We start from the raw sequence: 144,179 nt of genomic DNA, 5'->3' as shown, positions 1-144,179 counted from the left end.
AGATTTAAGATCATCCAGGGAGAAAACAGGAGGCGAGAACAAGGCAACGTTTAACTTCAGGGCAATGTTTTTGACCACAACCCACAGAAAAAATTAATTTTTTATCATGACCACACATGCCCGCGCAAATCCATGTACATGTAACTGAAACAAACATTCCATGAAACAATATGTGGTCCTATTAGACGGTGATGCCTTCTGCTGTTTTCTTTTTTATTTTGTCCTATCCTGTCCCATCATTTCTTTTCTCTTCTATTTAATAATATAAAAACGCTGCTGACATTCTGATTGGCCGTCTGATAAACGCTGGTCTTTGAGATGCTGCTGTTTAAGAGGGAAGAGGAGGAGCTGGTGAAGGAGACGGAAATGGAGGGACCAAGAAGTAGGAGGCATATTAGAGGAGAGTAGTGTGTGTCACGGAAACCGGAGGAGTGAACGGTTTTGAGAACAGAGGTGTGGTCACTAGTGTGAAATGCTGCTGAAAGGTGAAGTGAAGCTATTGCCTTTGGCAGTAGGGACGTCATTAGTGACTGTCGCGTTATCCAGGTGGAAGGCAGTCGAGGAAGAGCAGGGGGCAGGGGAAAAAAGCCGGGGCTTAAACTACCACTTCCCCATGAAAATGCAGACTGCCTGGAACTAGTCTATGAGGGATTTTCTCATCCTTTGTCTCTGTATTCCTTCTAATGATCTTACAAACTAGGCATTATTACTTGTGTGAATTTTAAAAATCAAATGAGTACTTGGAATTTCAGAGAGGTTCATTGAGGTGCCCTCCAGTGCCCAGCATGACATCATAAGTTGCAGAGCTGGGATTCAAACCTTGGTCAGTCCTGATGTTAAAGTCTGCAGTTTTCCAATCGGACCATAACGGTTAGTCTATTTTTGTAATTTTGGATAAGTAATTTAATTTCTCTGGTCATGAGTTTACTAGTCTATGTAATTACAGATGGAGAGGGTTGACAAAAATTATACACTGTAGAAGTAGAGAAAATAAAAAGCAGGCACACACCCACTTAGCATTGTCAAGTTCATCTTCAAACTAGTTTTTTTAAAAATTTATTAATGTCATAAGAGCATGTGGTAAAAATCCAACTGATGCATAAGTTTAAAAATGAGATTTAATTATTTTAGACTTCCCATTTTGAGCCTTTTGTGATTCTGGGAAGAGTTTATTCAATCCTTTTGATTTTCAAATTTTTCAGTTAAGAGTGAATACAAAGCACTTTGGTTCCCCCCCTCCCCTGCCCCCTTCCCCACACTCATTGCGCAGAGACTGTATGGAAGATTCAAGAGAGATTTGGTGACACTCTAGTGGAATAAAAGGGGCACTGACATTTAACAGGGCTGCATGTTATATATGAAAGTCATTGAGAAGGTAAATCCTAAGAGTTCTCATTACAGGGAAATTTTTTTCCGTTTTAAAAATTTTGTGTCTGTGTGAGATGAATGAGTGCTGTATTTGATCAAAGGATTGAATCTGTTAAAATGATCTTTTTATCTACCTGTTATTCAATGTATTTCATTAAAAGATGTTTTGACGTTGATTTAAAAAAAAAAAAAAAGGCATTGAAGTAGGAGTCAGAAAACCTGGAATTGAGTGCCAGCTTGGTGAATGATGAGCTGACTAATCTTGAGCAAGTCTGGACATCAGACAAAAGTTTCCTGGTTTTGACTTAAGGGAACTGAAAGAGGAATGAACCACTAATATGAAGCCCAGAGAGAGTTGCTTTTCTGTCTTGTAAACACCTGTTACCTCTTACTGCACCCTGTGATGTTCCCCAGATGTGCCTGGCCCTCCTGTCCTTCCCTGGGGCACCACCCTATGTCTGCCAAGGTGGGGAAAGTTCTCAGAATCTCACTTACTGGGGCAGATCCCAGTGGGACAATCTGTGCCTCTCAGCGGATGCCTTCTGGGGGCAGCTGCCCAGGGTGGTGACAGAGGTCAGAACATGGCATCGTTGGCTCTTTTCAGCCCCACCAACTCTGAGCCGAGTGACTCTGGGCAAGCCACTCCACGTCTTTGGTCAAAGTTTTTCTTTTGTAAAAGGAAGATAATGATAATCACGTTTTCCACAATCCAGGGTAGTTCCGATGAGAAAATGAGATAAAGAATTCGAAATACTTTTATCATCACTATGACTACTGTTCATACTGTTTCCTTGAATTGTAGACAGGGAGCCTGAGGAAGGACCTTGGAAATTCAGCTACACCTTTAAAAGGACGAGAGTCCGAGGCTGAAGGAGATTAACTGGCTTGCTCCTGTTTGCATGTGGGCACTGAATACTTTTTAGGGCAGACTTGAGAAGGGCCAGTCCTCTGTAGGCAAGGGCCCACTGCTGTGTAAGGATAAACTGCATGTGGTCCTTGCTATGTCTTGTCAGATGGAAGGCCCTTACGTAAGGGCAAGTTTAGTTCCTGGGATTGAAGCTTTCAAGGTCATACTTTTTTGTTTCATTAAACCGATACGTTGTAATAGATGAACACCTTTCTTCCCCGGCCATGTGAAGTCAGCCTTGCTACCTCAAGGTCTCTTCAGGGTTGAATGGGACATGGAGCTGAGGTAGACACAAGAGAAAGAAAGCCCCGTTTACTCCTGATAGTTGTCAAAACCAACGTTCTTGACTCCCTTGGCCAGTGAACACAGAACAACTGACCTTTTAAGGACCCATCTTCTAATTCTTTGGCCTCTGGGCTAAAGGGTCTGCCCCTTTAAGAACCGAAGACCCCATGGTCACTGTGAAGACTAAGGAGCCTGGCTGCCAGCCCATCCCCATGGTAACTCGATGCCGTGGGGATTAGCAGGGCCCCATTCGGGGCCTCCCAGGTTTAGAGCCACTGGTGCCTAGAGTCCCAGACAAAGAAGTAAAAGAGACACAGGTGTGTCATAGACACAGAAAGACCCCAGGATGTCTGGAGGTGAACATGGAGAGGAAGGGAAGGACCATCAAGTCATTTTGGACAACCCTCAGGAATCTGGCGCCTTGTGGACTGCGTAGGAGGAGATTCAGAACAGATACTGTAGACTGAAGAGTTAAGGAGGAGGAGAGATCCAGACTAGAAGGATGGGGGGAAAATAAAGAGATCTAGGGAATGGAATATGGAGGAAGGAAGAAAAGGGCCTGAGGATGAAGGAAAGACAATACCAAGAACTTGGAGCCAAGTGACAGAATATTGAGTATTGAGTATGACTGAGGGTGAGGGAGGGCAGTGTAGGGGCCTGGGATCCTCAGAAAGCCTTCAGGATGATGGCTAAGGCGGGCAGAGGCAGAGAACAGTAGGCTGAATCTGGGAGACGCCAGGAACAGTGAGTTTGGGCAGAGCAGATGGATCCCAGGGCAGATGAGAACAGACAGGGGTATTGCCAAGAAATGGAGCCTTACAGGGGAGAGAGCCTGGATGGGACAGGATTAGGGAAAGAAGTAAAATAAGCATGAATGAGGGAGCCGTGCAGACAGAGCGGGAAGGGGCATTTTAAATCAGGAAATGACTAAGGTTGATGTGCCCTGAGGAAGAAGGAGAAATTGATGGAGGTGGCAAGAAGAAACAGTAAGAAGACAGGCTGGGGAGTTAGTACTGAACACAGAAGAAAGTGATGGCTTAGGGTTAGCAATCGAGGCATAGAGAGCCTAGATTTTCAAGAGAAGGAAGGACATTGAACTAGAGAGGAAACGCCAGACATTAATTCATTTTGAGGGGAACCGGGTGAAGCAAAGAGAACGTTTCCCAGCAAATTTCCGGAAAGATCTGGTGGGACGTGATGGCCCACGTCCTCCTCTTTCATTGGACACTGCTAGCTTCCTCATCCTTTTTGACCAAACAGAGGATTCATATTCTTGGAGACATACTCTCTAGAACGTCCTAGACAGTTTCCTAGAGAAACCTGAGAGAGATGGGGAGAGAGGCACCTAGGAAAGGAAGAGTCCGTCTCCATATTCTTCCGCATTCCTCAGACTCCTTCAGGAGGTGACCTCTGGACTCCCCCTGTGACCTTGACTAAGTCCCTGGAGGTCCAGCCCATTGTTGAGGTAGATTGGTTTTGGTTCTAGGTTCTACTTTGGGGGAGACTTGAGAGGTTTGGGTAACCCAGTCAGACTGGGCTAGAGCTGGAACGGTTTCTGAAAATTGGATGCAATGATCAAAGCAAAATGTGCTCTGAATTTGCCCTCCTTTGGCTTGATCCCAGGCTCAGCTATTATCTCGATGATCTCACTTCTTTCTGCTTAGAGGAAAAAATGAGGTGGGAACAAACAATCTTTGGTCAAGCTCATGGGCTGAAGAAGGAGGAAGACAGAAGTCTTAAAAAACATAAATACTCTACTATGATGGGTTAGAAAATTACATGAGAGGAACAGACACAGGGGCACAGGGCAAGACCCAGCGAGGCTGAGACGTCTAGAAAAGAGCTCAAGGCCCTTTGCTTTCTAGGTGTGTCCCTGTTGCCCGTCCTTAAGGGGCAGGGACCTCAGAGCTGAACGCCTGTTACTTCTGCAAAGTGGGCCTAGCCCCACAGGCCTGACCTTGCAAAACACCTCTGTCATCCTCTCCAGGTGGTGCTGATGGGAGGAACAAGGTGGGCTGACTCATAGCAGGGGAACAGGAAGAGGTGGCTGATCCAAGGTAGGGACACTAGAAAATGGTGTATGGAAAGCCCTTCTAGAGGAGATGCCCATTGTGGGGACTGGAAGATGGAAGTATAGTGTGTAAGGCTGTGCTGTCCAAGTGGCCGTTGCCCTGTCTTACTCCGTCTAATTTCCCTCAGCGTTTACAGCGTGGACCAGGGACGCGTGGTTAGGGAAGCTGTCAGCAGGACCGCAGTAGGATGTGGGGTTTAACTGTATTTGTTTCTGGGCCAACGGGAGAATTTTTTTTTTTTTTTTAGCATTTATTACATGTATCCCAGCAACACTTTTTGAATGAAACAATGTATGAACATCACCAATTTGTCTGTGGGGTCAAAGAGTGGTATTCAATTAGAGGCGTGAGTAATGCTTGAGTCACAGATATGTGGAGAATTAAATCAATACAGAAATTATCTTGGAAGGAGGATGTTCTCATCTTCTTAAGGGTTTACGTAAGCACAAATGACGTACCTAGTTTAAAAGAAGGAAAAGATGTATTGTCTTTAATGACTCTGAGTGGCTTAACCTTATCTTTCCTGCCCCTTTAAGATGATCACTTTCTTCGATTGTTTCCCTCCTTAATTTTAAATTAAAAACCTGGTTGAGAGACATTATTCACACTTACCAAGAAGCTTGATCTGATTTATGGATGTAAAAGGAAGTAAGAGATGTAAGAGAGACAGCTCTTATTTGAAAAAACAAACAAACAAACAAACAACCCTTGGACAAAGTCCAGAGTATTTTTGTTGGTGCAGATTATAACTATAAGGGGTCCTGGAAAGACTCTTGTGGAGGAGGGGTGTTTTTTGCCAGAGTGGAGAGATTGCTGGGGGTGAAGGAAAGATAAAGGAAGGGTATTCAAGAGGAAGGAGGCAATGCAGGCAAGACAGCCAAGAATTACAACTCGCAGGACAGAGGAAGGAAGGGGGCAACGCCTTGTACCATGAAGTCTCAGCTTATCTTTCTCAATAGCATTTATTATTGCCCCCAGTTGGTAATGAGGAACTGGAGGGTTGAGAAGTTAAGTCATTTTTTCAGGGTTTTGAAGCAAGTAAGCTGCACAGCCAGCTGTCGAAGCTGGATCTTTCTGTTACCAGAGTTACGGTCTTGGCGTGAACTTGGAAAATCTACACCTTGTTTGGTGGGCAGTAAAGACTGATTCCTGCTTTTCCTGGATGTGTTTTGGAGTAAGTAGTTCCCTGGGTTAGAACTTGCCTACAGGATCCCCGAGGGACATGATTATCTCTCATCACTCTATCCCCAGCCCCAAGTGAGAAGAGAAGGAACAATGAACGAAGCTCCTGGAGGGATTGGAGAGCTGCAGGTTGTGGAGAAACACAATCTCTTAACAGGCAGCGAAGGTCTGGACAAAACTCAGGGCTGATGGGTTTCTTGGCTGTTGGACAGCAGTGTTATGAAGAGCTGAGGGTGTGTGTCTGGGTCTGAGAGGACGCTGACCCGGCCGGCGGGAGCCGCCCTGAGAACCTAGGCTTCCCTTTCCCCTGTGCCTCGGGGTTGGCCTGTGGGGCTGAGCTCCCCTTTACAGGCACACAGACCTCCTGACTGATTCCTAGACTAGCCCCTTGTCCCTAGCCGCCCGCAGTGACACAGTCTGTGGCCAGCGCTGAGTTCTATGTGTCAGGTTCTTGGCATCGTCTAGGGTGAATGTGTTAATGTCACCGAGCAGGACCCTGCGGGGCCTTCCAGCTCAGACCCCTCCCCGTTTCCTCTGCTGCAGCTCCTCCCTGAAGCACCCAGTTAATAGAATCTCATGTATATTTCCTGAGTTTCTCAGATGCTTAAAATCACCACCAAAGGGGAGAAATGAACTGCTTGATAATTGAGAGCACATGGTCCCCAGACCTTCTGGCGCCTAGGGGTTGACAGTGTTGACCGCCCTGCTGCCTCAGCATCAACTAATCAGAGGATTGTGCACGAGCTGGTCACACACCCTGCGACCCCCCTCCCTTACCTGGCCTTTCAATATGCTTTGCTGAAGCCCTTTGGAGAGCTTGGGGTTTCCTTGGGCATGAGCCACCCTGTCCTCCTTGCTCAGCCCCGCAGTAAACCTTTCTCTGCTCCAAAGTCTGATGTTTCAGTTTGTTTGGCCTCAGGGTACAGCGGGCACACGAACTTGCCTTCGGTAACATTAAGGCAAGCCTATTCTATGTTTCCTGGCGTTAGGGTTATAATATACGTGATCTGTTCCATTTTTCTGAGCTCCTGTCTCTAGATCTCAGATGGAAAGCAGCTTGGCTGGAGTGGCTGCTCTTCCCCAGCTGTTAGCGTCTCCCTTGCACCCACCCTGACTGCATCACCCGGTCCGGTTCTGTCCCACATCCCGTTCTGGGGGATGTCGGCATGGGTAGGGAAGTATGAGATACCGCACTAGGACACGGTCTTGGAAGGGCCCATAAACATCTTCTCACTGAAGCCCCTTATATTGTCACCTTGTTCTTCCCTTGGCCGTCACCTGGCTCTTGAGTTACAACCAGTGTCCGTTGGCAGCGGCCAGCGCTGTGGGCCCTGGAAGCGCGCGCTCTGAGGGAGGAGGAGCGGCGGCCGTCTGAGCCGGTGGCGCTCTGCTCTTACTGTAACCTTCTGAGTAGGAGTGGGGTCGTGAACACTGAATCAAAGTCTTTAAATCAGTGCACTGTCATTGGAAGCGTAGAGGCCAAGTGTCCCCTGATGTGTCTGGGAATCAAAAGAATAAAGTGAGCTGAAGGTGAGGTTAAGAAGGACTTGGATTAGACTCTCAGAAGAACTGGCATAGTGGGAAGAGTGCTTACGGCATTGTCTTCTCCAGGAGGCTTTTACAAAATAGGACCTGGGCTGGGTATGGAGGCCTTTATACATGGTTATGGAGGGGTGGTCAGTTTGATTGTCCTGGGACACCTCTAGCCCAGACAGCTGAGAAATCCTCGCTCTTTAAGTGAGGCAGCCCAGGGAGGACAGAGAGGCAGACCTGGAGCCGGGGAAGGTGGGGGAAGGGAAGCAGGTACCGTGGAGGGCTGCACGGAGACCATCTGTATCTCATTACGGAGCTGCTGCTGCTCTCCTCTCCCTGTGTGCACGCGCGCTCTCTCTGACACGCACACACACACACATACACGCACACTCACACGCACACTCACCACTGTTCCGTCTCCACTCCCATTTTTAACTCTACTGAAGATGCTGAAGGAACATCCCAGCAGACCCCCGTGACCTCCCCCCCAGGCTTGACAGCCACAGCTCTCAGTGCTGGGACCTGGACCATCCCCTGCAGCCCAGCTTCCCTGCCGGTCTCTGCTGCCGTTCACACTGTTTCCTTAAGGAAGCAGCTCCTTTGTCTCGGGGATCGAGGGTTTTCCTGATTCTGCCAGCTTTGCCCAGCCCCTGTCTGAGAATAGCTGGACTGGGATGAAACCACAGTGAGGGAGACGGGGTGGAGGTAGCGATGGCTTCAGTTTTCTCGGCTGGGCTGGGTGTGCTCTGCTTAATTAGCATGAGAATAGAAAGACATTCTCCGTATCCTCCCTTAGGGATGGAGAGGACAGGAGAGCAAAGCCTGTGTATAGCTCTGTCCTGCTCCATCAGAGATTCTGGGACTGGGAAAATGACCACCTTCACATTCCCCCAATCCTCTGAGGACCCCAGGACCCATGGTGTTGAGAAAAGCTTTGATGGAGCCGGCTCATGGATCTCCACTCCAGATTTTCCAGCTGTCCCTGTCCCCCCACCGCTCAGAGAGCAGGATGCTGAGATGGCTCGGTGATGCAGAAGGTATGTGCTTTTTCAGTTCTGGTGCTGATGCTGTGTGTGTGGTGAGGTCTCTGTGGCGCAATGGACGAGCGCGCTGGACTTCTAATCCAGAGGTTCCGGGTTCGAGTCCCGGCAGAGATGGTCACCTGGCAGGTACCTCTTTTATTTTGTATGCTGTCATGCTAGGTTGATAATTATATTTATTCCTCTCTGGAGGCTTGGGGGAGGAGAAAGGAAAGCCCTTTCTTGGGAATCCTGGACCTCCCCTCTTTTTCCATCTCCTCCCTCTTCATTCTTTCTCTGTTCCTCCCTTACTATTTTTCATTGTCTAGTGAAGGCTCAGATGTCTGCTGCATCTCTCTGCTCAGCCTAACTGAAACAGCCTTTGAATCCTTTGCTTCATAGAAAAATCATTGGCACTTAATCACCGAGGTGCCTGGCCATAGGTTTCGGAGTGACTCTGGTGCCATCCTTTTACCTCCGAGAACACAAAAAGGCAGACTGTCCCATCTGCTGATGAGGAAAGGTCCAGTTGTCCTCTAAGGTGACAGCCACCTTGACAGGGTGGGTCAGGAGATGGGTGGGGTCACGCAGAGGATAATTTCTTGTGCTGTCTTTGTCAGCTGTAGTTTTGCATTCCAAAGGGTGGGCTTTTTGTGCTGAGTCTCATCACTCACTTCCTCATCTCCAAGGTGAGATGTAATCACTGCTCTTTGTCTCAGTGGAATAAACTACAGAGCAGCCCGCTCATTATCAGCAGCTGACGAGCTTGTCCCCAGAAACTCAAGGTCTTATACTTCAATGCTCTTCACTGTGAAAAGTTTGCAGCCTTTCCTGTTTGCAGTAAACTCTTTGCCAGTTGTGTCTGAATGTTATTTTCGTAATTCCCGGTCTCCAACCATCTCTCTCCTCCTGTGTCCATTTCAGCTTTCTTTCCCTGTCTCATCTAATGGGCCATAATCAGCAAGATTGGGAGCTTGGTCAGATTGTTTTTCTGTTTTGGGCTGGTCTGGCTCTCTCCCCCTTTCGTATTGTAGCCTCTAGCCTAGTAGGTCTTGAGGCAGCCGCCCAAGTCAGGGACTGACCTCTACCTTAGGTGAACTCAGGAAACCTGAGAAGACACACCTCTCCTCCTGACTGCGGGGGAGACAGCACCTCTCCCACACAGTGCTCTGGAGGGGTGACCAGAGGACACAGCCAGCGTGTCAGGGCTCTAAGTAAGCTGGGGCGAGGTGAGAGAGGAGAATCCAAACCAGCCGAGAGGTGGGGAATTGATAGGACAGACAGGAGGACTCTGGAAGGAGACCGATGTGTTCTTTTAGCCTTTCGGACACGTGCCTGTTTGTAGCCAATTGAAACCCTTGAGATTCTTTGGAAGGAGTCCGGTGCTTTAAAGGGACTTAGAACTCTTGCAGTGAGAACCAGCACAGGGTTGCCTTTCTGAGTTACTTTGGTGGAGCGCCAGTTCAGGTATGAACCATCTGCTGCCAGCCCCGCAGAGATGCCCTTTGGAGGATGCAGGTGTGGACCAGACACTCCCGGGCAGCCGCTTCTGGAGCCTTTCTTTTATTGTTAGCTCAGCCCTTCCTGGATCTTTTTGCTTTAAGGGCAGGCCTGAAAGGAAAATGTGGTCTGTGTGTGGGGATGGGGTCTTGGGGTGGGGGTGGGGAGGGAGTGCAGAGAAGGGGCGTATCGGAGTTTTCAGCCACAACCCAGAGTCCTACCCACCCTTTTCTAGCCCCTCCTCTGCCTGCGTCATTCTGTTGTAACAGTGCTGCTGAACAGCAACAGTGACAGTTGAAAAAGTAAGAAGGTTGTCCCTCCAGCACTGTTAAAGTTTGGGGCAAAGGTATACGTTCATCATGGCCCATTATTCTAAGGTTTTCTCAGTTCTAGAAGCTTTCTAGGAACCTAGTCTTCATGAAATTGTGGCGACTGGGAGGGGATGTGTGCCCAAGTAGGCACTGAATTGAGATTCGTTCAAGTGTTTGATCAGGGTGCAAATGTTTGATCAGGGTGCAATGCAGCCAGCTCCTTGGGGGAAGTTCTATACCAGTGAGAGTTAAAACACACAGATAATCTCCCAAATGAGATTTAGCCAGTGATTTCCGTTTTCTAACTTGGAATCAGAAGACCTTGGTTTAAACTGCAGCTTTGCCAAGTTTCTGGACCTTTCTGAACTGTAATTTGCTTATTCATAAAAACAAAATTGTGCGATCTATCCTGCAAATGTGAAAATGAATGAGAAAGCCCATTGTGCAGCTCTGTACCAATACACAAGCTCTGTTAGTCTTTGGGTTGCTCTTGTCTCTCCCCTTAGCATGTGGGAAAGGTGCCTGGCCAAAGAGTAGGGAAATGGAAGAGTCTGGAGGACCAGCGCCTGCCTGGGCCCTCCAGGGAGGCTGTGTACCACTGTCGGGGCTGACGCTGACTTGCGCTACCCAAACAGAGTACAGGATGGACTTTCCAGCTGGTGGAGTCCTTCAGAGGGCAGATGGTCCCTCCGTGCCTTAGACAGTTGGCTTCATCTCAGCCAGGTAGATAGAGGTCCCTGCTGGCTACATCACTTAAGGGAGCTAGAAACTTCCACTTACTCAAACATCGCCTAGCCTTCGGCACCCTCGGTCTCTGAGGGGTGGTGCTTTGGGGACTTAAAGGAGGATATTACCAAAACTGGCAGCAAGATTTTCCGCATTGGTAAAAATTCCTGTGTATGTGATAGCAACTGTCTTCTTAGCACATGAGGGAGAACTTACAGTTTATGAGTATCATAATTATTGTATTTTAAAGATTCTCAGAATATAAAATAGAAATGAGTTTCTTTTTTTTAAATAAAGTCACTTTGCTGTAGGAGTCAAATGCTTCACAGGTACTGAAGACGATCATTAATTACAAAGTACGCAGGCAGAGTATGCCTTATTTATTATTGTATCCTCACTGCCTGAAATATGGTCGGCATTTGATGGATATATTTGAAAGAATGAATGCTGACTTAGATTGGCTATAAATTATGTAGATAGGAAAGAAAAAGAGCCGTAGCTCCTAGGGATCAGGAACTCAGGCAGCATCCTCATGCATTAATTCATTCACTTTACGGATATTTATCAAGTGCGCACTTTGTGCCACTGTCCGTGTTCCAGGCACTGGGATCTGAAATAGCATTGCCCACTTTCCCCGTGGAGTGTGTATTCCCATGACAGAGATGAAGAATGGATAGCTAAGTAGTGTTACGATGGGATTGTAGGCAGAGATACCTGCTGGGGGAATGGATGATAAAAGAGAGTGATGTGAAACGTGGTGGTCATGGAAGATTGTCCCAAACAGAGGACCAACCGGAGCAGAGAGCCCGACGTGGGCATGAGCTTGATGGCTTTGCGACAAAGGTCAGTGTGGCTGGAGTGGGGAGAGTGATGTGGAGAGTCAGGTTCAGAGAACAATATGGGGCACGTCACATAGGATGAAGGACTCAGCCCTCTCACAGCCAGCTCTGCCTCATGTAAGAAGTCCAGTATCTTCTCACGTTTCCTTTCCCACTTGGCAATGATATTTATAGGTAACATGACTTCCTGTGCACATAATTAAAACAAATCAATAAAATATCCTCTTTGTAATATAAAGAAAGAAATTTGTAACCAATACTGTGCATTTTTATACCTAAATGCCACACTAGCAGTCTTACACTTACCTGAAGAATTACCTTCAATGCAGCAGCTGTAGATGTGTATATGCAAAAAAGGGCAGACATGTTTTTTTAATTATGTTTTGTTTTATTTTATTTTTTAACACCTTTACTGTGTTAAGTATCGTAAGGAATGTCAGTCCCCAGCTGTGTTGTGATTTCTCCAAACTGGTGAACTCTTGTTGATAAGTTCATGATCCAAACAAATTAAATCTTCTTACAAAATACAGTATTTTGCATTCCTGGATATTTTAGGAAGTTTACAACCATGCTGAAAAATGTATTTATATGTAAAAATGAGACAGATTCTATTTATAGAATACCAGTAGGATCCCAGTAAGAGCAATTGCAGCCTAACTGTCAGAAGGCTTGTAGGTCAAGCTTTCCTTCATGCTAATGAAAATCATTGGTGGGACTGAGCAGAGAAGTGGTGGCATCTGATTTATGTGTTAAAAGGCTAATTTCGGCTGTTGGTAAAGAATAGACTGGATTGGGGAAAGGGAGATGTTTGCAGGTCTGCTGGACCCAACACCTTCTAGAAGCAGCAGGGCGTGGCACTGTGGTTCCCAAGTGGTGGTGGGGTACCACCAGAAGTGGAGGGTTTTATAACAGTGTCCACCTACAAGAGTGATTTTATCATCTCTGGGAGCTAGCCCGGCATGGATCATTTATATTTTGTCTAGGAGCTAGTTACTTTTACTTTTTGTCATTACAGTGGTTGCCAGTTCCTCGCAAAAAATGTCTATTAAATGTTTGTATTTAAAAGCAGTAGGAAATGGAAGTTACTCCTCTAAATGTGATTTCAGTGTTTGTGTCCTTAACAGTTTATATAAATTATAATGGAAGAGAGTGTCTTAAGTTTCTCTGTGTCCTCCTCGGAAACGATGTCTTTTTGTTTCTGTCATGGCAGTGTTGTCCTGCGACGGTCCCACTGAGAGACTGGACGGTGAGACGTGGAGACTTATGATACAAGAAGCTGGGCATGTGAGCAGAGCAGAGGAAGCAGCTTAGTGGGAAGACACGGACTGGGTCTGAACCAGAGGCCTTGCTGTTTACTTATAGAACTTCGGGCATGCACTAGGTTTCCTGAGCCTTGATTTCCTCCTCTAGAGAGTGAGCCAAATAATATCTAGAATTAAATAAGGTAAAATGGAAAAGTGTCTGGATAGTTAGATACATAGTAGGAGAAAAAACAAATGCTAGCTTCCTTTGCTTATGGGCGGTTTGCTCAGCCAGCCTTCCTCAGACTGCACGCCTCAAGCTGGCTCCTTGGAGATCATGGGTGATGCTCTGGGACTTGGCCACGGGCCACGTGTTTCTGTCCCCTGAAAATGCTTGGACACAGTGGCATGCTAGGGGAAGGAAGAGATGCAGAATATATCTTCCACAGTAGTTACCCTCCAAGAGTGCCCTTCCCTGTGGTCACTGTGGGAGCCCGGAACTTCTCCCTGGGGCTACGAGCACAGAAACCTGCAGGAATCCTTAGTTTAGCCTGAGAAACAGGGTTTCACATACTCCGGGGAGAGGCTCGCATGAAGCCTTTTCTTTCAGGACCAGCGCAGGGTTTTAAAGCCAGATGTGAGGGCAAGTGTGTCTCTCCAGAGAAGGTGGGATCACCAAAGACAAGTTCCTAGGGCACTGGGAGGAGACAGGCCTGAGATTGGCTGCTGTGTTCCTGGCCAGGGCCCTTTCTGACGGTGTTCCCTGCCATGGGCCCAGCTCCGTCCCGGGTCTCAGAGAAGCGTCATCTGGGAGTCACTCACAGCCCCAAGCAATCCACTCCCTTTACTACGTCCACGGGCCACTACCGAGGAGGCAAATGTTACCACCCAAAATAGCAGTTGAGAATCTATTATACTTATTTGAAACCTTTTTCTTTCTCTAATTGTGCACAAACGTCTCACAGTACTTTTAATTTTTGCACTTAATCGATGTCCCTAATGGTGAAGGAGATCGCGTGCTTACCCCCAGGCATCAGGAAGCAGAGCTCAAGGTGGCTTCTGCCAAGTACAACATTTCTTTGAAGTCTTATATTTTATGCTACATTCTAGTACAAATTTTGGGCTCTACTTCGTTATATCTACATTTTCAGGTATAGAAATGATTATCTGGCTCCAAATCTTACAGTAAAAGTGATGCCTGGCAGGCCCCGCAAGAGGGCCTGCCTTATGCCAGTTATAAAAGCACAGAACATATTAATATATTTTATAAAATAAAGAAGAAATACATTAATATTACAAATGAGTTTGTGACCCCTGAGTAGCCACTCAGATGGAAGGGGAGATAGCTTAGAGACAAGTTTAGACAGACACCTGACATGGAATAAACATTTAGTGCCTACTGTGTGGTAAGCATTGAACTAGTTGCTGAGATACAAAGATAAGCAAAAAAAGACAGAGATTATCACACAAACACACGTAGATTTGCAGCGTGGAATGAAGGAGAGGTTGGCGGAGCAAAGGACATTTATGGCAGAGGGGCCAACCTCCTCAGAGAGGCAAAGGAAAGCCTCTTCCGGGAAGTGTCTCTTGACTGGAATCTGAAAGATCAGTAGGAAATAAGGAGGCAAAGAACGAAGGACAGAGCTTCCCAGCCAGAGGAACAGGGAGCACCAAGGCTGTGGGGGTGGCAGGGACACACGTGACTGGAGAGAGAGTGTGGTTTGACCACAGAGAGTAAGGCAGAAAGGGGCGTGGAATGAAGCTGGAGGGAGAGGCAGGAGGCTGACCCTGCAGGACCCTGTCGTGACTGTTGGGGGGTTTTGTCCTGATCTGAAAAACAGGGAACTCCGGAAGGGTTTTAAGCCAAAGAATAACATGATTTGATTTGCATTTTTGAAAGGTGACTCCAGCTGCTGCTCAGAGGACAGGGTGGAAGGGGACCAGGGTGGACACTGGAGCTGGATCAGCAGCTCAGTAGGTGTTGTGAGAACTGAGGGTAGCTTGGATGAGGGGGATGAGGGTGGCGGCGGCGGCGGTGGTGGTGGTGCAGATAGAGAGAAGATGGGATTTAGAGATATTTGTGAGCTGAAATGGGCAGGCTTTGGTGTTGGGTTAGAAATGGTACAAAGAGGAAGGAGTTGTCAAGGATGGCTTCAAGATTTCTGGCCTGTATCCCATTGATCAAGACAGGAAACCCTGGAAGGAGGCTAGGTTCGGGGTAGGCGAGTGCAGCTCTGAGCTTCTAATTTTGGGGCACTCAGAAGTGGAGAGCTGGGTCAGGGTCAGAACCAGTGATTTGGCTTTGGGAGGCATCTGCATGCTGGTGGAATTTGAAGCCACAGGGATGAATGAGATCCTCTAGGGGAAAGTGTAGAGTGAGAAGAAGGGCTTAGAGGAACCCCCAGTATTCAATGACACAGAAGAGAAAGGGAGAAGCAATGGCCAGGGAAGTGGAGAGAAACCAGAATATTGTCATTTCTAAACCCAAGGGGAAGGAGCTTTCAGGAAGGGACTTGACTAAGTACCGTGTGTTACTGAGAAGTCAGGAACAGTCGTAACTAAACAAATCTGGTAGGTTAAGTGACATGGACACCAGTGGTGAGCGTTGTTCCACTTTCTACAGAAAATGGGTGTCGGGGCAAGAAGCCAGATTGGAGTGGACCGTAGAGGGAGGGGGAGGGGAGGATAAGGGAACACAGGACCAGGCAACTCTTAGAAGTTTGGCTGAGAAGGGATGAGGGGAGGGTGCTCAGCTGGAAGGCAGGAAGGGCTGAGCAAGAAAATCTTTCTGGTATTTTTCTACTTCAAGATCTTTAATTATGAGAAATGTCAAATGCGAGGATATTCAGCAGAATACTATTATGAACCCTCGTGTACCCATCACTTGGTTTCAACAGTGGTTAACTTGTGGCCGAACTTGTGTCTCTATGTCCACCCATTCTTTTTGTTTTTTGGTGGGAGAGACTGGAGCTGGTTGAAAACCACTGGGGAGGAAATCATTGAGAAGGAGAGTGCGAATGTTTGAGAGAGAGAAGTAGAGAAAAAAAAAAAGGTGTAAGTAATTGCCAAGGTTTCTGAGAAAGTGGGAGGAAACAGGCTACAGAGTATCAGGAAAGGATTCACTCTGGTCGCTGGAGAGCCGGCTTCTCCACTACTGTGCGAGGGAGAGAGGGTAGGATGTGTGCAGATGTAGATTGGCACGTTTGACATTTGGAAGATAAGAAAATTTCCTCTGATGATGGATGTAGCTCCTCCTCCTCTTTTTCCCCTCCTCCCTCTCCTCCTTCTTTGAAAGTAAGTAGTAAGGACCTACTGTATAGCACAGGGAGCTATATTGAATCTTATAATAACCTATAATGGAAAAGAATCTGAAAAAGAATATATGTATGTATACGTATAACTGAATTACTTTGCTGTACACCTGAAACTAACACAACATTGTAAATCAACTATGCTTCAATAAAAATAAATACACAAAAAACAAAATCAGAAAGGTAAAAAAAAAATAATGGAAGTAGTCTTGTCACCTTCAGAGAATAACTGGGAAAAAGGTCGGATGTTTGAAGAGAGCACAGAAAGTTGAATTAATTATTGTGAAGAGAGAGACTGATAACATAGCGGAGGAACATGGAGTATTTAATAGATGGTGTTAAGGACCCATTTGGAGGAGATGGATTGGCTCTGAGATGCAGATCCAATTCACATACTTAGATACATGTATTTGTATGTCTGGCTTGTTAATGTGAGCCTTGGTAATATAGTGCTGCTCCATTCCCCAGTGGAGGAACGTGTCTAGGCACATGTCTGTGTGTTCCATAGAGGGCATGGACTCCACAGTCTCCTGAGTGTGTGATCAGAATATATACATCTCAAAAGGGAGGTGGTTTTAGTTCATAAAATGTAGGTGTGTCTAACTGTACGTTGGCACTCGTGTTTCACATTAATTGGTTCATGGCGCCACCTGCTGGAAATCTTGCTCGACAGTGCCCGCCAGGTTTTCCCAGTGCGATGCCTGAAACCTTTGTTCTCTGAAAAGTCTGCATTCTTGCATACAGCATTTCCCTCGTGATACGTGAGTTTCATTTATTAGATGCTCTTTTACTTTCTTTATTTGTGTGTCAAGTCACAGACATGAAAATGTGTTCTTTTCTGACTTGATTTTGGCCAAAGATGACATTTATCCCATTTCAATGTATTTGTTGTCTGTAAACCTCATCTGTGATCCATAACCCAAAGAAGAGAAATGAAATGTCAGACTTATCTGAAATGTCATGAATGAGAAGTAGATTATTGGTTAAAGGTGTGGACAGGATAAATGATGGAGTCCAGCTTTGTCCAGATGAAGAGCTGTCTTGTTGAGTAATCCCTCAGATTTGGATGTGGTCCACAGCCTCCTACCCTAAATTCCCCTCTCTGGTTCTTAACCTAGAATATGTATTTCTTCATAGTTTCCAAAGGGACTGCCCAGGAAACCAGCCTGCTATAAACGATCCTTTTCATAGCCTATCTTAATCTAACACCACCAGTAAACCCTTTTCTCCAAGGCCTTTAGGTCGCACCACTAAGCTGCTCCCAGTTTCTAGGTTTTCTACAAATAATTCCTTTCTTTTAAATTAACTTACTCCATGGGAGAGTTCAGGGACAAACCACTCTTAATTGCTTCCTCCCTTTTAATTCAGTCACTAACTCTCTATTACGGTCATTTTACATATACAAATTCAGCCATGATTCACAGGGAGTTTAGAGAAACGCCAGTATAAAGTACCAAGTTAGTCACAAGAAAAGCAGCGTTTGCTCACGTCCTCACTCAGTCTTAGTTAAGTGTTTCCTGTGTGTCCAGAGCGTTGAGAAGCACCAGGGAGATGTGGGGAACAAGCCAGGCATAATTCTGATCCTTACCAAGTTTGCTGCATAATGTGGGAAACAGACACGGATTAAATCATCCCAACACATTCTGGTGAGTTCTCTGCTAGAAGTACAGAGAATGTCATGGGATATCTGGAGGCTAGAGAGTGATGGAGGTCTTCCTGGAAGAAGTGGTATGAAGTCATGGAGGAAGAGGAGAGGAAAAAAGACACCAGGCAGGCTACAGAACAGGGGCCTAATGCTAAAAGCCAGATTGAAGAGGGGCTGATAAACCTTTTAAGGGAGTTTGGGTTTTGTTATAAAAGCAAATACCAGGAATGAAAAATTTTACCTGGGTGTGTGTATTTGGGTAGAGGTGGGGGGGGGCACACTCAGATTTATATTTTGGAAAGATTATTCTAGCCGAAGTTTGGAGAAGGTCTGGAGGGAAACGAGATGGGACATTAGTTTAAAGGTATGTTTGATGTGTCATTGGCTTATATGAGGGCAGTGGAGAAGGAGAGACGTGAGTGAATCTGAGAGATACTTAAGATGTTGAGTGGATAAGACTTGGCAGTTGTACAAGATCAAAGAAGGAGTCCAGGATGGCTCCTAGCTCTCTGGCTCGAGCAAAGGGGTGAGCGGAGGTGCCACTGAGTGAAACAGCGAGTTCCAGACAAGGTGTAGATTCTCAGAATCGCCAGGGAGGGTGAGCATTTCCCCTTTAGACATGTTGAATTTGAGATGTCTAAGATGTGTCAGTGAATAGGTCTTGTGAGGAATCAGATCTGTGAACCTGGAACTTTGAGAGGGTGAAGTCTGGACCAGAGATACAAGTCAGGGGTGGTCAGTCTGTTGAGAGTAAGTTGATGTCTTAGGAGTGGTCCATGCCCCACCGAATGGAGAGGGAGAAAGGAAGGGCGGCTAAGAAGAAGCCTTGAGGAACCCACCAGTTAAGGAGTCATTACAGGAGGTGGAAGCCGTCATGTGAGACCGGCCAGAGAGGCTGGGAGACAACCAGGAGGGCCGGGGAAAGATGCATGTAGAAGAGGGTGCGTGTGCAGGAGTGGGAAGCGTCGCTGGTAACATGTGATGCTCTGTAGATTTAGTCACGTGCGGCCACGTCAGGTGCAGTGGAGGGACGGAGCCGATTTCAGGGAGTGCACAGGTGAGGAGGGTGAGGGAGTGGAGGCGGTGATGCATACGATGAAAATATTTGTTGTTCCCTGGGCCGGCAGAACGGATGGTGAGCAGAGCTGGTCCGCCGTCAACAAGGTGGTGACCAGAGAACGCTATCAACGTGCACAGATACACCCGGGGAGTGGGCTGCAAGAAGTGTGCGCCTCGAGCACTCCAAGTCATCCGGAAACTTGCCTTGAAGGAGACGGGACCTCCAGGTGTGCTGCCACCAGGCTCCACAAGGCTGCCAGGGCCCAAGGAATAAGGCACGTCTGCACCGTATCCTGTGCGGCTGTCCAGGAAACGTGCCCAGGAGGAAGAGTCACCAGACAAGCTCTAGCCATTGGTTCCCTGTGTACCTGTCGCCACTTTCAAAAATCTACAGGCAGTTCATGTGGTAGAGAACTAACTCCTGATTGTCAAATAAAGTCCTAGAACTGCCAAAAACAACCCCGCGTCTTTGTTGTGGAGGGGAGTTTAGGGACGGGGTGGGGGCTGATGGGAGAGGTGCTGTTAAAGGAGGGACGTTGTCGTTTGCTTTCTGTAAAGGAAATGGTTGAGAAGGTTTAAATGCTCATGGAAAGCATCCTGTCCAGAAAGGCTGAAGGAACAAGAGAGGATGGTTTCCCTCGATACATAGGCAGCCAGAGAGAATGAAGAGAGTAATTCAGTGTGCCCTTCTTCGTGCAGGAACTGTTCTGAGGGCAGTATCCCCTTTGACTCTTACACAGCCTCTCTGAGAGGTACTGTTATTATTAACCCATTTTTTTCCGAGGTGGGGAAAGCGAGGCACAGTAGGTTCTCCGAGTAGCTGAGGCTGCTCTGTGTGCAGCGGAGCTGGGATTCATACCCGGGGGCGTCTGACTGGAGACTTGCACGAGGAACCACAAGGCCCTGTTGTGGGGTCCACAGCCTGGCTGGGGACTTGAAGAGGGGGTGTCCACCAGCTACTGCACCTGCAGAGAAGTGGAGGCCCGTGTGGGTGCAGGTGAGAGGCAGCTTGGTTAGCGTCCTTAATTTCCTAGGGTTGCCGAAACAAATTACCCCAAACAACAGAAATTTACTCTCTCACAGTTTTGGAAGCCAGAAGTCCAAAGTTAAGGTCTCACTCCCTCTGAAGGGGTCTCTTGTCTGGGGCTGTGAACCTCCAGTCTCTGCCTCTGCCTTCCGCTGGCTGCTTCTCTGTGTCTCAGCTCTTTCTGCCTCTCTCATCGAGGTGCCTGCCGTCGGATTTAGGGCTCACTCGTAATCCAGGGTGATCTCATCTTGAGAGCCTTCATTTAATGGCGTCGGCAAAGATTCTTTTTCCAGATAAGGTCACAGTCACAGATTTTGAGGGTTAGGGTCTGGACATATTTGGGGGAGCCCTAGTCAACCCACTGTAGTTAGAAAGTTGAGGGAGTCTCTGTCCAGTGGATTCCTACCTCCTACGAAGTAGAATATGAGTAATTTTCTTTTTTTTCAAGAAAGTATTTTTAATTAATTGATTGATTGATTGATTTTTGGTAGTGGGAGGTAATTAGGTTTATTTTTTAATTTTTTAAATGGAGGTACTGGGGATTGAGCCCAGGACCTCGGGCATGCTAAGCACGCATTCTACCACTGAGCTATACCCTCCCCTACTGAGCAATTTTCTGAGAGTGAACTCAGACGTAGAGAGATCAAGTACCGGAGGAGAGTGAAGAAATCGTGAAGTAATTATCATTGAAATGTGGAGAGTCAGCTGAGTAGAAAACACAGCACGTTTGGGGAGCAGCGTGGAGAACGCAGATAACCTTTGCTGCCAGTGCTGTGTAGCTGTGTGATTTTCCCTAGCAGGACCGGAAGCCTGGGTGCACACGTGGGGAGAGCCGACATGTGCAGTGACTGGAGTTACAGTCTGGGGGGAGGGACATGGATGTGGAGGAAGGACAGAGATCCTTCCTGTGTAGAGACACTGGGTGTAGAGACACTGGCAAGTGGTGGTTCTCTACAGGTCATAGAAGCAGCGCTGGGTGTGCATGGGAACAAATCAGAGGGGAGCTAATGGCTCCATAAAAAAGCAGGCAAAACACTGGGAGCATTTCGGTGAACCAGCGGCGATGCTACGTGGCTATTCTCAGACTGTGGACTGTTTGGTTGTATTATTTTACATGAGGGAAAGAATCTGGCTGCAGTAGAAGCAAAGAGAAGGTCAATGGAAATGGAAAAGTCAAAGAAGAACAAAGGCCTGAAGAAAAAAAAAACAAACAAACAGAAACAAACTCAGATGTAGAGAATAAATTAGTGGCTGACAGCGGGGAGAGGCACAGCGGGGTAGGGCAGCATAGGGGAAAGGGATTAAGAGGTACAAACTACAGCGTACACAATAAAGAAGCCGTAAGGATGCACTATACAGCAGAGGGGGATATAGCCAATATTTTATAATAACTGTAAGTGAAGTGTAATCTATAAAAATATTGAATCATTGTGTTGTATCCCTGAAAGTACTGTGGTATCGTAAATCAACTATGCTTCAATTATTTAAAAAATGAGAGAGAAGGCAGGATTCAGGACAGGCCACCCATGTGGACACAGCGTCACAGGAAGACGGCCAGGCTTGGGTGGAGAATGCTGCTGACGGCGTGGGGTTTGCCCTGGACCCCGGCACTTTGGTGGTTGGGGGAGGCTGCTGAGGTAAGATGTGTGGTTCCCTTGGGATGACATTCAACACTGTATTAGTTAAGATTCTTGAGAGAGACGGAACCAATAGTGGGTGTGTGTGTGTGGGTGTGTGTGTGTCTGTGTGTATATACAGAGAGGAAGGGAAGGAGTGGTACTGAGGCACTGATTGATTTATTACTAGGAACTGGCTTATGTGATTATGGAGGCTGAGAAGTTCAGACCCAGGAGAACAGATAATATAGTTCCAGTCCAAGTCCACGTTCGCAGGCAGACGAAGACTGATGTGCTAGCTGAAGACAGTCAGGCAGAAGGGGAGAATTCTTTCTTAACCTTTTATTCTATTCGGGTTTTCATCGGATTGGGTGGGGCCCAGCACTTTGAGAGGGGCAATCTACTTGACTCAATCTGCAGATTCAAAAGATTATCTCTTCTGAAAACACCCTCACAGACACACCCAGAAATGATGTTTGGCCAAATATCTGGGCATCCTCTTAGCTCAGTCAAGTTGACACATAAAATTAACCATTGATTACGTGTATGGTCTTAATATACTGGTCTTCAGTCTCCTCGATTATAAAATGAAAGGATGACCAAGATTATTCTTCAGGGTCCTTTTAATTTTAACTTTTTGTGTTTTGAAGCATAACTCCAAGTCCTTCAAGTAGAAAGAAACATCCTATTAAAGTTCTTCTGGAGTAAATATAACTCAGAAATGACATCTGTGAATCCACAGATCTAAAACAGTGATCATTATACTCAGATTCTGGCTAATGCTACCTACCTGCTTCTTTTTTTTTTTTTTTTTTTTTTTTCATATAACTATAAAGGTCTTGACAAAACAACTCAAAACAGCGCAGCCACAGAAACTTCTCTGTCATGACCACACACAGCTCCAAAATGTTCTGGACAGCGGGTCCTCATTCTAGGTTGCTCCCTGCCTTTGCTGAGCGAGGAGTGAAACTGTGACAGGGCGGCAGGCAGCTTAGGTGAGTTTCCCTTTCAGGTAAATGCAAACTTGCACTCAGATGACGTATTATCCTTGGTTGTTACTTTTGCTTGAAATCTGTGCGTTTTACAGGTGGGTGGAATATGGCTCCTTAAGTAGGTGTGCCTGAGATGAACAAAGACGGTACTTCCTGGAGGCAGACGTGTGGGGTGAGATGACCTTTAGAAGTGCGGCACATGTCTAGTTTGGGGTTAAAGGAAGGAGGGTGTACGTAGAGCCCTTGGTTTACACACTTTCGGCTGGAGGAGTTAGACGGAGGAGAGTCTCAGTTTGGGACGCTTTGTCTTTACTCCACTTGGAACGCCCTTCCTCCAGTTCGTCAGTGACTTACAACATCCTCTGAAATGTCTGACTCCTATGTGAGCCTTTCTCAGCTTACCTCCCCATGCTCTCCCATCTGGATCAAGGGCCCCGCCCTCGCCTGCCGTCTCCTCCTGCGTGTGGCCCTCTGTCCAGGCATTCACCACACCACAGGTACTTGTCTTTTATTTCTGTCTCCCCAACCCAATGGCTGACACTTAAGAGGCGATAAATGAATATACACTGAAGGCATGTTATTGTGGACCTGTGATGAATTTGTCATTATCTTGCTTCTGTCGCTGTGCCTGAGAACTACTTTATGCCAGTCACTGTGCTCACAGAATAACACTGGAGAATAATGATCAACAAGACAGATGAGGTCCTGACCCTCATGAAGCATGTATTCAAGTAGGAGAGAGGGACAAAAAAGGAAAGCAGCTGGAAAAAAAAAATAGATGAAGGAGCTGCCGTTTGTAGCTGGTTTGTTATGAAGGGAACACATCAGAGACTGAGACAGAGACCGGTGAGGGGACCTGCTCTGGGCGAGAAGAACAAAAGTCCTGGCTCAGCTGGTGACTCGGGAGGGAATTAGGGAGGCAAAACTCCAGGCAGAGGGAACAGCAGAATGAGGCCCCCAGTGGCATGTGGGTGGAGCAGAAGGACCTGGGTGCCCTGGAGAGACATGCGTGAGATCTCACAGAGATGTAGCCCCACAGTTACGAGTTCAGAGGAGAGGACTTGGGAGACCAGTGAGGAGGTGCCACAGTTACATCGTGAGTGAAGGAGATATTTCCGTCTTGGAGCAACGCGATGGCAGCACAGACAGAAGAATGTAGGTTTGAGATTATATGTTAGAGATAAAAATTGATCAGATTTGTGAAGATTTAGATATGAATGACGAAGGAGAAAAAGTAATCAAGGGTGTCTCTCGCTTAGGTGATCGATCGCTATGTACTGGTTCAGGGAGATTTGGAAGGAAAAAAGAAGCAGGCTCAAGAGAAAGCTGACTTCCATTTGCATTTGAGGTGTGTGTACATTTTCCAAGAGGAGGCTCCATGGGGGGTGTTGGACGTGAGTTTTAAGCTCAGAGGGGCTCAGAGGCTTCACATATAAATTTAAGAGACCTCCACATAAAGATCATACATAGATCTACAGAAATTCATGAGGTTATTTATGGGAGAAAAGGTAGAAGAGCGAAGGCAGCTCAGACAAGCTCTTTGGAGCTCCACCATTTGGAATTTGGGTGAAGGAGGAGGAACCAGTCAAGGAAACTGAGGAGAAATAGTAAGAGATAAAGTGGGTTTTGGAAGCAAAAAAAGAGACAGTTTCAAAGAAGAGGGAGTGGGGTTGCTGAGAAGTCAGTAAGATGAAGACCGAGGAGTGTCCACGCAACTTTGTGTAGCATGGACGTCAGTGGGCGCTGTGGCCAGGACAGTTTCAGTGAGTGGTCAGGTCGGAAGCCAGATTTCAGTAGAGTAAAGCTGAATGAGAATTCAGGAAGGGGAGACAGCATGTGTAAACAGCCCTTTCGAGAGGTTTGGCTACAAAAGAGAGGTGAGAAATGGACCAGTAGTAATGGAGAGGTGTGGTTCAATGAAGAAGTGCTGTATTTTTGAGGAGAGATGGCAGATTATGTTTTTAAACCAGTGAAGATAATCCAGGACAGAGGATGAAGTTGGAGGTTCAGGAGAGGAAAGGGATAAAAGGCAAGGCTTGAAGTCCTCGAGGATTTAAGAAAAGGTGGAGCCAGAGCCCGTGGGGAAGGAGATGCTTTGATGAGAGCAGTTTCCCCTTCTGCGCCGTAACAGAGGGAGGGGGATCTGATGAGTGCATGTCAGCAGGTGGGTTTGTAGATGAGAAGATGTGGCTCTTCACATCCTGTGGCTTCTGTTTTCTCACTGAACAATGAGGTGAAACCATGAACTAAGAACGAGTGAACTGTGATTGGACGTGTTCTGTTTCTGACGACACGGCACTACTTGTGTCCATCACTAAGGCAGTCAACAGCTCTGACTTGTCAGTACTCTTTGGCTTTTTACTCCTTTTTGGCAGCGACAGATTCCTGTTTATCCATCTTCTTTCTTTTCTGAAATTAGTTTGTTGTGGTCATCCACAGTTTTTTGATGAGATTCAAAATCCTCTATCAATAAATGCCTCCCAAATCATGCTTTGGGGGCCAGGACTGGCCAGGACAGTTGGCTGTGCGAGGCGAAAAGAATTGATTATTGTAGTTTCTGAAGGACTTCTTCAAGGCTTCAGAAGGAGATAGATGGATGAGAATGAGAAACCATTTGTGTGGGGGGAAGAAAGGAAGAATGGAGATGATTAAAGGGAAAGTTTGAGTTTTGCCATGTGCTGCACAGTCTGTAACCCTTATTTCCATCTTCCACAAAACTTTTAATAAAATTTGTGTTACTTGTCAAGGCTTTCACTGGGCTCAGTGTGGAGTCAGAGCAGAGGCTACCCACGGGGCCCCGTGCACATTTGGGTTACATTAATTTTTTATTGTGAAATAAATTATTCATGCCCAAGGATGTATATGAAATATATGAACAGTTTAAAATGTATAATTACGGTCATAAAACAAACACTCAAGTTCCAACCAGCCAGCTTAAAATGAGAACGTTGCCAGTTCTTCTGAAAACCCTCAGGTGAGCCTCTTCAATTGCAGCCCCTCCTCCAGCCCCCAGAGGTAACACATCTTCCCCTCAGCTCTCTTTATGACTATCCCTAAATAATATGTTTCCTACTTTGGGTTATTTTTAAACTTTGTATAAGCAGAAACATACTCTTTTGTGCCGATTTTGTTCCCTCGTCGTTACGTTTTTTTTGAGATTCATCCATGTTCTTAGACTACAATGGTCTATGTTCACAGGTGTGCTGTGCTCCGTGGTGTGAGTATACCAGTCTATTCGTGCGTTCTGCCTTTGATGGACATGTGGCCTGTTCCCAGGTCTTTCTATTATAACTAGTGCTGCTAGAATATTCTTGTATCTTATGGTACAAGAGTTTTCAGATTATATACTTGGGAATAAGGTCACTGAATCATGGGTTATATTCCTAGTCAGCCTCATCAGAGTATACTTCATTGCTTTCCAAAGTGAGTTACTAATTTTAGGTTGTGTTTTCATTATTGATAACACCAGAGACTTTGCAAATCTGGAGGCAGGGATATGACCTGGTCCTCCCTATCGAGCTAGCCACAGTGCAGGAAATCAGTGGGCACTCTCAGGCCAGTGAAATTTCGGTGGTCCATTTTCCTTTTTGTGTCATTTCCTCCTTCTGTAACCCCCATTCTCAAATAGGAATATCTCTTCTCATATGTATGTGATTAGGAGTCTTCCAGGAGGCTGAGAATATCAGAAAATAGGAGATTCAAAGTTAGAGGCAGAAAGAGAAGGGGACGTTGCCCAGAACACTTTCCTGAGGGGCCGGGATGTCCAGCAAGCAATTAAGGGAAAGGGTTGACTTGCAAATGCTTCACTTGGAAATCTTGGCCCCAAACTCGAAATGCCTTTTGCAGCCAGGGATTCCCGTGTCACTGTGGGGTGGCATCCAGCGTGGGATGGATTGTGAGAACTGCAACTTCTCTAGTTTTTCATCCCCAAAGGATATGGGAATATGGATATAGCCCTGCCTGAAATTCTGGTACCCGACACTCAGGCCACCTCACCCCCAGTTTCCTGGAGTAAGAGTACCTGGTACCCACATGCCTTCCCCTCTCCATCCTCGTTCCCTCCAGGGGGTCGGCCATGAACCAATCACATTAGAAAAAGAACCTCTAATCCTCACAAGATCCCTGAAAAGTAGATATTGTTCCCACTCTAGTGATGAGAAAACTGAGGCTCAGAGAGGCTCAAAATTTGCTCAAAATTAGATGGCTCCTGGGTGGCAGATTTGAGAGTCACAGTCCCATGTGTCTAACTTCATCCCTGGTCTTCCCCCCCTGTATCTTTCCTGGTTCTCCCATTCTTTGTCTTGTCCTTTAGAACCGTGCGGCCCTGAACAAGTGTCTTATCCTTACCTGACCTTTAGATTAAAAGTTAGCAGTTCATATAGGTGTCGTAAACATTTATTAAAAAATGAAAATCACTCTTTGAATGTCTTGCATTCTAGTGAGAGCGACATTCTGGGCTGCTGAAGGGTCCTTCTCCCTCCACTTTATTACTGTTGTGGTTGTTCCTGTTTGTACCTGTCTGCTAAATGGACCCTCACGGCCTGTGGCTAAGCTTGTGAGCGTGGCTCGTTCTGCAGCTGCTCTGCGCCTGCAGGCAGGTGGGTCTTGGCCATACAGCTCGCTCCGGTGTGTTGTTGGTTGTCTGTTATTTTGCTTTCATCCTGTTCTGCTGGCAGAGAGCATATGTCCCCTCATAACGGTTAGGGTTTTTAGTGGAGGCTTTCCTGAGATAATGCTGTTACAGACGCACACACACCCTACTCTGGTATTTGTCTCCGAGAAGCAGTCAGGCTTGGCAGCCCAACCAGCACGCCAGTATCCCGGGGACACTGCTGTCACGGCCCCCCAGCCTCTTTACTCCCCTGGTCACACCTCGCCCTGGAGTCAGAAGCAGAGCCAGGAGGCATAACTCAAATGTGCGAGAGTTATTCAGATCAGTCTCTATCTTGGTGTGGCCTGGGGAGATGCAGTTGCTACCATCCAGGATGCACCGGGAGGCTGCACGATTCAGACCTCCCTCCTCCTGTACTAGCTACCTGCTGCCTGGTGTGCTGGTGCCACCTCACCTGTTTCTCTCTTGCTCTCCTGGTTGGAGAGAAGGATGTTGGTTGTCCGTTTTGCCCTGATACACTAGGAATGTAAGGACCATGATCTGAGGAGTTGTTCTCTATGACCCAAAATACTCTACCCCCAAAACAATAAGTTGAGATTAAAAATAAACTATAAACTCTTCTGATGATGGTCATGCCACATGAAGAGAAGTACTAGGGGCCGTGGGTTCCAGTTCCTTTTTGTAATCGGTTGCCCTGTAATCCCGTGTCCTCTACTTTAAAACTGGGCAGAGAATCTAAAAGAATAATCAAGATTACCGAGGACAGCAAAAGACACCAGACGTTTTTCATAGTCTAGAACAGGGGCTGGCAAATTTTCCAGTAGAAGGTCATATAATATATATTTTAGGCTTTGTGGGCTCTTCTGTCTCTGTGGAATTTTAATCTCCGTTTGGATTTACAGCCCTTTATACGTGTAAAAACCATTCTTAGTGCGGGATCTTACAGAAATGGACCACAGGCTGGATTTGGCTTGTGGTTTGCCAGCTCTGATCCTAGAAGCTCATTTTCCATTTTAGAGCAACGGGATAACAGAGAAAACACTTCTAGAGACTTAATATGGTATGTTTGGAGAGGAAGCAATGGGCAGAAATACTAGGGTCAAGAATGACTAATTAGGAAATAATCTGGAAAACAAAATGAGCAAAAGAAAGTAAAAGGAAGGAAGAACAGAGACTGTGAGACACTTACTTAAAGGAACTGGGGAAAAGAAGCATGTGTATGGCATGAGGATTGAACAGAGTATCTTGAGCAAAGTAGAGAGTCTGGGAGAATGGAGTGAATGAGGCAGCTTTTCTCCTCAGCATGGTGACTGGCCCTGCTACGTAACAGCCGGATTTGTGTGGGAATTTGAGGGAGAATCTACTCCCATCTTGTGGCTTCTCACTACAGTCCTCTTTCGACACGTGTGTCAGGTCAGAGGGGTTCACTCGCATCCCTGCCACAGTCCAACGCTGTTAGTTCAGTGCTTGTTCAATCAGCTTTCATGATTTAAAAAAAAGAAAAAGAAGGAAAGAGTGCCCTGGGGTGTAGGTTGGCAAAGGAGATTGAGAAGGACAGCAGTAATTGTGGAAAGCGCTCTGTGGCTTGAGAAGTAAGCGCAGTAATACCGGTCACGGTACTTTAATCAAAATACAAGCCTGTTTTTTTCCTCCCAGATAATGGACCGTGAGAAAGTATTCAGGGTGGAGAAAGAGGATAATCAGAGCATGACCTTAGAGGTAATACACGTCAAAGAGAAAATAAGGGAATGGACCAGGTTGGAAAACAGGTCCACGGGCCACTTTTTGCTGGAAGTTAATTTGAAAGGCAGAGACTTCCAAACACCCAAGAAATATTGGACCTCCCATGGAAGGGCTCACTTCCCCAGAATAATGAGAGAGCACTGAACTAGGACTCAAAACGTTTGGCCCTAGTCTTTGGTCTTCTCCGTTCCAGCTGTGTGACTTGAGGAAAGTCACTTAGCTTATCTGAGTCCCAGTTTCCTCATCACTAAAACGGAGGTCGTGTATTTTTCCTATTTCATACTGTTGTTTCGGTTTTTACATGGATATTAAAGGGCTTTGCAAAGTATTCAGAACTATGCTAATGACAAAGATCTCATTAGTTTTAGTGTTTTATTATTATTTATTGCTCTTTTATTAGTGGGTTGACTTCGGCCACATCTAACAGGCTGTATACTGTGATGGAGGGGCTTCCACAGGACTAGAGCTGCCTGTCAAAGTTCTCTTAAATTAGCCTGTGACAACATGATTAAATCATTTCCACGAGGCCCCGCATTTCTATACTCCTTGGGTTATGAAAATAAGGAATATTAAAAAATGCAAACGTATTAAAGACAGGATTCAGTTCAGTTGTGTACATCTTAGCTCTTGATGAGCTGACCATCTGGCAACGTCTTGAGAGAATGGAGCAGAATTGCCATTAAGTAGAAGGCTCCTAAGAGCTTGGGGTCACCGTGAAAGCACTGAGTGGATGCCTGTCTGAACACCAGAGGGGAGCAAGGCATTAAGGAAGAGAGGGAGTGTCTGCTGCAAATGATTTCACAGTTTTGACTTGGGCTCGTTTGTTCTGCCCAGATCAAGAGTTCTGGGGACACGGCAGCCTGAGATCTTCTTTCCTTTGAATTCCTTCCCAGAGCAACTTTTTTCCAAAGCAAGTGTTCTCAGGACAGGACCCTGACTAACCTCCTAAAGTCATTACGGCATAGACGGCTAACTTCGCACCAAAAAATCGTGCTCCCCTTCCAGGGGCCACCTTTCTAGATGGCCGTGTATCTAGATGGAGCTGCGTGACCTGTGTGGATGTGATGTGATGTGATGTGTTCCTCTTATGGGAAGAAGCAAATGCTCTTCCTCCACTTTCTTCTTGTCTGCTTACTGGATATTGTACCAGTGGTGATGCTGGAAACCCAGCCTTGAGGATGGAACTGCCACAAAAGTGAAAGAATTGGGCACCTGGGTCACTGATTGGAGAACTGCCCCAGCAGGACCACTTACGTCAGACTGGAATGTGAGCAACCCGCTGGGACTTTTGGATTTTCTGGTATCACTTGGATTAATAAGCTACTGATATTAGCAAACCTTCTCAGACTGCTCTGTTCTCTGCACGTTGTGATTGGGGAACCCTTTCCCTTGATCTGTAACCCTTCCCCTTCCTCCCCAGGTCCTTTCTACCCTCCCTGCAGTCACTTCCTCCGAGGAAGAGTGACATTCACAGAGAGCAAAAGGAATAGAAGAACTAACGATTATTTCATTTGTTCACTCATTCGTTTGTTTGTTTTCTTCTCCGCTTGACTCGGCGGCCTGGTAGTAACCCAGGTGCTGGATGGGAGCCAAGCACAGATGTTTGTAGGCACTTGGCTTAAACGCTTGTGCTGGATATAAAAAAGGTGTAAACAGTAAAGGCCATACGTGTCAATGACGTGATTTTCAATTGAGAGCCGAGGAGGGGGACTGCTTTCTCACCACCTTACATCCACAGAATTTGTTTCATTTTTATTTCTTACTTTCTTTTGGCAGAGTGCCCTTGAAATGTAAGATTTGTCCGTGGAGCACCCTGTGGTCATTGTCTGGCATATAAAATTAGCACAAGGAGACCAGAGAGTTGTTTAAAACCTCAAACCATGTTGTGAGCCTGGAGGTTTAAGTACTTGGATAGAAGAGAAACTGAGAGCCCATGTACTAAAGGGGGATAAAGTTACACATACAAAGTGAGTAAACAAAAACCTGGAAAACAAAACCAAACAAAGATAGGAGCTTGTGGAAGCACGCCCCGCTGGCTTCCGAGAGCTCATGATCCTCCCCCCTGTGTGGGCTGTGCTCACAGGCACCCGCAGTGTGATCGGGGGCGCCTGTGCTGCCGACGGTTGTCGCAGCCTGTTATTTGAGGCGTGGTGTTAAGTAAGACTGTGAGTTCTAAATAGGAAAATTACTCCGTAGTCACTTAGGGATCAAGTGGCCTGACTGGAATAAAGACACGGTGGGGTGGCTCCCTCAACAGTTTCTGTCCCCAGTGTGTACAGGCAACAGGGACTCTGACTTGTCTTAAATAATCCTGTAACTTTCCAAGAGCCAAATACGCCAGGCTCCTGGGGGAAGAGTTTCTTACGGTGTGCTGCATTTTGGACTAGGCTCTGTTTGCCTGTTCTAACTGAAGTATAGCCAGTTTACAATGCTGGGTTAATTTCTGGTGTACCGCATAGTGGCTCATTTATACATGCATATATATATTCCTTCTTATGTTCTTTTTTCGTTGTAGGCCATTACAAGATATTGAATATAGTTCCCTGTGCTCTACAGTAGGACCTTGTTGTTTTATATATGGTAGTTAGTATCTACAAATCCTGAGCTCCCAGTTTATCCCTCCCCACCCCCTTTCCCCCCTGGGAACCATAAGTTGGTTTTCTATGTGTGTGTAGACTCTGTTGTTTGAATCCTGACTCTGCCACTAACTATATCTGTGACTGAGTAAGTTACAAAAAAAAAACACTTCTCCCTGCCTCAGTTTCCTCATCAGTAAAATGGGAATAATTATATTGACCTATGCTCTAGAGTTGCTAGAGGGATTAAATGAGTCAAAAAGTAATCACTGGAACAGTCCCTGGTAAATAAGAATCGGTGCTTCCTGCTGCTTTTCTGCTGTGGGTTAAGTGCAAACCCTCCTGTTTGAGCTTTTGTTGGGCTGGAACGCGGCTGATGATGTCCGCAGGCATTTTCAGGTCCTGACTCAGGTTCCTGCAGCCTTACTTGGAGGGTACTCCTGGCACTGGTGTCCATAACCAGCCGTTCCCTTCCGAAGCCCAGCCAGTTCCCGCCTCCTCTCCTGAGCTGTCCCTCTCTCTTCACCTTCTCTCCATCAGTTCTTTCTGTCTTCCCTGCAGTCATGTCCTTCTCCCTGACAGTTTCACACGTGCCAGTCCAGTCTCCCAGATCTGGCTCAGGGTTATAACGATCAAGGGTTTTCTTTTAAATTGGTGTAGGCATACGAAATACCTAACATCGTTCACAGCCAGCTCCATGGCAGGTAAGGGCAGTTTAGACTGGGAGCAGCAGACAAGCCAACAGCTGTGATAATGACACTGGCGATCAGAAAGAGGAGGAGAGGTGGCAGAGCCCGCTGCTCTAGGATCTTGTGCCAGACACGTTGCACATATCTTGTCTTCCCAGTTAAAAACTGTAACCAGTGAACTGAACTGCATATCTAACAGATAACATATAACTACACAGTAAAAGGAAATATTTCAAGTGTCTTTGCACATGGGACTCTGGCTCACAGAGTACATCTATTGGTGGCGAGTTTTCTAAGGACAAAAAGAACTCAAGGTGCTATAAACATCAAAAAAAAAAAAAAAACTCAAGGGAATCTTAAACCTCACTCAGTATGTTTTCTGTTGATGCTGTAATTTAAAAATTATTGTATGTGTGTTAGAGAATAAAGCACATAAGCAAAACTGTTGATGACATTAGGATCCAAGTGTTTCAGTGTACGAGAAGAGAAAAAAATAAAAAACAAAGAAGATAATGGGGGAACCCTATAATGTCAAACCTGAGTTGGAAATATCGATAAGAGCACAAGGTTATGTGTAATATGATTTACACATAGTCTACATAAAATATAGGATGTATTATATACAATATAATCTATGTAATTTATATTTATCTGCATATAATCTATAAGTCATCTACCTATCCATCTGCCTGTCTATACACATATACACACGTGTGTGTGTAGAGAGGGACAGAGAGAGAAAGAAAATGCTGCAAGATGCTTTGGTCAATGAAAGAGCTTAGAAACTATCATGCTCCGGGGGCCATGAGCACACCATCCTCACTAGAAAGAACCAAGGCTCCTTAAAGAAATGGCAAAGATCTAGATTTGAGGCAGGGAAAATTTAAGGTGAGCTTAAGATCTCTTATTAAATCAGAATGGAAGGATCTTCTGAAGACCAACTAGGGTCTCGTTAAAAGGAAAAAGCTCTCACTGGCCAAGTCTGGGACAATAGGAGCATCGAAGGAATAATGCCTGGGATTGATCACATCAGTAACATTGAGTCTTTGATGATATTAAAAAAAAAAAAGAGGAAGAAAAGGAAAAGCAAAAAAAGGGAAAGGGGAAATAAAAGCCTATTTGTTACAGTGGAGATTCTTAGTACGCTAACTCCTTATTTTGAAGTTAGTAGTTAAAAAGAAATAGCTGGGCTTACCTTGTTTGTATTAGTCTGGAGAGAGAGATTATACCACAACCTCAAAATCTTAGTGGCTTAAAACAAGAGAGTTTATTTTTCACTTTCACTACACGTCTGTCTTGGATTAGGAGGTGTACTGATCTACATCGTCCTCACCTAGGGATGCAAAGTGACAGAGACTCAGTCATTCAGAATGCTGCTGGTCTCTGTGGCAGTGCAAAGGAAGGTGCTGGAAAATACACCACATGTCTACTCATATTTCAGTGGCTCAAGCAATTTATATGGTCATGTCCAAATTTAGGAGGATAGAAGAGTTCAACCCCACAATGGCAGATTGTGTAATTTTTTTTAGGAAATAACTTTCTTCACCCCTTTTCCTCAGGAACAGAGTAAACTTCCTCCCTCTCCTGATTTTGTGACTTGCTTCGGCGGATGCCATGTTGGATGTGACAGCCCACGGGCTCCAAGCAGAGGCTTTACGAGGCATCTCATGCTTTCACTCTCTCTGTGGTGCTCATACCATCCAGCAAAAGAAGAGCAGGCCTCCAGGAGCCATTGCTTCTTTATTCAGTCTCCTGGGTTGAGTGGCACATGACGCCAATCTGGAGCCTGGAGCAAAGCCTAAAAAAGCTACAGCTGAGCCACAGGCAAAGCACAGACCTGTAATCAAGAAATGTTTGTTGTTCTAAGTCACTAAGATTTTGGATTGCTTGTTACTGAAGCAAATGCTAACTAATACACTCATGTACTAAGAGGAAAAAAAACTCAGAATATTGGTGAGTAGCCCAAATGACTACCACATTGCCTTGAAAAATGTTTAAGTTTATTTTATTACTTTTTTAATGGAGGTACAGGGAATTAAACCCAGGACCTCATGCATGCTATGCACACACTCTACCACTGAGCTGTACCCTCCCCCGCCCGCCGCATTGCCTTTTGAAGGAGAAACTGTTGGGAGTATTAACACAAGGTTGCCAACTAATAAATGTGGAAGGGATGATACCACTAGAAATCACCGTTTTGCCATCCTGAAATAATTAATTCAGGCAGTTATTATCAATGAATTTTGGAACCAGTAGGTGAAAGCTTGTAAGGAAATAGGATATTTGGGTGAAGCTAAGCATTATTCTGTAGATTACTTGCCGTTTGCAAAGGGTTAGAGGTACCGTTAAGAGAGAGAGCGCTGTTGCCATCTAACTCTGCCTCTCTGATGGTGGACGACTTGACATCGTGGGTCTCCTGGTGTGATGCCTTTGGAATGCCCTTGCCTGAAGTGTTTCATCTGTATTTAATCAAGGCTTTAGTCCAGAGTTCCAGTATGTAAGAAATACAGGAGACGTGGAGCATGTTAAGTGGTGCTGTATGAAACAGTGTATCAGGCATGTGGCAATTTTATAAGGTGATTATTCGAATCTCTTCAAAATCCCCATGTCACAGGGACGAAGGAAAAACAGTACGTGTGTGTGACTTATCTGGTTTAAAAATGACAAAAGATAGAAAGCGAATGTAGTGCATAAGCCTTGATTGGATTCTCATTTGAAAAAACTGACTCTAGAAGCATCTGTCGGTCAGTTTGGGAAATTTGACCAGATGGCCCGGTTGTTGCACGATGACAGGGTATTTTTGATAACGTTCGTAGGCGAGATAAAGGTGTCGAGGCTCTACAGAAGCGATTTCTCCTCTAGGAGATGTACGCTGACGTAATTAGTGGCCATATATCATGATATCTCACCCAAATGGTTCGCAGTAAATTTATGCAGATAAACACCAACATAATATTTACAGCTTGGGCAAAATGTTAACATTTCTTCAGTCTAAGTGCTGGGTAGACAAGTGTTCAGGATCTTATTTTTTCAAATTTATTTTTGAAATTCTTTATATAAAATTTTCATATTAAAAGCCTGGAGTGGGGGATGAAATTCAAATCTGTGCTCAAAATGTCACTCTGATCCAGAAGTCTAGAAAGATAAATGTGACCTCAATTTGTTTTCTTTTACTTGCTTCTGAGCCATTTTATTTCAGGGGGTTTGAACCTGAACGGTTCCTCCTGCCCTCTGCGTCCTCTGTCTTCTTCCCTTGTACCAGGAACCATCCGTTGATTAAGGGGAGGAGATGAATAATCACACTTTACTGGAGAAACCATATTTTACTGGATAACTCAGTGCTTCTCAGTGAGAATAAACATATATAGAAAGTGCATGAATCTGACGCATTATTTTTCCTATATTCCCAGCTCATCCCATGCAGGTCCCACAATTGGTGTAGAGAGTGGTCCTGGGAGAATTGAGATATTACTTTATTTGCTCCAGCTCTGGAGCTGGGAGATTGTCCAGATTCCATGGTAGACCTGCCCGTGCCTGCTCTAAAAGCCTCCGTGTGGGACCCCTGGGATCATGCTTCTGCCAATATCTCTTCCAGCCCCTTCCACTGCCCCAATTTTCTGGCAGGATTTACCAGCTCACTCACCTCTCTGCCCGACAATCTGGTTAAAGCTGCAACCTGCACGTCACCCAAGGATAGAGGAATTAACGGCCCACATGGCAGATAGTTACACAGGAACATTCTGAGTCACGGTTTCCAACATTTTTTGTACATCAGAATCACCGAGAGATTGTTAGGACACAGCTTGCTGGTGCCACCCCCAGAGTTTCAGATTTCTTTGGTCTGGTATAAGGCCCCAGAATTTGCATCCCTAACAAGTTTGCCGAGGTTGCTGGTCCGGGGCCACACTGCGAGAACCACTACTCTAGCTGTGAATTCCCTTGAAATCTGGGAAACAAAATAGAGGAAGAGTTCTTTGCTTTCATTTCCCTGAACCTCAAATGTCTTTGGCGGAGATCTCAAATTAATGGAAAAACTGTTCAGACCTGACTGAAAAAGGAAATAGAAAATTAAGCATGTTGATGATGGGAAGTGCCTTAAAATCCTATAATAATTGTGCTCTTTCTTTCCCAGGGCCCAGCACTCGGTCGGCAGCAAGGGCTACTCCAGTTTCCGAGGGGAGCAAGCCAGGGGCCCTTTGTCCTTGTTACCTTTCAAAACCTCCTCTTACCATCCTCCTGTTAATAAATGAAGAGCTTTAGCTGATATGCCCATGAGCCGTAAGAAGACAAACAGTCATCCCCGAAGCTGTGACTCAAGGACGAGTCTGCTGTGAAACGCGATTCCAGTGAGAGGAGGCCTGTGGAAATTTTTCTAGAAAAAGCTCCCGGGAGCCCATTGCTCATCAGAAAATTGGGAGGAAGCCATAGCTGTGAGCTTCTGTGGTGGGAAGCAGGGCGGTACTGACTGTATTCCAGGAAAGGAAAAGACGTAGGTAGTCCGACTCTAAACCTTCAATTGACCGAGGGAACAGAAGTTACGTTTCATTTCACCACAACTGAGACTTTAACAAAAGGAAATGCATTTGGCTGCGGCAGGAAGCAAAGTATATTGTGCAGGAGGCTGACCTAGACTGAGTCGAAAAGGAATTCTGACTTTCTGGGGGTGTTGGTCTGCAGGTGTCTTATTGACATGAGTTTATTTTTAGAGACTTTTGACTCCTGGCTGAGGGAGGGAAAAGCTTAAGGGCTGGGGATCAGTTTCTAAGAAAAAGGCAGGAACAATGGAATGACAAAACGCCTCTGATGTACTGTTAGGTTAAAGACATCAGAGGACAGAGCTGTGCTATACATTATTCTTGCAATTAAAAAGATACCTAGCAGATATGATGCAGGAAAGGCGGATGTGGGCAGTGAGGAGGGTCATGTCCCGGGCTTCGGTTGAGCGCCTGGGATGTGCCCAGCCAAGTGTGGGTCCTTGGCTTCGCACAGGAGAATTCAAGAGCGAGCCACAGTTGAGCAAAGGTAGATTTATTCAGAGATACATCAAAAGACAAGAGAAAGGCCACAAGGTGCAGGGATTGGGTGCTCAGATTAGAGTAAAAGTAGGTACACACTCCACAGACAGAATGCTGGCTGTCTCCGAAGAGGGAGACGGGGAGGGGGAGGGTGGAGAGAGAGAGAGAGAAAGAGAAAGAGAAAAAGAGAGAAGCGGCAGCCATAAGGCGGCGCTGTGTTGCTAGTTTTTATGGGCTCAGTGGCTTCATATGCTAATAAGTGGAAGGACCAGTCTAACTAGCCTGGGGAAGGGGCTGGGATTCCCAGGAAGTTGGCCATTTCCCACTCTTTGACCTTTTGTGGCTAGCCTTGGGACTGCCATGGCGCCTGTGGGCATGTCATTTATCATGCTAATACATTACAGTGGGCGTGTAGTGAAGCTCAGGGTCTACTGGGAGTCAAATCCCCCACCATCTTGAGCCTCAGGGCCTCCTGGGGGTCGAATCTTTCGCCATTCTGTTGTAATTGTTGTGTTATTCCTTGAATGGCTGTGCCCTGCCCCCCTCCTGTCTCAGATACACTCTCCACAGATTCAGAAGGGCAAGAAGTATAGCTTTTAAACTTTTTTTTTTCTATTACATATTTTAATTTCTATTTCTTGTATTAGATGGCAGAAACTTTATTTGGTTCATCTGAGACTGAACCCCATTTCTCCCACAAGTCACAGCTAAATTCCTAGAGTTTGAGAAACCAGTTAGAGTCATGTGACAACTGTTCCTTAAAATTGATGGAGATATCTTTTATAGCCCTATTACGTACATAATAAATATTTCTAAATTTTTCCAGCAGATGAAAGTTGTTAATTGTGCTATTCAACTCAATCTGTATTTTTACTGAATTTTTTTTTTGACCACTTGAACTATAATTGATGGAAAAAGTCCTGCTATAATCTCCCACCGTTGTGGTGATTTGTCAATCTATTTCTGCAGGTCGTTCCATTTTTATTTATATCTAAACAAATCTGAGTCCATTGAATAATGTGCACACATATTTAGAATTGTCCCATTGCTTTCGTGACTTTAATCTTCAATCATTGTATAGAAACTCTGCCCTTAGAGATGCTGTTCGGCTTGAAGTCTTTGATTGATATTAATGTATCTGGATGGCTGTCTTTTGGTTAGTCTTTGGCTGATGTATCTCTTCTCATTCTTGTCTTTTCAACTTCTCATTGTTTTCATGCGGTCGGCGTGTCTGTTGTAAATAGCACAGAAGTTGGATTGTGTTGTCATCCAATCTGACATCTCCTTTAACTGGCAAGTTTAATTTACATGTATTGGGATAACTGATAGCTTTGGATGTGGTGTTATCTTTATTTTCATATTATGCTTCTTTTATGTTTGCTTTCTCCTTTTTAAACATCTTTTTTTGGGATCAATATTTATGTATTTCCCTTGATTTTTGTTTTATAAGTTCTATGTCATTAATTCTCTGGGGATAGGTCATTCTCCTAGAGTCCAAGTAAATTGCTTCCAGATGTAGTCATTTTGTCTAAATATTTAGCAGCACGTTTTTTTTTTTCCTTTCTCTTTTTAAAAAATGGAGGTGAAATTCACATAACATAAAATTAACCATTTAAAATAAAACAATTCTGCAGCTTTTAGCATGTCCACAGCGTTGTGTAAGCACCACCTCTATCTGGTTCCAAAATACAACGAGGCCTCTTTTGCTTTGTTCTGTAATGTGTTTTTTAGGCCTCATGCTGAGTTGTTTTAATTTTCTTGATAAAGGAGAGCCCTGTACACCCCCAGCATCTTCCAAAGGAGATGTGGACTGCCCTCTGCCTCATTCCCTGTCCACTTGGCTGTTGGAATAATCAGTGTAACCTGAGGTCCAAGCTCAGACGAATGTGCCCAGTCCTCCCTGATCTTGCTGTGGTTCTTCTTGTTATGAACTAATGTTTAGGGTGGCTTCTTTGAATTGAGATGAGTCTTGTCCTACTGTTTAACAATTTATGTTTTGCTTTTAAAAAAAAAATTCAGATATAATTGACATATAACATTGTATTAGTTTCAGGTGTACTGAAACTAATTACATCTTTATTGTTGATGCTGCACACTGGGTTACAAGAAACGTGTCCAGGAGGGGTTGTTACTAGAGGTCTACCTGACCCGACCCCCGCCTGGAGCATATTATCGGAGGGTGTGTAATTGCCTGGACCAGACTGCTAATGGAATGTGATGTTCCCAGGATCCAGCACCCCCACCCTCACCCCCAATTTTTCCCTGATGTTTTCTAGGCATTGTAATTCCTGAATGCATGTAGGAAGGAGGATGAGGAATGAGAACAGGTGAGACTTTGGCCTCTAAAATACACTGAAGTGCGTTCAGAGAAGTGATTGATCTCAGTTTTCTGTTTGACGCAAACCCAATTCCTTTAATCTGGGGGAGCAGCAACTGGGGGGAGGGACAAAACGTCTTCAAACTTTTTGATTTTAGGTGGACAGATACGAGTAACAAAGTGTAATAAGGCTACTGGTTGCACTCCATCAAGTCATTTCCATCAGCTTCTCACTTTCTGGCGGTAGGTTGACTGATGGTGTAAGATTTTTCTCTGCAAATCTTCACATTTATCTTTGTCTTCACAGATAATTTGCTGGAAAGTTGGGAACAGCTGTGTCAGGAAATCATCGTAGTTTCTTTTTAATGACACGTTGAGGTCTATAGGCCCTGGTATATTGAGGGCAGAGCAAGAGGGTTGATAGGAATATAGAATTCGAGGCTTTTGTGCATAAATGGTGCCCCTCCACCCCGAATTTGTTGACGTTTCAGATTCTGGTTCTCGGAGCCTCTGTTGAATGAGATGTTGTAAGATAACTCCCGAAGCAGGTTTTACGTAGAAGTGGGGCCGTGGTCTTGGTCTCAGCCACACTCAGAGAGCCGGGAAGATGGTGAAGGGAGGACCCCACTCATTGCCTCGGCCTCTATCCTGTGAGCTGGTCACTGAGCAGCTTTCTTCCATGACTTAGCAAAGTCACCTCCTTAGGGCAAGCATCCTGGAGTCCTGAAATTCTCTTTTCTTCACAGCTCCTATAATATGGTTTCCTTCCTCGTTCTCCATGGGGGAATTTGGAGCAGCAGCTCCAAAATCCCTGGGTCTGCTTTGAGGCAAGTCCGGTAAAGCATTGAGAAGAGTGCGGCTCACATGACCTGAGTTTAATTTCTGGCTCCATCACTGAGAAGCTCAATCATTTTACTTTATCCCATTTATTTTTTTCATTTGTGTGATCACTACCTGACGCATATTTTTATTTGTTTCTTTCATGAGAATAGAAGCCCCATTTGGACATGGGGTTTGTCTGTGTTTTTTTGAATTGCACTTTCTTTGCTTAGTACGCAGCCTGGCACCTTGCTATTCATATTATTTGTGTTAGGTTGTTTCCTTTTCACTTCTTTTGTTATCCTGTGTAACTCTCCAGTGAACATCTTCAGGTTTTCATTATATGTAACTCTGGTGTGGAATCTTATTTGAATTATTATTTTGCAAGATACATCGCTTAGGTGCAATCGTTGAGTCAAAGTTGTAACTATTTTTTGACTTCTGTTACGTACTAACAAATGGCTTTCTAGGATGTTCTGACAGTTATCAAAGTCTCCACCAATATGTTTGTAGTTTTTAACTTTACTCATTTAATAGGCATAAAACAGTAGTAATAAAGTGATTTCAATTTCTTTGATAGTGTTTCTATGCTTCCTCTAATGTCCCCTTCACCCAGCCTAGAAGAAGAGTGTTACTTCCATGTCCCTATGTTTGATTTCTTAAGAAGCACTACGTATTATGAATCTCCATGTTTAGAAGAACGTTGGCTGTTCAGGAAAAACTGTGGGCATCTGGTTAAGGTGACAAAGTAAAACAAATGGAGATTTATTTATGCCATTTTCTCATGTTTCTGTGTTATCTTTCATATATCTCATTTTTTTTCCCCTGAAGTCTGAATGAGATCACCACTCAGGTCTGAGGATGAGGAAATGTTGCTGATTTTGCTTTTTCACCGCAAAAATCATGCCTTTCTTCAGGTTCCTAACCAGTTCTAGAGGATTTAAAATCTTCCAGAAAGAAAGGGCTCTGGAGGTTTCTAGAGAAGACAGAGGAACCTGACTGAGGACCGGAGGTTTGGAAGTAAAGCAGTTGTGCGTGTTGGCGTGTGTCAGCGTGTGGGGGTGGGGTGGGGGTGCAGGGGGGAAGGTAGGCTGAAATCTGTGGCAGGTTTGTTGTGACGCAGGAGAGTAACTAAACACGGTGTGATACTCCATCCTTTTCAGCCACCGTTTCCCTGCCTGTTCCACCTGCTGTATTTTTTTCTGCAGTCTCACATCCACCTTAATGTGGGAGTGAGGGGTGGGGGTTGGGAAATAATCTTGTCAGAAGGCACATTGGCACATGTGTGTTTGCAAGCTCACTTGTCCATGAAAATATTTTATGATAATCAAGGAAATCTTTTGAAGTGGTCTATTTTTTGAGGAAGCAAGTTTATCTGACTTTTCTTCTCGTTTTGAAGTCCAGAGGTTTGATTAACCTCTTTATCAGCACACATGTTTTGTGGTAAAATTTTACTCTTGCCTCTTTAAAAGGGCCAGGACCAAACGGGGGCGTGTGCCCTTTGTACAGCACGGACTGTACTAAAGCAGTGATGCTCCCACAACAAAAAATAGTGTTTTGATTTGTATTCAGTTGAAGCAGCAGGCTTAAATGAACAAAAAACAAACAAAATAACCCATTGACTGAAACAGACATTTAACTCAAAGTTCTATTTTTATCTCTGGTAGTGAACTACCGAGGGCTGGTGCAGCAGCTTTGCAAAGCCATCTGGGACCCAGATACAGCTTTTCACTCAGTCATATGTAGGGTGGGTTTGTCACCTTATGGCCACCAAATGGCTCTTTCATCCCATGTTAGTGTCCTATTCAAGGCAGTAGAAGCGGATGGGCAAAGGGCAGAAGGCTTGTCTGTGCCCCTGCCTCCACCCCCTTCACAAGCTCTCCTGGAAGGTCCTCCCCGCGGCTTTTGCTTAGTTCGCGCTGTTCACAGGGCTCTCCCTGTGCAGGGCTGTGCAGGGGGAGTGTGGGAGCGGTTTTGTTGTGTTTGTCTCTCTCTCTGCTTCCTTGTAAACTGGGCACACTGAGACCACAGAGGATGCTTTTAGAAAGGAAGTGTGAAGATTTAACACGGAGTAGAATTCGGGAATATTGAGCTGCCCCAGAACCTGAGCACTTTGCCTTTAGAATCGTGAGTTTGTTGTCAAAAGATCGGCCCCCGTCCCTGACAAGCCAAATAATCCAGAGACAAGCTCTTGGAGCTTAGAAGAAAAGAGGCAATTTTATTGCTTTTCCAGGCAAAGGGGACTCACAGCAGGCTAGTGCCTTCAAAACTGTGAACCCACCTTGGGGATGGGGTGGGGTGGTTATACAGCTCAAACAATAAAGCATTGATAATAAGCAACAGAATCATTTTCTCATCAGAAGAACTAGATGCCTCCAGGCGACCAATTCTATAGAGGCCAGTGGTTAGATCTCTTTAATCTCATAAGCACTCCAGGTGCAGTCTTCTTGGTAATTCAGGCTATTTTGTGAGTTTACAGTCCTGTGACCTTCTCCTTGGAGGAGAAGGACTCAGAGACCAAGCTTGATTATTACTTTCAATTACTGGAATAAAATAGAAACAGTAAGATCAATAGCTTTAGTTTTAACAGTGGGCCTGGAACTGTGAGTAGCAACTGTTGACCGTTTTAAGGGCAAGCATAAGAATAAGCAATCTGTTAGCCTAAGTGCGGCCATTTTATTAATCCTCCTTCAAGTTTGTCAGCCATGTGGGTTTTCTGTTTGTTGGTTTTGTTTTGGGGGGGAGGGAATTAAGTTTATTTATTTATTTTAATTTTTTTTAAAATGGAGGTACTGGGGATTGAACCCAGGACCCTGCGCATGCTAAGCACATCCTCTACCACGGAGCTATACCCTGCCGCCCCAGCCACGTGGTATTTTTTAATCACTGTAGAGGGTTTGAGAGAGAGGTAAGGCAGGGTTTACAATAAACATTAAAGAGCAATGGGCATTCAGATGAAATGTTTTGTATATAAATAGTGGTGATGGTTACACATCATTGTGAATGTATGTATGTATGTCTGTATGTATTTTGCTTTTTTTATTGAGATATAGTCAGTACACAATGTGTCAATTTCTGGTGTACAGCATAATATTTCAGTCGTACACATACATACCTATATTCATTTTCATATTCTTTTTGTGAATGTATTTAATGCTACTGAGTTGTAAGCTTACAAGTGGTTAAATGATAAATATTTTGTTATGTAGATTTTATCACTATAAAAAAAAAGCAACAGGAGTGATAGCCATTAGGTTGGGGGAGAATTCTTAACTTCTCTGGGGAGAATGGAAGTGGAGGACCTGAAACGTAGGTAGATGGTTCTTTGTGGTGGATTAGCCACGGTAGCAGTGATGAAACCCTCTGGGGGAGAGTTCATGGATTCCCTCTGGCCATCCTCGGGCCCCCTCCCATTTCTTTTCTAAAGGACTGAAGAGTACAGACTGTCTTCTTTGTTGCTGGCCATAGCCTGGAGGCTAAACCCCTCCTGCTCATCTTGCCAAACAGGTCCAGCAGAGTCTTCCCACCGTGTCTGGAGGAAACCTGTCGTACAGTCAGTATTGTCAGGAAAAGCAGAGCCTTTTGGAGTTGGAACTGGCTGAAGTGTTGTTTCTGAGGACTTTTATTTTTTTCATCTAAATTGCAAATTCTTTCCCCGTTTCCACCTCAGGGCACATTGCTTTCTCACCTTTCTCAGTCTTTTCTGTCTGACCACTTGGTAGTTTCTGAACACAGGATGAAATTGCTCTAAATGTGACTCCGTTTGCTTCAAAGTAAAAAGCCAGAGGCTAGACAAAGAGTTATCAGCGGGGCCACTGAACATCCTGGTTTGCCTGGTGTATGATTATTGCCCCACTATAATTATTAGTGACACTTCTTTTACTCTTAAATGGGTTCCAGTCTGGACAATAAATTATATGGCCCTTCTGCTTTCAAGGCCCTATGTGATCTCTCTACCCTGCTTTCAACATACTTCTCGGCTTCACCTTGTGTTGAGCAGGAAGAACGGATGTGGGGCGTGAGGAGGGCTGTGTCCCGGGCCTTGGCTGAGCCCCTGGGACGTGCCCCGCCAAGTGTGGGTCCTTGGCTTTGCTCAGGAAAGCATTTAAGTGCGAGCCACCGTTGAGTAAAGGTAGATTTATTGACAGAGATACATACTGCATAGATTGTAGGCTGTTTCAAAAGGCAAGAGAAAGGCCACGAGGTGTGGGGGTTGGGTGCTCAGATTAGAGTAAAAGTAGGCACACACTCCACAGGCAGAGTGCGGGCCCTCTCTGAAGAGGAGGGAGAGAGAGAAGCGCGGCCACGAGGCGGCGCTGTGTTGCCAGTTTTTATGGGCTCAATGGCTTCATATAATAGTAAGTGGAAGGACCAGTCTAACTAGCCTGGGGAAGGGGCTGGGATTCCCAGCTTGTTGGCCATTTCCCACTCTTTGACCTTTTGTCGCTAGCCTTAGGACAGCCATGGCGCCTGTGGGCATGTCATTTATCATGCTAATACATTACAATGGGCGTGTAATGAAGCTCAAGGTCTTCTGGGAGTCAAATCCCCCACCATCTTGAGTCTCAAGGCCTCCTGGGGGTTGAATGTATCTCCATTCTAGTGTTCTGTGCCCTGCCCCCTTCCTGTCTCAGTATTATCTTCTCTCTTCATTCTCTGCTGTGATCACACTGGGCTCCGCCTGGCTGAACTCACGGGTGTGCTCCTGCCCTAGAACCTTCACAGGAGTTTTCTCTTTCTGGAATGCTCTTCCCCAGATATCTGCATAATCTACTCCTTCAAGTCTTTGCTTAAATTTTACCTTCTTGCGGAGACATAGACTGACCATCCAATTTCAGATTGTCATCACTCACGCCTCCTGCATCCCTGGCACCCCTTATTCTGCTCTGGTGTTTTTTTATATCTATCTCTCTATATGTCTCAGGTAAGTATACTGTCTCAATTACATACCTCACCTACACATATATGATGTTTATACTGTCTCTCTTACATTTCCATTATGAATGAAAAATATTGCCTGCCACACCAACAAAGGATGCTGCAGTCATCAAGCCACCAGCCACTACCACTGCCCCATGCTGAGCCTGAGGGAACTCAGGATGGAGACAAAGCGGCTGCCTGCTGCCAAGTCTTCAGCCACTGCAGCCACCCCAACACTGTGGCCTAAGGGGGCTCAGGATGGGAAAGAACAGGACACTGGCCCTAGATGGCTGATGCTCACATCAAAGAAATGATTTCAGTGAGCCCAGACTCTTGCATCTTCCCATGCATAGAAAAGCACTAAACTCATTATTTGAGGTATCTGGTTTTCTTTAATTAACCCGTAATCTTTTGATGCTCCATCTGGTCTTTGTTGCAGAAACTCCTGTGTATCCTGGCTCCTCAATTACCGCTTCAGAGCAGTCGCTCAGAGCTGCCTAAGAGGCTGCCTCCTGGGCTAGAAGCCTTCAGAAAGCCTGCCGAATAAAACATAATCCTCAACTTTTAGGTGGTGCATTTTTTCAGTTGACAGTATCGTGTTTATTGTTCCTCTCCCTCAGCTAGAGTATGAGCTTCTTGAGGACAGGGACCTTGTCTTTTTTGTTCCCTGATGGAGCAGAAGCTCCCAGAATGCCTCACACACAGTAGGCCCTCAGTTTATGCTTGTTGAATGAATGAGTGACAGACTAAGTGAAAATTTACGTGGCCTGTGGCCCATTTCCTCAAAGCCGGGCAGGGTGACCTGCTAGCTATAAAGAGCCACGGTGTTACTGGTTGACGGTTTTATAACTCGTTTATCCCTAAACTGGATACCATTTCTATTTTTATTTCCCAGAGTAGCACTGGAACTTTGTATGGCAAAAGATTTGCCCATTTTTTCACAGATCGGTTTGGGGGCAATTTGGAAGACAGGGAGGTCTTCAGGATCCTTAGAAATAAACCCAGAGAAGCAACTTCCTGTTTTATCTAAGAGAAAGGCTAATCCTGCACTAATGTTTCTAAAAGTAAACAGGAATTGACACTGGCACGATACTGTGTAGTTTATAGAGCTCTCTCAATCCTGCCACCTTACTGAATCCTCACACCTGCACTCTCTATTATCCCTATTTAAGTTATGCGGAAACAGAGCCCAGAGAAACGGATGCATTTCTGAAAGATAGGTGGCTGGTTAAATGGCAGAGTGGTTAAGTGGGAAAGCGTGTTCACACTCCTGGTTCAGTGCCACACTTTTTTCTAATACCTCTCTCTGAACTACACCAGCACACCCTTTGCTTAGTTGTGTCTTTTGGGGTCTGGTAGGAAAGTATATAAGAGAAGAGAATGTTGTAACCCACAGCCTGTGACAGGATGCCATCAGATCCTAATATGCAGCTGGACACTGCGGGGGCAGGGCCACTGGCGTTTTTCACCCAGATCCAATGGACTTTTTGAACAAGGTTTTCATAAGAAGGAGGAAAAGACTTTCTTCACCACATTTCACAGTCTCCTCCCAGTCTCTTTCTGCTCGCACCACCGTAACAACCACAGGCATAATCATAGTAATAGTAGTCGCTGTGTATTAAGCACACCATGTGTCATAAAGTACTCTGAGTGTGTCACATATGTTCATCCACTTACATCTCCCATCCCTTCTATATAGTAGGCACTCTTATTAGCCCATTTTTCATAAAAGTCCCAGAAGCACATTTGAGCTCATTTCACAGCTAGAAAATGGTAGAAAATGGTAGAAATGGAATTTGAGCCTATAGAGTCCATGCTCCAGAAGAGTGCTGTCCAATAGGGCTAATATGAGCCATGTGCGATTTTAAATTTTCTAGTAGTTAAACATTTTAAAAAACAAAAAGAAACAAATGAAATCAATTTTAATAATGTGTTTGATTTAACCCAATATATCCAAAATATTAGCACTTCAAATTATTAGTACTTTATTTTATATTTTTGGTACGAAGTCTCCTAAATATGGTATGTCTTTTATTTTTACAGCACATCTTGATGCTAAATTTTAATCAGAAATACTTCATCTGTATTTAGATTTCATAAAATTTATAGTTGAAAAGTAGATTTACATATCTTAAGTTATTTCAATCACACTTAAGTAGATTTCACAGAGATTTTTTTTCCCTTCAGTTAACTAACTTGAGCATAGGTCATAGAGTAGATATTAATAGCCTGGTGTTACAGATGAGGACTCTGAAATTCAGAGGAGTTAGGGAGCTCACGCAGGGCCACAGATCCGAGAACCTGGATATTAACTCCAGCCCCCTGTTCAGTAAGCACACTGCCTCCTCTGTAGCTAAAAGGTATGATGAAGAATGTATGTATCCTGATTCACTGCTGTAGAGGAACATTCTAGACTCTCTAGGGCTTAGACATATTCATGAGCTTGGCTTCAGGAAGGGTCTTATAGTCACATTTCTGCTTCTCCCTGCTCCCTCTCCTTTTCCTCCTTTTTTCTAAATTGAAGTATAAAGTCTAGTCAGTGTACAATGTTGTGTGTTTCTGGTGTACAAGCATAATGTTTCAGTCCTACATATACATACATATATTCCTTTTCATATTCTTTTTCATTATAGGTTACTACAAGATACTGAATCTGGTTCCCTGTGCTATACAGTATAAACTTGTTGTTTATCTATTTTATATAGAGTACTTAGTATCTGCAAATCTCGAGCTCCCAATTTATTCCTTCCTACCCCTTTTCCCCCTTGGTAACCGTAAGTTTGTTTTCTAAGTTTCTGAGTGTTTCCGTTTTGTAAATAAGTCCATTTGTGTCTTTTTTAAAGATTCTACATATAAGTGATATCATATAGCATTTTTTTCTCTTCCTGGCTTCCTTCACTTAGAATGCCGATCTCCAGGTCCGTCCATGTTGCTGCAAATTGTAATAGGAACATGTGGATTTCATCAACTTCTCTCCAGCCTGATTGATTTTGATTGTCGGTCTCCTTCCTAATTCACCCATTCTTTCTTTCCTTCTCTTCCTCTTTCCCTTTCTTCTTTCCTCCCTTAAACATTCATTCAGCATACTCTGTGTATTAGGCATTACTTAATACACAAGCATCCAGAAAACAAAGATGAATAAACTATTGTTCTTTGTTTCAAGAAATTGGTGGTTTATAATGGGAAACAGATTAAAAAAACAAATGGCAGTAGAGACAAACAGTGGTGGCCCAGAGGTGAGAGTGTTCATAGGGTAAGATAGGAGAAGGTCCGGAAAGCCTTCATGAACGCGGAGAATCAGATGAGTGGGGCCTGGAGGGGTGAGGAGAATCTCACACATTACAAGGTAGAGAAAGAATAGTCCGTGTCTCTGTAAAAGAGTTTACCTGCAGTGATTTTTGCTGGGTTTTATCTACCAGTTCACTTTACATATTGTGGGCTTGCCCTAGGGGTTCCTAATTTGGTCACAGACGGTGGAGTCCTGGTTGAAGCACAGGTGATTTCCATGGTAGAAGCCAAAATAAATGGTTAAGACTGGGAGTAAGAAGGACATTCTGCTCTTGTTTGATAAGCCCAAAGAAGGCAATTATTAAGGCCAGTGTGCACATGTAAACTTTGGTGGGGGTATCAGCTGAGGCCAGTGCACTTCCTTGCGGCTCCTTAACTCAGTCTCCCTTAGTTCAGCCTGATCTTGTTTCTGGGGTTGTGCATACCTGTTTCCAGGTTAGAATTCTCCTTTAGGCACAGGTAGACCTGAAGGCTAAGAGTAAGGGATCCTCTGGCTTCTGTGGGAACCTGGGTGGGGCCCAGAGTTGTAGGAAGTCTTCTCCCAAGGAAAGTCAGGGTAGACCTTTCCAGTGAAGTCCTAGTGCACCAGACGGGTGTGGTTATGCCCCTGCTCTCCATTCCAGCAGGTGATTTGAAAAAAGAGAAGTAGTTAACATAATCAGACACTGAGTGATATGATAGGTTTGGTAGTCTTTAAGAGGAGAAAAAAGCAAACCCAAGGCAGGCCTGGGACGACCTTGTGGAGTGTGGTCGTGAGCTGTACATTGCAGAGGTGAGTCAGAGCCTCAGATCCCAGGCATTTCGCCTCCATCACCTTCCACCTCTATTCCATTGTGTCCATCTAGGTCTGTGGCCACTCCCAGGAAGTTTTTCTTCCCTGAATAATGAAGTTTGAACATTTTTCTCTCTAACCGCACCTTGTCCTGTCTCTCGATCCTTCAGTTCTATCATCCAGCTGTCCCTGCCCTTTGTCTTCTTCTGTCTCATCTCGATCTCCAGTTTTTGCCATGTTTTCTCAGTCCCTATGAGCCCCACCTGCCTTCACTGCTTTTCTCATTAAATTTGGATTCCATGGTCCACAACTGCAATAATTCTTCCCCATAACCTTAGCTCTAGTGTTTAACCACCCTCTGTTGCAAGACCCCAACTGTCTGCCTTTTTTGAACCTATTCTGGGGTTACTGAGCCTTAGTTTAAAAAAAAAAAAATCAAACAACCATATAACTTGTGTCATTACACATTTAAAATTCCCAAACTCAACTGGGTCCTCAGTCTTAGCAAACTGAAGTAGCCTCTCCTCGTTATCCTTTTTCTCCCCCTCGCCTCCACAGTCTCTGTCACAGACAGACATCACTGGGGGCGTGTATCTGTTTATTGATCGTCTCCCTCCACTGAGCTTCTGTGAGAAAGTGCGTTTGTTTATATTATACGCTCCTCTGCTCCCAGCACTTGGTGCCCGATTGATCTTTATTAAACAAATAAGCAAGTCTCGGCTTAGATGCCACCATCTCTAGGGATTGTTCCAGAATCCCTGTCCCTTACAGAGCCTGAGGGATTTTTCCTTTAGCATCCTGTGTTCCTCCATCATAGCGTTTTCTATGCCACATTCTCATGGCCTGTTTATTTACCTTCATCTTTCTCTAGATGAGTGCTGTCTGGCAGACCTTTTCACAAGGCTGGGAATATTCTGTATCTGTGCCGTCCGGTACAGTCGCTACCAGGCACACGTGGCTACTGAGCACTTGAAATGTGGCTAGTGTGACTGGGGAAGTACCTTTTACTTTTATTTGATTCGAATTAATTTTAAATTAGACACTAAATTTTAAGCTCTAGGAGGTAAGGGACTGCCTCTGTCTGGTTTTCTGCTGAATTTCTCAGTGCCGGCGCAGTGCCTGGCATGTGACAGGCATCCAGTAAGAAGCAAGTTGGGTGTATGATCCGTAGATTGTGTGTCTCTTAGAGGCTGATCCCTTCTGTGGCGAGATGGAGGTGGAATGTGAGAAAATTCTGTTTCAAAAGGACTTGAGTATCTGTGATGATTGTTAAGAGATTTAAATTCTTATTATCGTGTGTGTGAAAGGTCTTCAGAGGTGAGCTAGCAATAGCGCCTAGGCTTAAGGAAGCTGAATTTGTGATAGAAAATGCTTATTCTGTCTCAGCTCTGAACTATATCATAGAGATTTTTTAAAAATGTATTTTCATCAGTCATCTGAAGATCTACAAAATAAGAAAAACGAAGGAGATCCCTCCTGGGAATGAAACACTGCCTCCGAATGAAGTGGGCATCTCTTTTATTTCTCTTTTATGGCTGAGTGATTGTAGTGCCTGCAATGCTTGAGTTAGAAAATTGATTTGCCGATTTAAGGATGTGCGCTAACACTTCGTTTATGCCGTATAACACGTGCTAATCAAAGTGCTTCCTGTGCATCGATTTATGAGATCCTCAAGCACTCCTGTTGTCTCCGCTTTATAGATAAGAAAATTAAGAAATTGGGTAAGTGACTTGTCCAGTGATAGTTAAGTGGGGAAAGAGGGCTCTGAACCCAGGCATTCTGGTTCAAAGTCCACTCTCAAGTATATTCCTGCTTGTGTAATCACTTGTGTCTCTCTTTGCTTATCATAACTCTGAACAGGCTTGCTGTGGCTGTGAAACGTGTGTGTGTGTGTGTGTGTGTGTGTGTGTGTGTGTGTGTGTGTGTTGGGTGAGTGTTTCCTGTAGATGGTAGTTCTGTGTTGCAGCCTGAGGGGTGAGGGGACTGGAATGAACAAGGCAGGGGGTGATGTAACCACGGTCCAGTGGAAAAGAATCACCCTTGGATTAGAAGCCCCTGTGTTCTCCCTTATAGAGTTTGGGGAAATACCACTTACCTTATTTGGTTGCTAAAACTGCATGTATAATGTATATGAAAGGGCTTTATGAAATATAAAGGGCTTCATTAGGATGGGTGCCTGAGAATCTGAAATATTGGCCCAGTGGCCTTTGAGGAATGCCAGGCCTCAGAGATAATACAGGTACAGGACTCAGTAGTTTGCCTAAGATTTGGGGAGAATTCCCTCTTTCCTGTATTTTGCAGTTCAAGGGTTCATCCTCCTGGAGGGTGAAAGAGAGGCCTGAGGGATTCTCTATGTCTTAGCGTTGCCTCAATCCCAGAACAACCCAGGGTCTCAGAGATCACCCAGACCACAAGCAGGAAAGGGGTTCAAGGATGAAGGGAGTACTTTTTTTTTGTCACTAAAGGCCAGCGCAGTCCCTTTGTATCCCCTCCAGGGGATGAATGCCGCCTCCAGGCCTTGAAGCAGTCCATGTATACATACCTTTGCTCTCAGGACTGCAAACCCCGATGAGAGTCAGGCGCGCTCCTGGCTGGCCTCAGCTCTGACTCTGCAGCGAGTGGCGCTCCGCTGCCACGGTCTGTGCGCCTGAGGGTACCGCTTGCTGTTCTGGCTGTGATCATGCTTCTTGGAGAAGCGAGTAGGCCATAGACATTATGAGAACTATAAAGAGGCTGCTTTATGGAAGCAATTTGTGAAGCAATAATTTTTAAATGTCTCTTAAAGCTGGAAAAGGAGACTGTAGGTAAGTAGCATCGAAATCCATTAAAGATTTTGAAATGAGAATAAATGGTCATTTATTTAGTAGACTCTAGGTTACTATTCCCCTGGTACACGTGACACAACCAACACTTACTAAGTTCATACCATGACCTGCTGTTTGCTAAGCCAGCCACATCGACACGTTATCCTGTTTCTCTTCACAGCATTCCTGCAAGGTGGACATTATATCTTATTTTGCAGACTAAAGACTCAGAGAGGCCAAGGATCACGCCTAAGACCGCTGACCAGTGAACGGGCGAATCAGGGGACGAAGCCGTGCAAAAATTATAAAGTTCCTGCCCTTTCCACCACACCCAGTTGCTTCTCTTAAAGCTCAGATGAGAAGGTGTGGGTGGGTAACTAGTTAACAGCTAGTTGAAGGAGGCTCTTTTCAGCACGTAGTAACACCGCGTGGAGAGCATCACAGTTGTGTGTTAGGCTCAAAAGAAAGCTTATGCTGTATCAGGAGCCAGCATCCTTCCCTTTGGTAGAAGAGCCTTCTCAGAGCCCAAACCCACTCATTCTACCAAGACACGTGACAGTCTGGTTTATGGTAACAGGGGAGGTTTTATAAAAACAGATGTGTGTGATAGGATAGCTCAATTTTATTGAGATGTAATAAATGAGACCCTAGTCCAATTCCAGCGCTCTGCGATTTCTTCTTTTGGCCCCTTCCTGTTCTCATGATGGCAATGACTGAAAATGCACAGGTAGGGTCATCAGAATAAAGTGCAGATTGAAGCTGCGATGTTTTCACTTTCAGTGTTCCTGCCCCCTTCTTAGGGAATTCTTGGTCGCATACAATCTACCATATGCCGATTAAGTTATTAAAATTGCAAATGCTTCTAGCCAGTACAGATTTCCAGGCATCCATTATGACATTATAAGGGTAGGTCTTCCCACTTCAAACAAGTGTGGTACCTTAAGGATCTCACGTTACATACACTTTCGATATTAGACAAACTAGGTACCTTTCAACATAGGCTGTAAAGGAGGAAGGTGCACCCAAAAAAGGTGCGGAATTTAGTTGAGAGTATTCTGGAGCATTTAGCTGGGCTAGTAGAGATCACCGAGGAAGGTGTCATGGAAACCAAGGGGCCCCGGGGGCTGGGTGGCGGACCCTGGGCATGAGTGCTTCTGCCCTCCCTCTTCCGAAGCTCTCGGCACAGACGGAATTCACAGCTCAGCTGCGCTCTCAGAACAGAGCTCCGGCAGCCACCGCTAACATGAGCTGACATGGCATGAACACTGCTCTCCATCCATTCTCTGTGTTTTTTCCTGCCTTGGGGAAACGACTGAATTATTTTACAAGTCTCTTAACGTAAAGAGAGAAAGGGCAGATTCAGAGTTTTCTGCTCTCTGATTTAGATTGACTAAATCATGGTAGATGATAGAACATGTATAACAAAATACCACTGCATTATTTTATTAACTCATGGCCAGCAAGGAAAATGATCTCAAAGTATTTCCACAGAAGGGTCAGGAGTGCTTGTCTCTCTGGATGGGGGATTTATGAGTGTTGCTTCTGTGCTGGTTTTGTTTGGCTACATTTTCTGATTTTTCGGTAATGATTTAAATTGTCCTGTAACAGCAATGAAAAGAAAAGGAACTGAGCTTAATGAAAGAAATAATAAAATACAAATTTTTTGATATTCAGGTGGTTTTACCCCCCCACACCTTTTTTTTTTTTTTTTTTTTTTTTTTTTTTTTTTTTTTTTTTTTTTTTTTTTTTGCCAGCACCAGCAGCCTAGAACAAGAACAACTGACTTGAAAATAAATTACACATAAAATGTAAAGGTGGAACAAAGTCTTCAATTTTGGAAAAATTATTTAAAAAGTGTAAACCATCGTCAACAGCTGTGAAAGAGCTTCATCGTGGTGTGCCAAGTTACCCACGCTAGCAAAAAACAAACAAACAAACAAGAAACCCCGAAAAACCTCACTGAGAACATCTGATGCCTTCAAATTGTTAACTACTGCGTAGATACACAAAGTAATATTTACAAGCACGTGGCTAAGATGCAGAGGTGTAACAGGACAACAAATTCCCATGTACCTGCCACTAGTTGTATGATTTGGGGGCAGCCACGTAGCACCTCTACGCCTCTATTTTCTCACCTATAAAATGGAGGTAATAATGGTGCTTATTTTGCACAGTTAGGGTTATTAGTTGAAATGACACTTGTAAGCACCCAGGTCAGCGAGCGGCTCAGAGATAGCTGGTCACCCAGGCCAGGCCCTGCTATGAAGACCTTGTTCATCTCACATGTCTGACAGTCCTTATCTAGATCTTCTTAACGAGGAAACTGTATTTTCTTCGAATAAAAGACAAAGGAGGGAAGATAGTTGTAGTGGGTTGGATAATGGCTAAGGTCAAGTGTGAGAATGGAGATAAATATACTTCTAGCCATCAGTAAAGAGGGGAAAAAGGTGCCGCTGGTATTTGGATACCACGGTTTCATTGAGGTGGGAGGTCGATGGAGAAACATCCTTTGCCTCCTTGGAGGCATATGTTTTGGGATGTAATTGTGAGACCCAGGGTGAAGCTGTAGTTCACTTCCCTGACGTTACGAACCAGCTGACTCATGAGGCTCCTAGTGCTTGGTGCATCTTTATCCCGTGTGTCTGAGGCAGTTTCCTTTATTGAAAAAAATATCCTGGCCATGTGGTCAGGAGGCTTTAGGATCCAGGTGTCAGAGACACAACTTTCATGTTTCATAGGTACACAAATCACTCTATGTGCCAGAACCAGTTCAATCACCCCTGAACCTCAGCTAAGCCTGGTAATATCAAAATCACCCTCTGCCTTTTCTCTCCCTCCTCCCTCTCTTCCTGCCTGCTTGACGTCCCAATTAGGGCCACTCTCCTGGCTTACCACCAGTTGCATTAGCTTTTCCCATCATTTTGTAATCTTCCCTCACCTACTGTGGTGAATGCGAAAGGAGCCAAAGTAAATCGGAACGTTTCCGATTATGCAGACAACCTCAGGGATCAAAGAAGCCTTTGACGCTGAAGAAATCTACCCAACCGAGCTGTTTGTCAGTATTAAATTCAAAAATAGATCCTTGAGAATGGAGAGAAAGCCTGGGGTTGCCTTTCATCACACACAAATGGTTTGATAGAGTATTAACATTGAATATTCATTAATAAATGATTAATATAAATGTTGGAATATAAATACCAAAATCACCATCCTGATCCCCCTGGTTTTGTCTTCAGGGACCTTCTGCTGTTTAGCACGAGGATGGTTCCTTCAAACACGTTTCCCAGGATATTTAAAGGTTACCTTACCATCAGGTATGGCGATTATTTTAATTTCTTTTATCACAACCTCTCCTGACTGCCATTGCCCATACCATCACCCCTGCCCCAGCCTTGTCTCTGGTGTTGTCAGTATAATGACTGAGTGGATGGAGAGGTCAAGGAAGAGGGGAGAACTGGAGATGACACTGAGGTTTGAAGCCTATGTCACGGGAAGTATTGTCTGTCGTTCCACTAACAGTAAAAGGGGTGTCAGGACAAGATGGTTTTAGAGGCTCAAGATAATCACTGACTTAGGATATGCTGAGTTTGAACTTTTCATTATCCATCTGGATGGAAACGAGTTTTAGAGTGGCAGGGTGGTGCTGAGGTCCTGGTCGTTTGGGCTTGGAGTTATTTTTTGCATGTCGTACATGAGAATCACGTATTTACCAAACGTGCACTGAAGTCTCACTATATTCCAGTCCGGGTGTTGATTTTTTTCTTTTGTTTTTAAACAAATAGTTTCAGGTTCCCCCCTAGAGAGTTTATATCTCAGTGAAGAAGGCAGACATTAGGCCTCATAAGACCGTATGAAGAAAATTATACTGATGGTATTAATCACGACGGGCAGCGTTTGCCAAGTCCTCTCCGTCTTTCAGTTACTTTGCTTAGTGCTCTAAGTGCACGAACGCCTGCATGGGTGGGCCACCCCCGGGCTTCCGCAGGGTCAGGGGGCTTCCGCAGGGTCAGGGGCCTTCCTGAGCTCACGCAGTGGTGGGGCAGGGATTTGAACTCTGTGTGGTAGGTGCCAGAGCCCAGGCCTTTTTTTTTTTTTTTTTTTTCTCTTTCTTTTTTGGCACAGTGTCGCTGTATGGGAAGTGCTGGGTCAGATGGGAATGAACGGTAGGAGTACATAGCCCCAGATTTAGGGCAGGAGGACTTGAAAATAATTTTGGAGAAAGTGAAATGTAAAGAGAGAGCCGGAGGTGACTAGGAATTAACCACATGAAAGAGGAGGATGACCTGAGGGCAGGTGTGGTCAGGGTGGCCTGGAGCTTCGTGTGCTGGGGCAGAGGGATGTGGGGAGAGGCCTGAGCACAGAGCCGTCCAGATAGGATGGACAGGGGAGAGCTGGAGGATGACCACACATCACAGACAAAGGGCCCGAGCTCATGAGGTGGGAATAGGAGGAGGCACTGAGAATGCAGGTGACAGGGTCTGATCCAGAAGCTGGCAGAGCCGTCTGAGCTGAGGGCCGCCGCTCAGGCTTGGACTGTGGCCTGGCCCGGGTCGCATGTTTACCTCCTCCCTGTTTCAGCACGTTGTGACCCAGCCTAAGCAGAGCAAACCAGACTAAAAGCCATGGAATCGAGTAAAATCAGGAAGGAATCAATAATTATCTAATGACTGTTTCCTAGAAGAGTTTGCGCTGTCTGAACCCCATCCTTCTTGAAACCCTCTCTGTCTTGCTTCCAGAACCCCGCTACCTCTCGCTTCTTCCCCCTTCTGCTCTGGCCTCTCTCTGTATGCCTTCCTTGCTGACGACTCTTCCCCTTCTGCCCAGCCACCTCCTGTCCGAGCTCCCTGTGGCTCCAAGGCCCCCCTTTCCTCACTCAGCGTGTCCTGGTGATCCCACCCTGTAATCTGACACTGTCCATGCTCTTACCTGGCGTCCGGACCTTTCATCTAAGCAGCAGGTCATCTATTCAATGAAACATCTCCATTTGCATATCCCACAGGAGCCCCAAACTCAACGCTTGTAGCCCCGAGGCCGCGTCTCTTCACCCATCCCATCGTACTCCTCCTCCAGGGCTTCCATCCTCGTGACAATGCCATCAGTCACCTGCTTTCTTGAGCCAGACATCTGTGAGTCATGATTGACTCCTACCTCTTTTGAATGCGTTTACAGTTGACATGTCATATCTGTGGCTGCTTGACATCTTTTAAATAATTCACATCTAACAACTCCCACCTCCCAGCTCAGGGGTCAGGCTCTCAGTTTCTCTGGCAGCCCAGAAGGATGCACGTGGCGTAGGCTTGCGCTGTCCCATGCTTCTAAGTGACGCTGGATCTGGAAGTTATCAGCTGGAGAACCAGGCTCCTCACAGGGCTTCCCTCTTGCTGATACAGCCAGCTTCAAAGGTGTCTGGGTTTTAGGTGGCAGCAGCAATTCCAAGGTCAAGTTCCTAATATGGAAGTGGCATCAGTACCGCGGATTTTGTGATGCAAGTGAAGCCAGGTCTCGACATCCTGTGCAGAAGCACTGAGCGTGCTCATCAGATCAGTTTTGTTGCCTGGTTTGGAGTGTGTGAGCGTGGGTGGGGTGGGGACGTGTGCGAAGCATGGTGGTGTTTTTGTTTGTTTTTTGGTTTTTTTTTTTTCCCCTGTTGGTTTAGACTTGACTTAGCTCTTCAGCATTCTTCATGATCAGAGAGGTTACTATTCTTTAATAAAGCCCCTTGGTATACGCTCATTAAATCATCACACTGTACACAAAGTCAAAAAATAAAGATAAAACACTGGCCACAGAAGATTCTGTTATTTGCAGCAAGAATGTTGAACAGTTTGAGATCGTTGCTTCCTCTCTGGTGGAATGTCTAGCTGTGTGCTGAGCTGCGTGCTGGGCTGTATCAGAGATGAAGGGAAGGATGTGGTGAAAAAGATCTAAAAGTGGGTGGGTTGGGTGAGTGCAGGGTCTGCCCCTCTAGGGTTTGTTTATTTGATCTGTCTGCACTCCTACAAAAGGGCTTCTGTTTATTGGTGTATCAAGTAGATAAACTATGTTCAAATATTCCAAGAAGGCAGGGCAGACTGATGGAAAGAGAATGAACATTTTAACAGAAAACAACTGAGTTTAAATTCTGTCTCCATCGCGCACTATCTGGGTACCCCTGAGCAAGTGCCTTCAGTTCTCTCAGTTTTAGTTCCCTCACTGATGGGGTGTGGCTTACATAGTCACCACACAGTGTGCTGTGAAGTTACGTGAGTTAATCTGTGGAAAGCTCCAGCACTTAGGGGATGAGAGAGAAAGGTTAGCCCTTCATGCCAGACAATCAGGGACCCCAAGGAGGGGATGACGTGTTGACCATATGGGGATAGTCCTTGAAATTGATGATTCCATTCTGTTGACCTGGGATTCCATTTTTTTTTTTTTTTTTTTTGGATTCCCACTTATTAACATCTGATTCTTTCTGATAGGACTGGCCCAGGTGCCTTTTTTTCCCTAGTGGAACCTTCCCAAATTCTCTTAGCTGGAAGTAATTAACTCCACTTCTGAAATACAATTATATTTTATCGTAGGTTGTGCTTGAAATTTTGCATCAAATTAATAGAGTCTTAGGATGAGCAAGGAGGAAGATATTTCAGTCAGCATCTAGTAGAGCCCCTGATGTCTTAATTTAATCTTTATTAAACAGACAAATACATTACTATGGATTAAAATGCAAACAGTGTTACAGGATGATAAAAAAGAGTAATCCCTTGTCTACGGCTTCCCCACTCCCATCTCCACTTTTAGCCTTTTCGAATAATGTGTTTTATTTCTAGTTTTCAGTTCTAACGACTCCTTTATCTATTGATTTTTCTACCACAGAAGATGAAAATTTAGTTTTCTGACACCCCTCTTTTCCCACATTGCAAGAGCCCCACATCTCACAAATGCACGTGATTCCTTCCTCCTGTTTCCCCGATCTGGTCCTTCCACGTGTTTTGGCTAAATCAACATTTGGTGTTTTCTATGACTGTGACTGTGTAAATGAAACTCTCAGAGAAGTCATGTCGTGTATGCTGTTTACATTTCCTTCCTCATGCATCTTTAATTTTTTTTCTGAAGTCAATGACATTTCTTTAATAGTTTGTTCAATTTTTTATGTCCTTATCTCTAGGTCTTTCTGAACTGCCCCAAATTGTTAAATTCCTCTGACAGTAAATTCGCAAACTTCATCAGAACCACTCACCACCTGCAGCACAAGCGCCCCGCACTCCTCCGTGGGAAGTGGTCCTCCTTGAGTTCTCTGTCCTCCTCCTCCGTCCAGCTGGACAAGCCGCTCTCCGGCTCCACACAGGTCAGGGTTCAGGGACTTTTCATCACCATCATCCTGAGGGTCCCCTGAGTAACTCCCTTACACTTACCTGTCATTAATTATCAGCTGGTTTTAGAGAACCAGGCTGAAAATTGTTTTCCTTCAAGCATTAAAGTGATTGCCCCCCTATCGTCTAGCTCCCGGTGCTGCTGTCAGGAAGGCAATGAAAGCCATTCTTACTCCTAATTCCTGGATGTGGTCTATTTGTTTTTCTGGATGCTTTTAAGATTTGCTCTCTCCCTGGTGTTTTGTGATTTAAAGATGGCATGCTTTTGTATATGTTGTCCCCCTCACTCATCAAGCTAGATATTATTTCTTTGAGAATGTCTTTTTTTTTATTTTCTTGCTCGGGCAACTGTTCTGAGCTGGTTACTGTCCATCCAGGCATAAACCTCTGCATTACTTCTTTTCTCTCCCTTTTTCCATCTCACTGTCTTCTAGGTATACCCTGAAAAGGAACTCTTCAGCTTTATCCTCCGCCAGCCTATAAAATTTAAATTTCTTCTTCTATCACATTAAAAAAACACATCTGAAAACTCTTCTGTTACTTTTTTACTTTTTCACACGTTAGTATTATCTTTTCGTTTCGTTGATGCAATGCCTTCTCTTATCTCTGATGACTATGTATATAAATATATATATAGTTTTCTTCTGCCTCCTGCTTTTTTACTTTTAAGTTCCTTTCTCTGCATGTTTTGCTTTTTGTCTTTCATATTAGAGGTTTTTCTGAATGTGATTCATGCCTGTTCATTCATATTTAAGGGTGAAAAGAGCACACATACACAAACTTACCAAGTTACCTTTTTTTTTTGGTAAAAACATTTAACATTTACTCTCTTAGCAAATTTCAAGTGTACAATACAGTACTATCAGCCATAGTCACCACGCTGCACGCTAGATCCTTAAAACTTACTTATTGTTAAATATTTGTTGAATTAAAAAAGATGGACAGAAGAACTTTCCTCCAAGCTTGCAAAAACAAGAGAATGATTGGCTGTGTGTGCAGTGTATGTGCATGCCTGTATGGGAGTGCGTGCGGGAGTGTGTGTGTGTGTGTGTGTGTGTGTGTGTGTGTGTGTGTGTTGGAGTAATCAAAGCCAAACCTAAAGGTTGGAAAGAATATTATTCAGCTGCATTGCCAAAGCCAAAGACTGATGTTATCCTGCAAACTCACTTCCCTTGGGTGTTGTAGATTCCTCTAAAGCTGAACCCCACTGAATTTCTAAGCCAGTCGTGGCCATGGCGTGCAGTAACCAGCTCACTCGTCAGAGAGGTGTAGGATTTGTCTTGCCGCCATCGAACCAGTAGCGCAAGTGCTAGCTGTGCTGACATCTCCTCCTCCCTGCCTCTCCCTCCTCTCTAGCTGAATTTGTACAACGGAGTGCCTGCCTCTGTTTCCATGCCATACATTTCATCCTCCTGAGAGTGACATTCTCTGAATCTTAGCTTGCTTGGCAAAGTCTTTGACTCTGACGCCCTTCACCCACAGCTGGGGTTCTCACACACCTGCTGCTGAGCAAGCTCCTTCCATGAAAGGTCAGATGGCGTGCAGCATGGCCAGACTCCCACCTGTCTCTGAGTCTGACATCCTGCCGAGATTCTTGGTTTAAATTACAAACACTTCCTGCCACACTGGATTGTCCCAGTTACTGGTAGAGCCTGAGCCGAAGTTCCACGGACTGCCGCCTGACTCCAGAAAGACAAGCCTTCCTGCTGAGTGAGCACCCCCAGCCTGACGCCCCCCACCCGCATCTCACCTTGCTCCTCCCTCTGCTCTAGTCTGCATTCCTCAAACTCTATTTCAGCCAGCTTGTTATGAAGCTGAATCAGAACTAATGACAGTGCTGAGCGAAACAGGAAAGCATGTAAGCAGGGGAGTAAGACACGCGATCAGCATAGCAGCACATTACACGGGAAGGGCCGTAATGAGCTGGGCCGTGAGCCCATTGGATACTTGGGTATCTCAGCCCCAGCGTCCTAAAGGCATCTCAGACATGACGTATCAAAACTCCCCTGCGTACCTCTTAGTCTGGGGTAAATTAATTCCTCCTCTCTTATTTTCCTTCACCACCTGATTTTCCAAACTGGAAACTTGAGATAATTGCTTCCCTCTCTCTCTCAGCGTCAATTGTTAACAAGTGCCTGTGGCTCAGTCTCCCTGAGCGCCAGCTCCCCCTTTCCCACCCTGTCATTTCCTTTCTGCATCTCCTTAAGGCCCTAGTATATATCCTGAAAATGCAAGATCCAAACATAGACATATGTCATGTTGAGAGCAATTTAGCCCACCATGGGGAGGATAATTCCTTGGCTGGAAGGGAACTGGAGAAGGCACAAAATCCACACGTCTGCATCTGTGTTGGGACCACATGCAAACCGTGGACTGTTTTCTACTTAAAGGCTGGGTGGCATGGTAAAAAGAGCATGGCTTTTGTCATCACATGGATGTGGAGTAAGTCAGGCGCTGCCACCTGCTGTCTGTGTGCCCTTGGATAAATTACACAGTTTCTCTGATACGCAATTTCCTGGTTTGTAAAAGGGAGATAATACAGTTACCTGTATCAGGGCAGTGTTCTGTCGATTAGATTAGTTAGTTAATTTATACAAAAATAATCACATGCTCCTAGCCAATCACCCATATGCCGGGGATATAATAGGACCTGAAATAGATAAAGATCTTTACTCTTATGGAGCGAACATTCCAGTGGGTAGAGACAAATAAATATAATGGGTAAAATACACAGAATATCTACTAGCAAGTGGTAAGTGTAAGGCATAGAAACCTGGGAAGAAACCCTTTAGGCAGAAGAAAGAGACAACATTTACAAATGGCCTTGAGATAAGAGTCTTCCTGGGAGGTTTGGGGAACTGTATGGAGGCCAGTGCAGCTGGGGCAGAATGAGGGGGAAAACACTGGACAGCGAGGTCAGTGAGGTGATAATTGTCGTGTTTGACTACTGGCCTCTTACAGCAGACACATGTTCGAGTTAATCCTTGTGCCTTACAGTTGGTTAAATATTTTTTAATATTACCTCTGCTTTACAAATGGCCAATAGGCACATGAAAAAATACTCAGTATCACTCATTATCATAGGAGTGCAAATCAAAACTACAATGAGATATCACCTCACACAGTCAGACTGGCCATCATTCAAAAGTCCACAAAAAATAAATGCTGGAGAGGCTGTGGAGAAAAGGGAACTCTCTTACACTGTGGGTGGGAAAGTAGTTTGATGCAGCTGATATGGAAAACAGTATGGAGATTCCTTACAAAACTAAAAATAGACTTACTCTTAAGATCCAGCAATCCCACTCCTGGACATATATCTACAGGGAACTCTAATTTGAAAAGATACATGCACCCCAGTGTTTATAGCAGCACTATTTACAATAGCCAAGACATGGAAACAACCTAAATGTCCATTGACAGATGCCTGGATAAAGAAGCTGTGGTATATTTATACAATGGAATACTACTCAGCCATAAAAAATAATAAAATAATGCCATTTGCAGCAACATGGATGGACCTAGAGATCGTCATTCTAAGTGAAGTAAGCCAGAAAGAGAAAGAAAAATACCATATGGTATCATTTATATGTGGAATCTAAAAAAAGGATACACATGAACTTATTTACAAAACAGAATCACAGACATAGAAAACAAACTTATGGTTACTGGAGGTGGGGAGCAAGAGGGGGAAGAGATAAATTGAGAATCTGAGATTTACAGATACAAACTACTATATATAAAATAAATAAACAACAAAGTCCTACTATATAACACAGAGAATTTTACTCAATATCTTTTAGTAACATATAATGAAAAAGAACATGAAAAGGAATATACGTATGTACGTGTATGGCTGAAACATGATCCTGTACACCAGAAGTTAGCGTAACATTGTAAACTAAATCTACTTCAGTAAAAAAAAAAAAATAAATCACCCCTGCTTATAGGCTGGTTAGGAGATAAAGTTGGAAATTATCTAGCCATGGTCCAGAACATGGTGAAGTAAATGAACTGCCAAGAGACAGCAAGTGGATATTTCTGGAAAATGAATTTTAACTGAAAGTCAGAAGTAGAACATTATGGTGCTTGAGAGAGAAGATGGATTAAGAATTCCAGAAAAAAAAAAATGCAGTGACAAGCAGTTATGTGCAAAAGTTAAGGTGAGAGGTAGAGTGGGAAACCAAACCTGAGATTTAACAAGCCTTCCTAACCTTTCTTACTTTTGAAATCATTCTGTAAGTAGACGTGTGATTTGGTCTGGCTTTTATTCACACAATTCCAGGCTTAGAAAGTAGAGTACTCTACCTGTTGGAGAGTATACAGTGAGGACATAAATGTAAATGATGTAAATGAGAAATGTTAGTTGTGGTATAAGCACACGGTACTACACTGTTATAAATTTTACGTAGTGCTTAAGGCACTTTACGGAGAGGGCTGGTAGTGTCTTGAATTTTATTTTCCTCCGCTCCCGGAAGTTAGAAGATGTAGGTTTTAGAGATGGCCTCAAGGTGGCAGTAACTACACTAGTAATTGTTCCAAGTAACCCAAAGCCCTGTGATTTTTCTGATTCTGAGCCCGGAAGCTAGAAGCGTTGGTGAACACAGGTTGAAGATTTTTAGCAGTGTCTTTTATTTTTCACTCTCAGCTGAAGAATTCATTCTTTTCTCTGTCCAGGAAAGCACCAACTTTCCCCTACTGCAATCTTTCCTCCTCTTGCTGTTGTAATGATCCTAACATTTTATTTTATTAAGAAGTCAATTAATTTCCTATTTTATTTTAAAACTCCATCCTAGGTCTACTTTGGATGTAGCAAATTTATTCGTGCCCCAAACTGCCCCTAACTATTCTGGTAGGAAACCATTTTTGTTTTGTTTCCTTGTAGATTTCATCTTTCATCCTTTGTTGACGTTTCTTGGCATGTCTGCACACAGTGTGTTCTGTAATGTTCTCACGACCTCACCTCCCATGAAGTAGAGGAGTCTGGAGAAATCTTGAATGGAAACAGAGTAAATAATGAGTCCATAGGACAGGCTTTTATAGGAAGAGAGATGAAACAATGTGAGCACTTATAGCCCTGGGAAAAGAAGCTGAAAGGCAATGTGACTGACATCTATAAGAGTCCTGTAAGATTTAAAAAAAAAAGATTGAAAATAATTAATGAAACAAATAGAAATCTGCACCTGATTATTAAGGAAAATGAAAGATGGTGATGGGCAGATACGCTGTTCCACAAATATTTCCTTGGTACTGTGATGTGTGCGATAATAAACGGCCAATGTGATGTTGTGGAATGGGGTGGTGGTGCCCTTGGCATCTCTTGAGTCTGTCTATAACTGAGCAGGACCCTGAGGGGCCTTCCTGGTCAGACCCCTCTCCCACATCCTCTGCCGTAGCTCCTCCCTATAGTACCCAGACAACAGTATCTTACATATGTTTCCTGGGTTTTTCAGATGCTAAAAACCACAATCAAAGGGGAGAAATTAACTACTTGATGATGGAGAAGCGTGACCTCTAGATCTTCTGGCGCCTAGGGGTTGGTAGTTTTGACAGCCCTGTTCCTTCAACAGAGAGGGAATTAACCTTCATTAACCAATCAGAGGATTGTGCACAAGCTGATCATGTACCCTGCGACCGCTGTCCCTTACCTGGGGGATAAATATGCTTTGTTGACACCCTTTGGAGAATTCAGGGTTTTCTAGGGCATACGCCACCCAGTTCTCCTTGCTCAGCCCTGCAGTAAAACTTCTGCTCCAAACTCCGGCATTTCAGTTTGTTTGGCCTCCGGGTGTGTCAGGCACTCGAACCTGCATTCATGTTTTCTCTCCTATGCTGTCCACATAGAAGGGAGACTTTACCTGCATCTGAAGCACCTGCTTCATAGAAATAACTTACCATTAAGGGTCAGTTACACCTCTTCCTACAGCAGAGAGTCCCTCTATAATTTCCCTAATGTAGTTCATAGCAGAAGTTTGTTCATTTTAATTGCTGTATAATATTTCATTTTTTGGTTTTCTATATGTATATATGTGTATATATACATGAGTATGTGTATGAGAGAGTGTACTATTGATTGTTATTTGGGGAACATTATGAATAGTGCTGCTATGAACATTTATATCCATTATAAATATTATGTACATTATATACATGTACATACTTTTATATACATAGATATCATATCATGTATGTGTGTGAATCTTTCTTTTGGCTGTACACCTGTGAATGGAATTACAGGATAGTAAGGTAAATATATATCGAGCTTTAGTAAATGGTGCCCAACTATTTCCTAAAGTCATGTAAGAATTCAACTTAATCCACAGGTTAAAAAAAATCTCATTTATTTAAAAAACAGTTGCCATTTTAAAGAGTATTTTAATGCGCATTTCTGTAATACCACTTGAGGGTGAGCACTGTTAATCTTTATGTGATTACTGGCCATTTGTAAATCTTATTTAGCCAAGTGACCATTCACGTTTCTGCCTACTTACCTGGTGGTTTGTCTGCCTTTTAAAAATGTGTTTATGAGAGTTATTTATACTCTGGATACCAGGAGTTTGTTTTATATGTAGACATAAAGTATCAAAAAGGGAACCCACTGGGTACACTACTATCTCAGTCAATGAATGGTAATTTATCTATTCTCTCATTTTAAGGCTTGCTTTTCACTGTCTTAACGGTACCTTCTGATGAATGGATGCTGCGGTATGCTGTACCCATGGCTGTCACACCCTTGCGTTGAGATTGTACAGATACTCATCAGGAGTGGAAATTCTGCTCCTTAACCTCTGAACCTGGGTGTAGGCATGTGACTTGCTTTAGCCAATGGAGCGTTAGTAAACACGATGAAAGGGCAGGTGTGAAACGGGCTTGTACCTTGGAGCTTCCCTCCTCTGGCTGCTGGGAACCCTCCGCCCTGCTGTGAGCAAGCCTGGCTGAGCTTTGCGAGGATGAGACACCACGAAGGGTGAGGTCCCAGCTATCACAGGCCTCCCAGGCGTCTCAGCTGAGGTCCCAGACCTGTGTGTGTGAGTAGTCATCTGATCATCCGGCTTCACGCAGCCAGCCGAGATCAGAAGAACTGCTCAATCTACAGAATTACGAAAGATAATAAAAGCTTGCTGCTTTAAGCCACTAAGCTTTCAGGTGGTTTATTATGCAGTGAGGTTGACTGATGTACCAGCCTTTTGTGCTATTACCGTTATTTCACTTCTATATTATAACCTACATACAATATCGTCATCAGCACCATTGCCTCCATGATTGTAATCATCACTGGTGTGGTATTAAGCTGTCAGTATTCTCCATATTTACCCATGTATTTGCCTTTTTAAGTGGCCTTCATTATTTCATGAAGTTCTTGCTTCTGTATGACATTTCTTTCTTCCAGCCTGAAAAATTCCCCTTTATTATTTCCTACAGTAGACGTCTGATTCACGTATTCTCAATTTTGTCTGAAAGCATCTATGTTTGCCTTCCATTTTGAAAATGTTTTAGATTTGCCATGTTATTCTTTCAGTATTTTAAATATTTCCTTATAATGTCTTCCAGATTTTATAATTTCTCTTGAAAAGTCAGATATTGGTCTTATTATATTTCCTTTTATGCAATGTGATCTTTTTCATTAATTTGGAAAAGCACAAAGAAAAAAATTACCTATAATATTATCACCTAAAGAAAACCGTATTTGATATTGGTAAACATTTCTCTAGTGTGTTTGTGTGTGTGTGACTTAATTGTTTATGTATCCAGTAAGAAACATATTGGATATTCTGTTTGGGTCTTTTACCTTTCTTGAGTCAATTTTAACAGTTTATCATATTATTCCTCTAAAGCATTTCTAATATTTATACAGTATTCTATTGTCTGACTATAACATATTTTATTTAATTAAACCCTTATTTTTGGATATTTAGATTATTTCAATTTTTCATAACTACAAATAATGAGATAGAATTATTTTATATAAACCTTAGTGGATAGTTCATTATTTATAAGGGTAAATTCATAAACGTTGAATTGATTCTTCTTTTTAATTCTTGCTGTAACTCACTTGTCGGATCTCTGACCTAGGTCACTCCCTTTACTTGCACTTAGCTGAATCTGTCATTTCATTATGCACGGGAGCATCTCTAAAAACGTGGGGAGCCTTGTGCAGATAATTGAGCTCTCTTACTTTTATACCAGAGTGAAATGAATATTCAGGACACTATTGGGTGGCAGAGCAAAGACATCTTGTGCCCTAACGGAGTCAACAGAAGAAGACGGGATCAGATTCCCCCCTTTGCCTTAGTTAGCAATGTCTTAGCGCTCCGATGGGCTCTTTACGTATAGTAGAAAAGTAAGGATGCAGATTAGGGAGTCTGCCTCCAAAGCTGGGTGTGCTGTCTTATCTGAGCATGGGATATGAAATCTTCCTTCTGCACCTTTTTTTTCTATCTGGTTAATTCTAGATCTCATATCTCTTCCTAACCCCTCTATATCTCTTCCTTTGACTCTACCTATCTTTGGCTGGCTTTCTGAAGTTTAACGTCATGAGTGAAGTTAAGGTTTCCTCAATCATTCCTTCTTTATTCAAGCGGATGGCTTCTGTCTGTTGTCTTCAGCCTGAGCAGAAACAGATGGTGACTCAGCAGGAATGCATCAAGGAAGAAGGGCTGCCAAAAAGCCCTATGACAGTCGTGATGCTGAAAGCAACGAAGCCATTTGAATTTGAGGCCCCAGAAGAGAAGCAAGAGATGTTTCATGCTACAGTGGCTACTGGGAGTGAATTCTCTTTTTGTAAAAGTTTTCAAAAAAGCTAAAGGAAAAAAAAAAAAAAGCTAAAAAATAAATTCACTCCAAAGAAAATAATTATAATATCAAAATATTATTGGCACAGTTGTTCCTGGATGTGAAGAGTGCCTCCCTTGTGTGTGATGCTGAATCTGACCACCAGATCAGTGTTGTCCCAAAGCACGTTATCAGAAAAGCTGGTGGGAACCTCAAAGTTCAGCAAGCTTCAAACCTGGCCTCTTGGAGCAGTTGTGAATGAGCTATTTGTAGTCCAGAAGGTAAGTTTCTATATAGAATTTTATATTGTTTAGTAAGAATAACTTATTCTCTGATACAAGCTTGGAGAGGCTTTAGAAATTATTCATTTCAAAATAGCTTTATATAGAGAAAAATGAAAACAAATGAATCCCCCCAAACTAAAGAACTGCAGAGTGCATGTGTTAAGATGGGAATACATTAAAAGTGTTTTTATTCTCAGGAAGCTGTCACAGTCCTGTTTCAGCTTCCTCTCATCCTAGTGGCTTCTGAAAAAGGGCCTACTTCAGACACAAGTAACGTTTGCCCTCTAGGTTATTTTTGTACTTCGTACATGTGATCCTTATTCTAAGTGACTATTGTTATAAATACAGAATTATTGTCGCTGAGTGATAAACCAGATTAGTTGACTTGGAAGACGGGTAATAGGGCAGAATTAAAGAACTATGATTAAAAGAAGAAAATAGAAGGCCGTATGAGGACACTTACTGGAAGTGAGAAATAACAATGTATTTTGACTCTGAGCCTCAGCGGAACCAGCCTTGTGTGACGATTTCTGGTCTAGGATGAGACCAAGAGCCCCTGAGAGGGAACCTGCTGACACTGCCTCCAGGAGCTTAAGGCTAAACTCTGTTGCCTTGGGGTTAGCTGAAGAGGAACTGACAGGGAGACTCTTGTCTTCCTGAAAAATTCAAGCCCAAAATGACCTTGAATAAGAACCATTTTCTTTAGTTCTGAGCTTCCAATTTGGCCAACCATATGCAATTATACACTCATTGAGCTCATTAAATTAAGCCTAAGATATTATCAATCTTCTCAGTAACTGGTCAACATGTCACTCACTTTTTACCTGGACTTGATTGTGAATTACTTGTTGTCCTTGATTCCTGCAGGGGTGGGAACCTTTTCTTGCCTTTCCTTTGAGGTTCCTTGGTTGCTCTAATCATTAAATTGACGTAAGACACATTAACAGGAGAAAAACACATTTAATTTTGTATGTATGGGAGCCCCGTAAAAAATATGAAACTCAAAGACAGCAGGCAGTTGAGGCTTATATATCACCCTGAGCTAGGGAGAAAGAGGTCAGGCTGGTGGGGCTTCAGAGGGGAGGAAGGCAGTTCACAGGAGGATGAGAAGAGCAGACGTTTAGTGAACAGGTGTTTGCCGTGCTGTGCATATGTCTTTGCGACATGAAACGTTACCTTTGATGACAGCTCCCTCTCTGGTACAGACCCCCAACCTAAATTCTTTTAGATGGTTTAGGGAAAAGCAAAATGCTTTTCCTGAGTCTGCTGGGTCTTAATTGCCTTCAGCGCAGAACCTCCATGTCAAAGTGGCACATCTGGGGGCGACTCATTCTGCTCCCCCTCATTCCTAACTCATACTTAGGCTCTTTACTAGGTGTTTGCATCATTTGCTCACGTCTCTCCTGGATTTGTTGCTTTACGTGATTCTCCTCCAACTCTGGGATTTCTTTTCCTTGCTTGTCGTGACTACGGGCCCTACCAATTACTGGTTCACATCGCCACCCTGGCCTTCTAAAAGAAGGGAGTTTGGGACTAGAAAGATGGCCATAAGAAGCAATATGTTCTAAGTGAAACATAACTGTCTCCTCTACCTGAATTTGCTAACATCTATTAGCTATATCCCTGCTGGTTTCAAACCTGGATTTTTTTCCCCTTGTGTTTCTTTCTGGAGGCTGTTACTGGCTCTTCTCATGTCTGATTGATGTAACATTCCTTAATGAGATTGTCAAAAGTTGGGCTTTGATTTTATTTTGCAGAAAACAAAACAGAGGAATCATATATAATTTGACCTAAATGACAAGACAAAGGAGGATGAAAGTACTGGTGCTTGGAAAAGAGAACAGAATCCAGGTTGAGGAAGGGGATAAACTTTGACTTAACATTCTTCGAATTGTCAAAAACTGGAAGCAAACTACAGCTGAAACTTGGAGTTCATAGTTTTCATTAATGTGGGAGGAAAGTCAGCTCTCCAGAGGGATAATATTTTGTGTTTGCTTTCAGCAAACTGTACGGGTGCCACTGAACAGGATGTGGTATGGAAGACCCTGGTATTCAGTACACTGACATTTCTCCGAACTCAGGAACCTCCCTTTTAGGAAGTACACATCCCAGGTGCCCAATTAAGAGGACATCGACTTCATATGGCAGAAACAGGCTGTGGTTCCCACACAGCCCCACAGCAGTTCACTGGTAAACTGTAAGTCTAATGCAGACTATTTGCCCAAAGCTGGACAAATTATTCTGAAAGATGGATACAAAAGTAGACACAGACCAGGTATACCTTGAGGACATATTTCTCAGAGTCAACTCAGCTATCCTTGCACCTACCATAATCTGGGGAAACTGAGTCAGGATAAACTCCTACTCCTGTCCTTTCTTCTCTCCCTCATTAGAATGCATCCTCCATGGACAGATGACTGGTATATTTATACAGTGGAATGCTACTCAGCCATAAAAAAAAATAAGATAATGCCATTTGCAGCAACATGGATGGAACTGCTGATTGCCATTCTAAATGAAATAAGCCAGAAAGAGAAATAAAAATATCATATGATATCACTTCTATGTGGAATCTAAAAAAAAAAAAAAAAGACAAATGAACTTATTTACAAAACAGAAACAGACTCACAGAAATAGAAAACAAACTTATGGGAGGGTGGGAAGGGATAAATTGGGAGTTCAAGATTTGCAGATACTAACTACTAAATATAAAATAGATAAACAGCAAGTTTCTTCTGTATAGCAGAGGGAGCTATATTCAATATCCTGCAGTATCCTATAATGAACAAGAATATGAAAAGGAATGTATGTATGTATATGTATGACTGAACTACCATGCTGTACACCAGACACAACACTGTAAAAAAAAAAAAAAAATCCTGCTGCCACTGCTTGGTTCTCTTCCCCGTGTTGCCTCGCTTTTTGAGAGTGGGGAGGAGACTTGAGACACTGGCATATGTGCCCTTGTTAAGTAGGAGTATATATCTCAGGCCAGATGTTAACTTCAGGAGGGTGATCCAAGAGTGAACAATGTACTAGAAGGAAGGGAAGAACGTGATTTTATGAGAGGAAAAGAAAGATACTCTTTAGGAAGACACACTGCAAGCAGGGAAAGGGTAACTGATCGTTTGTATCTCAGACTATATGTATATTTTCCCCATCCAGGTCATTAAGACCAACAAATTGAAATAAAAAGGATTGATTCATTTGAAAAATTTATTTGGGTGGGGAGGGCTATGTGGGAACTCTGTATTTTCTACTCCAATTCTGTGTAAACCTGAAACTGCTCTAAAAAAAATAAAGTCTATTAAAAATTTATTTGGCTTTTTTGAGGGAGAGGAGGTAATTAGGCTCATTTATTTATTTTTCATTCATTACTGTTATTTTTAATGGAAGCACTGGGGACTGAACCCAGGACCTCGGGCATGTTAAGCATGTGCTCTACCACTGAGCAATACCCTCCCCCAAAAAGATCAATTTAAATCAACTAGTCTTAAAAAAAAAAAGAAAGAAAGAAAGAAAAAAGAGAACACTAATGAATTCATCTACAAAACAGAAACAGACTCACAGGCATAGTAAACAATTTTATGATTACTGGGGGAAAGAGAGTGGAAAGGGATAAATTTGGGAGTTTGAGATTTGCAAAGGTTAACTATTACATATAAAAACAGATAAAAAGACAGTTTTTTTTTCTGTATAGCACAGGGAACTATATTCAAAATCTTGTAATAACCTTTAATGAAAAAGAATATGAAAACATATATATGTATATATATTATATGTGACTGGGACATTAGGCTGTACACCAGAATTTGACATATTGTAACTGCCTATACTTCAATTAAAAAATAAATAAATCAAATCTGAACAGCATTTAATTGAAAAATACCTAACGCAGCTCTTCAACCAGATTGTGAGTTACTGGAGAGAGAGAGCAGCAGGATACAGACTCCTCTAAACCTCAGCTTAGTCAGGACGGGAGAAGGGATGGATAAACAATTCCAAAATCTCAAGATCTTATCACGATAAAAATTATTTCTCATTCATTGCAGCCCACAGCCAGGCTCAATCTGGGGTGAGGATAGGGCTCTTCTCTATGTAAATATTCAGGGATATTACAGTTGTTCAATATCTGTTAAGCGAATAAAATGGTTAATGGAAAATATGTGCTATATGTATTTATACAAGTCAATATACGCTAAGCATATAAATAACCAAATTCACAGAAGAACAAATAAGGTCTGTAGCATGAAAAGATTGTCAGCGTCACTCATAATCTGAAAAATAAAGTTAAGTAAAATTTATTTTTTCTTAAGTTTTAAGTGTTCTAGAAGATAACTGATGCTCTCAGAAAGAGGAGTTGGCAATTTTTTTCTGCAAAAGACTCAATAGTATATATTTTAAATTATGTGGGCCCTGTGGTCTCTGTTACAGATGGTTAACCTTGTACTGGTTACAAAAAGAGCCACGGACAATCTGTTAGAGCAGGCAGAGAGCTAGACAGGAGCAGAGAAAGGAGGATGCAGACCAAATGGCAGGAATTGGGCAGGAAGGAAATCATAGCATCATGTGAGCACTAGGGGTCCTTGGGCAGAGAAAGAAAAGCAGGAAACTGCACTGATAAACGATCACACCTTCTGCGGTGATGGGTGTCCTGGAGGCCAACAAAGAAGAGCAGGAATCTCCAGTGTCCCAATGTAACCTTTTGCTCATTATGCCCTCATTTCAGTAAAATAAGCCTTGCAGATTAGAGGTACCATCATGCACCAATGCCATGACACTTCCCATCCAGACTAAATAAGGACAAAAATCCCTCTTCCCTTTGGGAGGGTGGAGTTGGGATGAAAATCAGGGAACATGACCCCAAACCCTTCCCTCCCCAATAAATATTCAGCCTATTCATTTTTACACTCTATGTCACCAACTTACCAAAGAAACTCAGAGCAGCCTCTCACCTGAGCCTGCCTGCTCTCCCCTTGAAAGTGTACTATCCATCCCCTCACAAATCTTCGCTTTACTTTCTTAACCCTTGCGTCTTGTCTCTGAATTCTTTCTGGGATGAGACAAGACCCCGGACACTGGTTACGTCTATGGGCAACAAATCCATGAATGAACAAGCATGTCTGTGTTCCAGTAAAACTGCATCGTGGACACTGAAATTTGAACTTGATGAAATTTTCCTGTATCATATTCTTTTGACTTTTCCCTCAAACATTAAAAAAAAAATGTAAGAACCATTCTTAACTTGTGGGCTACATAAAAACCAGTAGCTTGCTGAACAAAAAAACTAATGGGCTGAACTTGGCCCACTGGCCATAGTTTGCCAATCCTTAGTCTGAAACAAAATATTAGCAATGTATTGTGTGTTCATAGAATAAGTAAAAATAAAATGTTTGACAACAATAGCACAAAACGTGAGAGGAAGGAATCAGGATACACCACTGGAAAGTCCGTATACAATATGTCAAGCGTCATGATAGTATTTGAAGGTAGATTCTGATTAATTAAAGATGTGTATTATAAACTCTAAGACAATGACTAAAAATATTTTTAAAGGAACATAAATAATAAGATAATTTTATGATATTGGGGAAAGAATAGGCTTATAGACCCAAGGATGAAAATAGAGAGGCCAGAAATAGGCCCAGACATAGACATTCCATTGATTTTCTACAAAAGTACAAACACAATTCAATGGAGAAAGGGTACATTTTCAGCAAGCAGTATTGAAGCAACTGGATATTTTTATTAAAAAATAATTGTGATTTGTGGTGATGGAATCACAGGCATACTCATGTATACAAACTGGTCACAAATGTATTCATTAAGTAGGTCAAATTTTATATTATAAATATACCTCAATAAAGTTGAAACAAAGAAAAAATAATGGGTCTGATTTATACCTCAATCTCTATACAAAAATTAACTCAAAATGGGTCATTGACTTAAATGTAAAACCTAAAAGTATAAAACTTCTCGAAGAAAACACAAAAGAAAAATCTCTGTGATGTTGGTTTAGGCAAAGATTTCTTAGCTATGACTCAAAAAGCCAATCTAAGTAAGATAAATATTTTGATCATTTAAACTTTACCAAAATGAACAGTTGTTTTCAAAAGATGCCTTTAAAGCGTGTTAAGGCAAGCCAGAGTTTGGGACTTAATATTTGCTTGTCACATAGCCACTAAAGATCATGTACCCAGAATTTGTAAAGAAGTCTCAAAACTCAATGTTATGAGAACAAACATCTGAATTTTTAAGATGGGCAAAAGAAAAGATACACGGGTGGCAAATAAACACATAAAAGATCCTCAACATGATTTATCTTTAGGGAAATGCAAATTAAAACCATAGTGAAATGCTGCTAGGCACCAATTAGAATGACTATTTAAAATTTAAAATAACTGATTATACCAAGTGCTGATGAGGAGGAATTAGAAGGGTCATATGAGGTGGCGGGAACGTTAAATGGTACACAACTTTGCGAGAGAGTTTGCTCGTTCGTCTTTTAAAGTTAACACACAACTACAGTGCTAAACTCTGAGGCAGATACAGAGCAACTGAAACTCTCACACATTGCTGGTAGGAATGGAAAATGTTGCAGTCACGTTAGGAAACACTCTGGCAATTTCTTATATATTTGAACATAAATTTACCCTATGGACCAAGAGTCTCACTCCAAGATTTTTCCTCATTGAAATGATAACACATGTTCACATAAAAATTTGCACGTGAACAGTTGTAGCAGTTTTAGTCATCACTGAGCAAAACTATAAACAATCCAATTTCCCCTCACCTGGGGAATGAAGAAGCAAACTTTGGTGTGTCCACACACTGAATTCTACGCAGCAATAAAAAGGAATAAACTGATACACACACTACGTCGATGAATCCTAAATGCAATATACTAAGTGAAAGAAGCCAGACTCAAAATGCTACATACATTTAAAATTCCATTTTAGGGAACTCTGGAAAAGGGAAAAGCTTAAGTTAAGAAACTATGTCAGTGAGTACCCGGAGCTTGGAACTGGAGGGATAGTTGACAATAATGTGGCATGAAGGAAATCCTTGTTATGATGAAACTGTTTTAATCATTAGGAAAGTGATCTGACCTCCCTGTCCCTTATTTGTCTCATTAGGAGAGTAAAAAGAAGAGCACGATCAACCCTCTAGAGCTATTATGAAGATTAAGTGACACAAAATGATTGCAAAGTACCAGGTACAAATGGTCAGTAAATACACTGTGAATTTCAGTATTAGATATCGACTTCCTGCCATTGTAGTCTAAAGTGAATTAGTTACTATTTGGTATTTGCCTAATACAAGTCTTTGCCCGGGGAAGCATGCTCATGGAATCCACAGGAGTGGGGTGTGAGGACCAGGAGGTATAGCTGGAGGGCTTCTGAGCTGTTGGTACTTGAGTAAATGAGTGGACCTGGTTATTTCACATCAGACAGGGCTAGAGTTGCTTCCAACATTTACAAGTGACTTCGTGCAATCACCAGAAGCTGCCTTATTTGGCAGACAAATTACTCAGTCATGGCCCCTTCAGGAGACCTTTTCTGAAAAGACATCATTGTTTTGGACTAAAGCAACTCCACCCTAGGACAGGGCTTAGCAACTGAAGCCCAGGCTGCATTTCAGCCCATCTGCCTCTCTGCTGGATTTATCTGAGCAGGGCACAGCTTGTTCAACCTGTTCGCTCACAGCTTGTTCAACCTGTTCGCTCTTGACCAGAGCTGTACCCTGTTAAGATCACACCCAAAGTAGAAATCTAAACATTGCTTGGGGCCCATGTGTCTCTATCTGATTTGCAGGCTACAGACTATTTGCCTTTAAGTAACAAACCCAGTAATCAGCCTCCTAGGGAAGCACATTTTTAGAAAGAAAACATGATGTTTATTATTTTTTCCAAATTAAAGAAGTTATAGGTGCAAAACATGGCATTCAGATGGTATAGAAAAATATAAAAAAGGAAATGAAAAGCACTCCTAACACCCCATTTTTAAGAATTAATAGCTTGTATATATATTTCTGTATTTTAACCACATGCATATATAGCTTTTTTTTTTTTTTCTGGTACCTAGATTTTAGCTTCATAAACATCAATATTAATGGTGCCCGGGTTTTCAGAAGCAGCCTGCTGGAAGCTTGGCTGCTGATGTTGCGAGGTGTCCACATGTGAAGCAGGGCTGAGTGGTTGTTACTTGATTTTCCTGGGCTTGATGACCTGGAAGAAGAAGGAGAGAATGAGAAACCATGAGATGACCCTGATGGTACACTTCTGCCTTCACTCACACCACGTCCCCTGGCTTTGGGCTGCACCCCTTTTCCCTTCCTTTCTAAAACACTCTTCTCTCATTCTCCTCTGTCTCTTCTTTGGAGTCATCGCCACCCTCCCGTTCTTGGCTGGGACCCTGAAATGAGATATGTGCTCATATCCAGCATGAGTCCAGGTGGGCAGGCAGGAGTCGTTGGAGAACAAGAAAGAGGAAGGAGCCAGTGTTCTCAGTGCTGAGAGCTGAAGGGAAAGTTCTCACTTGGGGGGAAAGGTGGAAGAAAGGGGAAAAAGGTACTCCTGGTACAAAGCTGTGAAGGAAGCATTGGGAATACCTAATTGAGAGCCTGAGGACTGGAAATATCTAAGAGCATGTGCATTTCTGAGTGCCTGGATATGTCAGCGTTTGTGTTGGATCTGTTTGCATTCCAGCACAGGCAGATCTCAGAGAGATTGTGGGTTCAGTTCCAGACCACTGCAACAAAGCGAACATTGCAATAAAATGACACACACTGTTTTGTTTTGTTTTTTTTTGCTTGCCCAGTGCACATAAAAGTTATGTTTTGCTATACTGTGGTCTATTAAGTGTGTAGTAGCATTAACGTACATTTCTTAGTCAAGAAATACTTTATTGCTAAGAAATGCTAACCATCATCTGATTCTTTAGTGAGTCAATCTTTTTTTCTGGTGGAGGGTCTTGACTTGGTGTCAATAGCTGCTGACTGATGACACTGCTTTATCAACTAACTTATGTAATATTCGGAATCCTTTGTTGTCATTTCAACAATCTTCACAGCATCTTCTCCAAGAGTAGATTCCATCTCAAGAAGCTGCGTTCTCTTTGCTCCTCATCCCTTAAAGTTGTATCATGGGACTACAGCAATTCAGCCACATCTTCAGGCTCCACTTCTAATTCTAGTTCTTTTTGCTATTTCTACCACATCTCCAGTTACTTCCTCCACTGAAGTCATGAACTTCTCAAAATCATTCAGGAGGGTTGAAATTAACTTCCTTCAAACTCTAGTTCTTGTTGGTGTTCTGACTTCTTCCCATGAATTATGAATGTTTTTGATGATATCTAGAATGGAGAATCCTTTCCAGAAGGCTTTTATTTGACTTCACTCAGATCCATCAGAAGAATCACTGTCTGTGGCAGCTGTAGCCCTGTGAAATGTATTTCTTAAATAATAAGACTTGAAAGTTGAAATTACTCCTTGATCTATGGGATGCAAAATGGATGTTGTGCAAGCAAGCGTGAAAATAGCATTAATTTCATAGTACATCTCCTTCAGAGCTCTTGGGTGATCAGGTGTGTTGTCAATGAACAGTAATATTTCAAAAAAAATATTTTTTTTTTCTTGAGTAGTCTCAGGAACAGTGGGCTTAAAATATTCACTAAATCATGTTGTAGGCAGATGTGCTGTCATCCAGTCTTTACTGTGCCATTTAAAAGAGCACTGGCAAAATAGATTTAGCATAAATCTTAAGGGCCCTAGGATTTCCAGAATGGTAAGTGAGCATTGGCTTCAATTTGAAGTCACCAGCTGCATGAACCCTTAACAAGAGAGTCAACCTATCGTTTGAAACTTTGAAGCCAGACATTGACTTCTCCTCTCTAGCTATGAAAGCCATAGATGGCATCTTCTTCCAAGATAAGGCTGCTTCATTCACTAAACTTAATCATTTTTAGTTTTTTGTACTTTTTTTTAAAATGGAGTTACTGGGGATTGAACCCAGGACCTTGTGCATGCTAAGCAAGTACTCTACCACTGAGCTATAGCCCACCCTCCTCATTTCTAGCTTTTGATACAACATGAGAGATGTGTGACTCTTCCTTTCATGTGAACACTTAGAGGCCCCTGTAGAGTTATTATTTGGCCTAAGTTCAATATTGTTGTGTGTCAGGGAACAGAGAGGTCCAAGGAGAGGGAGAGAGATGGGGGTAATTGTCTGTCAACGGAACAGTCAGAACACATACAACATTTATTGATGAAATTCGCCATACTACATGGGTGTGCGGTTCATGGAACCGTAAATGATTTCAATAGTAACATCAAAGATCATTGATCAAAGAACACCATGACAAACATACTAATATTGAATAAGCTTGAAATATTATGAGAATTGCTAAGTGTAATATAGAGACTCAGAGTGAACAAATACTTTGGAAAAATGGTGCCAATAGATTTGCTGTACATGGGATTGTCACAAACCCTCAGTTTGTAAAAAACATAGCATCTATGAAATACAATAAAGTGAAGTACAATAAAACAAGGTCTACCTTTACAGGCCTTTGTTAGTGTTCCAAGAATTCCACATGAATGTGTGTGTGTGTGTGTGTGTGTGAGTGCGACAAGTCAAACCACCAACCGACCACCTCTGTTGTGGACCAGTATGTGTATCTCACCAAAGGCAGGTAACTCTGTGTTCTGAAATGCTCAGGAACATCCTTCATCATTTAGGGCTGGAATGAATTCTGTTAACTATCCTCTGAGATAAAAGATACTTCCTCCATTCTATAGATAATAAATCAGAGGTCCCTAGGATTTAAGTTATTAGTCAACTAGCAAATCACAGAGCCAGTATTTGAAGCAAATCTGCCTTAATGAAGCCCACATTTACTAAATAATCTCCCTGCTTTGAAAATTCAACCATTTCTATAATATTTATCTTAGATACCATATCCTTTGATAACCTCTCTTTTCTCTCTTTAATATAATTAAAGATATCCTTCTAAAAAATGAATGATGAAAAAAAGTTTACACCCACTAAAGGGCAAGGATTAGTTTTTTTTCACCTGTTAGACTCTGTGTAATAGTAGCAGCCTACTTTTCCCAAAGTCTTCCGCTTTGGAGCCGCAGTGTCCCCCAGAAGGTCTCACCTTGATGTAACTGTGAATGACAGATCTTAACTGCCTTCCTTCCCCTTTTAATGCCAGTTCAAAGCAGATGAGTTTAAGTTTGTCGCCTTCCTCACAGAGGGTTCTGGTCAGTCGTCCGTACACCAGGACCTCCATAGCTCCTGTACTGTCTTGTACTTCATAATATATGCATTCATTCCACACCGTTTTCTGAAAAAAAAAAAAAAAAAAAAAAAAAAAGCCCTTATCATCTGAAAACTGGATCAGGAATTTTCACAACCCTGAAAAATACAGGGTGTTAGGGGAAACTTTTGTCTCAGGCAGGCTACTATGAGATGGGGGTCCAAAAGTACAGGTACCAAACAGCGTAAGATGTCTTGTTCAGATTATTCTCATACTTAAATCCTCTTTCTACCTTTCCTTGCCTTAGGTCTCTCTGTGTTAACTTCTTCTAGAAAAATTAATTACTTTCCTAATTTTTCCTGCTTCCACCTCAGAACAGCTGAGATTTCTGAGGAAACTTGGATACAGTGGTCTGATAAGCTTTGCTGGTTTCATTGAATCTCCCTGAGAACAGAGAAGGCCATTCATGTCTTACGATGAATCTCAAAAAGATTGTTGCAAATCCTCATTAAGTAGATTGTTATGTCAATGTGTAATTCTTTCTTCTATCTTCTCTAGTCATTCTTCCCTAATCTGCTCAAATCTTGAATCTAGACCATCTAGTCCCATTGTTCTAGTTTCTATCTCACTTATTTCACTCATTAATTCTACAAATGCACATGTGTGCACAGTCACTTAAACAGTGTACAGAAAATGACAGGGGTAACAGTAAAGGGCCACCCTAGAAGATATATATGCAACGGAGCCTGAAGCAACACTTCACATGAAAAGTTACGTCAGCTCCACGTAGGAGTTCTGAGATGTGCTGGGACTGAAATATCTACCTTAATTCTAAGAATTCACCAAAATTCTACATTTTATTGTCCCTAGTAATAAATTTAGGAACAACACTACTCGATTTCTCTCATGTTTTCAATAACTGTATTTCTCTTATTGGTTAATGCCGAAGTCTTTTGCTCCACAATTTTTTGACGAGAGAATGTGACGAGCTGAGAGAATTCTGGAGTTCAGATGATCAGAATCTTAGCTGACCAGTGATAAGAGCTGGATTCTAGGGCAGAGCAGTCTACTGATTTCTTACTCTGGTTGCTGCAACTGGAATCCAAGCTTGGAAGGGCAACTCTTTATTCACAATTAAGTTAAGCTATCACTGAAACAGATGGGGCAGATCTCAAAGAAACAAACTCATAAGAGCACTCTCTCTGTATATATCTATCTCTATATGTAGATAGATAGATGATAGATAGATAGATAGATAGATAGATAGATAGATAGATAGATAGATAGATAGAAATTCTGCACTGTTTTGTACCAGGGTTGTACAAACAGATCAACACAGCTGATAAAAATGCCATGATTTCTGGTGAATCACTATCTAAAGAACTTGTATGGTGTTACCTTGGGAAGAAGAATGTTAAGAGAGTATCTTTCCTAAATTCTAAAGTGAGGAAACTCCACCCAACAATCCGCCGTCAGCAGGGTTTTGAGTTGTTGTGTTTACGAAGTTGGTCAAATACATTTGGCAGCTAAGATGTTTAAATTCTAGGGTTACAGAAGAAATATTGCAAAACAATGGTGTGGGCTTACCTTGTGCACCTGAAACACCCCATTCACAAATGTTCCTGAAGCTTGCAAGTGGAGATGACTGATTTTAGGAGTTGCATTTGCCTTTCTAATCAGGCTCTGAGGGATTTCCATCTTTCGGTCAGCATTAACATCGGACACAGATAAGGGATGGAATATCTCCAGGAACCCATTGCGGCCAACATAATCCGATATGGCAATAATTTTCTTTGGGATGAACTTCTCCTTCAGGGCAACATGATAAACCTTCACTTGGAAGAATTCGCTCTCAGTAGCCACTGTGGCATGAAACATCTCTCTGTTGCCTTCTCTGACATCATATATAAATGGTTCTGTTGCATTCAGCACCATCACTTCTTTGGGGCCCCTTTGGAAGCCCTCCTCTCTGGAAGCTTCTTTAGGAACAGCCTTCAACTTTGGTTTCTACTTAGAAGGACACACGAAGTACAAGTGCAATTAAGAAAGGGAACACAGATTCATCCTCTAATATGATCTCAGGTTTAATTTTAAGGCTTAACAAATTACATAATTGGGTGGAGTTGGAAAAAAAAAACTAGACAAAGATCACTGACACAGTATAATTAATCTAGTGGAAGAAATAGAGAAGATTTAAACAGTGATTTTTCTTCTTTTTTTCATTATTTTATGACTATAGTAGAAAGGATATTTTTCTTTAAAAAGTATTAACCCAAGGAAAAAAACATTTCTCCTAGGAAGTGCTATGTGGAGTACAGAGGCAGTGGGTGATAACGATGCTTCTGTGTAGTGATTCCTAACAGACAGGAGGATGAAAAATAATCTTAAATTGTCCCATCATTTTAGTGAGCATGATAACATATAAATAGGGAAAAAATAAATCACCCTTGATAGCATTAAGAGTGGGGATTGTCTCTGGTCAGCAACCATTGATTCCATCCCAGTAGACGTGGCAATTTAAAGACCCATATGTATGTATATGCAAGACTGGGACATTGCTTTGTACACCAGAGACTGGCACATTGTAAGTGACTGTACTTCAATAATAAATAAATAAATAAATAAATAAATAAATAAATAAATAAATACCCCAGGTAGAAAGTCCTTTTTCACCAAAGCAGAGCTGTGATGAAAAGGGGTTCGTAAGGCAGTCATTGGAAGAATCCCATGAACTTGCCTAGTTTGGAAATGTCCTAGATAAAGGATATTTTTAAGCATAGCAGAATCAGCCACCCCCAAATATGTTTCTTAGGCATAGAATTATTTTAAGCTGATGATTTTGGAAAAACAAACAAAGAAAAAAGATAGTATACATAGAAGAAGCTCTAAAATTGAAAAGAAGTTGCCCTTTTGTAAGGGAAATTTACATTTGTAAATTAAATCTCCATTTCTAAGGGTGTCTGTCCCTGCGTACCAGGAAGAGAAGGAAGACTCTAAATCTCAGGAGTCTTGTTGGTGGAGTTCAATCTGCATAGCAAACCTCAGCTTTATTAATCCTGCTTTTCCTGGTAACCTCCCCATAACTGGCCTCCCCACACCATTTTTCCTTCTGTTTTTGGTTGAAGTTTTTTTTTTTTTTTTTTTTTGGTGTATACATTTAATTTTATTGTAACAAAGCAGAAGATGGTATTTAAGCTGGTGGTTTAGGCCACCTCAGGGAGTTACTCCTTTTCCCTGGGTATCTTCCATGTATACTGAGGTGTATGTTAATAGAGTTCAGCTTGTTTTTTCCTTGTTTACCTTTCTTTTAATACGGGGGTTTCACAAGAACTCAGACAGGTAGAGAGGAAATTGTTTTTCCTCCTCTGCATTCTCCTGTTATTCAACAGGGGCAGGCCCCTGTGGGGAAGAATGTAGAAGTCAGGTGTCAGGGGACTTTCTCTGACCTCCTGTCTCCCCAGGGGCCTGCACTATTTCTGAGTCTCAGGGGAGAAGTTTGAATTGGAGGGGAGGCTGCTGATCTGTAAGAGGAAACAGGGAGGCAAGGGTGGGCTATGCGGGTCTTAGGGACCAGTTTATGGAGACAGGCTGGCTGCTTCCATGGACCAGCAGTGCTCCCTGTGGTCTGATCTGACTTGTACAGTTATACAGGCTGTGACCTGTGGGCCATGGGGCTTCACTCTGACTTCTCACCATCGTGATCCATTCTCTCTAACACTGGGATGCTTATTCCCAGCACAAGCTAATCAGCAACAGAAACCTCATAATAGTAAGAAGAGCAGCACCTTGACAAGAAGTGCACTGTTCTTAAGGAAGAAATTATGTATCTACACTTAGAGTCCTAAGAGTAGACCTGATGGACATGTGCTCTTATTATCTTCATTGTGTGTATAGGGAATAATAATAAAGGCTTATTTTTAAACTTACACAATAACTGTGCAATTATTCTTTTACATTAAAATGATAATTTAAATCGATATTGCTTGAACTAAATCACACTTCAAGTTACATACAGTAAGAAAAAAACTAGATTATAGAAAAATACGTGTAATGGGATTAAACTGGGGCAAATTCTTATTCTTCGTAGAAACATAACAAAAGGTAAAATCAGAAAGACTATTTACAAAAATATGGCATTTGACAGAGGGGAAATTTCAGATACTTAAAATTAATTTTTTTGGTCTATGCACCTGCATTTCCTAAATTTCTAAGATGATATTATTCACATAGTAAAAAACAAGAGAGAAAGAATTGGGGACAGTGCTTTGGTTGTCTCTATATTTCTCCATCCTATTGCATCCTAAGCGCTCTCTTTCATTGTGCATTGAGGGAAACACAAAAATAAAATTAAACAAATCACTAATTATACCCACTACTGAAAAGGAAGGGTTTAGGTACACACTAAGTCAGAGATTATCCTAACACAGAAGACAGCATAGTAAGAGTTGGAATTTGAGTGTAGGTAAGATCTCAAAATACACACTTGATAAAAACACTAGTGATCTAATTAAAGAATTGTGTATTGCAGGGGATTAGGGAGAAGTTCCTTGATACTTCTATTGATTTCTGCTATTACATTGTAGGGAGGGGAGACACTGAAAACAGGAATCTGGTACCTTGGTTACAGGACTGCTGGAGGGGGCTGGTGGTAGCATCCAAGGAGTCTGGAAGCAGCCCTCTGGCAGGCGTATGCTGGGTGTTAAATGTTCTGGAAGCTGACTCTGCTCCAAGGGTATTTTTATCCTCTGGGGGTTAACAGTTTTGGTGGTGGTTGGGTCTTCTCTTTTCTGAGGTAAAGTACATATTTCTTCTTCCTGCTGAATGGTTTCCAATATCAGATGAACCATAACATTTCTCTCCCACCCTCTGTCTCTGTCTGTCTCTCTCTTACACACATGCACCACAGGATCTTCACTCTGCCAATTTTCTCTGGAATAACAGCATATCTTCAGATACCCCCAGCACCTCCCCAGCTTGAACCCCAACCAGGATGACAAACTTCTCTCTGTAAATGTTAAAAACTCAGATGATCACAGCAATCCCACCCCTGGGCATGTATCTGGAGAAAACTCTAATTCGAAAAGATAAGTACACCCCAATGTTCACAGAAGCACTATTTACAATAGCCAAGACATGGAAGCAACCTAAATTCCACTGACAGATGACTGGATAAAGAAGTTGTGGTGTGTATATACAATGGAATACTACTCAGCCATAAAAAGAATGAAATAATGCCATTTGCAGCAACATAGATAGACCTAGAGATGATCATATTAAGTGAAGTAAGTTGGACAGAGAAAAACAAATATCCTATGATATCACTTATATGTGGAATCTAAAAAAAAAGATACAAATTTTATTTACAAACCCAAAATAGAGTCACAGACATAGAAAACAAACTATGGTTACCAAAGGGGAAAGGGCAGGGGAGGGATAAATTAAGAGTTTGAGATGAACAGATACACATTACTATACATAAAATAGATAAACAACAAGAACCTACTGTGTAGCACAGGGAACTACATTCAATTTTTTCTAACAACCTATAATGGAAAAGAATCTGAAAAAAATATGTATGTATGTGTATAACTGAATCACTTTGCTGTACACCTGAAACTAACATTGTAAATCAACTACATGTAAATAAAAAATAAAATTTAAGTGAAAAAGGAGAGCCAACAACAAAACAGAGTTTATAACAGATTAAAAAAACCTCAGTGATCAAAATTTCATTCGTCTGTTTTGGAATTTTGGCTCTACTTCTGCAGCAAACTGGCCTTTATCAACTTCATCAAGACAGCACTTGGACTTACATATCGGTAGAAAATTCTATCGGGTTACAGTGGAAGCACGTCTCAGAAGAAGGCTGGCTGCACTTAAGGATGTTTTATTAACTAAGACTGTTGCTACCTTATATGTTTACCAATTAAGCAAATTAGTTTCTGTCATCTGCTCTTCAAGTCCAGGAAACCTAGGTCTCCGACCATTTGGAAGCTCTGTTTATCAGCGTACTGGAGAGATTCACCCAAATTCATAATTCCAGAGGCAGGATTCTGCTACCTCTAGCCTGCATTAGGCAACCCAGTCCTTTTTGGAGTTCTCAACAATAAACAGACTCATTCAAGATCTCACCCGGGGCATTCTCAGTGCAGGGATTTTTATAATTGTTTAAGCCAGGGCAGGAAGTATCTGTAAATCAATTACATTGACTATGTATAATTTCACCGATGAGAGCCCATTTCTTACATTCTACAGCCAGTGTAAACTTGCCCTGGTTCTTACAACTTCTAGCATTCATTTATCTAATTCATAAAGTGTTATTTGTTGATAAAACTGTAGATGAGGGAGCTGCTTAAAATACAACTCTGGCATGCAGCTATTACAACACCTTTGACTGCCCCTGGCGTCTCATTCCTCATTAGAAAGCTTACAGAGCCTGGGCTATGGAAGCAAATCTGAGATATAACACTATCGAGTCAGACATTTGAAAAAATAAATGACAGATATTGTAGAGGGGAGGGTATAGCTCAAGTGGTAGGTAAAGCGCATGCTTAGCATGCGTGAGGTCCTGGGTTCAATCCCCAGTCCCTCGTCTAAAAATAAACAAATAAACCTAACTACTTACCCCCTGAACAAAAAGAAATTAAAAATAAACGACAGATATTGTAGTACCTGTATGCCGACTCCGGAAGAAACACATGTCATTAAATGCTCAAGTTTAGAGTTCAGTAGGCTGGATCCGAATCCTGCATCTAACATTCACTTTCTGTGTGAACTCGGAGAAGATTTTTAACCTCTACGAACTTCAGTTTTCTCATATATAAAATGAGACTACCAATAACACCTTCATGTGACTTATGAAGGACAAACGAGATGATGTACACGGAGAACACAGGTTTTGGAGCGCAGCACCACTAGACCCTCACTACATGGGATTATCGCTGTGCTGCACTCTCAGAGCAGACATCGGAGTTTGTCTCTGTGCTCTAACCCACAGATGTTCTATGCTTCATGTTGGCCTTCTTGATGGAAACCCCCAGATAGAGGTGGTATGGGAAGCACTTGGGTGACAAAGTATTTTGGAGAACAGTGATTTAAATGCTGCTCTTAGAATGTCATTCTAAGTGAAACAAGCCAGAAAGAGAAAGAAAAATACCATACGAGATGACTCATATATGGAATCTAAAAAAAAAAAAAAAAAAAAAAAAAAAGAACATAAATACAAAACAGAAACAGACTCATAGACATGGAATACAAACTTGTGGTTGCCAAGGGGGAGGAGGGTGGGAAGAGACAGACTGGGATTTCAAAATTTGTAGATACTGACAGGCATGTGTAGAACAGGTAAACAAGATTATACTGTATAGCACAGGGAAATATGTACAAGATCTGTGGCAGTTCACAGCAAAAAAGAATGTGACGATGAATATGTGTATATTCATGTATAACTGAAAAATTGTGCTCTACACTGGAAATTGACACAACATAGTAAAATGTCTGTAACTCAATAAAAAAATGTTTTAAAAAATGCTGCTCTTGCCTATTCTTCAAGTTGCTTGCTCATTGGCTGCAGAAATAGGCATCGCAGCCCTCTGTGGAGGTGGCCACAGGCGTCATCTCAGGGCCACACAGAGGCAGGCTGGGATAAGAGCTGGTGCACACGTGTGCACTCACCTTCCCACCCTCACCTTGTCTTTCCCAGGGAAAGGGCACCTCTAATTTGATATTACTGTCCAGTAAGGAAGAGAGATGTCCATTCATTATGGCTGTGATAAGTGCTAAAAAGGAAAAGTAAACGGACTTGTGATAGGAAACAAGAGGAATATCTAATGCAGTTTGGAGGGGGGATTAATAAAGACTGGCCCGTGGAAGAGACGCAGGTTTGCACCTGAAGGTTGAAGACATGTGAACCGGTGGTGAATCAGGACAAGTGATTCCAAGCAAAGAAGAAAGCGTGTGTCAGAACATCTGACACGGGAAGTAGCACGGAATTCTGAAAACAAGCCCTGTAGTATGGTCAGTGAGTCAAGGGGCAAGGGGCCAAAGGAAAGTGGACTGTAAGGGGTGAACACACTCATATTCCTCTTGCCTTGTCCTGTCACCTTTCCTCCCTCTTTCTACTCCACACAGGAGAGTAACCCTTTCAAAATCAGAGATTGTTTCATAAACACATGCTTTGTAAATAGCCAAGGAGTTAGAATACAGTAGGATCTCAAAATACACTAAGTACATGAATATATTTAATACATTAAATAAGTGGTATCTTGTGGGAGATCAGATTGTGACAGTTCTCGTGCTTCTGTTGCAGGGAGGTACAGGGACTGGGAATGGGAAGCTGGTACCTTGATGGAGGAGCTGCAGAGTGGGGCTGGTGGAAGCGCCTGAGCAGTCCAGCCACAGCACTCAGGTGGGCACATGCTGGTTGCCCAAGTTTCTGGAAGCCGACTCTGTTTCTGAGATAGCATCTTCTTTTTTAAGTCATTAGTTTTGGTGGTTTTCTCATATTTTCTCTAGAGAAAAGTAGATTTTTCCTTATTTCTCAATTATGATTTTCAAAATCACACAGAACACAGTATCTTATTCTTTCCTTTTTTAAAATGTAGAATCTTAACATTTCAATTTTTTTTTTTCTTGGAATAATAGCACATATTCAGAGACCTGTAGCACCTCCCCTCCTCCCACCTCAACCAGGGTTACAAATTTCTCCCCCGCAACTATTAAAAGCTCAGATGAAATTTCATTGGTTTGGGGTGGAATCCAGGTTCCTCATTTGCTGCACACTGGCCTAAGCAGGTAGGTGACCCTCCCAGGTTATAAGGGCAGCAAATCTCAGCACAAAGTTGGCTGCACATAAGGATGGTTATTATGCATGATTTTCTTATCGAGAAAATATACGCATGGGTTTCTGACATCTGCTTCTCAGGCTCCTAGAAACCCACTGATCTTTTGGGAAAAATTATTGGGGGAAATAAGGATTCTTGGAACTAATAATAACAATGACCATGAGAAAACAAAATCCCCAATGGAGAGTCTCTTTATACGGGAAGTCTGAATTTGAGGGGCACGTGTGGGGTGGTGGTGGGAACGTAGCCTGAGTCAGAGAGCAGCTGGAGTCTCGGGTGAAGAACAGTGTTAGAGAACAGTGATTTAATTCTGCTCTTGCCTACCCTTCATGTTGTCTTGGGACAACCTTTTCCTGCCCATTCTCAGATCCAGGCTCTGTAGTCCCCAGGTTGTATGTAACCCCAGGGCAAAACAAAAAGCAGGTTGGATAGGAATTGATGCCTATAGATGTGAATTCACTTTCCCACCTCTGTCTTGTCTTCCTCTGGGACAGGGTACCTATAATCTGAGTTTATTGTCCAGTAGATAAGAAAAACTTGATTTCTTACAGCTGTGATAAGTACCATAAAGGAATAAATAGTAATGGGTCCCCTGAAGGCAAACGGCAAGAGTGTCTGATCCTTTTTTGGGAGGGGCTGTTTCAGTGAAGACTTGCCTGAGGAAGGAATTCAGGCTGGTCCCTAAAGGTTGAATATATTTGGGCCACTGAAATGACAGGGATAATGAATTCTGAATTAAGAAAATAGCCTAGGTCAAAACACCTGATCTGGGAAGGAGCATAGAATGCTGAGAACTGATCTAGAAGTATGGTTATGGGAAAGGGGGGGACAGGAAACTGAAATGTAGGGAATAAACATACTCTTATTATCCATCGCTAATTGTCAGGCCACTCACACTCCCTATTTCTGGACCAACGTAAGACAGTAACCTTCTTGAGATCAGGAATTATTTCACAGATGCATGCCTTGTAAAAGCTCCAGGACTTAGAACACATTGAGATCTCAATATCTGCACTTGATAAATTAATGAGTGATTTTATGACATAAAGAAATTATACATAGTAAGGGATTACTGAAAAAATCTTTTAAGGTCATGATTATCTTTATAATATGTTGTAGGAAAGGACAAGTACTGAAAATAGGAAAATGGTACCTTGGTTGAGGAACTGCTGGATGGGGCTGGTGGAGGTACTGGAGGAGTCTGGAGAAGGCTCTCAGCTGACTGCTTGCTGGTTCCTGATGTTCCTGGAAGCAGACTCTGCTCCTGGGTTAGCCTCATCCTCTTAGCTTCACTGGTTTTTGTGGTCTTGTTTTTCTGAAAGTAGGTTTTTCCCTCTGGTTAATAGTTTTCAGTATTAAATGAAATACATCTTTACTACTGAGAAAATCAACTTTTTATTAGTAGATTCTACTTATACTAAAACGTATGTCCTTGGGAACTGCAGGGAGCTACATATAGTCCATCCTGTGGAGTTGGCCAGAAGGTAGGCAGTGCACATATATGTTGGCTTTATACAAAGAGCAGGGAAAATTTTAGACTTGTCACTCCTTGCTCACTTCTGTGTTGATTTAGAAAACTCAAGTTTGAATTGAGTCTCTTTGAGTAGGCTTTGGCAAGCTATTTTTCTGATTTGATTGCTATTTTAGTACATATCTCAAAGAGGGATAACAATTTCATTATTTCCATCGTAAGGAATTTAAGTTCAAGTGCATAGTAGTTCTGAAACAAAACGGGTGATCAGTAACCATTAATTTGCTGACTCTAAAACTCATTTTCACACTGCCCCTGGGGTCTTCTTTTCTCTGATTCTTCTATCTGCATGTGGGGAAATGAATAAAGAACTGAAGTATTCCTAAGAAGACAGTAAGTGGAAGAGTCACAGGAGAACTCATAGTAGGTCCTTCAGTGGGACCTTAGCCATCCTACCTTCATGGGTGTGCCCTTGGTTGATTTAGGTCCCAAAGCTTTATTTGTGGTAGATGTACTGGGTTTATCCTGCTTGCCTTTTCCTGGAGTTGTTTCATTTGCTTTGGATTTCCTTTTAACTGTTGCAGTAAAAAAGAACATGATAAATCCAAAGGAGCTGGTCTAAGACAGCTGAAGGACTTTCAACACTAGTTTCTCTCACTTCCTGCCTTTGGATCTAGGTATGCTTGGATCTACTTCTACCGCATTACCTTCGCTTGGCCACAGGTGGCTGGCACTAGCAACAGAGACCGGTAGTGACTCACACTTCTTCAGTGGTTTCCTTTCTTGTCCCACGTGCAATGTGCACATCCTTTCTGACCTCCGCACTCCTATGTACCTCAATCAAACCCTTTTCCAGTGCACTTATCCTATACTTTCCTTTTAAGAATCCAAAGTTTTCAGGATGCTTTGGTGGCTAAATTTCTACAGAAGATCCATTTGAACTACTGAAATCAGAGTAGGATGTGGCAAAGTGGTGATACTACACTTTGACTTTTTAAAATATGTTTTCCTAATCCAGTGGTTTTTATAAGAGGCAAGTTCTTCACATCTCTGAGAGGTAAGTTTTTATTTAAGTACTGCCTCATATTTGTTACTAGAAAATATAATAATAATGGACTAAATATGGTTAAGAGCATGCATATTTAACTGATTTAAAAATTTCAAAAGCTCGTATATTCTAATTTTGTTTTGTCATCGTCTAACTTCTCTAGTGTATGGAAGCCTCAGCCTTTCTCATCGACTCCTACTTTTTTCTTTATCGCATCCCCAAAATACATCCTCGAAAATACATCAGGCCTTTTTTGTAGGAAAGGCATTCTCTAAGTTGTCAATTTGTTGGCATCGGAAGTACTACCATTGTCATGGCTGTTGAGTCCCAGGTTGGGGAAGAGATAGCTGAACTATGATCAAATCAAGGTTCTATTTAGGGTTGAGGAAAGTGCAGAGAGAGTGAGAGAGGAATTCTTCCTTATCACCTTTTGACTTCTCATTTCTAAGAGTTTTAACAATGTCTTTAAGTGATTCAATATCTTTGATGAGCTCTATTAGTTTGTCAACACAGGCAGCCCCTTTGAACTTTTTTGCCATCAGATCGGCGATCTTAATTCTGTCGTATTCATCTTGAGTTTTTGTAGTCAGATTTAAATCCTCATGCAGTAGAGACTTAATCAGTCTGAAATTATAATCATCAATGTGCTGTAATCCTTTCAGCAGAAGAATCTTCTTGAATTCATTTGCCATGTCTCAAGTTATGGATGTGCCTACAAGAGAAAAATAACATACAGTGTTATACCTGTATACAGACAATTTAAAAGACACTTTACATCTACATGAGTTAGTGGCACATGTCAAAGTGTTATCCATGGGTGTGTGAGGGAAAAAAAAGGGACTTAATTACCAGATGTGTTACTGTGGAAAATGGGTTGAAAACTGTTGTATTAGAAACTTCTAAGACATTCTCCCCTTTTAATGATAGTTGTTGAGTTGGGTTGGGGGGTGGGTATAGTGGAAGGATGTCTGGAAATAACAATTGTTGCAGTGTGTAGTCTGGACTATGTAGCATCAATGTCCCTGGTCCTTCTACCCATCATTCATCGGGGCTGCAGTCTGTCTCTTGAATATCTGCCTGGTGGTTCATGGCCCTTCCCACCCACTATGTCCAAAGTGGCCCATGAACAAAATGGACTGGAGCCTCTCACCTTACACAAATATCCTTCTGCCACGGCCCTACAGTTCCAAGTACCAACACTAGTCCACTTGGCTCTTCTCTAGTCAGTCCTCATTAGCATCATCTCTCCCTCGGGGGTTGGACCATGTTCTCTGTGTCCTATGTGACCCTATCACTGTCCCTTTGCTTGACTTCTCCCTTCTTTCTAGGGCAGGATCACAGCATTTATTGGCTGGAATTATTTCAATGGTCGCTTGATTTTTCTCCTTCCACGCTTAATCTCACTAATCAGGTCTTTTCACAGAGCGAGATATTTCCTCATAAAGCTGCGGTTCTATCCCGCTTGACACCTTTCAATAGTTCCCCATCTTCCCTTTGAAAAATGTCTTGCTCCTTTACATGGCTTCAAAGGCCTTGAATAATCTGCATTTCTAAAAAATTTCTGTAACTTTTGTATTTCTTATGTCTCATGCTCTAGAAATAGACAACACACCTTGCCTTTTCATGTTTTATGACTTTGTTAATTCCTTTCCCACTGCCTAGAAAGCCATTCCCATCTGTATTTCTCTGACTACCTCCTTACAGCATTCAAGACTCAGCTGAGGCTTTGTCTTCTGAAAGCTACCAGGGTCCCTATTTTGGACTGAGTGTCAATCCTCTGGGCCTCTTTAGTACCCTGTGCACTTCCTTGATGACACTCAGTGCATGGTATGGATTCCAATTTTCTGTTTGAAGTCATAAATTCTTTATGTTAGGGACCATGTGTTTGTATACATTTTTATAAATGATTGGAATGTTCAAGTTCCCAGGACTGTGAATTATTTCTTCTTGAGAGAACATGAGCATGCTCAGATAGATCAGGCCCATAGAATGATGTCCCCACACCAGCCCCAGGACCCGTTGGACCATGGCCCTACCCACCAGTAGGCTAAAACCAGTTCTGGGACACCTTGGATCCCTCAGCCAGTGGCCCAGAGTCCAGTCCCAAAATTTTATAAAAGTAGTAAAGTCATCTGTATCTACAATAAGTTGTTAAGGGATACGCAAAACAAAAAGATGTGAAATGCAATATCAAAAACAGTGAACGTGGTGGTGGGAAATGCAAGGTTGTTAAATGCATTTAAACTTAGAGATCAGCAACTTAAAATAATCGTATATATGAACGAGCCAAGGATGGCCACCCTCGCCACTTTTATTCAACATAGTATTGAAAGTCCTAGCCACAGCAATCAGACAAGAAAAAGGAATGAAAGGAATCCAAATTGGATAGAAGGAATTAAAACTGTCATTGTTTGCAGATAACATGATACTATACATAGAAATTCCTAAATAGACCCCCCAACCAAAAAACTACAGAGTTAATCAATGAATTTGCTTAAGTTGCAGGATACAGAGATTAATAGACAGAAATTAGTGTCATTTCTATATACTAACAGTGAACTATCAGGAGAAGGAATTAAGAAAGCAATCTCATGTAAAATCCTATCAAAAAGAACTAAGGAGGTAAAAGACATATTTGGAAAACTATAAGACACTAATGAAAGAAATTGAAGACGACACAAACAGATGGGAAGATACAACATGTTCATGGATAGAAAGAATCTATTATTAAAATAATCTCATTACCCAAGGCAATCTACAGATTCAGTGCAATCCCTATCAAATTACCAATGGCATTTTTCACAGAACTGGAACAGAAAAATTTTTAATTTGTACGGAAACATGGGAGACCCTGAGTAAAAAAAGAATTCTGAGGAAGAAGAGCAAAGCTAGAGGTATCACATTCTCTGATTTCAAACTGTACTCTAAAGCTACAGTAATCAAAACAGTCTAAGAATGCACAAGAAGAGACACATGGAACAGAAGAGAGCCCAGAAATGAACCCACACTTTATACGCAATTAATCTACCACAAAGGTGGCAAAAATGTACAATAGGTAAAAGACAGCCTTCTTAACAAATGGTGCTGTGAAAACTGGTGCAAAAGAATCAGACTGGTTTACTCTCTCACACCATGCACAAAAAGAAATTCAAAATGGATTAAAGACTTAGATGTAAGACCTGAAATCGTGAAACCTCTAGAAGAAAACATAAGGATTACACTGTTTGACACTTGTCTTCATTATATTTTTTTGGCTACACCTTCTCAGGTAAGAGAAACAAAAGCAAAATTAAATAAATGAGACCACGTCAAACTAAAAAATCTTTTGCACAGCAAAAGGAACTATGAACAAAACCAAATGTCCACCTACTGAAAGGGAGACTATATTTGCAAACAATTTATCTGATAATGGGTTGATATCTAAAATATACACATAACACATACCACTCAACATCAGAAAAACAACCCAGTTAAAAAATCAGCAAAGGATTTGAAAAGACATTTTTCCAAGGAAGCCACACAGATAGGCAATATGCTCATGAAAAGATGCTCAACATCACTAATCATCAGGGAAATGCAATCAAAACCACAGTGAGATATCACCTCACACCTGTCAGAATGGCTACATCAAAAAGCAACATATAACAAGTGTTGGGGAGGATGTGAAGAAAATGCAACACTCGTGCCTGTCAGTGGCAAAGTAAATTGTTGCAGCCACTATGGAAAACAGTATGGAGGTTTCTCTAAAAATTAAAAATAGAACTGCCATACGATGCAACAATTCTACTCCTGGATATTTATCCAAAAGAAACAAAAACATTAATTTGAAAAGATAGCTGCACTCCTATGTTCATTGCAGCATTATTTATGAAAGCCAAGAAATGGAAGCAACCTAAATGTCCACCAATAGGACATGAATAGATAAAGAAGGTATAAATATATACAGTGGGTTATTACTCAGCCATAAAAAAGAATGAAATCTTGCCATTTGTGATAATATGGGTGGACCTAGAAGATATTATGCTAAGTGAAATAAATCAGACAGAGGAAGACAAATATTTTATGATTCACTTTTATGTGGAATCTAAAAAAACCCAAATGAACAAACATATTAAAACATAGAGTTATAGGCACAGAGAGCAGTTGTTTTCCAGAGGGACAAGTAGGGGGAGCAGAGAAACAGGTGAGGGAGATTAAGAGGCACAGATTTCCAGATGCAAAATAAATGAGTCATGGGTATGAAAAGTGCAGTATAAAGAACATAGTAAGTATATAATACCTTTGTATGGTGACATGTCATAACTAGACTTTCCACGGTAATCAGATTGAAATATATAGAAATATCTAATCACTATATTGTGTAACAGGAACTACCATAGTGTTGTAGGTTAACGATATTTCAAAAACAAACAAACAAACTCAAAGAAAATAAGATCAGATTTGTGGTAACCAGGGGCAGGGGTGGGGCTAGGGGAGAGGGAACTGGATGAAGGCAGACAAAAGACACAAACTTCCAATTATAAGATCAGTAGGTGCTAAGGATGTAATGTACAACATGATAAATATAATTACTACTTCTGTCTGTTATACAAAAAAGTTAAGAGAGTAAATCCTAAAAGTTCTCATCATAAGAAAAAATTTTTTCTATTTCTTTTTTTTTAAAATTGAGGTATAGTCAGTTTACAATGTTGTGTCAATTTCTGGTGTACAGCACAATTCTTCAGTCATACATGAACATACATATATTCATTTTCATATTATTTTTCTATTTCTTTAATCTTGTACCAATACAAGATGATGGATGTTCCCTGAACTTATTGTCGTGATCACTTCATGATGTGGGTAAATGAAATCATTCTCATACCTTAATCATCATTATACTTTAAACTTGCACAGTCCTATATGTTAATTATATCTCAGTAAAACTAAAAGAAAAAAAATTAAATGCAGATCTTAGCCCCCCACCAAATAATAAAGTAGATTTATTAAATAGCCTTTCTGAAGCTTCCAGATTGTGAATTTCAAAACATATCTGTCCCAGTGGTGTTAGAAGAGGTACTCTCAATCCATCTTGAGGGAAAAATAATTTTTAGAGTAGAATTTTTAATGCAGCCAAAATGATATTTAAATATGAGGGCCTCGAAAACTATTTTTTTTTTTATATTCAAGACCTTGGTAGTTTTATCAGAGAAAGATGGAAACATCCACTGGAAGTAATATTCAATAAAAAAGCCATATATAAAGAAAAACTGGAAACCAAAAGGTTAAGTCAGAGTGAGAAATTAACTTGAATAGATATGTCTGTGCCTTAAATATATATAAAGCCTGGATTGAAGAGAAGCAGGACGTATACTAACATGGTGGAGGGAGGAAGGAAACAGGATATGACAGCTCGCTAACATAGTTGTCTTAAAACGGTAAGACAGAGATAGAACTGAAAAGAAAAAAAAAAGCAACAAAAAAAACCCCAACCCCCTCCCCCCAAAAAGGGCAGGAAAGGAGACTACAGAAGTATCATAAATTGAAATGAAGATAGCAGAAAAAAGACAATATATGTTAATTATCAGCATGAACACAAAGGGTGCTAAGCAGTTAAAATTATGTTACAACTTAGTCGAATTGGATTTAAGACATCTGCCAAGGTACCGTTAACAAAAGATCACTTAAGGGTGGAAAAATAAAAGAAAAACGTTTTATCATGCGAAGAGTAACCAGAAGAAAACCAGTTCATCTACAGTAGCGTAGCTTTAAATCGATCTGAAGACAAAAAGTATCATCAAAGTGCAACACGGTGATGAAAGTTTCAACTCCTAGGGCGATACAAGGGTTTTAATTGAGCATTTACCTACTAATTGGAAATATATACTATTTTTGTTACTTCAGAGTCTTCCTAGTGCTGTATTACATACTATAGTTTATAACATGATTTATATATTATAATAAAAAATTTGATTTGTAGTATTACGTAATATATTTCTCTCCATACACACATGTACACACAGATATTTACATAATTACATGTATTATGTATACATAATTATATACAACTGTAAGGACAATAACCCCAGGAGATTTTGGTGTATTTCTCAATTACTAAATGAACAAGGTAAGGGGGAAAAAAAAAATCAATAAAGACTTAGAAAATTTGGCCAACACAATAAGTATAATTAACAAGGTGTATCTAATGCCATAAGATTTTCTGAAATCAATATTAAAAACCTCACATTCTAGTCAAGCACACATGAAGTCTTGTGCCAGGCCGTGGAGAAAGTCTTTAAATAATTCTAAAACTAGGCAATAGAAATTTATTTATAATTGACTCTCCCTGCCTCTCTCCTATGCTTTGCAACCAGAAAAAAAAAAAAAAAAAAAATTCAGGAAAGCAGAAAGTAATCCTAAAAGAAACTGAAATAACAACTCTGGCATAATGGAGTCTGAATTAAATTGTCTTAAGAAAGGGAAAGAAGCCATGTTGTGTATAACACATGTTTGTGGAACTGAAACCTTTTCTGCTGTGTGAGTGTTGGTTTTCTAAAATTAAGATAATTTCGTACAATACAGTGTTATACATATATATATATATATATATATATACTTTTTAATTTTTTTACTCAGTATTATTTTATGACACTTTATTATGCTCCTATCTTGACTTTTACCCAAGTCCCCCAAGTTTCTTGTGCATCTTCCAGGGAAGGAAACCAAACCTTTTCTCTAAATATAACTCATGCCAATAGTCACCTGGGGAATACATTTTAGTATCTTCTGTAGTCAAAATGTGTCTTCCTTTGTTTAAGCTTCAGCTGTGGTGGAATAAAATGTTTAGTATTTGTCTAGGCAGTAAAGGATTAGAATCAGGCTACTACTGATTTCACTTTTCTGAATATAGTTGATACAACCCTTTCCCCCAGATTCTTCATAGCTAAAGCTCCCCTTGTCACCTTGAAGTTACTAACCAGGTACCCACAGCTCTTTATAGAAATTCTTACTGGTCTTACCTCACTAGAAATTTCTTCCACAGTAGTCCAGATCTTGAGGCTTTCTTTAGAAATGCAGGAATCACTGCTTATTTTGTTTAAGTCGGAAGATAAATCGGTAAAGCTCTCAGTGACTGCAGGGCAGAATTTTATAATCTCTTGAAGGGCAGAGAAGAAAGAAGTGCTTTGAAAGATAGTAAGAGAAAAGGGCACTGGTTAGAGACACTTAAAAACTCAGTTTAGCGGTGGTTTCCTCGTACTGTGCTTTCCTGCAGGGAGAGAAGTTACAAAATAATTATGAGACTCCTCCCATCAGTGCCCTTAGCTTTCGTTTTCACGAGCTATAGAGGAAAAGAACAGCTCATTTCCTGTAAATAGCTTAATCAAAATGAAAAAAAAAATTATAACAAAGTTACACTCAAATGCTTTCATTACAAATGTCAGTAGATGAAATAAGTTCTGACATCAGAACTTTCTTATCCAGCAGACTGACATGTGGGTTATTAGGAACCTACATCCCCTTGAATGGCTCTCAGATTTAAGAGAGAATAGGGTGAGTTGCTTGGACATTTAATCCCTTGTTTCCTGGTCTCAGAGTAGCAGCAGCAAGAGGAAATCTTGGAAGAGGCATCTGTTTCTGCTGATTCTTGACTCATCCTCCTGGATGGGGGTGTTTGCTATAAAAGAGCTATTGGCTTAAATAGTACCCGAAACATTCACTCAGTCAGTGACGGACACATTTGGAGCTTGACAGAAGTAGACGGTCATTACAAATATGTAAGTCCTTCCTCAAATACATGTGGCAGCAGTTGCTCTCTCAACTGTGACTAGCTACTTAACCTCACTGATTAAACTCATGTTTACTCACACTCTCTGCCTTATTCATGGATAAACACCAGTGGGTCGTGAGCTCATATCATGACAGCATTGAAACGTTGCAAGTTCTGGAAGAATACTGACCCTCTGGAATGAGAGGAGCCTGATAGACCTTTTGTTCTACAGTGTTATTTCTGTGGAGGATGGGGGATGCCTTCCGGAGTTCCGCAAGCCTGGAGGGTAAATACCATCAGCCCGCGGACATTACAGTGGTAGCTCCCCAGCTGCCCTGCAAGTAGAGTGAGAGCATGGCTGGAGGAGAGTCCTAAAAGACAGCCTGTGTTCGCAGATGATCTGAGGTCTTCTAAAGAGAAGAAAGCCAATGATTTTCATCCAAGTAGAGCGATGGAGGGGACAGCTGAAGTCTGGATTTGAAGCCATCTGAATAACTTCACCAGAGCAGGACTAAGTCAGAGAAAAGCAAGGAGGATTTGGAGTGATGTCCAGAAACACCTATGGGTGTTCACTGTTTTCTTTTACAGGTTTTAGGTTGCTGTTCTGTGGATGCATGCAGCTGGTCTTAAGGTAATGGGTAAAGAGGGAGCACAAACTTAGATTAACAAGCTTTAATGCCACTCTGTTAATTGAGTAAGTGTTATACGTCACTCTGTAAGATTCATGTAAGAGCACAAGTTCTGATTAACAGATGAAAATACCACCCTGATAACTAAATAAGTTTAGTTGCTTTAAAGCTGCTTTGCTAGCAGGAATCTGCTACAGTCTGTCTCCTTGCCGTAAAAAGCAGAGACCTGCTATGCTCGCTTTGCTTAGCTCGAGGTCATAGGTTCAGGGCTGCTTTTGCTTACGGAAAACAATAACTCGTCCCCTGCTCTAACCAGCAGGACATGCTTCGCTTATCAGGCACAGGCGGATGGAGTAGGCTGTGTCTTAGCCCTCAGCTGGGAACAGCTGGGCTGCTTCGCGTGCTTAGACGAATTCTGATCATTGTATGGAGACTCTGTGGTGGTCTGGTTTTCATTGTCAATTGTTTGGAACACTGCAACCTTTCTCATGACTGTTCGTGGTTTAAAATAACCATTTGTATTATCAACTGTATACTCCCTGGCTCCTAAAATATTATAACCTTCTCCCTAAATATAAATTAAGATTATAATGCTTCTGTTTTCCACAAAACTGCTGACCTGCATCCCTGAATGTACATCATGCCCCTTACACATTCCTGTGATATATTTTACTTTGATTCTTTGTTTGATTATTCTCAATAAATATGAGAGCTTTGGAGGATCCTGGGGAGTTGGTCTCTGGATCCCTCTCACTCTCTTGACTTGATAACGTCTTGAATTATTTCATTCTTCTGTGGTGGGGCTTTTGCTGGACAAAACCCACAGAGAGCCCATTCCAGAGATCAGAGGGTAGAGGACACATGGGAGGAATGACTATAATTCAGAACATTCTCCTGCCCCTCCATTTTTTTTTTTTATGATCAATTCATGAGGAGTAATGTCCCCAGTTGGGATCCAGTATACAACACACAGATTACTGCTGTCGATAAAGACAATTCAGAGCAATTCTCCTTCATTCATACTGTGCAGCTGGAATTTTAATAGCTGAAGCAAAGGAATGCTAAAAATATGCATTTTTCCTAACTTGTAGGCAGTGGCCAACCACTGGTGATTTGTGCCATCACACAGAAAGCTTACTAGCAGAACATACAAAAACTCCTGGTACATGGTAAACATCTGCATAAACTGGTGTGACTTTTTCTCACCCGCAGTATGAATTCACATGGTCATTCAAAATCCTCAGGAAGAGTCCCCACCTGATTGATGTCCTAACCGAGATGTTGGCAACTTATAGATTGTGGGCCAAAACTAAAACACTGTCTGTCTGTCTGTCTGTCTGTCTGTTTTTTGCCGAGAAGCCTTTATTGGAACACAGATATGCTCATTCGTTTATGTACTGTCTATATCTGCTTTCACAGGGCAGCCCTGGCGCTGGCTAGCTCCAACAGTCCCTCTGGCTGCAGAACCTAAAGATTTTACTATATGGCTCCTTGCAGGAAAAAAGTTTGTCAACCTTCAGCCTAAGCCATCAATCTAGATAGCAGAGCTCTAGATTAAAGAGATCATATCCAGTACTTTTGGAGAAGGATATTCTTAATAAAGGAAATACATTTTTGTATATTATGTACACTAGAGGTGCAAAATGTATTTTTTAAGATACCAAATGCTTCACATTTATTGATGGGTGGAGTGGAATCGAAGACACACTTTATTTTCTAGTCTATGTATTTCTATTGTATCCAACTATTTTTTACAATAAGTTTCTACAAAATGTAATGTTTTAATAAAATACAGATAAGTATTTAAAAATATAAAAAGCATTAAAAATACAGAAGGGTATAATGAAGAAAACTTAAAAAAAGTTTTTTTTGTTTTTTTTTTAATTATAAACAGCTACACATGAATGTGTCTCACTTAATTTTTGTTTGGGGTGGAGGGAGGTAATTAGGTTTATTTATTTATTTTTAGAGGAGGTACTGGGGATTGAACCCAGCACCTTGTGAATGCTAAGCATGTGCTCTACCCTCTCCCTCTTTCTTTTCTAGTCTTGATGACCCTGAAGGAGAGGGAAGAAAAGAAACAATGAGGTCCCTTCAATTGACTTGAAGTTCTGCTTGTATTTCTCCCTTCCCCCACATGGTTTGTCCTTCCCATAGGCCACCCTGGTCCTCTCTCAAAGGCTGCCCATTCTCTCTCACCCATCTCCTTTAATGAATAATTCTCTTTGGACCTTACGCACGTATTTAGACCCTGGAAAGAGATATTTTCATGTCCAGTATGGGCATGTTTGAATAGGGCAGGGGTTCCACAAAGGTTATAAGGACCACAGGAGAGGGGAAATGGCTGATTCAATCAGAGCACAGCATGGCAGGGAGGACCTAGTTGGAGCAGAAACGAGAGAGGAGGAGCCCTAGGGTAAGGATTTTCTGGGTGCAATTTCTGTGACTTAGAATATAGGAATTCTTGAACTAAGGCGTCTAGAAAGCGGAATAACTAATGTGCACGTACATGTCTGTGTGCCTGTTTATGTCAGTATTTCTACTTGAATTATTTGCATGGAAACCTTAGCTTTGATTAGCGTTACCAAGAATCCAGGGGAGGTCCTTTGTGTGTGTTCCTGCGTGTGAGACTGGGGGTGTGATGCCATGTGGATCCAACCATATCTTTATCATGTTTTCATGGATGTGGATTTCAATAAAGATAGGTACCTTTTGTTCTAAGATGCAATTATTTCCAGACTCAGGGACAAGCCCCTGCCCTCCATCACCACCTTTTTTATTCGCGCCTGATGTGAACTCTGTTGTTGTACTTCCTTCCCATTAAACTTTTTCTTTTTGATGCTTGTTATATATCATTTCTGGCTTTCCTTTGATTCTCTGTTCAACTCCTCTCATTCTCACTCTATTATCTGCTACTTTGTTTCACACATTTTTATTCTTTGAAACAGGTTATTCTCTTGCATCCTCAGTCTTAGTTGATAATAGCACCATTTGTCAAGTTGCCTACGTTAGCAACCTGGGAATAATCTTTGAATTGGTCATCTTTCTCACTATCACTTAGTCACAAACATTTGAGGCTCATCTTTAAAAATATATTATTTCGAGTCTCCTTATTTTCTCCTTCTTACCTAGACTTCTGAAGTTGCCTACTGAGGGATATGCTGGTAGACCAGCTCTTTAATTTTCATAGCATTTGCCAATTTCAGTGGTGTCAATACTATTACTTAGATTGATTTCATAATGCTCCATGTTTAGCCACCAGTGCACAAAATTCCTGCATTTTTAACAATCCTGCGTTTTTTAACAATCCTTATAGTTGTGGAATGAGTAGCTTCCAATTGATCTCCTGCCCCCAAACATGATCTCTCTCCAATGTGTTCTTCAAGATAATTGCCAGAATATTTTATTACTAAAATGTAAAAGTAATTTAGGCATTCCTCGACATCAAACCTCTCAATTATGCACCTACTTTTTACAAAAAAGATTCAATTTCTCTTTCCGCCATAGCCCTTTTTAACCTCTTCAGCTTAATTTCCCTGTGCTTTTTCACATATACCCAAGTTTCAGTGGTACAGAGCTATATGCCGTTTCACACTTTTGGGTATTTTCATGTGACATTTCCTCCAGCTGTCAAATTTCTTTACCTTGCTATGAACAGCTTTATATACTGTGTATGATTTCTCATGATCTACTAGGACTGTGATAAGTAATGGGTATGTATTATCTTACTTAAATTTCAGTTCCACCTTCTAAGTAAAAACTTTCTCCATTTTAGAGAAGTCCAGTTGAGCTATTTCCCCCACGCTATGTGACTAGTGAGTGATGGAGCCAGATTCAAACCAGGTCTAGCTTACTACAAAGCCCTCACTGTTGACCACTAACAAAAATACTTCCCAACACTGCTTTTTTTTCTTTTTTTTTTTTTAACAAATCTTTTATTCTTAACACAAGTTTCACATCCTTTTTGCATTGAGGAAATTAGATGTTTTCTTAGCTTCATCGACTTAGATGTCTAGTTTCTTCAACAAGTTTGGAAATTCTCAGGAGTACGTCTTTTGATAAACTCTCTTCCTTGGGGCTGTGGGCTCAGCGGCTGTGGCCCGGGGGCAGGATTGCAGGTACTAATTTCACTGCTTCCCTGGTTCCACCTGCTGTATCTGTTCCAGTCCATCCACAGATGTGTGGAATTTTCCATCATTCTGTTGTTTTGGGCAGAGATGTCTGTGTTGAGTTGTGGATGTTTTATTGGTAGTAGACTGAAGAGGAGAGATAAAAGGAGCATCTCATTTTGCCATGATGCTGACGTCATTCCTAGAGAAGCCACATTATGCATTCTGTACACACACACACACACACACACACACACACACACACACACTAACATATAAAAGCTGTCATAATTTTTGCTGTTTTTTAGAGTTGAACTCAGAATTTTTAAATTGTTACATTTGTCATTGGCTAGGAAAAAAAGAGACTAAGCTAGTAAGTGTTTCTCCCACTAACTTTCTGCCATCTTGCAAGTCAATAATTATCTTTATTTTCCTTCTGACATCCGTGAGATGATATCGTAAACATTTTAAGAATACAGAAACATTTATTTGGGTGCATAAGAGCTTCTTCTTTTGAGCCAAAAGATTCTTAAGCCCAAACCTAAAATTAAAAGGAAAGGAAATTCTGAATCCAAATACTGCCTCTTCCTCCTTATCTATATATCAACATCCAAAACTAAGCCAAAAATATTAAAAAAAAAAAAAAGAAAAAATTTCCAATTTATTTTGGCATTATTGCTGAGTAAAAGCAGACAAAATAGAAGAGAGACTTAAGCGAGCCTACAGATAGATATCTAGAAATAATACAGGTAGAAGAGGAAAGAGAATTAAGTTCTTTATATAAATACAAAAATTCTATGACAAATATCTGACTCTTTTAGGAAGGGCAACACTAGGGTAATGAGTATCCCAGAAGGAGAAGAGAGGGAGAAGGGAGCTGAGAGTTTATCAAATGAAATACTAGTTGAGAACTTGCAAACCTGTTGAAGAAACTAGATGTTTAAGTCCACGAAGCTAAGAAAACATCTAATTTCCTCAATGCAAAAAGACCTTCTCTAAGGCATATTGTATTAAAACTGTCAAAAGTCAGTCACAGTAGAAGAATTTTAAAGCCAGCCAGGGAAAAACACATGGTGACCTACAAAGGAACCCCCATCAGCCTTTCAGCACAGTTCTCAGCAGTAACTCTACTGGCCTGGAGGAAGCAGAATGACATTCGCAAAATACTGAAAGTTAAAAACTATTCGCCAAGGAGACTCCCTCCAGCAAAGTTATCATTCAGCTACTGTCGACTGAAATAAATGCACAACCTAAAATTTGACAGTTACGTTTTATTCTGTGGACAATTCTGAGGGCTCAGCCCTGGATGACAGCCTCTCAGATCACCCTGAGGGACTGCCCCGAAGAGGTAGGGGAGCAGCTAGGATACATAGAAGCTTCACAGCAAAGACCAGGTAGTTGGAACCATTAAAGATGACTTGTAATCTAAAGAAAACCAGGCATCTCAAGCTAAAGAATTTAGCGCTTTTCTATGTATGGGAGGAAGCAAACATTTGGGCTCACTGAATTCATTCCTTTGACAAGCACCTAGCTATCTAGAGCCAGTATCCTGTCCTTTCTTATTCTGAGTCCCCTCAGAGTGCACCATTGTGAGTGGCTGCAGAGGCTGGGCTGCAGGCTTGTCTTCACTGTGGGGAGTGGCGGCAGCGGCTGATGACTTCATGGCTTCAGTGTTCTTTGTTTACTGATATGGTTTGCAGTATTTCCTGCTCACACTATAAAGGAGAAGTAAAGGCTTTCCCAGACTAACAAAAGCTGAGAGAGTTCATTAACACTAGATCAGTCTCACAAGAGATGTTAAAAGGGGCTTTTCTATGAGAAACAAAAAGGCAAAGTATAGAAAACTTTGAGTAAGATGATAAGTGGACTGAAAGAATCAGAAAATTGCAACTCTATATCAGAAAAAGCTTTTAAAACCTTTATTGTAGCAGAAAGGTTAAAGGAAAAAAGTAGAAGCATTTCCTTTAAGATCGGGAGAAAAACAAGGGTACCTACTCTCGCCACTCTTATTCAGCCTAGTCTTGGAAGTGTTAAGATGTCCATATCACCAAAAGCAGTTTACAGAATCAATACAATCCCTACCAAAATTCTAAGGACACTTTACACAGAAATAGAACAAAAAATTCTAAAATTCATATGAAACTGCAAAAGACTTCAAATACCCAAAATATTCCTGAGAAAAAAGAACAAAGCTGGAGGTATCACAGCCTTTGATCACAAAGCCATAATAATCAAAACAGCATGGTATTGCAGAAAAACAGATACGTAGATTAATGGAGCAGGACCAAGAGTCCAGAAATAAATCCATACATATGTGGAGAATTAATTTATGGCAAAGAAGCAAATAATATAAAATTAGGAAAAGTGTCTTCAATAAATGGTGTTGGGAAAACTGGACAGCCACACGCAAAAAAAAAAAAAAAAAAAGAAACTAGACCACTATTTCATACCATATACAAAAATCAACTCAAAATGGATTAAAGACTTGAATGTAAGACCTGAAACCATAAAACTAGAAGCAAACGTAGGAAACCCACTCTTTGATATCAGTCTTATTAATAGTATCTCTGCATATGATTTCCTCATGCAAGGGAAACAAAAGAAAAAATAAACAAATGAGACTATGTATCAAACTAAAAAGTTTCTGCACAAGAAAATCACCAACAAAACAACAACAAAAAGCCAACCAAATGGTAGAAGATGTTTGCAAATTGTATGTTTGAGAAGGGGTGAGTATCCAAAAATATATAAAAAAATTATACAACTCAACAACAAAAAACAAAAACCCAATTGAAAACTGAGAAGAGGAGTTGAATAGACATTTTTTCCAAAGAAGACATATATACATTTTCCACAGAAGGCCAACATACACATGAGAAGTTGCTCAGCATCACTAATCATCAGGGAAATGCAAATCAAAACAGCAATGAAATATCACCTCACACCTGTCAGAATGGCTATTATCAAAAATGCAAGAAATAGCAAATGTTGGCAAGGATGTGGAGAAAAGGGAGCCTTCATACACTGTTGGTAGGAATGTACATTGGTGCAGCCACTATGGAAAACAGTAAGGAGAGTCCTCAAAAAATTAAGACTAGAACTACCATCTGATCCAGGTATTTCATTTTTGAGTATTTATCCAAAGAAAAAAAAGAAACCAAAACCCCCCCAAAAACAAACCCACTACTTTGCAAAGATATATGCATCTGTATTTTCTTCACAGCATTATTTACAATAACCAAGATATGAAAACAACTGGTGTCCATAAAGGGATGAATGGATAAAAAAGACGTGGTATATATTTACAATGGAATACTACTCAGCCATAAAAAAGACCATCTTTGCCTTCTGCAACAACATGGATGGATTTGAGAGCATTATGCTAAGTGAAATAAGTCAGACGGAGAAAGACAAATGTGATTTCATTCATGTGTGGAATATAAAAAACAAACAAAGAAACAAACAAAAAACCAAAATAAGTTAACAAACCAAACCATACAGAAACAAACACGTAGGTATAGAGACTGAGTAGTGGTTACCAGAGAGGAATGGCAAGGGAGGGTGAAATACGTATAAGTTATCAACTATACCAACAGTATGGTGATAGATGGAAACTAAATTTTTGGTGGTGATCACGCTGTAGTGTATACAGAAGTAGAAACATAATGTTGTACACATGAAACTTTTATAATGTTGTAAACCAGTTGACTCAATTTTAAAAAAGTGCAATGAAAAAAAATCATGACTTCTCTAACATATTTTCTGCGAAGGCTAAATGAAACCACATAAGTGATGATCTAAGCACTTAGTGCTATACAGTTACAAACTGTTACGTGGTACCTAAGGAGCTTTATTTAGAGAAAGGACTGATAGCGTCTGAACATTTTCCTCAGCTATTTGAAGGGAGAAGGTGTAGCTCTTGGAGATGGCCTCAAGGTGGCAGTAATTACATATAATTGCACAAAGTTACCACCAGCCTTTTTCACAAGTCAATTAAGTTCCTTTACAGCTCTACCCTTGTGACTTATAGTGAGGGTGACATGACACATATTAATTAAGGTTGTTTTAAGTGGTAAAAAAGAAAACAAAATAACATCTCGTACGAGTGAACATCGAGAAGACGTCTTGCCTTAGAGGGGATCTAAATGAGGATTTCCTGCGGAGAAGACATTAAATTGGGGTGCAAACAGTGAAAAGGTTTGACCAAGTTAGGTGTGTGAAAATCCTGAAGCAGAAAGAAGCACAGCATATTGAAAAAACTTTGAGTAGTGAGCAAAGGGAGGGGGTGTGAGGGAGACTCACGTAGCAGACAGTAAACCCACTGTATTCCTCTAGGAGATTCCCATCTCTCTCCCTCCCCTAAGAAAACAAAAGACAGAAAGCTTCCTGTGGCAAGAAATACTATCAAATTTACCAACTCCCTGTAGAAGCAAGAGATTAAACTATACTTAAGTCTCAATATTTGATTAAATCACACTTAGAGTTTTTTTATGTAGAAGATGAAATGAGATGCAATTTGAGGTTCAAGCACAGTAATATGGCTTAAAGAAAGTAGCAAAATAGAAACAGGAAGGAAGCCTCTTATTTAAGAGAAAATGCCCCTGTGAACATATGATTATTAACGAGGTATCCAAATCTTTCACTACAGAAATCCCCACAGGTCTTACATCACTGGAACAAGAATTCTTTGACAGTAGTCTTGATCATGAGATATTTCAGAAATGCAGAAATCACTGTTTGTTCTGTAAGAGTAGAAAGATAAATTAGTAAAAATCTCTGGAGACTAAGCAGCAAAATGCTATAATCCTGTAAAAGGCCAAGAAAATAAAATATTTGGAAGGATTACAGTGAAGAAGTTACCAGGATAAGTCATTTAAAAAGCTGACTAGTGCTGGCTATGTCATATTTTGTCATTAGATAGTTTTCTCCTTCATTTGCTTTCTTCCTAAGGAGAGAGAGGTTTTCAAGTTATAAGGTGATTTTGAAACTTCACCCATCAATGTTTATAGCTTTTGTGCAGTCAGGGAAACTGCACAATTTTCTTTCAATGAATATTTTATTCAAACGAAGAATGGTAACAGAAATATCTTCTTTTGGTCTTTTAGAACAAATTCATGGCTGAAAAAAGTTACAACGTTAGAACTTTCTTGTCCAGTGAACTTAAATGTGGTTCAGTAGAAACCAAAGTTCCTTAAGTTAGACTCAAATGGGAAAGTGAGTCACCCAGCTACTTCTCCTTCCTTCTCTGTTTTCAGAAGCGGCAGTGGCAGGTGGAGATCTTGTAAGAGCACAAGCCAGCAAAGCAAAAATCAACAAATGGGGTTATATCAAACTAAAGCACTTCTGTGCAAAAAAGAAATAATCAAGAAAATGTAAAGGCAACCTATGGAGTGAGATAAAGTATTTTCAATCCATCTCTCTGGAAAGGAGTGGAGATCCAAAATAACTAAGGAACTCATACAACTCAATAGAAGAAAAACAAACAATCTGACTTAAAAATGGGCAAATGACCTGAGAAGACATTTTTCCAAAGAAGATACACAATGCTGGTATATGAAGAGGTGGTCAGTGTCACTAATCATCAGGGAAATACAAGTCAAAATCAAAATGAGATATCATATTATACCTGATAGGATGACCACTGTCAAAAAGACAAGAGATGCTTTTTTTTGAGTCCCCAAGGTGGTGGAGTAGAAAGACCTTGGGCTCATCTCCTCTCATAGGCACACCAAAACTACAACTATTTACAGAACAACTATGGATGAAAAAGACTGGAACCTACCAGTTCAGATCTGCAGCTAGAGACATAAAGAAGAAATCACAATGAGACAGGTAGGAGGGGCAGAGTCACGGTATAGTCAAGACCCACACCCCTGGGTGGGTGACCCACAAATGGTAGACTAATTATAATTGCAAAGGTTCTCCCCAAGGAGCAAAGAGTCTGAGCCCTATATTGGGGTCCTCAGTCCAGAGGTCCTGCTCTGAGAAGATGAGCCCCCAGAGCATTTGGCTGTGAAGACCAAAAGGACTTATTTCAGGGAGACCCAGAGGGCTGTGTGAAATAGGGACTCCACTCTTGAAGGATGCACACAGGATCTCACACACTCTAGGACTCAGGGAAGAAATAGTAATTTGAAAGGGCAATGGGTCAGACCTACCTGCTGATCTTGAAGAGTCTCCTGGAGAGGCAGGAGGCAATTGGAGATAACCCTGGGGACATGGACACTGGTGGCAGCCATTTTTGGAAGCTTGCTGTACCACGTGGACACTGATGCTGGCAAACCATTTTGGATTCCTCCCTCTAGCTTACGGCCTCGGGACCCAGCCCTGTCCCCACTTACCAGCCTGTAGGCACCAGTACTGGTTCTTCAAAAAGGTAAACAAAATTGATAAACTGTTAGTCAGATTCATTAAGACAAAGGAGAGATGGCCCAAATCAATAAAGTCAGAAATGAAAAAGGAGAAATTACAACCAATACCACAGAAATACAAGGGATCATAAGGGTTTACTATGAACAATTTTATACTAATAAAATGGACAACCTAGAAAAAGAAATGGACAAATTCCTAGAAATGTACAGTCTTCCACAACTGAACTATGAAGAAATAGATAATATGAACAGATTAATTATTAGTAATGAAATTAAATCAGTAACAAAAAACTCCCAACACGTCAATGTCCAGGGCCAGATGGCATCACATGTGAATTCCACTAAACATTTAGAGAATGATTAACATCTATACCTTTCAAACTTTACATAAAATTACAGAGGAAGGAACACTTCTGAACTTTTTCTATGAGACTAACATCACCCTGATATTAAAGCCAAAGAAATCACAAAAAAAGAAAATTGCAGGCCAATATCACTGATGAACGTGGATGTAAAAATCCTCAACTAAATATTAGAAACCTGAATCCAACAATACATCAAAAGGATCACACACCATGATCAAGCGGGATTTATCCCAGGGATGCAAAGATGGTTAAATATCCACAAATCAATCAATGTGATGCACCTCATTAACAAGATAAAAAATAAAAGCATATGATCATCTCAATAGATGCAGAAACAGGTTTTGACAAAATTCAACATCTATTTATGACAAAAACTCTCCAGAAAGTGGATCCACGGGGAACATATGTCACCATAAGGACATATATGATAAGCCCACAGCTAAAATCATACTTGGTAGCGAAAAACTGAAAGCATTTCCTCTAAGATTGGGAATAAGACAAGGTTACCCACTCTTGCCACTTTTATTCAACATAGTATTGGAAGGGTTAGCCACAACAATTAGACAAGAAAAAGAAATGAAAGGAATCCAAATTGAAAAGGAAGGAGTAAAACTGTCACTTTTGCAGATGATGGGATACTATACATAGAAGATCCTAAGGATGCCACCAAAAAACTACTAGTGCTCATCAGTGAATTCAATAAAGTTGCAGGATACAAAATTAATATACAGAAATCTCTTGCAGAGATTATATAATTGCAAAATTAATATACAGAAATTTCTATACACGAACAACAGAGTATCAGAAAGAGAGATTAAGAAAACAATCCCATTTACAACCACATCAAAAAGAATAAAATGCTTAGGAATAAACTTACCTAATGAGGTAAAAGAGTAGCACTTGGAAAACTATAAGACACTGATGAAAGAAATTGAGAATGTGTCAAAGAGTGTTCTAGCTATGTTTTCTTCTAGGAGTTTTATGGTTTCTAGTCTTACACTCTTTGACATAAATTGTAGCAATATATATATATTTTTTGGATCTGTCTCCTTAGGCAAAAGAAACAAAAGCAAAACTAAACTGATGGGACCTAATTAAACCTAAAAACTTTTGCACAACAAAACAAACCATCGACAACACAAAAAGACAAACTACTGAATAGGAGAAAATATATGCAAGTGATGGGACCAACAAGGGGTTAACAACTCACACTCTTTCCTGAATTAGGTTCAGGCTTGGTTTTAGGCTTTGTTAGGATGGATCTAGTGTAGTTGCTAGTCTGTTGTACAATGTTTACTCCTAATGTGGAAACTCTCTGTTTTGTTAGTCTGATGCCTGGAGGCTAAAGGAGTGTTTCTATCCTACCAACAACGTTCAGTATTGCCGGCGCTGGTTGCTCTCCTGGACCTCTGCTCTATTCTCAGCCTCATAGAGGCTGCTCTGTGGTAGGTCTCATTTTATCTCACCTCCTATAGATGCAACCCAGGACTCAGGCAAAGAACCCTCTGTATAGCTCCCTCCTCTCCAATTTCCAGACACTTGGGTGCTATGAAAAACCCTTTGGCCCAGTGTGACTGTCATGCTCTGCTTTGACACCTGCTCACTAGCTGGCAATCAGGAAATTGTCCAAGGTGGAGATATTGAAGACTATAAAGCCGAGTTTGCCTTCTATCAGGGACCTTATCCTTCCGCTGCCCATTGGTTAAAGCCTGAAAACTGTCACCTCACGTTATTTTATTGAGTTATATTGCCACTTATGGTGGTAGGTTACTCTGCAATCACCAGAAATAGAAGTCAATAGTTACACTTTAACTATTACTGATTTTAGATATTTAATTTTTTTAGGTGACATTTACTGTCATTGAGAATAGATTTAATTCACCATTCATTACTTTTTGCTCATTGCATGTCCCTACATGTGATGCAGGAAAAACGGATGTGGGGCATGAGGAGGGCCATGAGGAGGGCCGTGTCCCAGGCTTCAGCTGAGCCCCTGGGACGTGTCCTGCCAAGTGTGGGTCCTTGGTTTTGCGCAGGAAAGAATTCAAGAGTGAGCTACAGTTGAGGAAAAGTAGATTTACTTAGAGATACTTCAAAAGGCAAGAGAAAGGCCATGAGGTGTGGGGGTTGGGAGCTCAGATTAGAGTGAAAATAGGTACACAGTCCAAAGACAGAGCACGGGCTGTTTCCGAAGAGGAGGAAGAGAGAGAGAGAAGCGGAGGCCACGAGGCAGCGCTGTGTTGCCAGTTTTTATGGGCTCAGTGGCTTCATATAATAGTAAGTGGAAGGACCAGTCTAACTAGCCTGGGGAAGGGGCTGGGATTCCCAGCTTGTTGGCCATTTCCCACTCTTTGACCTTTTGTCGCTAGCCTTAGGACAGCCATGGCGCCTGTGGGCATGTCATTTATCATGCTAATATATTACAATGGACGAGTAATGAAGCTCAAGGTCTATTGGAAGTCAAATCCCCCACCATCCTGAGCCTCAAGGCCTCCTGGGGGTTGAATCTTCCACCATTTTGATGTTAATTGCTGTATCATTCCTTGAATGGCTGTGCCCTGCCCCCTTCCTGTTTCTCTTGGGGCCTGGAATCCACGCATTAATGCAAGGATAATTAGAAATAGTTGGAGAACTAACCATGAGTGCACCTTCAAATCAGGTGAATGGCACTGGATATTCCACGGGAGCTGGGGACAGGGAAATATCGGTACCTTTGTGTGGATCACCAGGGTGCCTCATCCAGAGACACCAGTCACACAAATGATCCTCTTCTGAGGGATTTAGTTGCAGAAAGTAACTCTTTTTGTGGGCCAAGTAAACCTTGCCCCAGGGCACAGGGCTTACTGATTTGAACTAGGCTGTGATGTGAATAACCTTAGGCTGGCTCTGGTTAGGGCCTTGTCCTCTGGAAATCACATTCAAAATGTTGAATGTTGACCTCAATGTTTTTTTTTTGTTGTTGCTTTGTTTTTATTGAAGTCAAGTCAGTTTACAATGTTGTGTCAGTTTCTGGTGTACAGCACAATGCTTCAGTCATACATGAACGTACATGTATTCGTTTTCATATTTTTTTCACCGTGAGCTACTGTAAGATATCGAATATAGTTCCCTGTGCTGTACAGCGTAAACTTGTTTATCTATGTCATATGTACCAGTCAGTATCTGCAAATCTCAAACTCCCAGTTTGTCCCTTCCTACCCCCTTCCCCACTGGTAGCCATAAGTTTGTTTTCTATGTCAGTGAATCTGTTTCTGTTTTATAAATAAATTTATTCATCTTTGACCCCGATGTCAATGAGGCTCCGTTTACTCCACCCTGTATGACTCCTGTGCACAAATCAAGCACCTCCAAACAGCTCATTTCGGCAATAAAGAGACCATCTCCAGCAATTCTGGAAAACGATGCCTTTTAAAAAAGGAAATTTTATTTTATTTTTTTAACATTACAAACATTTTAGAGGCAAAATGTGGTATTCTGAGAAAATACAGAGGAATATATGTAAATATTAAGAAAGTCCCCCAATCCATAGTTCAGGTATGAAAAACTCTAATGCGCTGGGCTGTTTTACTGAATCTGTCATTTAAATGAAATATCACTACTAAAGCCACCTAAAGATTTAGACAGGGAGGGAGGTTCTCTGCTGTAACTTTCAGAGTTAAATCAGGACTGATTGGTCCTTCCTCTATTCTTGACGACCTTGAAGGAGAGATAAGAAAGACATGATGAGGTCCGAGCAACTGCTGTGAAGTTCTGCTGGTTCTCCCCCTTCACCCACACCGCCTGTCCTGCTCCTGAGTCGGTCCCTCTCCTGTCCTCTCTCAAATGCTGTTCATTCTCTCTCTCCCACCTCCTCTAGTGCAGTATTTTCTTTTAAATCTTCCCGATCCCCATCATCTGAAGCCTGAAAGATACTTCCTCATCCAGCATTTGAACAGGGTAAGGATTCTTTCTACAAGGGTGTTGAGCGGGAACCGTAGAAGAAAGAGAAGTGCTGGTTCACCAGCACTGAGGGCAGGGAGTCCTCCGTGGGACAGAAAAGTGAGAAGCAGCAAGGTCAGGTAAATATCCTTCTCTGTGCAGTTGCTCCGGATTAGAGGTAGAAGACAGAGGTTCTTGTGTCAGGGAATCTGAAAGTGGAACAGCTGTTGTGTGTGTCCACGTCTGCAGGCGTGAACATATCAGAATTTCTGATTTAATTAATTGCATTAACTTTGAATAGCGTGCCAAGAATCCCACGGCGGCCCTCTGTGCATGTTTGTGTGTGTGTGTCCCCATGTGTATGAGACAGAGCGTGATGTCATATGGGGTCAACTGCATCTTTCTCTCGCGGGTCAGGATGTGCATTTCACTACAATATGGTCCCTTTTGCTCTAAGGTGTAGTTATTCAAGATCCTGGGACCCCCTTGATCATTACTGTCTGGCATGAGCTCTGTGGATCCCTTCCTCATTAAACATTTTTCTTTTTGGTGCTTATACATTTTCCATTTTACCTTTGACCTCTCTGATCACTTCTTTTTATTCTCTTGCATAGAATCTTTTACCTCAGGCCACTTTCAAATGCCAGTTTTCCCCAAGGCTTCACCCTTATCTATCTGATCTTCTCATTCAAACTGCCCAAGAATCTGACTCTGATGCGAGAACACCTGGGCCAGGATAGGAATCTCAGTTCCACCACTTACTGGCTGCGTCAATTAGGGCAAGTTACCTCCTACCCTTTAGTGGGCACCTGTGTCTCCTATCAATGGAATGGGAGTAATGATTGTATCTTCATCCTTGTTTCCGCTCCCAGCACATGTTGAGTGCTGAATGTTTTCTGCACATGTTAGTATATATATTGTATGGTAGATAGTATATATATTGATTTTAGGCAGTATCATTCTAACCTATAACTTTAGCAACTATCTCTAAACTGACATACACTGCTATTTCTACTTGATATCTGTCTCTAAACCTAGCCTCTCTCCAAAGCATCTCTTCAGATAGTTACAAGAATATTTTTTCTAATAATGTTAAAGTAATCTAGCATTCTTCTGCACAAAATCTTTCATCTTGTTATTTATTTCCACAATACATTTTCTGTTTATTTATTTCTGACAAAAGGCTGCACTGTCTCTCCCCCCTTACTTTTTTTTTTTTTTTTTACCTTTTGGCCTCATCTTCCCACAGTCTTCCATATCTACTGAATTTCTGAACTCAATATGCTGCTTCACAGTTTTGAGGACATGCATATGTACTTTTCTTTGCCCAGAGCTCTTTGGAGTGTCTTTGCTGAGAAAAATAGTACCTAGGCAGATTAATTTCTCATTTTGCACCAGGCAGTGACATAATGCATTGTCTCACTTTGCTTTTAAACCAACTTTGTGAGTTAGAGACGCTGACCATTTTAGAGGACCCATAAAGCTGTTTCCCCAGCACCAGGCAACTAGTGAGCCCTGAAACCAGGATCAGGTCAGTCCTGCTCAAAGCCATGCTCCTGGCCATTAAATGAATTTATTCCTCTGCCCTCCTAATTTCTTCAAATATTTTATTTTTTAGCACAAGTATCATATCATTTTGAAGTCTATGTAAGAGTCATCTCCTCATATCCTTTAAAAAAGTCCACTTACAGAAGGTAGTGAGGGTATAGCTCAGTGGTACAGCACATGCTTAGCATGTGTGAGGTCCTGGGTTCAATCCCTAGGACCTCCATTAAAATTAAAAAAGAAAAATTGTCCCCTTACAAATGAATGTGAGAGCATTGTATTCTCCTCCCACCTGCAGACTCTATGCTCTAAGAAAAGAGAAGCCTGGTGCTCTGAAAACCTGTGCAAAATGATCTGCCTTTTTGGAAAACTAGTGTTTCTCTAGCAGGTTCCCACCTTGATGAAGCTGTGATCTACACATGCCAGTTTCAACTTCCGGTCAATTGTTCTCAGTTTAAAGCAGAACAGTCGAAGCTTATCTCCTTCCTTACACTGGACGTCGTGCCATTTCCCATTCCCCACGACGTCCATCTTTCCTGTTTTATCTTGTATCTCATAGATTGTGTTCTTCACATTCACTCGTTTCTGCAACAGAAATTTAGCAGTTTCTGAAAATGCAATAACTTCCATATGTATGAGAAAGACCCTTATGACCCAGTAAATACAAGACATAAAAAAAGCAATTACAGCCACAGATACACATATAGCTTTGGACTTCTCGGAGAACTTTCTTTTACTATCTTGCTTTTTTATTTTTGCTTTTCTCGTTTCAGATGTTTGCCAGCTGGCAGTTCTAGAACAATGAGTTTTCTTTCTTTTTTCTACTGCTTCCACCTCAAGAGCAGCTTTATTTCCTTAGAACAACTGGAAGAGAGGGATCAGAAGTCCTTGATGAACTTCTGTGTCTCCTCGCCTTAGTCAGAAATGAACGGACATGGACTGTAACTATTCATTTAATAGATTGTAAAAAAAAAAAAATCTGTATAACAAGTAAGGTTCTGGTTACCCACTATTTTTTTCTCAAACTTCTCCATTTGCTCGGTCTTCTCCAGTATCTTATTCCCACTGATGTAGGTCCCACAGGTCACACTGTATAGCGTCTCACTCATGAGAGTTATTCTCATCAATTGTATAGCTGTGTTTATAAATATGGTCTCTTAAAGATGGTATAAGAAAGTATTTGAGGTAAATTAAGAGGCTATCTTAGAAGATAAGTATATAGGTTTATGAAGCGGGCAATCACGTAAGATATTAGGTGAGTTCATAGCAGTTTGTAAATTTGGGGGGGATTGGCTCCATCATACTATCTAGTATCCTGAACTTGGAAACTGATGTGTCAGTAAAGCTCTCTATGCCTTTTTTGATAAATAAGGGAATTAGATGACCATATCTTCCAAATATCATAAAATACGATATTTCTTCAATTAACTATTCACGAATAATAAATGGATAAGACAGAGGAGACAGCATTATGTGGTTATATCATTTGCCTAACTGTTGAACGTCTATGCATTCAGGAGGATACCAGCAAATGTATTTATTATTCTGGATACATGCCATAACCAGCATTCAGCCTTAGTAGGGCAACCCATTCTTCAAAATACAAAGAGAGTAGTGAAGTTCAGAGATAAAATGATTAGAATGAGCATATAGATTTATACCCTGCACTGTCTTTGATCATGGTGTCTGGGCATAGGTAGTCATAACTGGTGAAATGACAAGGTTTCTTAGTGAATCTTTTTCAAGGACTTGCTTGGAAGTGTCTTGGGGAGAAGACTGCTAACAGGTCACCCAGTCCCATTTCCTGTGGTGTGGCAGACTTGGCCACCTATCTGTAGCCAAGAGAGAGAACTGAGCACTGAGTTCCAATATTCAGTCAGTAAACAGAGCTCGGCAAGGGAAGATGTTCAATTTCAGGCCCTGATGGAGAAAATGAAAAGCAATTTTAAGAGATTACCTGATGTAACTCAAACAGCCCATACACAAATGTTCCTGACGCTTGCTTGTGAAGATTATCGATCTTCGGCGTTTCATTTGCTCTTTTGATAATGCTGTTTGGAACTTCGAGCTTTTGATCAGGACCAGCTTCAGACACAGATGATGCTTCATTTACTTCCAGGATTCCTTTGCATTCAAAATAATCTGATATGGTAATGACCTTCTGTTTTATGAATTTCTCTTTCAGGTTGGCATTTAAAACCTTCACTTGGAAAAACTGACTCGCGGTAACCACTGTAGCGTGGAACATGGTGCTTTTCCCCTTGTCTGGAGACTCATATTCAAATAGCTCTGTTGCTTTGAGTACCATCACTGTCATTGGTCCCTTTTGAAGAACACTTCCCCTGGCAGCCACCTTGCGCTGGACCTGCGCTTTCTGGTTCTGTGTTGGACAGAAGCAGGAAAATAAACTTACAAGTTTGAGGGGGGAATACAAAGTCACTTTCTATGAGTGACCCCTCAAACACAACATTGGGCCACAACAACCTTTACAGATATTTGGAGCTGGACTCAGGCTAGAAAGGAAGAGTTTCATGGGAAGGAAACCTCGTGAGCTGGTAAAGCTTAGACAGCAGAAGCATAAGGTAGCAGACAATAGGAAAAGAAGTTAGAACATCCATTTTAAACAAAGTAATCTTTCTGAATTAAAGCATGAACCTCAGCAGGAGCAACACAGAGCCACGGATGATAAGAACATTGTTGTAAAGTACTTGAGAGATAGATTTAAACATAATGATGAAGTCTAATATCTCTTCCACCCACTTAAAGGACCAAAGAAAATAAAAAGAGTGAAGAAAGAAGTAAGATCACACTGGAAATAGAGAATGGTGCCTACCACAAGTCACAAACATGAACGTTTTCCATTTTTGCTAGTGTACCTGGGGACATTTTGAGGGCTCAAAGTATTGCCTCTTTCCAAGAAATAATACTCTGTTATAAGTAGTGAGAAAGACATGGTGGCTCAGAATTCCCTATTCAAAACTGGCTCAAATAAAGGATATCTGATTAGAACTATGCCCTCTGCAGTGTATCCACAGTGTTTCTCATTAGCTTGGATGCTGACCGGAAAAACAGAGGACAGGTTTGTTTACCTCCAATCGCTTTTCTCCACAGTGGCCTGATTTATTTGAATTGCAGCAGAATGCTTTCATGGAGACAAAGCTGCCTGATCTGTAATTGGAGGTGTGGGAAGCATGGGTGGGCCCTGTGTTCATGGAACACCGAATCAAGCTATCTTCTTTCATAGACCAAAAGTGTACAGAGTGGTCTGGCCTGGGTGATCACTTGTAAATGACTGGGCCTTACCTGGATGTGGCTTCTCATCAATGTGACCCATTTACCATGACAAAAGAAACACCTTTGCCGAAGTGATTTAATCAACAGTAATAGAATTATACACCGGACTGACAATAGTTACTGTGGAATGCACCTGTTAGTGAGTTGAAGAAAACTTGGAAAAGAGAGACAGGAAATGACAGGTAGGTGAGTCGAGGCCTGGGGAGGTGGAGGACAGCCCAGGGTTGTGGATGTGTTGGTTACCAAAGGACAGAGAGGTTGAACCTTCTCCTGAGGCACTTTATTTATTTATTTTTTTTGTTCCAGTCTTTTCTTTGGTTGGGTTTTTTCTTTTCTGAAAGTAGTTTAATTTTTCTGTAATGGTTTTCAATATTAAAAGAAACAGAACACATTTTCATGACACTATGGTAGGTTCTATTTATGTGCAAGATTATGTCCTTGGAAACTCCAAGGAGTTCCAACTCATCACCAAGACAGCTGGCTGGGAGGTAAGAGTGGCCATAGACGGCTGTGTTAAAAAAGGGATGGTTGACTCACACAGACACATCACTCCTCTGTGTCGTAATGGGAAGAGCACTGCTCTTAGAATTAGAAAATCTGGCTTTATGTAAGCGTAAGCAAGATGCATTTTCAATCCAGTTGTTAACAGACTTTTATAATGAGGATGATGTGATCATATTTATGTCAGAGAAATTTTTACTCTGTTTTTAAAGTGCCTTACTCTTTGCCTGGCAAAAAAGTAGATAATCCATAATTTCCCAATTTGGTAAATCTGAACTGTTGGAATAATCATAAAGAACCGAGCGCCTTAGCAGAGTTCCTTCTGCGGGACCGCAAGCCCGTCCCTCTTCCTCGAGCTTACCTGAGCCACAGGACTCTGCTTTCCTCTCTCAGGTGCCTGGGCACTGCTTGTGGTGGGTGCGGGTGTTGCAGAACCTGTTTCTTCCTGATTACTCTTTTTTGCTGAAGTTGTCCTTTCGGCTTTTGTTTTCTTTGCAACTGATATAAAAACAAAGACACAATCAACCCAGAGCAGCTGTTTGAAGAGAGCTGAAGCAGTTTTGGGGTTATCTCCCCCCAGCTCCTGCTTGTGGGTCGAGAGGTACGTTATTGTTTACCTTGACTGCATTGGCCATCCTGGCCACCAGGGGACCGAGGGTAGTAATATAGGCAGGGAGACTGTCTCATGCCTCCTTCATGGTTTTGGTACTTCCTCCCCGTGCAGTATCCCTCCTGTCCTCTGGGTTCCCATGTCCCTGAGTCAGACCCTTTCCCTACCCTGTTCCCCTATCCTACTCTTTAAAAAAAATAATCCAAGGTTTTCATGATGTTGATTTCCTAAAAGATGCATTAAACTTACAGAAGCCAGTGAAAGGAAATATGATATGAATCTGTAAGGTGACAAAATGGTGATATTGGTCTTTGAAACTTTGGTTTTGCCTGGTGGTTTTACAAAAGTCCTTTATATCTCTGAGGCGGAGGTTTTTATGTTAAGTACTGCTGCCTCTTTATTACTAGAAAGGATGATGACCATGGAGCAAATAGTCTCAATAGAATAGTCACATTAATTGGTTAAATGTAAATATTTTTTAAAAAAACCACAAATCTTAAATTATCATTTTCGAACATTTCTAATGTATTGAAAATTGCAGCTTCTCTTCTATTTCCTCCTTTTCTTCTTTATCCTTACCCCAAATATACCATTCAATGTACATCGATCCCCTTTATAAAAAAGGGGATGTTCTATGTCGTCAAACCTGTTGGCTTCTGCAGTACTAACATTGTCATGGCTACTAAGACGTAAATTGGAAAAGGAGTAATTAAACGTGACTAAGGTGGTGTTCGATTCAAGACTAGGGGGAGCCAGAGGAAAGCAGTTGTACTTGAGGTCTTCCTTGTTACCTTTTAGCATCTCCATTCTAAGGTTTTGTTTGAGCTCTTCAAGTTCTTTTATACCTTCTATCAATTCTATTAGTTTGTTGACACAGGCAACCCCTGGGAATTTTGCTTCCATCAGATCAGCAATCTTAATTCTGTCATATTTGTCTTGAGCTTTTGAGGTCAGTTTTAAATTACGGGCCAGTAACGACTTAAGCATACGAAAGTGATAATCATCGATGTTCTGTAATCCTTTCACCAGAAGGATTCTCTTGTATTCATCCACCATCTCTCAAGTTACAGATGAGTCTACAAGAGAAAAGTAACATACAGTGTGACGCATTTATACAGACAAGTTAAAAGACTGGTTATGTCTATGTGAGTAAGTGGGCAACGTGAATGTGGTACCCTTGGGTGCATATGACAAAAAGGAACTTCAGGACCAGATGTGCCATTTGGAAAATGTATTGAGAACTTCTGCATTAGGAAGATTTTTTAAATCCTTCCCTATTAATGATGATAGTTGAGCTGGATCAAGAGAGTGTGTGGTAGAAAGATGCTTAGAAACAGGTCCTTTTTGCAGTGTGTAGAATATAGACTGTTTACTGACAAAGTTCCCAGTCCTCCTCCCATCCTTTATTAGGGCTGGAGTCTGGCTGTGAATGTCTGTGGTTGGGTCCTGACTCTCCCCACACCCACAAGGTTGAAGTGACCTATGTGCAATGTAGGCTGCAGCCTCCCACCTTGTGTGAGGATCCTTCTGCCACAGCGTTCCAGTTCCATGCTGGGTACCCACCTTCATCCACTTTGGCTCTTCCTCTAGTCAGATCTCATTAGCATCATCTCTCCCTGGGGCTTGGACCATGTGCCTACATCACTGTCCCTTTGCTTGACTTTTACCCTCTCTCTAATGCAGAATTACAGCATTCCTTGTCTGGGGTTACTTAATAGCTGCTTGAATTTCCTCCTTCCAGACTTAATCTCTCTAATCAGTTATTTTCATAGACCAAATTACCTCTCTAAACTACATTTTACTCTGCTTGAAATTTTCAATAGCTCCCCATTTTCTTTATGAACAATTCCTTGTCCGTAGCCTGGCCAGGAAGTCTTGAAAAATTTGACTCTTTCCTACTTTCCCTACTTTCCATTTTTTATATTTAAGCTCTAGAACTTTATAGGACTTCTTACTATTCCAGACCCTCCCATGGAATATACTTCCTACCCTTCTTCTTGCAAAGCAGATCTAGGGAGTACGTTGTCTTCAAGAAGCTATTCAAAATTAATTTAAAAGTTTGCCAACTTAGGTAATATGCAGATGTGCTCAGCCTGAATCAAATCATTGGGAAACCCTTACATAGGCTATTTTCCATATAGTGTGTAAACTCTGAAAATATAGCTTATGAGAACCACTATTTGTGAAAAAATGACACTTCTTTCATTTTTTCCCCTCCAATACCCTCCCTCAACACATTGACTCAGGAAGCAGAGTGTGCGTGTTAAGAGCTTGGACTTTGCAGTTCAGGAGATTTGGCTCCTGGCACACAATAGTATGGCTCTATCGTTCAATGGATACAAGTAGAATATAAATTATTTATTTGTAAGATTAGGTTGAAAACTTTTCCACAAGAAGATAGGTTGTGATTAAGAAATAAAAAATAGAAAAGAAAATGTAAGACATGCCAGATACAGATCAAAGTGTCAACATCTGCCAACTAAAATTTGGCACTTGCCATCTGCCTCTGTAAGGACTGAATCACGTTGGTACTTGCTATCTACCTCTATAAGGACTGAATCACATTGGCACTTGCCATCTACCTCTGCTTGGATTAAACCACAAGCCATAGCAGCTGCTGATCTCCAACACTCCCTGAAAGGAGCTCAGGGTGGAGATCAGGAATGAGGCACTCTGTGCTCTGGGGAAACTGACAGAACAAGCCTTCAGACGGTTATTTTCAGGAGGATATTTCATGAGCCCAAATTCTTGCATCTCCTCATATCTGGAAAAGCTCTAAAACCATTAATGGTGACATCTGCGCCTTGTGACTAGCAGCAAGCCTCTGCCTAAATGTGTGCTTGACTGCACGTACTCCCTTCACTAAAATCATATATAATATTGAGTTCCCACCTGCCTCTTCTGAGCAGGTCCTCGGAGCTATCTGAGATGCTGTCTCCCGGGCTATAGTCTTCATTCTGCCCCCAGTAAAACTTAACTCATAACTCTCACATTGTGTAATTTTATTTCAGTCAATAGTCCCCACGTTATTTGTTGCAAAAAGAATAAAAACTAAAATGAAAATGAGGAAATGTTTGAAGCAAGAATGGGATAAACTTCTTGGAATTAAAGTAACACAAACATCTTCAGATTGATCAGGCCAATAGAATATCAAGTAGGAGAGGGAAGGAGGAAAAAAAAAAAAAAGAAATCAAGACATAATGTAGAGAAACTGAAGAAGATCCAAAAACAACGAGAACAATTTGACAGTTTCCAGAGAAAAAGTATAGACGGCTTACAGTTTCAAAATCAAATTCTCGATTGCAAAACTGCATGGAGCAATTTCATATGATTTGCCCCCAGTCCATCGCTGTGCTTTTGAAATCCCCCCAAACTGTGAAACCAAAAACTGTGTGTGTGTGTGTGTGTGTGTGAATTTGGTGACAAAATTTATTAGAAAAATACCTGAGAGGAGGTGGCTGGAGTCTGTGTATAATTAAAAAAAAATTCACTTTAGTGTGAATGTTCATTTCTTGCTCCTGAAATAGTAGTGCATTTGAGATGAAAGTCAGGACCTAGACCCGCCTGGGCCATATATGTGGCACCCTAGATGTTGTGTGCACCTTTAATAGTCTTTCTAAGTCATTCAAGTTCTGAACTCCAAGCCCTGTGTGACCCCAAGTGTTTCAGAGAGATGCAGCCAACCTTCATGGAAGGAAAAGTAATTTTGAAACAGAAATTTTAAATTTAGCTAAAGTGGCATTTTTAAATCTAATGGCCTGTAGATGATTCTCTGAACAGGACCCATAAAATTAAAAATCAGATTTACAACACAAAGACACCTATCAAGCACTCTTTTGGGAAGAGCATTAAACTTGAAGATAGAGAAATGGGGCAAAAAAAAAAAAAATGCTGCAGGCTAAAAAGTAAAAGTGAATAGATGTTGATGAAGTCTTTTAATGTTTTAAGAATAAATAAAGACTTGTTGGAGGGGCCAAGATGGCAGAGTATAAGGATGCTCATAGCTCACCCTATCCCACAGACACACCAAAACTCACATCCATGGACCCACCTAGCCAACCAGAGCATTTGCTGAACTCTGAAAGAACATCACCCTCTTCAAAAGACAAAGACACCACAAATCTGGTAGGAGAAAAGGAAAAAAGAAAGAAGAAAAGGCAAAACAGTGAGGGACCAGTCCCATGGGGAGGGAGCAGCAAAGGAGGAATAGTTCTCCTTCACTGGGTCTCCCCCTCTCCAACGGAGAGGTCAGCAGGATGGAGGCGGAGACTCCAAGACTTGGATCTATATGGAGCACCCCTTGACTGACAGAACTAAGTTAACATCACTAGACAGATCTTCCAGACAGAAAATAAATAAGGCAATAGAGAAATTAAATGATACAATAGAAAAATTAGATTTGGTGGATATTTTCAGAGCATTACAACCCCCAAAAAGAGGATACACATTCTTTTCAAATGCACATGGAACATTTTCTAAGATTGATCATGTACTTGGGCACAAAAGAAGCCTCAACAATTTTAAGAAGATAGAAATTATCTCAGGCATCTTTACTGACCACAATGCCATGAAACTAGAAATCAACTACAGAGAAACAAAGGAGAAAAAAAGGAAAGCATGGAGATTAAACAACATGCTATTAAAAAACCAGTGGGTCAATGATGAAATCAAAGTTGAAATAAAAAAATACCTTGAGACAAATGAAAATGAAAACACAACTACACAAAGTTTATGGGATGCAGCAAAGGCAGTGCTAAGAGGGAATTTTATAGTGATACAGGCCTTCCTCAAAAAAGAAGAACAATCTCAAATAAACTATCTAACCCACCAGCTAAAAGAATTTAAAAAAGAAGAGCAAAAACCCCCAAAAGTCAGCAGAAGGAAGGAAATGATAAAGATTTGGGAGGAAATAAATAAGATAGAGATTAAAAAAAAAATAGAGCAATCAAACCAAAAGCTGGGTTTTTGAAAGAGTAAATAAAGTTGACAAACTTCTGGTGAAACTCACAAGGAAGAAAAAAAAGAGCACAAAAAAGCAAAATAAGAAAGGAAAATGGAGAAATTACAACAAATAACATAGAAATACAGAATATCATATGAGAATATTATGAAAAAGTATACGGACCCAAAATGGATAACCTAGAGGAGGTGAACAAGTTTCTGGAAACATACAGTCCACCAAAACTGAATCAAGAAGAAACTGACCACTTGAACAAACTGATCACTAAAAATGAAATCAAATTAGCAATAAAAAACCATCCTACAAATAAAAGTCCAGGACCAGACGGCTTCACCAGAGAATTCTACCAAACATACAAAGAAGAACTCATACCAGTCCTTCTCAAACTCTTCCAGAAGATTGAAAAGGAAGGAATACTCCCAAACTCATTCTATGAAGCCACCATCACCCTGATACCAAAACCAGGTAAAGACACCATGAAAAAAGAGAATTACAGACCAATATCACGGAAGAACATAGATACAAAAATCCTTACCAAAATATTAGCAAATAGAATCCAACAATAATAAAAAAGATTATACATCATGACCAAGTGGGGTTCATCCCAGGGACACATGCAAATCAGTCAATGTAATACATCACAACACATGCAAAGGGTGGTTCAACACATGCAAATCAGTCAATGTAATACATCACAACAAGAGAAAGGACAAAAACCACATGATCATCTCAATAGATGCAGAAAAAGCATTTGATAAAATTCAACACCCATTTATGATAAAAACTCTCACCAAAGTGGGAGTATAGAGGGATCATGTCTCAACATCATAAAAGCTATATATGACAAACCTACAGCCAGCATAGTACTCAAAGGTGAAAAACTCAAAAGCTTCCCACTAAAATCTGGGACAAGACAAGGATGCCCACTATCACCACTCCTATTCAACATAGTCCTAGCCACAGCAATCAGGCAAGAGAGAGAAATAAAAGGGATCCAAATTGGAAAAGAAGAGATAAAAGTGTCACTATATGCAGATGACATGATACTATATATAGGAAACCTTAAAAGGTCCACACAGAAACTACTAGAAATAATCAGAGAATTCAGCAAGGTAGCAGGTTACAGGATTAACGTTCAAAAGTCAGTTGCATTTCTTTACACTAATGATGAATCAACAGAAAAAGAAAGTAAAGAATCAATCTCCTTTAAAATAGTACCCAAAGTAATAAAATACCTAGGAATAAATCTAACCAAGGAGGTGAAAGACTTATACATCAAAAACTATAAAACACTGATTAAGGAAATTAAAGAAGATTTAAAAAAATGGGAAGATATCCTATGCTCCTGGATTGGAAGAATCAATATTGTTAAAATGGGCATACTGCCCAAGGCAATCCACAGATTTAATGCAATCCCTATCAAATTACCCAGGACATACTTCACAGAACTAGAACAAATCATAATAAAATTTATATGGAACCACAAAAGACCTAGAATTGCCAAAACATTACTGAAGAAAAACAAAGAGGCTGGAGGTATAACTCTCCCAGACTTCAGACAATACTGTAGAGCTACAGTCATCAAGACAGCATGGTATTGGTACAAAAACAGACATATGTACCAGTGGAACAGAATAGAGAGCCCAGAAATGAACCCACAAACTTTTGGTCAACTAATCAGCAAAGGAGGCAAGAATATACAATGGAATAAAGACAGTCTCTTCAGCAAATTGTGTTGGGAAAACTGTACAGCAGCATGTAAAGCAATGAAGCTAGAACACTCCCATTCACCATACACAAAAATCAACCCAAAGTGGATCAAAGACTTAAACATAAGACGAGACAATAAACCTAGAAGAAAATATAGGCAAAACATTATCTGACATACATCTCAAAAATGTTCTCCTAGAACAGTCTACTCAAGCAATAGAAATAAAAGCAAGAATAAACAAATGGGACCTAATGAAACTTACAAACTTCTGCACAGCAAAGGAAACCATAAGTGAAACAAAAAGACAACCTACGGAATGGGAAAAAATTTTTGCAAATGAAACTGACAAAGGCTTGATCTCCAGAATATATAAGAAGCTCATACAACTTAATAAGAAACAACCAAACAACCCAGTGCAAAAATGGGCCAAAGACCTAAACAAGCAATTCTCCAAGGAAGACATACAAACGATCAATAGGCACATGAAAAAATGCTCAATATCACTAATTATCAGAGTAATGCAAATCAAAACTACAATGAGGTATCACCCCATACCAGTCAGAATGGCCATCATTCAAAAGTCCACAAATGACAAATGCTGGAGAGGCTGTGGAGAAAAGGGAACCCTCCTACACTGCTGGTGGGAATGCAGCTTGGTGCAGCTACTGTGGAAAACAGGATGGAGATTCCTCAAAAGACTAGGAATAGCCTTACCATGTGACCCAGGAATCCTGCTCCTGGGCATATATCCAGAAGGAACCCTACTTCAGGATGACACCTGCACCCCAATGTTCATAGCAGCAGTATTTACAATAGCCAAGACATGGAAACAGCCTAAATGTCCATCAACAGGTGACTGGATAAAGAAGATGTGGTATATTTATACAATGGAATACTACTCAGCCATAAAAACAACATAACACCACTTGCAGCAACATGGATGTCCCTGGAGAATGTCATTCTAAGTGAAGTAAGCCAGAAAGAGAAAGAAAAATATCATATGAGATCATTCATATGTGGAATCTCAAAAAAAAAAACAAACCCATAAATACAAAACATAAACAGACTCATAGACATAGAATACAAATTTGTGGTTGCCAAGGGGGCGGGGGATGGGAAAGGACAGACTGGGATTTCAAAATTTAGAATAGACAAACAAGATTATACTGTACAGCACAGGGAAATATATACAAGTTCTTATGGTAGCTCACAGCAAAAAAAATTGACAAGAATACATGTATGTTTATGTATAACTGAGAAATTCTGCTCTACACTGGAATTTTACACAACATTGTAGAATGACTTTAACTCAGTAAAAAATGTTAAAAAAAAAAAAGACTTGTCTGAAGAGAAGCAAAAGAGGAAGTAGGTCTGTGTGGTGGGGTGATGGTAGTGAAAAATGAGGATATGAATGTTCACCATGTTGCTCATTCTTAAGGAGAAGCTAGATATATAAATTTAAAACTATAGACAAAGAAGAAGAAGAAAGAGGAAGGCTGTACTAAGTGTTACGAGTAAGTATTACAAACTAGCCCAAATACAGCATTTCAGCTAAATGTACATAAAATGTCACACTCATTAAAAGACAAAGTTTTCAAACCGGGTTTTAAAAAAACCTACCTATGTGTTGTTGACAAAAGGTCGTTTAAAGGATTTAAAATTATAGTTGCAAAAAGTTTTATCATGCAAACATTAATTTAAAGAAAGCAGTGTATCTGTATTTGTGTAGCTTTATTTAAAAGCTTTATTTAAGATGTTAAAATAAAGACTTTTATCAGAACTGGAGTTTTACCACACAATGATAAAAGGTTTAAGTCCCAGAAAGAACTTAACTGCAACAGTTTAAATTATGTATTTATCTGACAACAGTAAGTACATATTATTATTAATTTATATTCCTTCATATTATTATAAATAGCATTTTGTAGTATATTTCTCTCTCTCTCCATACAATATTTATATTAGAAATTAAGAGAACTATAAGGAAAATTTGACAAAGTCACAATTTTAGTTTGAGGTTTTAGCATAATTTAATTATTGAACAAAGTAAAGAAAAGTATATGTAGAAAAATCAACACATTTAAATTCAAATAAAAAAAATTGAACCCAACATTTAGAGAATTCTAAAACTAAATGCTTAAAACTTTGCATTCCTCTCAAAAACACATGAAATGTTTATGTACCAGACTCTACAAAAAGACCAAAGCATTCCAAAAGATAGGTATAGATTTAATTGTCTCCAATGACCTCTTTCCTATAAACTCTTACAACCAATGTTTACCCGTGACTTTGAGGAAAACAGTCCCCAAAGAACTGAAACTGCCTCTAATACCTGGTGAAGGACGGAGCTGAACTACATAAAATATTGTGACTATATTAAGACACCATATATTTGCATGATTGTGTTTTTGAAACTGAGAAATTTTCTACTTCATGTGTGCGTTTGCTCTCATGTTTTGTAAAGTTGGAATAATATCGTGCAATATAGTTTTAGGTCCAAATTGTTGTTTACTTAATATTATTACATAATATGTTTTTCATGCCATTATGTTGTCTTTTCCCCAGGCCTCCACGACAGCCATTAAGCTAAGAAAACCCACACCAAAGCCCTCTTCTAAACATGAATTCACGCTCTAAACACCTGGAGAATGAATTTTAAAATCTGCGATAGTCAAAATTCATTTCTCTTTATTCGAGCCTCAGTTGTGATATAATGAAAAATGTCTATTATTTTCCTCGTAAGTAAAGGATTATAATCACGTTATTGCGGATTTCACTTTTCTGAATGTGTTGGTACCAGCCTTCACCCCCTCAATCTACTCAAAGACCCCCAAACCAGTTCTCCTCCTGTGATCTTGTGTATCTCAACGAGATACCTAGATCTTCTCTACTAAAATCTTGACAGAACTCACCTCACTGGAAATTCTTCCGCAGTAGTACAAATCTAGAGATCTTCAGAAATGCAGCAACCAAATACTTGTTTTGTTTGAATAGGAAGATAAATCAGTAAAACTCTCAGAAACTGAACTGCAGGATGTTGTAATATCCAAAATGCTAAGGAAATGAAGTTGTTTCCAAAAATGACACTGGTTAGAGTCCTGTAGTAACTTGGCTGGTGCTGGCTATCTCACACTGTGGGAAACACCCAGAGACAAAGAGGTTATGAAACACTGTTGAGACTCCTCCCATCGATGTCCTTAGCTCTGTCTTTCCTTAGCCAGAGAAACCAAACGGTTTTTCTTGCTGTAAACGTCTTAGTCACAGTGAAACATTAGACATACTATTTATTTATTTATTTCGCAAATGTCTGAAAAGACTTACCACGTTAGAACTTTCCCATCCAGCTGATTTGAAGGTGGGTTGGTAGATACCAAAATCCCTGAATCGCAGCTTTTTTCTCAAAGGGGAAAGGAAAGTCACCCAGCCACTGCTTCCTCCTTTCCTGTTCACACAGTGGCAGTGGCAAGAGATCTTGGTAGAGGTCTGTGACTACAGTACTTGACCACGCTTCTTCAATAGAGAAAAATTGTCTGTAAAGTTACCTTTGGTTTCAGAAGTATGTGATATATCTAGATAGTGAGTAACAGTTAACATACCAGAGGCGTAACATCATTACTTACACGTAAACTTTTCCTGGAGTGTCTGGAAATAAATTTTGCCCCAGTTTTCCTCCCGCCCATGACTCAGATCCATTACTTCCATGATTTAATTTCGTGATGACCCTTGCCTTTCAGAATTTTCCACAGAAACACAAGTGAGTAATGGCCTGATACTATCACTGCAATGACTCTTTCCAGTTCTGGAAGAGCAGTAAGTTTCTAGAAGGGTTGAGGACCTAATAAATTTATTTTCTACATTTTTTTCTATAGAGTACAATGGACACAATTTGGAAAATAATCCTGAGATGTCAAATAAATGAAACCAATTAGCAGATAGTATGAGGGTAGCCCACTGTCTGACCTGCAGGAAAGGTAAGGCCATGAAATGAAGAATAGCAATAACACAGCAATAATGGGGGACCTTACAACCCACTTGCATCCATAGACAGATCACGCAGACAGAAAATCGATAAGGAAACACAGGCCCTAAATGACACATTAGACCAGATGGACCTAATTGACACCGATAGCGCATTCCATCTGAAAGTAGCAGAATACACATTCTTCTCAATGCACACAGCACATTCTCCAGAATCAATCACATGCTGGCCCACAATGTAAGACTCAGTAAATTTAAGAAAATGGAAATCGTACCAAGCATCTTTTCTGACCACGTTTTTAAGAGGTTAGAAATCAACTACAAGAGAAAAACTGCAAAAACTGAAAACACATGGAGGCTAAACAATATGCTACTAAAGGACCAGTGGATCACTGAAGAAATCAAAGAGAAAGCCAAAAAATACTCTGAGACAGATGAAAGTGAAAGCACAATGATTGAAAACCTCTGGGACGTGCAAAAACGGCTGTCAGAGGGAAGTTTATAATGATACAAGCCTACCTCAGCAAACAAGAAAAGTCTCAAATAACCTAACATTACACCTAAAGCAGCTTGAGAAAGAAAAACAAACAAAACCCAAAGTTAGTAGAAGAAAGGAAATCATAACGATCAGAGCAGAAGTAAATGAAATAGAGACTTAAAAAAAAAAAACCAACAAGAACAAGATCAATGAAACTAAAAGCTGGTTCTTTGAAAAGATAAACAAAATTGATTAATCTTTAGTCAAACTCATCAAGAAAAAAAGGGAGAGGGCGCAAATTAATGAAATCAGAAATGAAAAAGAAGTCACAACCGATACCACAGAAAAACAAGGGATCATAAGAAGCTACTTTGACCAACTATACATTAACAAAAAGGACAGCCTAGAGGAAATGGACATTTTCTTAGAAATGTACAATTTGCCAAGATTGAATCAGGAAGAAATAGAAAATAAGAATAGACCAATTATCAGTATTGAAATTGAACCAGTAATTAAAACACTCCCAACAAACGAAAGTCCAGGACCAGATGGCCTCACAGGCAAATTCTACCAAATATCTAGAGAAGCGTTAACACTTATCGTTCTGAAACTATTCCAAAAAATTGCAGAGGAAGGAACACTTCCAGACTCGTTCCGTGAGGCCACCATCACCCTGATACCAAAACCAGATACAGATATCACAAAAAAAGGAAATTACAGGCCAATATCACTTATGAATATAAATGCAAAAATCCTCAACAAAATACTAGCAAATTGACTCCAACAATGCATTAAAAGGATCACACATCATGATCAAGTGGGATTTATCCCAGAGATGCAAGGATTTTTCAGTATGCACAAGGCAATCAATGTGATACACCCCATTAACAAATTGAAGAATAAAAATCATATGATCATCTCAATAGATGTAGAAAAAGGTTTTGACAAAATTCAGCACCCATTTATGATGAAAATCTTTACCAAAGTGAGTATAGAGGAAACATATTTCAACATAGTAAAAGTTATTTATGACAAACCTCAGCCAGCACAGTACTAAACAATGAAAAATTGAAAGGCTTCCCACTAAAATCTGGAGCAAGACAAGATGCCAACTCTCGCCACTTCTATTCAACATAGTCTTGGAAGTCCTAGACACAGCAATCAGGCAAGAAACAGAAATAAAAGGGATCCAAATTGGAAAAGAAGAGGTGAAATTGTCACTATATGCAGATGACATGATATTATATATAGAAAAGCCTGAAATGTACATGAACAGACAAGAAACACATTGTTTTCAATTTGGATTAAAAAATAAATCCAGGTACATGTCTTTGACAAAATACACATAAAGCATGAAGTCACCTAAAAGTTGTATAACCAGTTTAGATATAATGGTGGAGCTTAAAATAGACTTTTAGAAAAAAATGTCAGTACAGATAGAATTTCACTGCATAATGACAAAGTATTCAACCCCCAAGAAAATGCAATTGAAATTATGTATTTACATAATATATGTGTATATGTATATATATGTATACCCCGTGTGTGTGTGTATATGTGTGTGTGTGTGTGTGTGTGTGTAAAATGTGTTATTTCTTTACATTACTCAATATGGCAACATATTGCCATTTTTTCCTTCCCTTGATTTACAAATATACACACATAGTAAATATACTTGTATACATGCAGGTACTCCCTGCTTCCTGAAATTTTGCCTTATGTCTCTTCAATTTTACAAAAGATCCACATCAGTGTAGTAATGGCTTTATGGCTTTTTTTTTTTTTTTTTTTGGTAAAAGTGAAAATCCTCTTTGGATTTCTTTCAGTTAGCAAAAAAAAAGGACTAATGTAAATCTTTAGTAAAAGTAAAGTGACATAAGGCGAACTTTTGGAAAGCAGGGGATCCTCTTCGCTTTATGCCATTTTGGCTCATGAAAGGTTTCAGAATAACAATCTCCTTTCAGATAGTGGTGGAAACCTGTATGTATGTAAACTGTATATAAAAATATATGGAAGAAAGCAAAAGAACTAGAATAAGAAACTGACAAAACTACCATTACCGCCGGAGGTTTCACCATCTCTCTCTAAATTGTTGAAACAACAAGGTTAAAAAAAAAACAATAGTTATGATTAAGATTTAGAAGATTTGACCAACACAATTAACAGCTTAAGAAACTTTATCTGACTTCAGGGATTGTGAGTCCAGGATTTATAAACTTCTCAAACACACATGAAATAATTTAAAAATATCATGTACCATGTCATAAAATGGCTAGTTTCCCCAGTATCTACATGTAGTTAGTACAGTGTCCAGCACATAGTAGGTGCTCAATAAACAGTGGATGAATGAACTAATAAATAAATGTTCTTGCTCAGGAGTAAAAAAATGCTGGAAAATGATTTGAATGGGAGAGAGGCAACTCATCTGTGGTGCAGGCATCCTGATTTCCAGCAGACAACTCATAATCAAATTTATCCTAAACTGTTCAACTTACTCAGTACACAAACATGGAAAGATTCCTTCTCCATCTCTTCCACGATCATACTTACAACCATACTCTGGTCTGCTTGCTTTTTGTCAGACGTGTTCAGGAGCTCAAAGAAAACTGAGTCTGCGCAAGTCTCAGAAGTGGATTTGACCACTTTTAAGCAGCCTGGTCTGTGAATGGTTGCAGGCTCTGAAGGGACACTGTGGCTCTGTAGAGCAAAAACTTTTTGGGATTTTAGACCCTTATTGAATTCTTCCATGATGGATTTAGGAGTCATCTCCTTGGTTCTATTAGGTATTAGGTGTGTATCTAAAATGCAGATAATAATAGCAATCAACAAATTTTGTCACTGAGCAGGACCTTGTGGGGCCTTCCAGTTCAGACCCCTCCCCATTTCCTCTGCTGCGGCTCCTCTCTGAAGTATCTGGTATCTCATGCATATTTACTGAGTTTTTCTGATGCTAAAAACCACCACCAAAAGGAAAAAATTAACTACTTGATGATGGAGAGCACGTAGACCCTTAGCCTTCTGGTACCTAGGGGTTTGTAGTGTTAACCACTCCATTACCTCAGCATCAACCAGAGACTTGTGCATGAGCTGATCGTGTATCCTGCAACCTCCCTCCCTTATCTGACCCTTAAATGTGCTTTGCTGAAACCCTTCAGGGAGTTTGGGTTTTCTTGGGCATAAGCCACTCCGTCCTTCTTGCTCGGCCCTGCAATAAACCTTTCTTTGCTCCAAACTCCGATGTTTCAATTTCTTTGGCCTCATGGTGCGGTGGGCACATGAACTTGCATTCAGTAACAGTTACATTTTATTCTTGTAGCCAACATAAATTATCTTAATTCTCCCAACAACCTTAAAGATGGGTGCTATTAACCTTTCAGTTTTGCAAATGAGGCAAAAAGGGGTTAGCTAAATCGCCCTAAATTTTACAACTGCTGATTTTTGATTATGATTTTACAACTGCTGATTCAAACCCAAGGTTTCTTACTGCGAGTTCTTTGTACTATTACCAACACTGAAAATTGCACTTGTGGTTCGGATTTTTTGGTACCGTCTGAGAGTCATGAGACACGGTGCCATATATGTATGTGTCTGTGGGTATGCAGACAAGCAGAGATGTGCAAATATGCAGATGACCAGGACTGTTTTATTTTATTTTTTACTTTACATTCAGTATTTATTTTCATCTTTTAAAAAAATTTTATTGAAGTGTAATTGATTTACAATGTTAGTCTCAGGTGTAGAGCAAAGTGATTCAGTTATACACACATATAGATACATATTTTTTCTTTTCAGATTCTTTTCCAATATATGTTATAAGAAATTGAATATAGTTCCCTGTGCTATACAGTAGGTCCTTGTTGTTTATCTATTTTATATATAGTGATGTGTGTCTGTTAATCCCCAACCCTAGAACTGCTTTATTTTTTTCTGAAAGAAATTGATCATTTTTTCCCCAAAAAAGGAAATGAGAATTTAAAAAATATTCTGATAGAGCAAACAAGTGTGGCAAGACCTTCCTTTGTTTGAACTCAGATGGCGTACACCCCTTTTTGGGGGGGTTGTCTCTTGGGGTATATATTTATGTTACTCTCATATTTCCTACTTCTCTCTTCACTTCCTTTATAGTTAATAAAAAAAATGTTTTTTAAAGCAGAAGTGAGGATACTACACTGTTATTTCTTGATGTTATTACTGGGTATCAGAACAAAACACATCATTTATCATAATTCATAAAATTATATTTCAGAGAAACAAGGTAATTCATGAAGTCTAACCTCCATATTGTATATATTAAAAATGTATACCTCAGGAAAGGTGTGTGACCCCCTGTGAGTCACAGTGAGTTAGTGGCAGAGCCTAGATTAAAACCCAGACCCCTTGACTCCCAGTCTCCCTCCCCGGTGCTTCCTAGGAATGTAGCAGACATTCTTCTGGAGGTTCAGGCAAAGCTGGGAGGCTGGTGTCTCCTGCGGGCCTGGGGAGACGACTCCTAGGAGGGCTGTGCTCTGGCCCTGCTTTTTTGATGCTGTGGTTTGCATTCTCATCTTCCCAATTAGTATTAACTGAGGGAGGCAAGAGGAGAAAACTGGGGCCTCCCCAAGTCTCCTTGCTCCACAACTCAGGGAGCGGGGGAGGCCTCTGCAGAGAAACTGTTGATAATTATGGAAGTTGAGGCTCTGCTTCATTAAGCAGGCAGAGCCCCTCCTGGGAACAGTCCCCTCGCCTCACCCCCCGGCTTCTCCAGCTCAGCTAAGCAGCTTGTTTACTTTCTCATTAGCCAGTTTGTTAGCCCGATGCTCTGTTCCCCTGAGTTGCCCAGAAGAGATGTTTTGGGGAAGGATGTCCTTAGCTGGCTCGGTCTGTCTCTCATGCTTCCCTGGGGGACGTCTAGGCAGCCAGGTCCTGGAAACAGTTGTGTGTGGTGGTGATAACTCAGCGGTGGGGCCGAGGCTCCTCTGTTTGACCAAAGGAAAGTAGGAGCAAAAGCCCTCGGGACGTGGAGGTTCAATACAACGGCCTGAGACCTAATTGAGAAGGAGGGAGAATCCAGGACTGGCTCTGCACACATTGCTCGAAGGTTTCCAGGCTCATCCTGGGATGCCGGGCCTCTGAACAGAGGTGCCATGCTGTCTGCACTCCTCCCCATGTACAGAGTTCCTACAGACCCACACGTAGGTACAACCCTTTAATGCTCACCACCGAGCGCTCTCATGTTTCAGCAGGACAGGACAAATATTATTATTCTCTGTTTTTCAAATAGAAGCCTGAGGCCTACAGTACAGAGACTGACTTCACTGTGAGGGGGATTTCTAGCCTTAATTTGTTAAGATCAGTTGAAATGACACTCAGAATAGCCTTATCTTCCAGTCCATTGAGACCAACCATCAGTAATTTAATTTGATACCTGTATATTACCTCCAACAAAGTAGTAGGAGCACAGTAATGCTATTTATTGGGTTCTCACAATAGTAGGTATATAAACTGAGGCTCAGAAAGGTTATCTGACTGGTCTAAGATCGTGGGAAAATGATGGATCTAGTGACCATCCCTAGATGAGGGGAGGGGCAGGGGGGGAGAGAATATTTTAGGTAAAGGACTAATATAATGTAGGTAGGGATATGAGTTCAATAATTAGTAGCAGTCCAGAATGGATAAAGAAGAAGACGTACAAGGAGGAATAAATGGGAGATGCCGAAATAGTGGATTCAGAAAATGTTAATGATTATTATTACTCTGATTTTACCTTCCCTGAACTGTGGCATCTGGATCTACCAAAAGACTCCTCCTTAGTCTCTTGAAGTACCCAGTTTCTGTGTGAAACAAAGCAGAAAGAGAAGAATTGTTAGTGTATCAGGGCAGAGAAATTATATACATGTGTACACACACACACACACACACACACGTGTTGAAACCACATACTCCGTGGTAGTATCAAAGTTAACATTCTATCACATAGGTTGTATTCATAGTTTATCATTGAAGAAAAGCCCAAGTGTTTTTAAGAACAAAGCAGGGCGGGGGATGGGTATAGCTTAGTGGTAGAGCGCCAGCTTGGTATGCATGAGGACTTGAATTCAATGCCTAGTACCTCCATTAAAAAAATTTTAAAAACAAACAAGAAAATAAATAAACTTAATTACCACCCCAACCCCCCCAAAAGAGAATAAAAGGGCACTATTAATAATTATCGTGGGACCACAGGCATTATTAACCACAACTCACTTAGGCAAACCAGGATACATGAGTGCACTATGTCACTGTAGTGACATGTATTTTACAGTTAAACGTGTTGGTTTCAATAGATAATATACTTAACGTTATTAAAAAGGCAAAACATTTCATGAACGATATATGTAGAAGAGAATTTCTCCAACCCAGACCCGTCTGCCCCATGCCAGCTTGCCCCCCATCCCAATAGGAAATAACTTTCATTAGTGTTTCATACAACAGTGCACTGTTTCTTTATGCAAAGCAAGTAACGAGGAGTATCTTATATGCCCTCTGGGGACCATTTCATATCACGGTAGGAAGTGCCTCCCCTTTTGATAAACAGCTCCACAGTGTTCCATTACGTTTTTAATTTAACCAGTCCCCTTCTGAAGGGCTCACAGGTTGCTTCCGGCCTTGCTATTACAAACAGAATTGCAGTGAAAAACGCTACTTATACATCATTTTATATACATACCTGCAAGATGAATTCCTAGAAGTCGGATTGCTGGGCACACAAAGGAATCAATAGTTTGCATAAATATTGCTAAAATTTCCTCCAAATTAATTTTGCTATTTTGTACTCCTGCGAGCAACGTATAAAAATGTCTGTTTCCCTGCGGTTTTTGCAACAAAGTGTGTTTTTAGACTTCTAGGTCTTTGTCCATCTGAAGGTGATAAAAACATCTCAGTGTAGTTTAAAGTTGCATGTATCTTATTCTGAGTTAGGTTGGATATCTTTTCATGTATTTAAGTGCCTTTATTGTTTTATGAATGCCTATTTGGGGATCTTATTACTCACACTCCAAATTAAGCATCTTGAGGGAAGGGATTGTGTTGTATGAATCTTAAACTTTGCCTAGCAGGAGGTATGGGAAATAGAAAGCATTTCATGAATGAATCACTATTATCTCCCCTCTCCACACACTATTTAAGCTGCTTTTGGTAACACCTTTTCTAACTTTTGGATCACATTTTTTCCTCGGAAAACAATATTATGTATAAATATATCCATAATACAGAATATCTAGATGAATAAAATTTTAAAATCACATATAACATTATTTTAAAGCAATTATTCATCTATTCCTTTCTAATAATTTCCTGTAACATAGGCTTTTTCCAAATATTAATAATCATTGTATAATGTTGACACTTGAAATAATTTGTTAACACTTAACAGTTTTAATCGTCTCCTTTGCTAAATCATGAATTTCTTGATGGAGACATCAGACCTTGTTCTCTTCTTTTGCTCCATTTCTAGTAAGTGTTAAGGGAGTACATTTTACCAGTGGCGGGTAACTTGAGAGGAAAATGAACAATTTCCTTGGCTGAGCAAGGCCTGAATTGGGAATGCTGCAACTTTTATTTTCCCTTTCCATGTTACTTTTAAGTCAAGCACCTCACTTCTTATTCATTTACATTGCTAAATATCTTGCATATATTTTTGCATCGATTTGGGTTTGCAGATGAGCTTCTTATAAACAGATGTTTGTGTCACACTGATTGCTTTCTAGAGGCAACACACAGCCATTATACACCCTTTAGTGCAAGCCAGGAGGAGGTACTACAACGCATGGGTGCGGTCTGTCCCAGAATCTCCCTTGTAGGTTCATAAATAAGACTACAAATTACAGGTGTGTTCGTGCTGGGACTGTGGGGAATGCAGCAGTTTTGTCATGGTAGTTGCAACCATTTACCCTGGAGAAAGGCCAGGGGTTTCACATGAAGTGGAATCTATGCACAAGGTTGTTAAAGACTGAACAAGCATCTGAAAAATTTTTACTTAAGGACAGATTCTTCCAATCTTGAGGTTCCATTATGTTCTAAAGTAAAACTCTCAAAACCACGTAGCACATTTTTTTATGTTGTTAAAACAACTCCAGCTTTCATAGGAAGATTTCCCTGGCTAATCAGAGGAGAGTTAACACTTACGTGCTCTATATGCAAATCTTTCATGATTAATGTTCTGATAGCCAATTTAATTTTGTTATTACCTTGTCCTCTGCCTCTGATTTCTAAATGTTAAACCACATTTGCATTGGCCAATGATGCAAATCTTCTATTCTCCAGCGAATTAATTCTTTCCATCTATTACTTCCATGGCCTTTATACCCATCCAGTTCATGCTTATGTATTATCCCCAGTCGAGGTCAGAATTCACAAGCTGACTGAAGGACGTCTATGAAGATGCTGCTGATGGCAATAGAAATGACAGTGGGGATGGAAAACTGAATAAGCATTATCGAATGTCCCATATAATCATAATGGTGATGATGGTATAAATGATGACAGCAATACTGGTGGTGGTGGTGGTGGTGGTTCAGTGTTTGGCACATAGTAAATATTCAATAATAACTGAATCAATAAATAAACGATAGTGGACATGGAAAAGGTGGTGGCAATTGTCCTGGAAATAAGGAGAGTAACAATGTTGCTGATCTTTTTAATGCTGTGGTCAGGTTAGCAGTTGGTATTTTGATGATTTATTCTTCTTAGGTCATCTAGCTCTGATTAACAGAGCTGAGTGGAAGTGAAACTGAGAATTGTCCTTGCAGGGCAATTTTTAAGAAGAGGAAACTCACTTTTGGGTGCTCAAGGAGTTATTCTACATGTGTGCATAACATTATGCAGGACAGGTTGTCTCTGCCCACAGGAAGCTCTGTGGAACTTGCAGAAGTTCTGGCAATGTCCCAGAGGAGGCAATGTCCCTGAGAATTGATTCAGAGCCCGACAAGTGGGAGTGCAGAGTTGAGAAAAGTCATTTGAGAAACAGAGCTGCTCTGCTTCACCTTCCTGTACCCAACTTCCTGCCCCAGAGGAAGCCCAACTGAAAGCTAGTCGTCCCCATCAAACCCAGGGAACACACAGCAAGCATCCCCTGGGAGGCCAGCATTTCCAGGAAAATGAGATATAAGGAGGGAAGTGTCTTGGGCTACAAGGATGCTGAGAAGGATGCTACAAGTCCTGATGTCGTCGAAACAGTCAGGTAATAGGTAGGGATGGTGCAGCAGAGATGAGCAGTGAAGACGAGGACTGGGGAGGGCTTTGACCTTTCCTGTGAGAGGGCTACTAGGGTATGAAAGGAAAATTTTAGGAACAGCGGTGTTGCATCCCCCACAGCCCATAAACATTTTCTTTTCTTTTTTTTAAAACATTTTTTTATTGAGTTATAGTCATTTTACAATGTTGTGTCAAATTCCAGTGTAGAGCACAATTTTTCAGTTATACATGAACATACATACATTCATTGTCACATTCTCTTTCACTGTGAGCTACCACAGTGTCCTATATACATTTCCCTGTGCTACACAATACAATCTTGTTTAGCCCATAAACATTTTCAATGATTTTTAGGAAACTATACATTTTCTGTGTTGTAAGAGTCTTAGGAAACATCAGTTCAAATCTTTTTATTTTAGAGAAAGAGAAGTTGCGTTTATATACGGAGAAGGTGCTCAGCCCACTGTGCGTCGCCAGCTAGTGACCAGCAAGCTCACAAAGCCAAATCCCTGACTTAAATGAAGGCTTAAAAAAATACTACAAAAAGCTTCTTGCTTGGGTGTTCTGACGTCATGGTTTTCCTCCTTGAGAATTCCTGGTGCCTTTCTCTTTTGGAGATTACCTTTCAAAAGAGTGACACTCAAGTAAATTGTCATCAGGCACTAGGGACCTGAGATTTCAGGAACTGTTCTCAGAGATTTTGCATTTCTTTTATTTCCCATCTATTTTTCTTTGACTCCTTTGAAGAACAGTCTATAAACTTTAGAGGAGGTTCCTGGCCTCAGCAGTCACTTTTAAGGGATGATTTATCTCTTTTCCATAGCCCGATATTGCTGGTTATTTAATCTTTGGAAAGTACAGGAAGGGTAGAGGTAGGAATTTTCCTGTCTCTCCTGTTTCCTGATGGTGGAGTAGGGAAGAAATTCAGTTGCCTGAGTCTCCGGAGCATAACATTATAACACAGAGGACTGAACTGGCACCAGGAGCCTTGGTTTCTAGTGCCAGCCCTGTCAACAACAGATCTTATGATACGGGTCCAACCATTTGTGCCTTCAGGACTGCAGTTCCTCTACTGCAAAGTGAGGAGCACGGGTTAAAGTTAAGTTCCTTTCATGTGCTCATTTTCAGTGTTCATGGCACTAGGAACATTTTTGGAATAGAGGAAGAAATCCTGACATTGTTAATTTTCTGTCTTTACCCCTTGTTCCCAGGAATCATGGATCATGTCAATCACACGGGGACCCAAAGTTTCATCCTTGCGGGTTTCGCTACCACTGGAACCCTGCGACCTCTTGCTTTCTTGGGGACACTGTGCGTCTATCTCCTCACCCTGGCAGGCAACTTGTTCATCATTGTCCTGGTGCGGGCAGATTCGGGACTGTCCACGCCCATGTACTTCCTCGTCAGTGTCCTCTCCTTCCTGGAACTCTGGTACGTCAGCACCACCGTGCCCACGCTGCTGCACACCTTGCTCCATGGGCACTCGCCCATCCCGTCGGCCGTGTGCTTTGTCCAGCTCTATGTCTTCCATTCCTTGGGCATGACTGAGTGCTACCTGTTGGGTGTCATGGCGCTGGACCGCTACCTCGCCATCTGTCGCCCACTCCACTACCATGCGCTCATGAGCAGGCAGGTACGGTTACGGCTGGCAGGGGCCACTTGGGTGGCTGGCTTCTCAGCTGCACTTGTGCCAGCCAGCCTCACAGCCACTCTGCCCTTCTGTTTGACAGAGGTGGCTCATTACTTTTGTGACCTGGTGCCACTAATGAGGTTAGCGTGTGTGGACACAAGCTGGCATCATCGGGTCCATGGGGCAGTGATTGGTGTGGCCACTGGGTGCAACTTTGTGCTCATTTTAGGACTGTATGGGGGCATCCTGAGAGCTGTGCTGAAGCTGCCCTCAGCTGCCAGCCGTACCAAGGCCTTTTCCACCTGCTCCTCCCACGTGACTGTGGTGGCACTGTTTTATGCGTCTGCCTTCACAGTTTATGTGGGCTTCCCCGGCAGTCACCCTGAGGGCACAGACAAGCATGTTGCCTTAGTGTATGCCCTTCTCACTCCTTTCCTCAACCCCATCATCTATACCCTTCGCAACAAGGAGGTGAAGGAGGCCATAAAGAGGATCAGTGTCAGGATTAGGACTATTCTGAAGGAACCCTGATAATCTCTATTGCTATAGCCCCGGTTCTTGGTAACTAGAGGCATCAACCAGCTGGTTAGTCAATCACTGGGCCAGAGTTCAAGTAAATGGAAAATAAATCAATCAGATCATTTGTCAATATGCTGCAGACACTCACCCAAGAAGACATAGTCCAGGATTAATCAGAGTTGGAACATGTAGAGAGAAAGGAGGTACGTCTTTGGTTCCATCCCAATCTAATGGGGGAGAAATGCCATAAAGGAGGACAAAGACAGAGACACCATCTAAGTCTAAATGTTTTTCCTATACTTCTGACTTACAGAGAAAGTACAATATTGAGAGAAAGAAGATAATCTAAAGCTGAAAGTCGGGTCTTTTGTCAAGATAAGATTCCAGGGGAAAGGCTGAAAAGGTGGAAAACAAAGTTGGCAAAAAGGAGATTAAAATTATAACTTGTGCAAGTTTCAGATGTGAAGCAGGAAGCCATGGGCAGAAAGGGTATCAGGGGGAAACCCAGTGATCTGGGGTTATCATGTGATCAAATGCAGCTCCGTGGAGGGGAGGACGATTGTATCGGGCAGGAGGCTAGAAGCTGGAGATAATAAATTACTGTTTAATGTAGCAAGAACAAAGTATTGGAAATGGGGGTGCTGTCTGAGTTCTCTTCTAATACTATAGAACATACCTTAGAAGGGAGCTGGAACCATATTAAATAAATACATTAAAAAAATAAAAGAAAGGAAGGAAAACCAAGCAGCAAACAGAGCGACAGAAAGCTTTGCAAGCAGACATGTACAAAGTAGAAAACAGACTGAGATAAAAAGTAGAGACGGGGACCTGGAAGTGATCCCATCCTGTCTCAGCTCCCCCACTGCTTCTTCTGCCGAGCAAAGTTTGAAAATTACTGCTCAGATTGGAAACTTCTGTACTTTAGTAATGTGTGCACTGAAGATCTAATAACCTGCTAAAGGGAGTCATTAATATTATGGGGACAGACAGGACCAGAATCTTGGCAGAGACTAGCCACTGTATGGGTTTTAAATATTCTCCATTTTTCTTTCTTATGTAAGTAACTGCTAAAAAAATCAAACCAATTTTTTTGCGTGTATATTTCTGCCCTATGCCAGAACAGTGACAGCTGCTTTCAAATGTATTTTTTATTTTTTTTTTTAGTTTTAGTTTTTGCCCCTTTCACTTTTCAAATGTATTTTTTATTTGATCTTCATAATATCCCTTTGAGGGAGGAAGAATCATCTCAATGTCTACGTGGTGAAATTAGGAAGATTACTGCTCTTGCTGTAAAGAAATATGGAATCAACCCCAGATCCACTCCCGTGGGCTGGGTGACCTTGGCAAGACCTCCTCAGCCTCATTCTTTCCATCTGCCAAGTGAGAGTAAGGAG

The 144,179-nt window shown here is 41.5% G+C and overlaps 3 protein-coding genes and 1 non-coding gene across 4 annotated transcripts; 3 read left to right on the top strand and 1 right to left on the bottom strand.

The window, feature by feature from the left end:
* Nucleotides 1-8,430: 8,430 nt before the first annotated feature.
* On the top strand, nucleotides 8,431-8,504 carry TRNAR-UCU (transfer RNA arginine (anticodon UCU)). The gene has a single exon. It is a non-coding gene; the product is annotated as a tRNA-Arg (tRNA).
* A 59,074-nt stretch (nucleotides 8,505-67,578) lies between these two features.
* Nucleotides 67,579-71,300, top strand: AIM2 (absent in melanoma 2). Its single transcript, XM_010977081.3, is given in 6 exon segments — nucleotides 67,579-68,414; nucleotides 68,417-68,511; nucleotides 68,513-68,587; nucleotides 70,348-70,395; nucleotides 70,397-70,462; nucleotides 70,464-71,300. Coding segments are annotated over 6 exon segments (705 nt in total). The 5' UTR covers nucleotides 67,579-68,068; the 3' UTR covers nucleotides 70,539-71,300.
* A 3,016-nt stretch (nucleotides 71,301-74,316) lies between these two features.
* On the bottom strand, nucleotides 74,317-130,102 carry IFI16 (interferon gamma inducible protein 16). The gene is made up of 13 exons (XM_064478145.1): nucleotides 129,883-130,102; nucleotides 121,091-121,375; nucleotides 120,051-120,187; nucleotides 117,852-118,274; nucleotides 116,291-116,479; nucleotides 91,638-91,905; nucleotides 90,619-90,737; nucleotides 89,845-90,006; nucleotides 88,191-88,358; nucleotides 84,465-84,665; nucleotides 81,436-81,855; nucleotides 79,747-79,935; nucleotides 74,317-76,817 (listed from the first exon to the last, which is right to left on the bottom strand). Exons 2-13 carry the CDS (start codon nucleotides 121,353-121,355, stop codon nucleotides 76,791-76,793), a joined length of 2,568 nt encoding a protein of 855 aa, XP_064334215.1. The 5' UTR covers nucleotides 121,356-121,375; nucleotides 129,883-130,102; the 3' UTR covers nucleotides 74,317-76,790.
* Nucleotides 130,103-141,852: 11,750 nt separating this feature from the next.
* Nucleotides 141,853-142,797, top strand: LOC105086557 (olfactory receptor 6N2). The gene has a single exon (XM_010977079.2). The coding sequence runs from the start codon at nucleotides 141,853-141,855 to the stop codon at nucleotides 142,795-142,797; it is 945 nt and encodes a 314-aa protein (XP_010975381.2).
* Nucleotides 142,798-144,179: the final 1,382 nt, after the last annotated feature.

This window comes from Camelus dromedarius, chromosome 23 (assembly GCF_036321535.1).
Source record: "Camelus dromedarius isolate mCamDro1 chromosome 23, mCamDro1.pat, whole genome shotgun sequence".
In the NCBI taxonomy this organism is placed as follows: Eukaryota; Metazoa; Chordata; class Mammalia; order Artiodactyla; family Camelidae; genus Camelus; species Camelus dromedarius.
This window is presented reverse-complemented; position numbering and strand designations above follow the sequence as displayed.

Bases quoted from the DNA above. Each gene is read 5' to 3' on its own strand.
- IFI16 (XM_064478145.1), bottom strand. From the start codon at position 121,355: ATGGTGGATGAATACAAGAGAATCCTTCTGGTGAAAGGATTACAGAAC. The intron at 90,738-91,637 runs GTGATAAGGAAG...TTACTGCAACAG, and splicing joins TAGAAATGAGAAGTCAAAAG to TTAAAAGGAAATCCAAAGCA. The intron at 90,007-90,618 runs GTAGGATGGCTA...ACCTACTTTCAG, and splicing joins CCAAGGGCACACCCATGAAG to AAAAACAAGACCACAAAAAC.
- LOC105086557 (XM_010977079.2), top strand. From the start codon at position 141,853: ATGGATCATGTCAATCACACGGGGACCCAAAGTTTCATCCTTGCGGGT.